The following is a 129815-nucleotide window of genomic DNA, read 5'->3' on the forward strand; positions in this document are numbered from 1 at the left end:
ACTGTGTCAAACCAGTCTAATTTCCTTCCTCATTATGATAGCTACCTAGATAAGGGGCACAAAACCCATATTAAAATTGATGCTTTTATTAAGGTCCCACACAAAAATCATCACATACAAACTAGAGAAACATGATTAAAGCACTGTTTGTTGTAAGAGGTTATCTGACTCTCATTGAGAACATACTCTGTGAATCACTTCTAAACTAAAAGAGTATTTCAAGTAGAGTTCCACAGGGGTTTGTCCTGGTCTTAACCGTATTCAGGATTTTGTTAATAACATGGGTGCTGCATAGCAAGCATTCCTAAAGTCTATCAGGACATTACTGAGCCAGAAGTGGTTTCCATGAGCTAAGGTGTATACTGGGACCAGTTTAGACACCTCATTTTTCAGAAAGATACAGCCAAATTGAAGAGTGTGCTGAAAGGGAAAAGACTTAAGAGTTTCCCAAACTACTACTTATGAACAAATGCTCCTGAAACAGGGTTGGCTCCTTCAGAAACAGCAGGATGTCTCAGTCAAGCCCATCTGGTGCTTAGACAGCAATAATCCTTACAAACAGACATTTCCTTTTGCTCCCTCCAGCAGCAGAGCACAAAATTTATTCTAGATCTCCTTCTTGCTGTTCCACTTAAGGACGTGGTGAATCTGATGCATCCCCAACAACTCCGTTTAAAAAACGGGTTACTGAACTGTTTTCCAAGACTGACCCAATTTCCTCTAGTTGTGTTTGATCCTGCCTCTCTGCTGAAGCCCTGCCAAAATCTCTCCAGGTCCCTTTCAGACTCTGTGATTTCTGTTGATTATGTTGCTTTTTTATTTCCTGTTAAATAAAAAAAAAGAAAAAAGACAAAACCAATTAGCAAAACTTTTATTAAACTTCTAGACAGATAGCTGTAGGCAAGACTTCATTTTCCAATATTCTTTATAGACTTATTTAGACTATGAGTATATTCTAGCTTTTTACTTTAAGAATGTTTTTCTCCCACCCACCATGAATGCCAAGCCTGTCAATCACACTAGCAACAACAAGATACATATGGGACAGTTTAAGGAGGAAGAGCAGACATAAGAAACTGCTCCTTTAACTTACTTGGAATCAACTCCAACATGTGTGCCTGGGAGAAAAAAAAAAGAGTATGTGGTAAGTCATGTTACTTTCATTATTTTTGTATAAAATGGGAAAAAACAAACAGGGACTGCAGTTCATATTTTCTGTACTGTAATATTTCATTGACCTATTTTGCTCAAGTACATTTTCCCGGGGCAGTATTCCAATCTTGCATCCAGTAAAACAAGTTGCTTGCTGCTGCTACGGGGTTTTGCAAAGCTGAACTTGACTGTGGAAGTTTTGAGATACATTTAACACATTTAGTGCTTATATTCATGAAGACATATAGAGTATTTAGTAGGAAATGCCAGTGGTATGATCTAGGAAACAGGTTTATACTGCTTTTTAGCTATGAAATCACAAATGGAGAACTTAATTTACAAAAAGACAAGGAGCTACAAAAACTTGTTCTTTATGTTGCTTGCACATTTCAGACTCTAGGAAATGAACTTTAGCCAATATATAGTGTAAAGATGTGCTAACTCTGCTTGATATACAGGTTCTGTATTGGAATTAATTTCTCTTTAGAGGACAAAATACCTCGTGTATAAAATGCTCACATTCAGATTCCTCTGAAATTTGGTAGTGCTCAAGTACTAGATGTTCTTTTTCATTAGGGCTCAAAAAAAAAGAAATTTCTTAATATAGAGAATCAGATTTCTACCTTTTTTTTGAGGAGTGAAATTGTAAACAGTGCAGATTAAAAGTGTTAATGTCTCTAGTAAGACACAAGTTTTTAATATAGCAGATTATTCTCTGCACACATACCCAAATATATTTTTAAGCCTGCCAGGGTTCAAAGCAGATCAAGAGGCTCCAGGGAATTTTCAAGTAGCAAGCAAGCCTGATCTGCCCTAGGCTAGTGCTGTTTCACATTCAAGTATCTAAATTCTGCTTCAAAATTTTATGTAAGCACCTGAAAGTTTGGAAAGAAACAATTTCTGTGGCCTGTCTTTATCTGGGGAACTCTGAAAGCCTCAGTATTCTGCTCAAGAACTCCTCCAACTACAGCCCTCACAGCCAACATGTGTCCAAGTGCACATATTTATTTGGGTTTATGACACCATGGAGGTGATACATTCCACAGAGGAACTAGAAGTATGAGAGTACTAAGTAGAGTCAGTAACCAAATTTGGCATTCCCCAGACAGCAATTCTTGAAATAACCCCCTTGAGGGTCATGGAAGGCAAGTGGAAGTGCATGACAGTATTCTCCATGTCTGTCACACTAAGGACAGAGAGCTACAGCATCAGTTGAGCCAAGGGCAACACCAGCATCAAGAGACGAGATGCAGGATCCCAGATGAGCCTCTCCAAGTCCCTGGTCTTTTTTTCTTTTTTTTTCCCCTCTTGTCATTATGTTTAATCTGACTAAAACACTAATGGAAAAATATTTCCTGCAAGTCTTACAAGTCTCTTTGGTCCAAGCACCTATGCTACAGCCCTTTTGGGAGCACAAAACTGAGCAGCACCTTCCCAAACAGATCTGCCTCATTCAGTGTTTATGCAGTCAGAGGCAGACTGCATAAACACCTAACCTTTTAAGAGACTGTCCTAAGAGCCTAGAACACAAATTAAGGCAATGTCAACACAGAAGAACTAGCCACAATCTAGTATTGAGGGAGAGCAGAGAGAAAACAAGTAAAAGAAGGAGGACACCTGGGCACAGCAAGGTGGGGCAGCTGGCAGGGCAGAGTTGCAGCTCACCCTGCAGCTCAGCAGGCAGTGCAGGAAGGTGACAGCAGCTGGCAGCCAGGAGCAGTTCTCAGCATTTCCAAAAATGCTCCCGGCCTGATGGGGAGGTGGAGCAGGTATGGCTGGCAGCACACACTGAACTGCAAAATTCTTAATTCACTATTTTTAATTTGCCTTTGAGATGCTCCTGAACAGGACTGCTTACACCTACTGGGTAAGCAAACAGCCTGTACCACATAAATATCTGCACTTCACGTTATTCACGTTCCACACCTGATGCCATCTGTTCTTTGGTTGTTTCCTGTAAGCAGCCACTAAACCTGTAACTCACACATCTCCTACCCAGCTGCTTCCCACCTTCACAATTCCTGACAACTCTACAACAGACAAAATCACTCCTGCACCCAAACTAGGCAAGCAAAATTTCTTAAGGAATATATGCACCTCTCTCGTCTGCATTCGGTGGAAATAGTATTGCTGTCTCCTGTAATCCAGGAAGATGGTGCCCCCCTTGGAAAAACTCACAGCCACCACTCTGAAACACTGAACAACAAAAAGCACCGTGAAATTCAACATAATTTTTTTCATAATATGCCAGCCAAGCACCTCTAAGGTTTTTCTAAGCAGGCCAAATTTAAGTAAGAGTTTCAATCTTATTTCTGAAACTCTGGGAATGGAGTTTTGCCAGACTCAGTGTTCTGCCAAGTGAGAAAATAGCAAAAAGGTATTCACTGGCAACAACTGACCTGTCAGTCACTCTAACAGTAAAAATACATGCAGGAAAATTTTAAGGATAGCAGATGAGACACTAACTTTTTCAGTAATGACAGGTATGTGCACATTTTGATATAACAACCAGTTTCCTTATACTGGAATCACTCACACAAGAACATTGGTACTTCCTAAATCACCCTTTACAGGCGTTCACTTTAAGTGACCGAACAGGAAAAAAGTTGCAAAAACTACTTCCTCCTCTGATTTCTACATCAGTAAAAAACAGTAGAGCAAGAGTTCAGTATTACTCATGCAGATCAAGTCTTTCTCCCTGCATAGAAGCATGACCACAAAACTACCATCTCAAGAGGAGTTTGAGAACTGGACAGCTTTTCAAGTTGCAGATCTCTTAAGACAGGTACTGAATCTATATGTAAGACTTTAGAGAGTTCAGTCTATATTCAGCTAGCAGAAACACTTACTGGACTTATCCTTGAAAACCAGATGTCTTATCTTACATCTAGCACAAATATTTAAAAGTGCTAAAAATAGTTTCGTCACCACTCATTAATATGAGGTTTTTGGTACTCTCCTGTTTTCTATAGAAATCTAATTCATGGTAGACACTGAGATCTCCAGCATTACAAACCATACAAAAAATATTTTCTCACAGGAATGTTGCTTATAAGGGAAAAGGTATTTCATGCCTGAATTTATTTCCTGCTGGGGAAAAAAACAATAATTTCAGAGAAAGTATGTCTAGTTTTATATTTGAATATAGCTTTTATATTTACAGCATGTCAATAAGAATCTACTGGTCATGTTTTGTTCTCAATGCATATATACAAACAGTAGTTGCTAGATGTTGTTTAATGTACTTGAACTTTTGGAGGGGGTTTGAGCCATTCCTTTGTTGGCTTGTATATTTCTTTGTTCTGCAAGGTCCTTTCTAGTATATCTAAAATAACCAGAATTGCACAAAGTATTCCAAGCTCATTTCAGACATCTTTTAGTATCTTATTGATCTCCTCTCAGATATATAAAATATATCCTCCATGATACAGCCTTTTTAAATCACATTTTTCCTTTTAACTTACTGAATACTATTACTCAGGTTTTAGAGTTCTACCTGTAACTTCTAAAGGCCATTCCTGAAATTGGATGCATAATCTCATTTTATATCTCTTTTGTTTTTCTGCAAGTTATTCTATGTAATTTTGCATATAGGACTTTTTTTTCTTGTGTTTATTCTAATTCTAACTGTAAGAGCACCAATCTTTTCCAGTACCATCTTTACACCAACAGTGAGAATTCATGGCCATTAAGGTGTCTCATCCGCTTCAGCTAAAGGAGCATACAATCTTTTTCAAGACAAATAATAATGCTATAAAGTCTTCCCACAGGAGTTCCTGTTTGATTCCTAAATTTTCTTGCCACTTTTCATGCATAATAGTTAATTTTTTTTAAAAGCCACACTAAGTCATCTAACACGCCATGAGATTTTCAGGACATCTTCAGCCCTGATCCATTCTTTTCCACTTTTTAATAGGAAATCCGATGTGTCAGGCTTTTTCCAAACTACTATTCAGTAGTTAGTTCTATTTCAAGATGTAATACTTCTGGATATTCTGGTTTAATTTTAATTTATAATCAACATCAACTTTGTTAAAAAACACGATTACCACAACCGAGTTACAGAAAAAAAATCCTGTTTCTGAACCTGAATTCTTTCCAGCAATGTCCATCATCATGGTAAGTGCAAGACACAGCCCAAATAGCTGGTGCCAAAGTCAAGCAGAGCAAAAAGAGGTTGGTAAACAGCCATGTGGGATGATGACATGGCTACTGCTGAACTTTTGCCTCAGGTTACCTTTTAACCTGTTTCTAATTCTAGCTTCTTATCCCACAGCAATCCAGAGTATTTCTGTTGGGCTCCTTGCTCCACTTATATGATATTTGCTGCTTCCAAATTTCTTCTTGTCTACTCCATTCACAATTTCATTAGCCCTTATCCCCTGTAATCTTTCTTCTAAGAAAGAGGTAATACTGTGTCTTATCTCTTATGTGAACGTCACTGCCTAATCATTAGTTACTCAATATTCTTTTTCTAATTATCCTTGTCAAGTAGTATAACAATTTCCTCAACCCTGAGTATTTGAGCATGGAAATATTAATTAGTTTGTTTACAAATGCCAAGTTTCACACTATTGTAATAATCTTGCCTTTTTTCTCACCTCAGTTTGGAATGCCTGAATCTGCTGTGGTTGTCGAAAAACTGTGCATGAATGGATCTCATTTCTTGGTAAGCAAATATTCCATAAGAGCTCTCAGGTGTATTTCAGTTTGAGGATTGTACTCCTTACAGTGCCAGGAAATAATGTGGAATGTTTCCTTCTTTATACACACTTCATCAATTGCTTTGATTTTCCATTTTAGTGGGTTGATTTACACCTCTGACTCGAGGAATCCCCCTACACAAAAGAAATCCCAGTCAGCCTTCCCCTGCTCCAGAGAAAGGGCAGATATAATCAGCCCAGCACACAGGTGTGGCAGGGGACACCTCATGAAATATGAGGAGGTGGTGGGGGCTTTTAACAATATAGATATTTTAAAGCCACCATTTATGTAAAAGCTTTTTCATAAAATTTGCATGATTAAGAACATTTACCAGCATAGAATTGTACATAAATTTTATAGTAAAATTTAAAGAAACAATGCCCGAAAAATCTGATAATGCCCTTTCCTGACCTCTGCAGAATTTTTTGATGAGCATGTTTAATTGATTGCAACTAATCAGGAGAGAAGTCTAAAGGAACTCCTTGAATTGCAGCAATTCCTCGACCAATAACACCATTTGTGTAGCTACTGAAGTAAAAGTTCCTTAAAATCTATTTTAAAGGGAAAATTGTCATTGCACTTCAGAGATAATATGTTTGTGTGGCAATTCATTGCTTAACAGAACTGTTTCCTGGGTGCATCAGGTGTTTTACCTGCTGTTTATTCTAACAAGAGTTTCTGTGCTGCAACATGATTCATGAGACTGCAGGTGCTCCATGGCCACAGAGTAAAACTGGTTTTACCAACAGCTCACAGCAATGTAGTAGGGCTGACAAAGCTGTCAAGTACACTCTGATGCCTGTCCCGTTGACCCATTACAAACTGGATCCTTAAAGGTGCTGCACTCTCCATCACTGGATGAGAGGCAGTGAAGTTAAAGCTAAGGGTGGATGTAGTAGCTTCCTGTGGCTGTGCAAATAAAGCTGTAGAGTAGCAGTGGACTGAGAAGTAATTTCAGATGTTAGTGGTAACCTATTCAAAACACAAGTGAAAAAAGCAAGGAGAACAATAGATGACCTTTGGTGACAGTCTACGATAGAAAAGTAGTATAATTAAAACGAAAAGCATTTGCTAGAATGTTCTCCAAACTATGTAGTATCATCAAAATACCTTTAAAGGTTATTTTGCACTGCAGAAAACATGGCATTATACGTGTGACACAATGAGCAACATACTTTTTTTTGTCATTATAGAAAAACTGAGACAGGTGTCACACACTGGTAGAAACTTTCCAACAAATTTTATATATTCTTTAATTGAATTGTTCAGTAGCATTGTCAACATGATAAATCTGCATGCTTGAAACAGTATTAATTATGACTATACTAAAAATAAATTCAAATACCTATCTTTTTCTATCATTAACAGCCTTATTCAAGTAATTGCAATATGCTGTTCTCCTATGTACAAGCTAACACACATATCAACTTAAAAGTAATTAAATCAGCAGCCAAGTTTTTTATTTCAAGTTCCTAGCCCAATATATGAGAAATCTGTACTATGCCAGAAATTAAATGTTCCTTATCTGCTACAAGGTGTGTTTTAGAAAGCACAGCCTTAGTAGAGCTACCTTAGCATTATACAATGCAGTAACCATATGTTGGACATTTCCATTCAGAAAATCTGAGTTTTTCTACATGACATATAGCATGATTCCCTAACTGCATCTACTGTTCTGTGTAGAGATGTTCAGAATTAAAAAATCCCAAAAATCCTGAAGCTGTTATGTGCCTGTTAACTGTCCTTTGAAAGAACCTGAGGGTTTGCACTTCAGTTTATCCTTCAGTTTATCCTTCAGTTATAAGATGAATATGATTTCCTTCTACTCCTGTCTGCAAAGACTAAACAGAAGCTCAATATCACCTTTACACATTGAGCTTAGAATCACTAGAGAAAAGCTGACCATCTATCACTACACAGCAATGAACCAAAAAAAACTAAGCCCAAAACCCTTAAGACAAAACACTTGAACAAGCCTAGAAGTGACAGGTATACCTGTCACTGTCAAATTATTATTTGCATAATAATTTTAAAAAAGCAAATACAAGTTTGCTGCTGTGTGTGCATAGAGACCTTGTGCACACATGGAGCTCTCACAATGCATGTGCAGTGTTTGTGTGTCTAGCAAAAGTTAGATGAATATTTAGATACAGATCTAGTTTTCCTATGAGATCTGTTATGAATCACTGGAAAAACGAAAATTCCTTTTAGCCTGGCAGATAAAGAAGAAAGAAGCACTGTGGTATCTGACATGAGAACACCGTGAGCTTCCCCCACTGCATGTTCAGAGAGGCCCAAGTTGCTGTTTTACCTTTGCATCAGCTGAAAGATTATCTTCCATCCCAGCTGCAGAAGGCACCCCCTGTGAAGTCAGGGAGGGCACCCCAAGGGGAGCCACCCCAACACCAGTCCATCCCAGCCTACACAATTCCCAGCCAAGCCCTTCTTCTCACAATGTGACTCCTCCAGCCTGCCCCAAACCCCTGCTCTGGCACTGACCCCTAAGCACATGCAGTACAGGGGGTTTGTGCCAGTGAGATATGCCAAAACCCAGAGGTGGTGCCAGCCCACTTCTGGGCAGCACTGGAGGGAAGCTTTCCTGGAAAGAAAGATCTGCAGCCAGCACACTGCACTTTTATCAAAGATATAAACACCAACCCACCAGATGTGTCTTTATTTCCTGGTTTTCCAGTGAGGACACTCATCTTTTTAATTTTTCCAAAGAGGAATATTGTCAAATGTTGGGAAAATGCTGCAGAAGGTAATTATCCGAAAGCTTGCCACTGAACTAACACAAAACGACTTAGGGAGCCATCGTGCACAAAATCTTTCATGTCAAATGCAAATTGCATTTTATTTGAAAGTGAATCAAACATTTATCAATAGTAAGGTCTTTTTGAACTTTAGAGTGTTCAAAGTCATGCAGGCATTATAGCCACAAAATCTGTTATAAGTTGGCCACAACACCTTAAATTGATTTGACTGCCTTCAGGATTGAAATAATCAACATTTATATGGTCATTTCTTTGAATATGTCTTGCCTTTGAGTGGCTAAAAACCAATCATTTTTATGGTAATATAATATTCTGGTTTATAAACATACTGAGCATCCAACTGAACTTTTATAGGAAACTAAATTACATGCATTTCATAAAAATTTAGAAGTAATAGGTCTTCTTTTACACTTTTGTAGAATCTAAAAACACAAAAGGTTGGTATATTAGATCTGAAGTGTACCATGCAGTTTCATTTTTCATCAATAGTACCATACTTGTGATAGTTGCTCAATATGCAGGTCACATCTGAGTGATGCTAATCTAGACCTAATGTGCAAATCAGCATTAAGCCACAGCTGCATTGCACAGAGCATATTATATTCTCTGTTGCTTTTTAATGTCTGAACTTGCTACACTGTGCTCCTGGCTTTTCAGTTCCCTCTAAGTGTAGGTTGCTTGTTTGATGTTTTTTTAAAATTCTGCTTTGAATTCCCAGTGACAGATTGAAAAAGATATAAAAACAGGGAAGTTTTACTTGAACTTCAGAACAGAAAATAGGAGACTTTCTTATTAGATTTGTATATAGAATTTTACTAAAAGAAATCTAAACATAGCAAAAATGGTCAGGCATTGATTCTAAACCACTTTCATGTATTTCTCCTCTTTCTTGCTCTTTCAAAATGTGTTTTGAATTGCATGGCTGGAATAGGAATGCCCTGGAGAAAACCAGAGCCATGTTATTCACAAATACTCTACTGGGGATTTTTGAATAATATTTAAAAAATGGAACCTATGTCTTCCTGTGGGAGATTCCTGACTCCCTGCCAGTGCAAAACACTGCCAGAGCTTGTCAGGTTCAACTCACCGAGCCTGTCCTTTGACATCCATTTCTGTCAGCATTGCTACTGAGAAAAAGCAGCTCTTGTCCAGAAAAAGCAACGCTGGTCTCACTTGGGTGCTCCCTCCCATCCCTGCAATGCAGAAGCAGCAGACAGGAAAGCACACGAACCACATCTGCTTGCAATAGTGACCACAACAACCAAACACACCACACCTAGAGCTCCTCTGCTGCTATTTGAAATTTCCCACCTTCCCCAGTTTTAGCAAAAAGTATTTCCCAATGATGGGAGTGATATTTTCACAACATGGTATATGGGAATAGATGGAAAGACATGAAAATTGGTTTAGGTGGCTTGAATATCTGCTTGGAAAAAAGATGACCAGCATCAGGTTCTGTTCAGATTAATCTGACTTCCACCCCTGTATACTTAGTTTTACAAATAAAATTCAGACCATGAATGCCTTGAGTTTCCAGAGAGAGAAAAATTATTTTCTAGGTCCTATATAAATGAAAGAAATTGAAGACTTACTAAGTACATTCTTATAAGCTAATTCTTCTGGGAAAGAGCCAAAAGTCTTGCAGTGTTTTCCCTGGGTGTCAAGCAAGGATAGAAAGCTTAGGTAAGGTCAGAGAAGCATGATCCCAGATGCAGGTACTGTTGAGTCTCACCCATGGGCTGGCTGTTGACACCTTAATGCCCCAAGTGCACATCCAGGGTTTAATAATATACTGCATATCTCAGAAAGCCATAAAATAAGCTTTTTACAATGACACAAAACTTTAATATTAATGTTTTGGCATACCCAATTGTTTTGGAAGTAGAAGTGATGTAGGCATTGTTTGTCCTGCCTTTGGTAAGCGCACAAGGTTACCATGGCAAAAAAGGGATTGCTCAACACAGAAAATTGATGCTACAAAAACACACATCTTCAGCTACAAAATTAAATTAGGTTGTGTAACTACATTAATTTAGTTGCATTTTTTACACAATTTTTGCTCTTCTGATGTTGCTTTCTCCTATTTATCAACCATCTGCCACCCTCCCCCTTTGCATTTCACTGAGCCCCTCTTCACCCACTCCCCTTTAAACCTCCTTGCCTTCAGTGCCTTCCAAAACCTAGTGCTTTGTTTCTGCTCCTCTTTTAGCCAGGGCCTCCTTCCCTTTGCTCCTTAATTAGGTTCTATTGGTCATGGATTGAAATTTCTCCTACTGACATGGCTCATGGATTTACACTCCTTCAGGCTTGCCTCATTTCCATTCTTCACAGATGTAAAGGTTTCCTGTCAGAGGCAGCAGAAGTGGCTCAGATATCAAAAGAATTTTTTCAGAAAGACCTTAATTTCCAAGTATTTCTACAGGCTGTGCTCACTTTCTCAATGAAGAGTAGATAGTAGTAGGAGCTGGGCACCTTAAGAGCCAGGTCTCTCTTGTGCAAAGAGAAGCGATCATAGCACCTATCCCTTTAGCAAGTACTTCACAGACTTTGAAAACGCAGTTAAAATAAAGCTGTTTAAAATGAAAGTTTTCAGGGCAGGAAGAAACTGAAAATAGTTCCTTCTCCAGGGAGACAGACTCAAAGCATTAAAAGAGAAGACAGAAAACATAACAAAGAGTAGAGCAGTGCAAGCTTTGCCCCCGATGCAGGGATGCAGTGGGGGGCAGAGCAAAGGACCAGGTAAGAACAGCTCCCTGGGTCCCCTGAACAGCAGCAGCTGCCAAGTCCAGAAGGCTTTGGTTCTGTTTCTTCCCGTTTCTAACCAAATAGGAAACTGTTTCTGAAAGCAGAATCAGTTACTCAGTCATTTCAAGAAGAAGAAAATTATAAGAACATGTCTTAGAAAGAAGACAAATGTTGTTTAACTTGTCATGTAACTAGAAGCAAAGAGCCACCTTAAAGAGTCATGGGCTAAAAGAAATATTTTACAGCTAAGCACCTCTGCTGCTTATCAATCATTTTCAACCAGGTCGTAAGGTACAAGGGTACTACACATTCATGCATCATCAAAGCATAAGACAATTGTAAAGTAAAAGCAGATTTTCCATATTTATCCTTATTCTCAAAAAAAAAAAAAAAAGGGAAAATAAATATGAAGCTGGATTACTGAACATAGATATAATTTCTGAAATCTAGGGCACTGTGAAAATACACATCATTCTTGGCACAGAAAAACACATTATTTTAGCTAGCAATTTATTAGTTAAACATATATGTATATTAGCAAATAAAACACTTAAAAGAAATCATTAGAATGAGATACAAAGTCAAACATCATTATCACTGGATTCCCATGATAGTTAGCTTAGAAACTGAATTTTATCCAATCATTTTGAGTTATTTTCCTGCCAAGTATTTTCAAATATCTCAAAAGCAACTTAATAAAACTGTCTAATGTCATAACCCAGCAGTGAAATCCTGCAGTAAAAAATCCTGAGCCCATGCAAAAGTATTTATTGCAGGAGTGGCCCCTTAATTTTTTTTCTGTGAGAGAAGAGTATTTCTATTCATATTCCAAATGCTGCTGCCAGAAATTATTTGTACATATTTTTTTTGTTTGTTATGCAGTAGTTGCAAAGGATGCAAAGCGCTTGCCTGCTTTCCAGTCTTTAAGCTCCAGCACACAACAATTCAATTGAATTTTAAATGTCATGATAGTCATAATTACATTAAATATGGATTAAAGGAATGTCTTTTGACACAGAATTCTTTGTTCTTAAAGTTTGATGATAATTTTAAATGTTAAGTTTTGTGTACCTTTCAAGTTCAGGGAACATGAAAAAGAATGTGAGAAGTTGTGGAAATTAAGACAGCGTGTCATAGTTTCCAACATGGAATTTGTAAGCCCTTCACTAAAAAACAGGAAAACTCCACAGAGCCTTGGGCTTTCTAATTTTTGATTTCCTCCTGTTTCTGTTTTGTTCAAGTATCCTAGTTATAAAACTGCACCCCTTCTTTTGAGAATTTGTGGTTAGAAGGATCTTCATTTTGGTTGCTTTTGTACTTTTTCCTTCATGAAAGATCAGGAGATTTTTACAATGCACACAAGTTGCTTCACAATACCAATGCCCAAAATCATTAGTAACATTTAAAAATCGAGCCAGAAGCTATAATCACTCCCCCATTGTTAAATACCAGCTGCTAACCATTTCAGAAATCTTCTAGCATGCCTAATCAGAATTTAGTCCTTCTGCTTTCACATTATCTGTTTCCAATACAAAGCTAAAAAATTCCTCATTCTCTATTATTTATTTCATCCTTGAAGTGGTGGGTGGACAGGGGCACCACAGTGCTCTTAACCTGAGAGATATTTCCAAAGGCTTCTGGCAAAATACACTTTTCTGCAGTGAAGACTAAAGCCAGCTGAATATTAGCAATTCTCATGAGAAAGCATGAACAAAGTCAAAAATTGACGTTGTAGAGGAGTTTTTCCAAGAAAGGGCCAACTCTCAGGGCTCTGCTGGTTTGGAAAGGTGAACACATGTACAATTCCATGGAAAACAAGAAAACCCTGTGAGAACCAAACGATATAGCAGGGAGAAGGGACTCCTTGGGAATAGGCTGGAGAGAGTCTGAAGTTTTAAAGTTGTCTGTTTCTACCAACTTCAGAAAGGGAGAAATTAATCAGCCTTCTATGTAAGAACAGGATTGCATTATGTACAGCTGACTTTAGTCTAAGTTTCCATTACAAACAGAGGGAACCTGGAAAAGCCTCGAATATTAACATTTAATTTGAGGCAGTGGGTGATGTTAGTGCCAAAATGAGATAAATTTCCAAGGAGATACATTTCAAGCTGCTATTCCTAATCAAAGAACTAACTGGAGTCCTAAGTGTAGAAATGAAAAGTGACTAGAAATTATTGGAAAAAATTAAAGGAACTTTCATTTTTAAAAAAATTTAAAAAGCAGAGAAAGGAATACCCTTTTGTTGAAACCTGTCTGGATACTGCAACTACAAAGCTACTCATTGTAAAGTGACATGAATGAAGGCAAAACAAGTACACTCTTGTCCCCACAGGACATCCACAGGGGTGTTAAGTGAGGATGATTACACCAGGACAGTTCTGTTGGTAGATTTTCACTTAGACACCCTTGTAGCCTAAGATTTAGATATAACCCACAATAACCTGAACACATTTTGCTAATGCTGACTGAGCTATTATGGCTGTATTAAAAAGCTTAAGGCACCTAAAATGAAAGTTCATGAAGTCTGCAATGCAAAGTTATAGAAACTAGAAGCATTGAGGAAGTTACCAACAGTCAGGGAGTTTCCCTTAGTAAAATGAAGCCATCTTGGGTTTTTTACAGGATGACATCTGCTCTGAATAAGCATGATGATAAGGGGAAGGGGGAAAAAAGCAAACACAACAGGAACACCAAGCCTATAGGTTGCTACTAATGTAGTGACTTCTGAATTCCAATGTAATATTGTCTCTAATTTAAAATGATCAGCAGGTCTTGCACAACCTGTCAGTTTTCAGCATACTGCTAAGAGCAAAAGCTTCCAGCCATCCCTAGAAAGGCTCAAAAGACACTATTAAATATTTATCAATCTTTCCATATCTAAAAACTCATGGAATTTGCCCACATTAAAAAATAAAAACAAAACACACACAAATGCAATTGCAGAGATCTTTCATGAGTTTTCCCAGTGCCAATTTCATGCATAAGCACAGACCTTACCATTAGGGAATCTGGCTTGGAGTTTGGGTTGGACTGCTGGGAAACCACATCACATACTGGTGCTCAGGAAGAGGCATGTTGGAAAGAATTTAGAATTCCCAGAGGCCCTACAAAACCAGTGCTTAGAAGAATAAGAATTTCAATCATTTCATGTATTTTAGGCCTCTGGAATACTGAAGAGTAAATTCTATTCAAAATTCACATTAGTGTGTCAAATGCAGAAACACAGCTTCTATTTGTAAGGTATTTGATTTTTTTCTAGGCACTATTACCTGCAGCATTTGACTTCACATTAATAAGCAGATAGGCACAAAATTCCTACAAAATATATTTTAAATTGTTTATTAATATTCTTTCAATTTGCTAGAGAAGATTTTTGTTTCTTTGCTTTTCTATTTATTTCTTCCAGTGCTCCTGTGTAGCTGGGTTTTTTCCCTTAACAGTTAAACTATTTTGTCCCCTGCTACTTGAATGCAATTTACACTTTTAAAAGGTGTTATTATCTGCACTCATTGCAACAGAGCCCTTGAAAAGCATAAGACAGAGAATTATTAAAACCTTACAAATGCCATGGGGTTCATTTCTCATGGTATGACCCTGATAGAGTAAAAACTTGATTTTCTATCAAACTTACTTAAATGTCCCATTAGACATCTAGAACATCTAATCAGCATAATATGAGTAGGCAGGGTGCTTAACCATCTGAATGTAGGATGAGATACAAATGAACAAGTCGTACAATTTTTTGGTTAAAAAAAAATACAGACATTAGACTACAAACATATGTTATCTATTTATAGCTGATGACCTATTTTACCCACTCAGAACTATTCAAGGCAAATGCTGATGTTTGCCCTTAACCCCTAGTTTCCTGTGAAGGGGAAAATGCAACATTTCATTTGTGTTCTATAGAGTCTGGGCCCCATAGTATGTAAAAAGCAGATAAGAGAAATGTCTGTATGCACCAGCATTACACTGTAAGTGAAAGAGACTCTTCACTGGAACAAAAAAACAAACCAACCTCAAAACCTCACTCTTTTACCTGAATGTTTTTGATTCAGGTTACATCAGAGTATCTGAAATGCATCTGTACAAACACAGCCCCAAGTTTTGAAGAGACAGCAAGAAAAAAGGGCAAATAAATTCTGTAATAGTATCATCCCCAAAGCCTGGGGTTTATTTGGTCATATATACACTTTCCAAACAGAAAGTCCTCTCCTGACAAAATTTCAGTGTTTTTTAGAACTGTACCATGCATTATTTATGGTGTTATCGTTTCTTCCTTTTCCCTGTCCAATTAAGTATTCTTGAACTTTACAGTGGAGAGCTACATTTTCTGTTGGGTCTTGAAGGACTTTTGTTACTGTGCTCATGAATAAATTCAGAAATATATAAAACTGAGGAACTCAACAATTAGGTCATAGGAGGTTTTTTATGTTGTGCTATGTTTTTCATCACAACACAAACCACCAAGTTCCAACTGTGATAAATATCCATTTGGTCAGCACAGATAAAACTGGTATCGCTTCATATTGCCAGACAATAGCTGAATTTCCACAACATAACATGAAGTAGGCTTGCAACATCAAGAGTTTCTTGGATTTGATTTTGCCTTTGTTGAGCTTCAGCTTGAAGTAGATTGTGAATTTTAATGAGCTAAAGCCAAATAGAGCCACTTTTGTCACGTTAAACAGTACCCAGATTCACTGACACTCTGCAAAAGCCTGGCTATCGGGTCAACAACTCTTCCAACATCCAGCTCCTGATCGTGTGCACCTCACACACGTCTGAATGAGCTGCAGATTCCCTCTCTCACACATGGGAAGCTGTAGTCATAAACATATTACAGTGGGAAATGCCAGGGTCACTTGGCAGATAATGCAAAAGAAGGAAAAATATATTTTGTTTTTCCTTATTTAAGTGTTCTAGAAGACATCTGGTCATACTATGCAGATATACTGTTTGGCAGGGTAATTACAGTTACATGTAAAAAGCATTAGAAAGCACTAAGTAAATAAAATATATTTTTGTTACTCAATGTTTTATTTTTCTGGACTAAAAATACAATATTTCTGTTTAGGTTTATGTAGGAGGTACACACCATTATGGGTTATTTCTTTAATTTATATGGACAAGTTTCTTAATTGATTTTGTTTTCTAAGTCCGCACGTCTGAAGTTGAAAATCTCTGCTTCCCTCGTCTCCAAGAAAAATAAGTGACTGTAAAATACAAATTTAGCAGTAACACCCATCCATTTCATCACCATCTTACATTATTAGGGAATTTAATTTTTCTCATTTTTTACTTTTATTGCACCAGAAACTGCTACAAGTAGTTGGAACTTATAATTGAAGTAATATGGTCATGGCTATTACCTTTAATCACCAGAATGAATGTGGAAAGGCATGTGAAAAAACAGTACTTGGAGTATTTTTGGAACTATGAAGAAACTTAGTAATCAAAATTGCCCAGTTTTAACCAAAAAAGTTTTTATTTTGCTTGTGGTCAATTAAAAAAACTGGATTCACATTGATATTGAACTCATTACAAACCTTTTAACACAGTGGGGGATTAACTTCTAATAAGTCAAACAATTTGCCAGCAATTGATAATTGGCATATCAAAATTCAAATGTTCTTTCTTCTTGTTCTTTTCCTGTTTTACAAGTGTATATGCCCAATTGTAAGGATGGCTGGCTGTTATGTAATATGATCATCCATTATTGCCTCTTGACTTTCACAAATCATCAAATCATTTAGAGAGCAGCATATGTTTTTTTATATGGGTGTTCAGTGTTCATACAATTGCTAGTTTGCTTCTGCATGTAAACAACACTACACGATAGTCACTCTGCACAATAAAATTCTTTAAAACCTTGATTAAAGCATTTAAATGTAAAAAATTGTAATATTCACTCTAAGCTAAATTTCAGTATTAGTCAATGGTTTGAGAGTGAGAAAGGGAGAGACAAAATTAACCAAGAGTGACTTTTTCCTAAAAAGAAACTACTCCCATACACAAGGAAACTGAGGTTAGGAGAGTAATTTGAAGTTAACATGTTGGTCACACTTATCCCAGCGTAAATATCACTGGTTTCCAGATACCATTATAAGGACAGGCTAATATTAGAACTGTTCAAAAATATGTGTATTGTTTTCCTGGAATGAGCTTATTTTGGAAGCCATTTGAATCTTCAGAAATTTCTAGGATGTGAAAGGACATTTGCATGCACAGTTTTGACCTCTTCTCTTGCTCTTTGCCTGTTAATATATCTCAGCTGGTTTGTCTTTTAACATTCCAAAATTTCCAGTAGCTTTCAAAGTGCAACCTTTCTCAAAGAAAACATGCTGCTTTTCCTTTCTCCCCACACTCTGAACTCTGCACAAACTTCTTAATAGATTTAAAGTCATACTGCTCCAAAATGGTGCAATGGTAGCATCCTGAAACTCAAGTGCTGTTTTATGAACTGCCAGGAAAGGAAAGAGTGTCTGTATGTCAGTGGAAATTTGGAGTTTCTTGTAAGCATTTAATCTTGGCTGTCAACAACATGTTGGGTCATTGACTCATAAAGCTTTGAAGCAAAAATATTTATTTTTAGACAATTTAAATATATTCTGGTATTTATTTCACTTCAAGAGCCATGCTTGCTAACTACTGTAATTTAAATTTCAAAAATTGGTAGAAAAAGTTTTTTCTAAAGGAAATTCATGTATATTTATATATAGTGGAAGAGTCACTTCAATGACACTTGGCATCATTTTAATAACCTACACTAATTGCCTTGCTGTCAATTAACATGGGTCACTTCAAGAATGGGCCAAAAGGAAGTCTGTTCCACATGCATTCCTGAACAGTATCTAATGCTATAAAATCAATGCTGAATCTGCTAGGAGCAAGACTATAAAATCTGAATACTTTGAAGGTTTGAGAACTTTAGATGTAGACAGACTTCACTGGCTACTGTGAAGTGTCAAAGAGAAAAAGATTGATATTTACATTTATGAAGATTCATCATGCTGAAAGGGAAGGGAAAGATGCACATGCTGGGTACACCAGGACCTTGATTAAATATGCAGATCCAGCATGAAATTCAAATAAATAAATGTTTGTGGGTGTAAAGACCAAGCAGCAATACAGAAATATAAAAAACACAAATCACTTACACACCTGGCATGTGTGCCTCACAGTCTGTAGAGCAATATAAACACAGGAACACCAAAAGTTTCACCTAATATGTTGAGTCCTGTATCCAAAACTAGATCTCCTTTTTCCTATTGAAATAATCTAACAGTCTAACATCTATCAGATAGATATAAGTCACCTGACAAACAAGTCATTGTACTGTTAAATTTCCATGCAAAAACAAAGGAGGTGAAAAACTTTCAAAGCACCTTTTCCTTTGTTTCTTTCTAACTGACAGTAACTGTTCAGGTCTTGACAGCTAAAGTAAAAGGAAATCAAACCTCTCAAATTAAGTTACTCCCTACCTTGATAGCTACCCCCACAACATCTATCATCCAGAAATATCATTAGCACCAGACAGGTTGCACTGACAAAAGATATTGTTTCTTGAATTAAACCAGAAAATGCTTTAATTAAACCATTTAAACACACTAACAAATTTATTGGTATCCCAGAAAGACATATCCAGAAAGGATATTGGGGTATGAGGGAGAGAATGCTCTATCTAAAGGCTTCAAATTTCCAAACTGAAAAAAATAAAGCAGATGTTTAAATCAAATACCCTTAAACACTTCATAGATGAGTGCTTGTAGAGAAAGTTTACAAAGCTCTTTGTGTCACTGGTACACACTGAATAATAGTGTACTAGCCTTTGGCTTTGCCCCTTCAAGATGTGGATCTCAAAATCTGGAGCTGTCCTGGCCATAAACCATTAAGCAGCAGCCTGTTCTCTATCAGACCAGGAGAGAGGTGACTACTCTGTGCTGTACCTCACCTCACCCAGACTCTCTGCTGTGACCCAACACAGATTTTGTTCATACTTTGAATGAAGATATTTACAGGCACAAGCATGTGTAGTTGTTTTTCTCCAGGGGCAGAAATAGTTTCTCCTGTTTGAGCCAGGGCCACATGTTGCATGCATGGTTGGCAGAGTCTTTTTCACACATAACAGTTGTGAAGGCTGAGTTCATGCAGCAACTTAGACCTGGCATGAGTGCTTCACAGTAAAAGGTCTTAATTGTGCTCAGTCTTGATACCTCTGCTGCCTGCCTAAATTATCACTTTTTGTGGTGTTTTGTCCTGCTTGCAATGACTGCCAGCCAGCACCTTAAGGTCTACCGTTTCACAAAGTTATTTCAGCCATTGAAATGCCACAGTCATGATCTTGCTGTTGGACACAGTGATTACTCACTATTAATAATGTTGCTTGCTGTGGCTGAGGTAATGTGAATCAAGCAAATCAGGTTCTCATTTTCAAGATGCTTACAGATATAAATACATTATATACTCATGATTATGTGTATTAAAAAGTACATACAGGACAGCTATAACCATTGCAATTATTAAAATCTAAACAGTGGAACTCAAGCACTACCTCAAAAACCTAAACCAGTATCAAAGGAGGTACAGCAAATCTATTCCACAATCCAGGGAATACTTTCCAAGTCAAATAGCTCAGCACATTTCTGTGTGGGCATTTGAAATTGTTTCTTCAATGTAGATGCTCAAGAAGCTTATGAGGTGGTTTATTTCCAAAGAGAAGGCAGCCAGCCATCAAAGTGTTTAGGGTAGACAGGCATGTACTAAGCCACATTTGGATTCCTGATTCAGTAAGAGTATTTTTTCTTATAATTAAGATTTGCTACTTCTAGTTCCCTTGATGAAATGTAATGTGCTTATAATTATGCAGATGTTCTTTCTTAATCTTTCAAGAATATAGAGGTTTTGCTTTTAAGACTGCTGTTACAGCTTAACTGTTGCTGACAGCTTCTGCCATAGTATTTGCTCAGAGAGGTCAAATGATTCTCATACTCCTTCTCTACAGCTTTTTTGGCCTCAGCTGTTTCCTAGCACTTCTTGTTGTAATTGTTTTTGTCTAGATGCAGGAAAGCAGAAGGCAGCTGATTCTGCAGGCAGTGTCAGCAGGAAACAGATCTGCACAGTTCCCAGACCCCTGGCCAGCAGGGGAGAGCTAAAGGTCCAATGTCATCCACTTCCTGGGATCCTCCAAGATTGATCCCACTGCTCCCACAGCCTGACACACCTGGGGAGCACTGTATTTAGTTACTTGGCTTGCACAGCAGCAGTTAACTAAGATTATGACTTAACTTTCCCTAAGAAAGTAGAGTCCTTGACAGTCTCAGCTACCAGTGACCTGAGAATTTATTCCTGATAGGCTATTTCCCATTGTCATTTTCAGTGTCTCTCATGAGAGCAGGATGGAAACAGTCAGCACCCAGAAAACTGAGTTTTGTATGTCAGAGCATCTTGCACCGACTCAGCCTTTGTTTACTGGTATTACTTTTCCTACTAACTCAATATTCAAATACTGAAAACACCACCACCACAACCATTTTAGCTCTTGCCTCCTTCCATTCCCTTAGTAAGCAAATTAGATGAATGGAAGGGACCTTTTCGTACCTGCAGAGATGTCTGCTCACTTAAGGAAACACCAAATAGCAAAACCAGATTGTTTCAATAGGAAAGATGAACTAGAAAGAAACTGTGCATAACAGTTGCACACAGCCAAGGGACAGTCTGTTTCCACATCATAAGCCAGACACAGAAGGGCACCACTTGACTGAAATCACCTGCATGCAGTTACTGAAACAGCACTCAGGTAGCTGGAAGCAGCAGCTGGTCTCAGACCTGGTTCAGCTCTGACAAAGGCAAGGTTACTAACAGAAGCTGACAGTGTCAATTCTGCTGTATGTCACCATTAAACTGGGTCAACAGCTTACTGCACTCACCTTGGGCTGAGTCCTGAGGAAAAGTCAGTTCTTAAAGCACCAGGTCTGCTTCCTACAGGACTCCCCGTACTGAGGACATTCCTGCAGCATGTCCTGTTCTCAGATGACTGTAGATTTTGACTACAGACTAGAAATATTTTCCAGGCCTTAATTCTTAGATGTGCATAAAAATGTAACTTTTGACACTTCCATATTTCCTTTTGCTCTGATTCAGAAGTAATACTTGCAAACTTCCCATAAAAGTAAAGTGCTTTGGAACCACTAAGGCAGTAATACTCACATGTCTCATTTGGGTCTTTTACCTTATATTAAAAAACATGAAAATTAATTTATTCAACTTTACCAATTTCTAGAGTCTTAATCATCAATGAAGTAAAAGAAACCCTGAAAATTGTTTTAATTGATGAAGCATTTTTAGAGATAAATGGTTCTACTAGAAGAATTTCAGCTGGCCCTTTTGAATACTCTTTTCTCATAAAAAGAAATTAGACTTCCTAATCTTGCAGCCTACATCAGCAGAGGCTCTGCTGCTTTTTTGCTGAGGCTAAATTTCTGGTGGTCACAGTTATTTCTATATGTGCTAACTTCCTCTTTCAAACTCTAAAACTTGATTTGCTTAAGCATATATTGCTGCATTACTGCAAAGATTTGGGAAGTAATTTTATTTTCGGTGTTCCAGTAAATGTCCTTTCAATAAGGACATGCAAATACAGATAGAGCTTGACCCACAGAACATCACACTGTCAGTGAGAAAGATAGTATAATTTTTGAAAGAACCTTGGAAACCTCTCATCTCTCCATCAGGTCAGCCTAAGACTAATGGGGACATCATCTAGGAAAGATAACATGACTTTTCCCATTGTATGCACCATATAAACAGATTTATATTGCAAATCAAACCTTACTGTCTGTCTTAGAACAAGGCTATTTCTGCAGCCAACTTTCAAGAAGAAGACACTCATTGCACACATGAGATTGTGTAAAACAGGTTCAAAAAGTCTTGGACAGTCAAGTCTGAGCAAACAGCTTCTAGGGTATACAATAGGTTAGAAACACCAGGTCATAAACAAATAAATCATAGGTGAAGCCACTCATAGCACATATAAGAATAAAGGGTCAACTAGTTTAAGGTTTCACTGAGCTCTTAATGCAAGATGGTACTATTGCAATAGTACCAGAACAATAGTATCAGAACAATGCAAACCACACGGGCTCACTGAGGGTTTTCTTTATTGAAAGAAAACATCTTTCAGTCAAGGAAAAAACAGGTTTCTATCATCTCAACAGCTACAAAAATGTACAGAATCCTAAGAGCCATACAGCTCAATGCATATTACACTTCACCAAATAACTTCCCTTGGTTTTAATTTGAAGTGTTAGAGCAGCAATACTACAGACAGTTCTCCATCAATCTAATAAAGTAATTCCAGCTTCCCTAAAGAATGTAGAGCACTCTACTGTTCCTTCCAGTAAGGGAAACATCTAGATCTCAAACTCCCATTACATGTTGAACACAGCTCTTAGTAACACAATATTAGATTGGCAGTTTTTTAACTAAAAGCATGCCTGAGGACAAAATAACAGCAGCATTCCATGAGGGATGACAAATCCACAGCAGACCAAGAAACCCAACTTCAGCAATCCTATTTACAACAAGCACATCCTGAATATATTCCCTTGCTACCACCACTGCCAGCAACGCAACTCCATTTGTACTATGCAAGGTTTTATATAAGCTCTGAAATCTTAGGGATCTCACGTATATTAACAATTCTGATGCTACTAGCATGCTTCCACAACTTAGGAAAGGCATCAGTGTCCAAGAGGTAAGAAGCAGCCCCAGGGAGTGCAGACAAAGTCAGAGTGACTTTGCACATAGCAGTTATCCTCATGTCACTGCAACAGCTCCCACTCAGACCCAAAAGGTCAAAAGCTTATTAGAGCTCTTAAGCAGCTGCAGTGGATTACCAGGTTCAGGACAGACAAGATTGCATCTCCCAGCTCTGGCTGGCACAAGTGTTAACAACCAATCTCATCCTTAGAGAGGAGCTCTGCAGCAAACAGGATTGCTGCTTAACTCTGCTTTCCCACTAAAGCAGCAGGCTCGCCTATCTGAAATGACAGCTGCTGTTTCTTACACCACTTCTATAACTGTGACTCAAGTCTCATTGCAGAATGTCAACATTTGTGTTCAACAAATATGATTCACCATGTTTTGAAAGTAACAGAAATGGAACGTAGAGGCAGCATATGATTCACCCCAGCCTTGAAACTGCACAACTGCACAAACACACATTGAATTAGAATTATGCTACCAACATTTTTTATCTCTGAAATATTTGCAACAGTTATTATGAAATGAGAAAACTGTAAAATAAACACTTACAACCAGAAATAAATCAATATAGTTTGACAATTCTTACCACAAACTGCTAACCCAGAAAAACTAATTTATGGGTTTTTTTCCTCCCACTACTAATTACACCTTCACGGAAGCACACTTCTTTTCCTTCTTCCTTCAGATTTGTCTTTGTCTTCACCCAGTCTTCTAATGCTGATCTCTTTCACTTTATAAGCTGGAAGATAGAAAAATAGAAAAGCATAATTCAAAGCTGTGTTAATTTTAAATTGCACCATTTGACTGACAGTATGGTGCCCCTAAGCCATGTTTTAAAAAATATTTTTTAAAATAATTGATACTTCATTTTTGCATATCTTTGCTTATTATTAGTAATTTATACATTATGTATATAATGGCACTGGAGGCCAAGATAAATTAAAGTCTCAGTGGGACTGGCATGCAGAGTTTTAGCAAGGGATTTTTTTCTTCAAAGACACTAAAAATATAAGCTAGACAAAAGATAAATATTTTTAAAATGCCTTTTGAACAAAAATGTCAATTAGAAATTAATATATTAGCCATGATCCAACAAATGAAGATGGGAATTATTTAGGCATATGTTTATATGCTTTAACAATTCAGAGCCCACATATCTTGCCTGAGTTCAGGTGAGATCTCAGTTTTGGCCATAAAGTCCTGCTTCCTCTCCCAGAGGAGCTTATACTCATGAGTAATGCCACACCTGAGAAACACATCACAGCTCTGAGGCCAGACTTCTCCTGCTCATTCACAAGAGGTCTAAGATTGGCATCTGCCAAACAGTTTCCCAATTGACCCTGAAGTTCTGTAACTCTTACCCTCACCATTTTTTTAGCCCTCATGTCCTTTTCAACCTTTTCTCCTCTAATGAAACTGTTCATCAGTTCTCTAGCACGAGGCCATGCATACAGAAAGATGACCCACAACCTGGCATTATACAAGTGAGATATTACTAAAAGACGCGAGATTTAGTTTGAAATGCTCTGTAACATTCAGCTGAAGTACAGAGAACTGCAATTTTAGAATGTAATATAGTTACAATCTGTTAATCTGCGCTGCAAACTGGTCTCACTGTAAAGCCGCTTTGCACACAAAGTGCTATTGCTACCACTAGATGTCAGTTTTACACACTCAAAAATGGCCAATTCCCTTAAAAATTATAATTCTCCATTCACAATAGAAACAGCTCTCTACTACGTCACTCTTTCTGAACTGACCTTTAATTTGAAATATCTCACATTTTATTTACCTTCTCTCCACTTCTTCCCAGCCCCTTGGGGAATAGTTCTCCCTTATTAAAGAAAAAAAAATCCATTATGCATTTATTTCATTATTTACTCAGTCTGAGACACCGGCAGGTTTTGCCAGATATCACTGACAAAAGTCTATATCTCAGGTTGTGTCTCTAGAGGCCAGCACTGAAATTTTACTTTTGTTCCCCAGAGATATTTTTATATTCCATAAGGACACTTCTACTAAGAAATACCATTACATTTTTTTACTAAGAAATGCCAAATTACAGATAGGCTGCCATGCCAGTTAGTAAGATATATCATTGATATGGCTTATTAAATTTTATGATTTTTCAGATTTTTACTTATATTGACTGCCTAAATGCAGATAGATTTTATTATACTTCAAATCTCTGTCTCTCAAGAGACAAAAATGTAGCTGTACACTCCTCCTAATCTCCCACAAGGGCTCTTTACAGGTGTTTTTCCTAAGAACAGTTTTCATTAGCTAGTCTTGACATCAACTTCGTCATACTAAATACAGAACTTCTATATTATGCATTTACTTCATCAAAAAATGGAATTGCTTTTTGTCAAGTAAATCTGTCTTTACTTTCTTCCCCAAAGAAAATCATTGATGAAAATTGGAAGTAAAATTCATTATACATTATTATATTCAAATATATGTACACACCACAAAAAGCAACAAACATCTCCAAAGCTGTCCATGCTCAGAACTCGCAAAGTTACAGAATGTAGCTCTGAATTTTTATAAAATAATGACAAGACTGTCACCTTACATTAAGCTGTACTGCCCAGATATTGACACTTTGGCTAGCAACACACTATGTTTGTTTATCATAATGTCAAAAGAAACCCGCACCCTCATTCACATCAAAATCTGACATTTTCAAGCTCCTACTGATCCCTCACAGCTCTCCTGGATTGCTCAAGGTATTCTTTGCACCTGCAGCCATAACCATCTCATACAAGTGCTTGCCTAACAGAAAGGGATGGAAAGCAAGGAAGGGGAAAGATGTACTTCAATGAACTTCAAAACAGAGTTGAAAACACCGTATCATGCAATCAACCCTATCAACAACCTTTTCCAAAGACATCTGAAAACCTTTTTTAGGCAGCAACTCCATTGAAACCATCTCTTTGCACAATCTCAGCAATGTAAAAGCATGGCAAAAAATCTCCAAGGCAAACATAGAATCCAAAACACATCCAGTCCCACAGCTGCTGACAGCAATGTTCATGACTTAGAGAAGTGCCCTGTCTGGGGCAGACGAGGGTGTTGTATATGCTACATATTGTGCTGCAACATTCTGCCCCATTCCCTTTGCCTTCCTACCACGCACTCACCATCCCTTATCCACCTACCAGGCATCCCCAGGACTGCAAAATGCCCTAAATCCCACCCAGCCACGGCAAGTGAGCACCCACATCCACATTGCTCCCTGCACAGAAGCAGAGCACCTCACACGTGCCAAACTGCTCTGTGTGCCCTGCACAGTCCATGGGCATGAGTCAGTCTAAAGTTCTCCAGCTGAAAATTCATAAAACCCATTTGTGCACCCACAGCTGCAGACTGTACAGATCATACCTGCTCTCTGCTTTTGCTGCAAGGCATCTCCTTTGCCAGCACCCATAGGAGCAGGCAGCTACAGCAGGATGGGCTCAGGGCCAAGACATACTTCTGCAAGTAAAGGAGCAAAGACACACCTCAGACACTTGCACTACTACAGCATTTTTCTTGCTCTAGGATGCTATCTGCAGAACAAAGCTGGTTGGCTTGATCTGCAAGCTAAGAATTTTGGTGACTCTGAGCTATGAATTGAGTGAGTTAGTAAGAAAGTTGATATTGGGTGAATGAAGCAGCCAATAGAAATGAGGAAATCAACAGCAGGCTAGAAGAGTACAGATTTTTTTATATGCTTTCTAAATTGTGCACTAATATAAAACTGTAGACATAAAAGTCAAAACAAACATACCAAACAATAAACCAAACACACAAAAAAACCCAACCAAACAAAAAAACCAACCAAAAAAAAAAAAAAAAACCCTTAAGAACAATCTGTCCCTTTATTTCCTCATTGTATATTTGGTAACTCAAATTCCTCCAGGAAAGAAACTACTTTAACTTCTTCTTTATCACACATACTCATTTGCAACTTATTCCATTCATGCCAATATGAATCACTAACAATGTGTATCATAAGCAACAACAGAAGCAATGGTTAATTAAAACCTGCAAGCATTAGTCATCTTCCTACAGAAGTTACCATGTAATTTCAAAAGTGTTGAGGTTTGCAAGATATTTTTGTACTCTTTCCTAGGACCACAATTCTGCTGCTAAAGAGCAGCAGCAGCTCTTAGTTCCAATTAATCATGCATTTTACTTAAGAAGAAGGATAGAAAAAAAAGCTTTCAGCTGGACCCACAGATATCAATCATCTCAAAATTCAGTGAGAAACATAGCTTGATCCCCTCATTGAAGATTGTCCCGGGGAGGAGAAATAGGTTAAAACTCTCTCAATAAAATATTCCCCAATAAAGGAATCATTTAGATCCATTGCTTCCTTCTCTACCAAGCTCCATTGCAAGTTTAAAAAGTGCCTGGTCTGACCATACACACAGCGCTTGCCTGCGTGGAAAGGCAGCTGTGCTTAGGCAGCACATTGCAGCAAACAGCATCTTGGAAGGACTGAAAGTTATACAAGGTATTTCTCTGAAATCACCAAGCCATTATACCCTGGCGATCTTTATACGAACAAGTAAAGGTTGAAATACTCTATTTTGCAAAGAAAAGGGAGTGAACAAGAATCAAATCCTTGCAACAAAAAGCATAGCTGCCTCCTCTGTCTTACTCACAAAGTGCAAGAGGAGGTGAGGAAATGGCCCTACTGCTGCTGCTGGTCATTGATATGCAGAGGCAATTGAGTGAGTCACCACCACAGCTGATGAAGCCAAAGGAGCCCAGATGGGCTGCTATAGCAATCACACAGTTCAATGCAGTTTTAAATTTCCTCAGGAATTTGGTGATTTCTAGATCTGCTGGATCATCTGCTAATTATCATACCCACTACATGTAGATATGCAGCTGCTTTTTGTTACAGTTTAATTACAGGCTAAGTATTAAACGTAGGGTCTTCTCTACTGTCTGAAATGGCATATTTTCACACCAAATATGTCAAAGAAATGCAGAGATTAGCTGGGATTGAAATACAGACTGAGGAAATATGCTTTCTCTGAGAACGTGTATGTCCTCCACTTGATCTTCTCTCATACACTTATTAGTGTCTCCACTTGTATGCCTGATACAAACCCACCTATCATGCTGATGAGATGGTGAGAGAAAAGGCAAAATAGTTTGGTTTGGGACTGATGGCTGGGACATTATTCAGAAAAAACAGATCTGGGCAAACATCAGTCATACCACAGAGAATTCAGTATCACTGTGTCCACTGGAAAGTATCTCTTTCAGAGATTTCACATCCACCATAGATACACCTAGAAGTGTCAGGAAATACACAAGTTAATTTGCTCTTCCCAACACAAAAACAGATGGAGGGTTAGAATTGCATCTACTAAATGGACATGTTTTCAGCCTGACCTATCCTCTGCTGAAATCCATGCTGAAAAGGGGCATTTTAGCATTAGGCTTGTGGACCGAAAACACACAATCCCACCCTTGGTCTCAGTACAATCCAGAGACTGTACTGGAAATTTTGCACTAAAGAAAAACCCATTGATAAAAAAAAATGTTTTATTTAGACTAACTTAAAACTCTGACTTGAGAGGTTTGCCTGCAATCTGTGCACTAGCTTGAACATCTAAAGTACTGCATGAACTCCTTGTTCACATTGAGATGAAACTATTGAACTACACAAACTATTGAAATCATTTGGGGAAACTCTTTCCAGTACCTGCATTAGCTAGTTCAGCACTAGAATGGGCACTTTATGTGCCAAGGCAGCACACAACAAATTCTACTTCTTTTTCATCACCAGCTTTTCATGGGTTGAGAAGTCATGCAGAACTTTAGAACAAGAACAGAGCAAACATGAGGTTAATAATATTCCACCCAGTTAAAGTATCTTCCACTCAGCCATTGTTACACTAATCTGCTGATTTGAGTGAAAAAAATACAAAGAAATTCTGTGATGAAGAGACCATATTAAATGGCTTGCTTATCACTTCTTGAATGATTCATTAACCAGCCTGATTTAATCTACCACATGCCTGGTAAAATTCCAGTTTAGTAATGTAGTCTGTGATACCAGCTTTCTAGAAATGTTACAACAGGCTAATAACAAAAAGTTAAGCATTAACCAAGATGAGACAAGCACAAAGCTACAAAACTAAAAACTGTTTTTTCAGGTCTTTCCTTCATTCACTTTTTAAAATATCATTTCACTTCTTGAATTGCTCTTGATTAAAATGATCTTCATTTAAACTATGAAATGTGTTTTCTCTCTTTTCAGAATGCATCAGAACATTGGCTGAGCAGATTCAAAACAATGCACCAGCCGTAAGTGTCTCATTATTTTCCACTTTCCCACTGAATGACTAATACACTTCTACTCTGACAGTTGCTCTGTTAATAAATCAGGAAAAATGAGAACTGAAACCTCCTGCTCACGTGAACTTTAACATTCATTGACGGGGGTGGGACTTCCTCAGGATTAGGATCCTGGAATGTTTACAAGAGCTGTGGTTCAGATCAGCTGACAGGAAAGTCTCTTCTGCACCAGATGCTGGATGTTATTCTTCCTCAGAGCAGAAAGAGACAACCATAATATTAGTAAAAGTACAAGATCAACTTATTCCATAACAGAAAGGCTCTTTGCTTGTATTGTATTTGAGGTCAAATTTTCAGAATTGGTTTATCTGCTACTGAGAGATTAATTTAAATGATCAGTTTAACAAAGTGCTATGTTGAAAGTAATTTAAATAGAATTTAAATACAGTACTGAATAAGCAAATATAGATATAACAGTTGAGAAATGCCTTCATATAACTTGTGACAAATCAAATGAATGGACTTTCTTGCAAAGTGCTTTAGTCTAACAGGACATCATTTTGAGAGAAAATGTAGAGAGAATTAATATAAAGTCAACCAAGGATACATTTTCTGTTTCTAACATACATCAATCTGATCTGCTACAATATTGGGGCAAACAAATATATTGAACTTAGGCCAAGAGTTGCATTTCTATTCATGTGAGCATTCAAGCTTTGAATCCTCAAATTATATATTGGAATAATAAAAGTGTTTTGCCATATGAATTCTGTTGTCAAAAACATTAAAATTCCTTAAATTCACAGTTTTTATGTCATATCCTTAGTACCAACTTCCAATCTAAAATCTGTTACTCTTGCACTGTACTACTTGCTATTGCAAAATCTGCCTGAGTTTCCAGCACTCCCAGTTTAACTGGAGACATGGAGTCTACACTGATCCACCTAAGACAGATCAGCTGGCCTGTTCCAGCATGTTCATACACAGGTAGTATCCAATGGACCAAAACACTGAGGACAGATAAACAGAAAATTAATAATTGCCAGACACAGTGAGACTGAAATCCTGTGTTTCTCCTGGCAGTGGCCAGGGCTTCAGGTCTCTGCCTTTATGAAAGTTTCTTCATGAGGCTTCATCAGGCAGGAGTTAAGCGCTCTGACCACCAGCAAAAGCTCTTTGCCTTTCCCATTCTAGTTCAACACTTGATATTCTTGTTTTCCACAAGATTTTGAGTCCACAAGGCTGTAAGTGCTCTTTGAGTTAAAACACAGAGTTATTCCCCATTCTGCTGGGCCATCTCATGACAGGGGTACCAGGAGCAATCTGCAGCCATGCTTAGGTGTGCTTCCTTGCCCTCTGCACCAAACACCTCCACCAACTTAATGCAAGGCTCTTTTCCCTCCAGCCAGTACCGTGCCTGTTCTCTATGGGGAAAAAATTGTCTAGGCAAAAAAGACAAAATGGGTTATCTGGAAAGAGTTTATCATAGTAATTCTGTTTTGATACCCTTAAGTAAACTTTTTTTGCACTGCACTTCTCATGAAGTCTCTTACTATATTCTTTTGGGTTTACTGTGTCAATATTGGCTTTGACAGTCTAATGACAGCCCCATATAAACTAGTTCCCACCTACACTTAAAGCCACAGGTCTACCTAGATAGTTTCTGAGCAACTACTAGATGTTCAAGTGAAATTACCAAGGTGCAGCCTCTACTAGTGTCTTGCCCTACGTCTGAAATTCAATAATAAAAGATTTTCCTCCCCACTTGCTAAACAGCACCAGAAGAGAGGTGCTGCTTTAAAACACAGGACAGCAGAGTACTGAGTCACTAGTCCAAACCCTCTCTGGAGCTGCCAGGATTGTGCAACAAACTGCTCTCACAGGTTTACATGTTTGCAGCAATCCCAACAGCATGTTGAAATCTCAAGCTTTGCTTAAAGCCTTTCCTCCTGCACAAGCATCATTGTATTTTTCACTCCACACAGCAGACTCAGTTGATAAACTCTCACCCTGAAAGCCTGAGATCACCCAAAACACTGAATTAGTTCACTCTCAAGAATGCCAGTACAACTGCACTTGCCAGATACTTCCCCTGAGAGCAGTTTCAAACATCCCACTGACTCCAGTCCTGGGCTCCTTCAGTCAGTGCTAACATTTCTGCCAGGGAGAACACTATACAGAACACCAAGCTACATTCAGGAGCACTTTTTAAGAGAGTGCAGGTACCATAATCAACCTCATACCACAGATACACAAGAATCCTGGAACTCAAGGCCCTTCCAAACACACTGTCTTGCTGTGCAAATAAGATTGGTACTTATAACTGTACCCAGCAAAACCCAGCATAGAGGCTATAACTCAATTACAAACATCCAAAATTTGGAAACGCATCTCAAGAAAGAAATGTAATTACAGCTTCATCACCTCAGTGTAGATATTCCAAGACTTACAGTATCAGATATTTATGCAGAAGTTTTTTCATAATGCTTTCAGCTTACCCAAGTTTCATTTTCCCAGGGACCGTGAAATTAAAATGCTGCCTTTATAGCTAATGTGATTAGAAATTCATCCCAGATCAAACTCAGAATGAATTTTGCTCTCAGCTCAGGAGCTCTGGGGGCTACTTTACAAAATCAGGATTGAAATGTTTCATCACAAAATCAGTACTTTCTATCACATGCTTATTCAGAAGCCTGTTCTGGCTGTGACAGATTGCCAGGTAAATGAGAAATTCTCACCTGCAAATCAGGTCTGAGGTGTCAACTCTTGAGTTTACCATTTGTATATAGCAACATGCAGTTATGGAAGATCCTGAGTAATAAGTGAGCTGAGTTGCAGAACACATAATTACAAGTTCCGTGTAATTATGGTGTGGGCAGCATTTGATCTTCTTTGCTTGAAATAAACATCTATCAATTTTCACTTCTGTGAAAAATGTTAATACTTTATTCCACCAGGAATTTATAACATATGCAGAAAAATTAGCTGTTCTTAAATCATGTAAGTATTCTATAATTGATTTCTAGATGAGTTTCTAACATCTTTTTTTATTTGATTTCATCATAATTTTAAGGACTCCAAACTGAAATTTTCCATCCTTGCCTTCCAAGAATAGGCAATGTCTTTTCCTGAATCATATGAATAAATTCTCAATTGTAAGAGCTGTTACATACCAGGAAAGTACCTTTGTAATGCTGAGGTGTTCCACTTGAGACGTCTGAACTTGCATAGTTCAAACTACAAGACCTAGAAATGTTACACATTAACATATTTTTCTGTTCTCCCCTCTCCACTCACATTTTTTCTTTTATTTCTTTATTAGGAAGGTAAACAATGTGGAAAATTCATTTTTCAGCTTTTACACAGACAGCAACACTTACATACACTTAACCAAAGACAATTCCTAACAAAAATATTAATAAAATTAACGAGATTTCTATGACAACTAGGGTGTTTCCTAAAAAAAAAAAAAATAAAGAGCTTTTGCAGTCTCTTTAAGCAAGATCCAGCAGTACAGACATCTTGTCTTGTTCAGACAATCTGGATTTGGACTTTCCCCACTCCATAGAAAGCTTGGAGCTGAAAAACAAAGGCAGTAGATGACTTCTATTCCAATACTTAGTAAGCAGGAAAGATTTTCCCCTACCCTTGGGATTTACCATAATGTTTTCTTATTATGCTGTATCCTCCAAATACCAGTCCTGACTGAGGCTGAATGTTTTATGTCTAAATGCATAGATTTAGTTCTTGCTTTCCTTAGGTTTTGTTGTAGCTTAAATGCCACTAAAAAACCTCCACTTATTCCCAAAACTGGAAAAGACCATGACTGGAACTTCAGAAAATACCTCTTTATACAGCAAGATCTCCCAATAAAAAAATGATACCTAAAAGGGACCAGAACAGGTTTCCAATACATAACTCTAGTGTCACATGCTATAAACATACTATAGGACACTATAAACATTCCAAAGAAAAAAAGAGTACCTGAATTTTACCCCAAATCCCATTTTTATGCATTATCTATAGTCATTTTTAGCATAGAAAGTCTATGAGAAAAGTCTACCCAGGCATCAAATACAGAAGCATCCATTGCCTGAAGATTAGAATGAATTCTGGATATTCTCCTGTTCACAGGAGGATCTAGGACATTTTTGTTCAGCAAAGTAGTGCCATCCTGCCCTCTTTTACTGCAGCAGAAAATATTACACTTCTGCAGCAGAAAGGAGGCAACAGACACTTTCACTGCAGCAGTGCCTCTTCCATCCTGCCATGGGCAATGGAGACCTTTGCAATGACACCAGTTACTCAAGGATGAGGAGAGGCCCCCTCAACTAAGGAACGTAAAGATGTGGCTAGAAACTACATTTGGCAGAACTTATAGAGAGAAAACAGGTATCTGTATACAAAAATAATTGGAATTCACTGGAGAATGTAATTCAATCTCTGAAAAAGATACGAGAAATAGCAAAACAGTTCTCTCAAAAGTTTAAAATATACAAAAATGCACAAAATATACAAATTTGTATTCTCTGATGAAGTCCTGACATGCAGATATTTCCTGGGGTCTTCCTACTTTTCAAAGAGCAGAGGAGGCAGTTCAGCTGTTACTGTGCTACAGTACTGCAGGTGTGGTTAAAGTGGGAACAAACCTGGCAGTCTTTAATTCCTGTGGTTCTGTACTGTATTCCTACCCCTGGGCTGAGCAGAAAGAATATATAACAAAAGGTTTGCTTTAGGCACATAACACTGTTAGACTAAACTATTACCATTGTAATTTTGAGAAAGGCCTCAGGGTTAAGATACATTGTCAGCGTTGGAGGGATTTTTTCTGTTTTCTTGAAAATTGCATCAGGAAATAAATTAATTTAGTCCCTTCTTATTGAAAATAGTCCCATTCTCAAACAGTTTAAATCCCAGTTGATATTATCTGGACATCACCAAAGAACTGATAAAGCATGAAGATGTCAGAGAAAATCCCAAATTATCTTCCCAACACCCTTGATGCCATGATGGAAACCAGTTTCAAGCTGTCTGAATATCTTCTTGGCACATTTTGTCCTCCCTATCCCAGTTAGGAAGGCACAGAGGCACAGATGTTGCAGCTTCAGCTGGATTATGTACATACATATATATATATATAACATATATATCAGTACAAGCCTAGAAGTGTCTCCAGAGTCTCCTCTTCTTAAGCTCCACGATTTTCCATTGCACATTAAAATTAATGTTCAGGAAAATTTATAAATTAGAAAATTACAGAATTAGTGAACCTTGCCCAGTCACTTCTCATGCTACCCTACCATGCTCAGCCATCTATGGAATGTCATTAGAGGGGACGAGGGTAAAATTCTAAGTGTTTCTTTAATATTGAAATTTTGCTCATTTTTAGGGACCTTCAGCAAGAGAGATCAGAGGTACACTTTAATAGCAGGGAGACAGACTATCTATCAGCCCTCTTTGAAGAGCAAGAGTGGATCAGCCTCTGAGAACAAAGCCCAGGCTGGTCCAGGTAGGGACTGTAACATCCAGCTTCATCTCACTAAGCTATTGTGAACATAGATATCTTTCCCTTTGTTAACACTCTAGACCAGCCTAAATAGCAATGGAATATCAGTCACATAGCAACTCAGTTTGGGTACCAAAAATCAAATAAATGGGTCATCTCTTTGGGGCATGTATGCAAATGACCTGCTTAGGTTTCTACATGAAGCCAGAAGCAAAGACCAGAAATGGAAGCTGTTGCCCAAATCACAAACCACTTCTTCACCAACATCATATTTCTGGATGTTCCTTTCCTCCACCCTGTCAGTTGATGTGCTTTCCTTTTCTCTATTACATGTCTGTACTCAGACCACAGAGAAGAGGTTGTTGTAGTTTCAAATCACTGGTCTTTCTTCCCTTTTAGAGACTCATATTTGTTAGTCAGAAAGTGCTGCACCTGGGACTCAAAACCAGAAGAAAATAACTTCTGGCTCATTCAAGCAATGAAGTGTGAAGGGCCATTAATTTATAATCTCATTTTAGCAGAATTCCACATGTGCCTCAGCTCAAGTACAGAAAACAGAACACACTGGGCAGAAAACAGAACAGACGTCTGGGCTCATTTTGTTCCAAGTGCCCAAACTGGAGTCCTCTCAGTTTTTGGAAGAAATACAGTATTTAATTTACAGTGTGTTATCAACATATATTTATGCTCTCTGCAGGAGGGGCATTTCATTCTTCTTGCTTTAGACTAGCCTCTGTGAAAATGAGTGAAAACATTACCTCTTTTTTCTTTTGTATAAGCATGTGGAGAGCTTCATTCATTAGTTCATATGTTTATGCTGTGATGTCAGGTGGTCTACGCACTATTTCTAAGATAGTGGAGGAAAGTATTAAACCAAATCATGTAAACTTTATTCAGTTCAGAAATGAGAAAATAACAGGTTGAGATGATACCAAACAATGAAATCTGCAGTACTTAAAAACGGGGTCATCAAGATAAGCAAAGTAGAGAAGTTACAAGATGAACTGCAAGGAGAAGTTAACGGACCATAGAAGGAGGGTCAGATGCAGCTGCAAGCCAGACAGTTGGGGCTGCAGCAACCAGACACTTGAAACAGCTTCAGAGGAGGCTGCTCAGGGCAGCTGGGCTGGAAAAGATGAAGTGCACTTGGTAGGAATACCACAGCAGCCCCTTGTGCAACAGAATTCAAGACCTGAAACCCATAGAATTAACAATTTTGCCAAAAATACATATTTCAAAGATTTTCCCCCAAAAAAATGCAGAAATTGTGTTCAGCATGCAAATAAATACCTTTTTACTAGTACCTTCCTTACAAAGTCCCTTTCCAAGAGCAAGCAATGGGAGGAATGTAGGATTACCTTAGTAACACCACAGACATGGCAGCACTTGAGAATAACTGCATGCAGATGCATTGGCCCTCACCAACACATGCCTCAGGGCATCAGAGAGCCTCTCTGGATAGATCACCTGCAACCACCTAAATACAGATAGTACCATAATGTACATATTTACCAAATTATGAGTCATGAGCATCTTCATGCTGGCCTTCTCATTCCCAGCTTCAGAGCACCTGTGTGCTTACAGTGGGTGCGGTGTAGGGACTGAGGAGTTACCATCCAGCACAGGAGCTGCTCAGCTGCCAGAAGCAGGAACACTGCTCTGAGGGATGCTGCACATGACCAGAAAAGTTTTACTTCAAGGTGTAGCTCTGCTACATCTTGTTCCAGAGACTTCTCAGTTGTCACCAGCTTCAGCACCGTACTCCCCCACAAATACAGTATAAGCACGCCTTGACTTTAGAGTCTTGAAGTTTGTTTGTAATTCTTAGAAATAAAATTCAAATATGCTCTGAATTCTTGAAGAGGGGAACTGTTTTCAGGCCAGACTATGGCCAGTCTTTTGCCACACTAACAGCAGCTTTCCTGCAGGATGCTACAGTTCAGGACCACTCAAACCACATCTTGCAGGTTATTTTATCAAGCTCCTGGAGGACAGAGGGATTAAAGAACATTCTCCACAGCAGGAGAGAGGCAGGTCAGGCTCCCTACCCAAATCTGTTTTGGTCTGGACTGAGACTGCTGCTAGAAATTATAATGGAAGAGTATTACCTAATCTGTCTTTAAAAATATTTAATTTTATTCTTCCACAAGCCATGCCTAATTTTTCAAAGCCTGACAATCTCCTTCTGTTTCTAATAGCCAAGAATTCTATGAAGAAAAACAAAAGAAGATTCCATGTATTTTACAGTTCTTACAGTAGCTTTTCTGTTTTCCATTCTCCTCTATCTACTGCCATTGCACATTTTAGGTACTCTCCAGTGATATCCTTGACAGAGCACTAGGTCTCAGTTTCTTCTTCACAATTCTGGCACTGAGTTTGACAGACACCTGCTACCACAGCTCTGTCATTTCTCCTATTTAGTTCCTCACTGCACAGTTTCATGGCTTTTTATTATTTTACCAAGCTCTCAGAATACAGACGATAAGCTAAAAATATATTTATATAAAATAAATATATAAGTTAACATACCTTACCAAGCATTTCATAAATGGAATCAATCCTTTCCTAAATCACTGATCTGGCTGATGTCATTAATTACCTTTATCAGTATATTAGTTCCTCATTTCATTCCTCTGGCTCTGGGAATAATCTGAAGAAAAACACGAGAATATTAGACATATCCATACTGTTGCTTTCATTAACAGATACTACAGTTCAAGAACATAGAAGTAAAAGAATTATTTGTATTGCTGGGAATGTCAACATGAATTACCAGCTATATTCTTTTTATATTACTGGTACAAATATTGTTCACATATAGCCCACAAATAGATAGATTTAAATACACTCTGAAAAAGAGTTCCAAAGTCAATTATTTCTTAGTATTATTTTTTATTTTTAAAGAAATAGAAGTATGATTCACATGCATAGTCTTAGAGGTATTCTCTGCTAGATTGTCCTTTTGCAGGGATTTATTCAAAATTACAGATAAACCAACAAATTTCAACAATTTCAGCTTTTAACCAAAAACAGTACTATTTATGTATCATATACCTCCATGCATTGGTATTTTTATTGGGTTTTCCCTTAAAAACAAAAAAAGGCAGCTAAGTAAACACTGCAAAATAACAAATGTAGCTAATTTCTGATCACAGACCTTACAGATGTCTTTCCAGCAAGAAAGTGGAAAGTCTTCCACTTTTCTATCATCATCAAGATGGCCATAGCTTCAGATCCTCTATTAATCACGATGAATAATAGGAATAAATTCATCAGGATTAAAGAATTAAATGCTCCTGAACCAGCCTTAGACAAAACCAACAGATCTGTATACATCTATACCTGTCATGTACCTTGCAGAGTCCACAGGATGGAGCACCTGTTTCTGGGAAAGCACCACTTTCTGGACAGATATGCAGTGTTGTTCATTCACAACCAATGCCCCAAGAACATTTTGAAAGACAGCCCCAGGGCACAGCTCCAGCAGACTCCCAGGCTTAGGCTTAGAACTCATTCTACACCAAGCTCAAAATGTCGCTCCTTTATCAGCATTTCTTTCTACCCTGACATCCTTGTGCATCAGCTTCCTTAAAGCAAAGCAGTTCTGGGCCAGCTCAAAGGTCTGTGTCAGGTGACATTTGTGACAGTAGCCTGCACCTGATGCTCAAGGAAGAAAAGAATGAGCAGATGGGTACGGGTGGGTGCTTCCATACCCGTGTGTGAACTGTACGTCACTGCTGGGCGGGAGCGACACCCCACACGTCACCTGAAACAAATGAAATTACATGGTGCACTTCGACCCAGGTAGTATCAGTTCCACCAGGAATGAGCATAATAATAGAAATCTATAATTTCTTTAGAAGCCTCATGATACTATGAGTAGGTTTTTTTCATACAAGGAGCAATTCTCCCGTGAACAGAACAATGAAAGTTAACCAACCTCAAGAAAAGGTTAAGCTTGAAAGATATCACACTGCCTAAGGAAAAGATACCTTACAAACCAATAACTTCTCCTTGGAAGACTCTACTGTATCCGTATTGTCTTCCTATTTGCTAACTAATATGAACATTTTCTAGCAAAAGCTATAAAAATACCATACATCTTGTGAGTAGTTTCAAATCACAAACAGTGCAAACTAGTCTGCACTCATCAGTCTGTTTATACACACAATCCTGACTCAACACCATTGTGATGAAATAAACAGGACTGTTTCAAATGTATAACATAACTCCAGACAGATAGTTACAATACAGAGAAAGGTGTTAAATATCTAAATCCACACTGCAGATGTTGGTAAAATTCACCAACAACAAGAAATTAAAAATCTTGTACAGCTATCACCTATGCATATTATTCCTAAACTAACAGTCAGAAACTTTCTCCAATCACAAAATACTTTAGATTGTAATTTCCTCAATGCAGTGACCTTCTTGTTCTCTATTATAACACTATATAAAAAAAGGGAAGATGGTTTATAAATAATACAATGGAGAATAATGGATATTCAAATTTACATATATGTGTTCCTTTACATGTAGACTTCTGTCATATTTTCTTTCTTCTTTCCTTTCTGACTTTTGTATTTTCCCTTTGTATTTTAAAACTGAAGGGAAGTAATTCTGAAATCCAGTGTTTGATATAAATGTAGACTTTTTGTCCCAATATCCTCTGGGAGTGGAAAGATGCAGAATCATACAACCACAAACTTGTAAAGTAACTCTTTTAAATTATGTACTACAGCAATAAATGCTTCACATTAGGATCTATAAAATTAATAACCCTCTCTGATACAGTGTTGGACTCCAATTCATCTGTACATTTTTGTGGTCTTAATGCAATTAAAGTTACCAACTGTGTAAACATATCCTTAGCAACAATCCACAAAATTTGCAGCAGTAGACAACAGAAAAATTTCATGGCTGTAATTACAAGTCTGAACTATTTTTCTCCACAGAAGAGAGTATTCCATTAAAGTGTTTATCTGTGGTCATAAAATGTTCTCTTGCTATTATTTCAAATAGTAGTTTGATACTTATTAAGACAATAATTTCTTTCTTTAGATAAAGTCTCCCATCTCCCTGATCATTTTACTGGGGTTTATTTTAGGGGTTTATTTTTTGGAAGGTGGTATTTCAAATCCACTACATTTTTGTGTGAAAAAAACTTTTGAAACTTCTTCTGTTCAGCAATGTCTCTGCTTCCAGAACACAGTGGCAGGCAATTCCAATTATCCAGGAAACAGGAGAGAGCAGTCTTAAGCAAATGGAAACAGATGAGAATAGAAAAGACTACAGATAAAATATTTTTTTCTGTTCTTAAGCAGGAATAGGAAAATGCTCAGACAGCATAATTATGGTCAGTGACGTGCAGATTACCAAACTGTGCCAGAGAATACACCCACCAACCCCTTCCTTTTGGTTGTATGTATTACAGGCCAGTGCAGGAAATAAGTGGTTTAAAAATTGTTAGTTTTTAAGCATTTTTCAGATACTGAAGGCATCATGGTATGTGTTAACAGCACTATACAAAAATTACCTTATTTCAAGACATTCCTTGTCAATTCCAAATTTTAAAAATTTGTGCAGCCTTTTGTCTGTGTGAGCAATTTCATCAGCAGGGACACAAACATATTTAGACCATTGGCCATCCATGCCTGAATGCTGACCAATGCTCATAGGCACCTGCTGAAAGGAAGGACACAAAGCACTGCTCCTCCCTGCTCCTTCCCTGTGCTAAGCCTCATTCCCAGTGCCAGGGCCCAACACCCCAAGGTGTCCCCACAAAGGCCTCCTGGGTACCCCTCAGGGTAAATCCACACCAAGCAGACTTGTCTGATTTAACCCTACTGCAACAAGGGGTGAGGAGGGGGAGCAGGGTACAGAACCTCTGCAGAGGAGTCAGAAACAAGCGTGGCTTGCCAGGCTGCAAAGAACCCTGTGCCCCTTCCCTCTCCCTCCCGTGGTTAGGCTCACAGTGGGATAAGCTGGCCACTCAGGGGCATCTCCACTGCAGTCACTCTTGACTGCTGGAAGGGGATCAGGTTTGCAGCACAAGCAGAGCTGTTCCCAAGAGTCACTGTGGGTGTCAGCTGGCTCCAACACAGGTCACTGCCTCTGAGACAATCTGATCTCAAACACTTTGAGTTTGACATTAAATAATTAGTGTGTCTGTAGGAGCAAATTTTGTGTTTCTGTATGTACATGAAACAGATGACAGTAAAACTGAAAAGCAGAAGTGCAGCTTTTTGCACAGTCCCCAGAGAAAGAAAACACATATTCTCAGCAGGTGCTAAAATGTGTTTGCTCAGAAGACTCTTCATGAGAAAATCCTACTAAATTTACTGTTTTCACATCTTTGCCTGCAGTACATGCCTACATGTATGACCTATTTCCTCCAGTGAGCCTAATGACAAACCCAAATCCCATTCAAAAAAATATAGAGTTGCATTTTCAAATGCACCTCCTATTAATAGTACTGTAAGACCAGCTTTGAGTCTGCCATTTGGTATCCAAAATGGTAAAGGATTAAAGTTTTAAGATTTCTAACGCAGCTGATAGGAGTCTTTCAAAATCAACACTGTTTTATTGAGCTATTTGATCCACAGAGAGAAGACCAAAACTCCTGAAAATCAGTATTATATAAAAACACTTGGGACAGAAATGTACCCTTTTCTCATCTGCTAAGACACAACTACAGGCCACATGTAACTCTCTCTGTACAAAAAGTGTTTCCTAGTTTAAAATGGCATATAAGCATCCTGAGAAAGGAAAAAAATCCATTGAACTAGCTACGTTGGAAAAAACAGAGATGTATTATTTTAATTAAAAAGCAGAACTGTTTCACCTGTTTGTAGTAGTCAGTAAGTAGCAAATATAGAGAATATTATGAGAAATCATGTTCCATAAACTCATGCTTTCCAAATACCAGCTATGGGACACTGAATAGTAAGTTACGTAGGCAGTGTGTTGACCAAAATAGAAATTGAGGGGGCAAAAACTATGTCTAAATTGACATAGTGTTAAACAATAGAGTTTTAGTGCATTTCTGGCCTGGTATGAAGTACCACAAATTTGCATTCAGATCCATATTATCAAGCACAAAACCCTCCCAGGCAGCATGTGACCGTCTACTGCTAATTTTCTGTTTCCCCTCCACTCTTCACTGCCACAGCCCCTTGCTGGCACATCTTCCAACAGATATTCTGAAAGCAGAAAAATTTGAATACATACAAAATACTATCAAACAGCACATTCTGTTAGGAAAAAAAATTGAGCTTGCAGGACGACTACAGACTCCAGATTCAGATGGTTTGTACTTGGGCTGTCTTCCAATGCAGATGTAGATGGCACCAGTTTGGGCTATTTTCACTCCACAGCCATGAAAAAGAGAACTGTGGCAATCATTTCCTAGCTCTCATGTGAACACAGACTGATCAAGCCAAATTCCTGTTACTGGCCAGTTATATTTACATTCACATTACAGTGCTTCTGTGGCTGGAGCTCTCTCTTTAGTGCTAATCCGGTAGCTCAGAGCTCAAGCACTAGATGCCTCTTTTAAATAGAGTCCTTCATGTTTGAATACATACTGTCTTTGAAGCAATTATCAGTGTGAGATTAAAGACAGCCTGTAGATATGGGCAGGGAGAAGTACCTCTGAGCTAGGTGAAACACTATGACCTCGACAGTAAAATCAGACAGAAATTTTGAAGTGAATTATCAATCGTTTTATGTATTGCTCAGGAGAGCTTATAGTGCTGGTCTATTGCAAGGATTTCCTAAAGGAAAAGCCAAGCAAAAGCTCACAAAGCCATCTTTTAAAGAGCAAATTGTGCAATATCCTGTGATTCTCCATATTCCCCAAAATAGGGAAGTCAAAATCAAAGAACACACTTGGCAAGAGAAGGTTGTATATTAAATTCTCTCCATTAATTCTTTCCTATATAGAACAGTTGGATCCTTCACTCCTGAGTACTTCTAAGAAAAAAAACTAGCCCAATCACCTCTAATAATGTTGGAGAGAAAACTTTGTTAATAGAGAAGGGGTTAAGAAATGGGCTTCCTAACATGACTGAGAGAAAAAGTTGTATGGTCATGTCATGAATAAAAATGAAACCTGGTAATCAAACTGACTGCTTACTTCAAATCAGGTACCTTGGCAGTTTTATATACATTGAAGGCACTAGACTGTATCTATGAGCATTAATGTATTCTGTAAAAAGTAGCTTCCTCTTGAATAGTCATGCATAGATTGAGATCCTTTGATGTAGCACTGTCTCCTCTAAGCATCAAAAATAAATATTAAAGAGATTCACTGTAAATCGTTTTAATCTACTTGCAGTTCTTTTTACTCAGCTTCTCATTGCTAAATGTGAGTTTACAATTAAAGCTTTTGTCTCAACTGTGTAAAACCCTAGAGGTTCAGAAATAGCAACTGAGAGCCAAGGCTGTACCTGTAGCCTGGCTTGGACTTTTCACACTTCCCTGCAGCTAGATTGCCCATCTCTCCTGTGTGCCAGAGCTCCTGCCCGGGACACGTTCCTAGGGTCTCTTGCTGTGCAGAAGTTGCTAAGGGTAGATGCTGCTGCACCACTGAGCCTCACCCCACCAGCAGTCAGGATGTGGCTTCAGGCATCAGCCCAGAGCAAGAACTCAAACAGGCCCCTGGGTTCCCTAGAATAATTAGTTCCCTAGGCTGATATGTCAACACAGTCATACTCTGTAACTTGCATTAAGACAATGGCAAAAATGGTCCCCATAAAAAGCTGTTAGCATCAAAACTTATGACTCTTAAAGGAAGATATGCACAGCTGCTATACTATATTTACATTTAATTGCTTCAGCAGGAACCCCTGAAAACCCCCAAATCATCATACAAAACATGTGCTAGAATGTATTAAACTAGAGGGCATTAATTCCAGTGGAAATAAGAAAAGGCTGTCATCAAAGGAGTCAGCGAAAAACCTTTGGGCAAGAAAATACACCCATCTTGTCAGTGATAGCAGCCAAACCCTGGATTTTGCTTATTCCTCTACAACTGGCCCTCTATGAAGATGCTTGTTCTGATCTAGGGACATCACTTAACAAGAACTAAAATGCTTTAGACAAGTCATCTGATCCTTTGTTTCTATGCTACAGGAGTTTTTTATCTACTCAGAAATTCAAAGTAAAACCAAAAATTATCCTGACAATAGGATATAGAAAACTGGAGCCCTGAAACAGGACATAGCTGGCAATTCACAGCAAGTTTTAACCAAATGAAGGTAGTATGCTCACAGTCTTTGTGACAGAGTTTGTTTCAGCAGTTTGACCATGCCTCAGTGGCCTCACAGCTCTGAAACAGAAACCAGGACATGCCACCAGAATGAGGCAGCATGTGGAAGGAAAGAGCTGGTTGGAAATTAACAGCAGAAAATAGCAGAGGGGATAAAAAACAGGTTCTGTTTCTGAACATCTTTATTGACATTCTTTATCAACTGATAAAGAAGTTGCTTTTAAAAATCTATTTATGAGCATAAATGGGGAATTATGCAGTCATATTGGGAGAGGATGAGAGAGACCAACCCAAACTGAGCCAGAGCACTTGCAGGGAAGAGAAAATTATATTGCAACAGACAGTGGCATTTAGAAAACCTACTCAAGCATTTAGAAGGCCTTTTTCAAAATTACGATGGCATTTTGAGCATCAAAAATTTAAAACAGAAATGCATGTATATTCTGTAAGCCATCCTGCCAAGGGACTTAACTAGCAAATCTTGCATACCTGCATTAGGGAATAGTACCAGGAATTCATCCCCTATCCTTTGCAGCCCTATAAAGGAAAATAAAGTTAGTGCCTATCTACATAATCACAAAAGTGGCAGCCTGTGTGGATGCAGGTTCTTAAAACATTAGATAAGAAAATACAATTTAGGTAAAAGGCTTCAGTGATGCCGCTCCAGAGCGGTACTGTGGGAACCTCTTCAAAATGCCTCACCCAAGACTTCAAGATACATTCTCCTGGAACACCATTGTGCCCCACACCCCTGCCCCTCAGCTGGGCAGGCTGTCCCAGGCTTCCAGGCCATGCCTCAGCAGGCAGCAGCACAATCCCCGCTGGCCTCAGATGTGCCAGGGAGCAGGGAGGTGACGCAGGCATCCCTCAAAACAAATCCCCATCTACCTAAAACAGTCCTTGTGGCTGGGGAGGAGAGTTTCTTGTTAACCATCACCATGGTCAAGATGCCACCCACGTGGTAAAAAAAAATCCCAGTTCCTCTTTGGCCTTATCTAAATGAGCATATTATGTCAAAGAGGGAGAGTTGCTGGGGTTACAACTACAGAAATAGCATGACACTATGTTTGCTGTGTGGCTCAATCCTACCACTGCCTCCAGGCTCACCCAGGCTCCTGAAGAGGAAGGCAGGGTGTTTCCTACTGTGGGGGTCAGTCAAGCCCTGTCCCCACCTTCAGCCTGGGCCCCAGAGACACTATTTTGGGGTGATAGGTAAGGCTGTAGTGATGGAGAAACTCTTGTTCCTTGCCCTGTTCCTGGTGCAGGTCTGCAGGGCCACCCTGCCAGCTGGACACTGCAGCATGTCCCTGTCCATATGGGCTGTACAACTCCACCTGACCACAGACAGGATCAGTCCCAACACAAGCCAGCAGTTCAGACTCTGCAAACACCTGCTGGGCAAAAAGGAGAGGCCTAGGGCTGTTTGGAGGGACTTGGCCATGCCCTTCTTTATTTAAGGCTTTTCTCTAGTGGTTTTTCTATGTTGTTGTACCCAAACCAACATTCTCAGCACTGGGGCAGATAGCCCCAGGCTAACTTGGAGGCAGACCAGAAAAAACTAAGCAGGTGCCACAGAATCTCTTGAACAAGTCTTGTGTAATGAAGACTTTTTTAGGAGTAACTTCTTGGCAGCAGTACCGGTCTAAGTCACACGCCCTATTCTGCTCATCCTGTGCTGCACCCTCACAAACATCTGTGCACCAAATCAAACCAAAGAACTGATGCAGTTAAAAACCCCCATTTCTGTGACTTTTTGCTTGATTGTTTGTAGTGGACTCCTTCCCCAGTCCATGTAGCACAGCTACACAAACACAGGAGCCAGCAGATGACCGGGATGAGAAATCCTGTGTGAGTCAAAGTGCCACCAAGCCCTGAGCGCACGGCACTGGGGGACTGCCCCGAGCATACCACATCAGCAGCCACCCCTTCCCGGGACCAGGGAGGTGACAGCACCGCAAGGACAGGCGAGAAAACCTTGGCACTGGGCACTGCAGGGTTTTAAACCCGGAGCTTTGGTTGAGTCAGGAAGAAACAAGGTTAAACCAGCACAATATTGCAGATGACAGATCTCAAAGATCCCAAAGGAAAACAGCCCGGGATTTCTGCGACAGCCAGGCAAGAGGCAGCTGTTGTGTAAGGGAAACCACTGCAGGAGCCTACTGAGCAAATCTCTTATTCTGATGTGTTCAGATAAGTGGGAAGATTATATAAGCACAAGGGAAAGTGACACAGCAATATATTCCTACCTACTTTTTCACATTGTCAGTGTGAATTTTAACTAATTCAAAATTAATTTTATTTTCAAAATAACTTTTAGGGAGTGAAATTGCAAAGTTGACCGGTCCACAACCAGATACAAAGCAACGTGGAATTCCAGTTTTGCGTATTACATGGCATTCAACATTGCATTTTTCCTTAAAGCCCACAAACTTTATAAAATACCCCCAAAAAAAAAGCAATTTGTACGCTATCGACCCAGCCTAGAAAATACTGTATTCAAACATCAAGCAATTCCTATGCTGAAAGCACAGAGACCAAAAACACCAGCTTGCCAAGATCACAATCATACTGCTATCAAAGACAAAAATCTCATGGCAGGCTGTTTCCCCAGAGTCACCTGCACTAACCAGGAAAGTCTGTTTTGCTCCTTCAGTTTCACAAGAAAAAACTTTAGTCAGTACTATGTGGGGAGAAGAATTCCATGGGAAAACCTAGCCAAGTGGCAATAAGGATCCCACCAAGAAATACCTTTGTGTGTCCCAAAAGCATATTGAACGTATCAAAATATATTAACACGATCTAGATGTACACTTCAAAAAAAAAAATAACTACTAGGTTTCTTCACTAGAACAGCCTTAGGTTATAAGCTAAGCTGCAGAGAGGCCAAGGATAGAGAAGGGGAGCAACAAGAGGCATCCTTCAAAGGGGCAGAATTCAAATGAATCAGCCCTTCAGGATGTCAACAACTGCCTGCTTTGCCCCTCAGAGCAACTGGCTGCCTCCAAAATTCATCTCTATAGAGGAAAATATGGTTGAGCTTAAGACTGAGCAAAAAGTCCCAAGCTCAGAGATATCAGAGCCATAAAACACAGTCAGCTGCCTGCACCTTGGGTGGGAACAGACTTGCTGTGTCTCTAGAAGGATTAGGGTTTTCTCCTGCCTTAATTTAAAAACAGCGTAAGAAACTTCTTTTTTCTTTACAGTTACATTCAAAAGATGGTGGTTTTGTCTCGCTTTTACTGGGGAACCTCGGGAAAGGAAAAGTTACCACGCAGCATGTTCCCACCTGGCACAAATTCACCAGGAGCAGGGAGGAGGAGGGGAACCAGGCCCTGCATCTCTCCCCGCCAGTGAAGTCCCCTGGGCTGGGCAGGTGACAGCGAGCAGGTCACCAGCCCCGGCACGGCCCTCTGGGCTTCCCACATCCGCCCGCTCCACGGCCGCGCCGCTCCTCGGCCCCTCAGCTCCCCCTCAGCCAGCGCGGCCCGGCGCCCCCGGCGGCAGGGGCGGATCAGCGGGGCCCCACTCCCCTCAGCCTTCCCAAAGGCTCCTCCTCAGCTCCCGGCTCCGCAGCCACCTGTGCGCACCCCGGGCGGGGCGGAGCCGGACCGAGGCCTGGGTCCCTCCTCTGCCGCTGCCTGCGGGTGGGACGGGACGGGACGGGGAGAGGCTCCGGCAGCGCGGCGGGACCCGGCGGAGGGAGAGCCCGGCCCGGGGAAGCGGCGGCGCCGGCAGGTGCCGGGCCGAGGGCAGCGCGTCCCGGCGGGGCTGCGCTCACGGGCATGGACAAGCTCAACAGGCTGACGGTGCCGGCCGGGGAGAAGTTCAGGTAGGAGCTGGTCCGCTCCCGCTCTCTCCGGGAACGGGGCTGGCGCGGGAAGGCAGCGGTGGGACGAGCCGCTTCCCGCAGCTCAGCGCGGGGGGATTGGGAGGCGCCGAGGCACGAGGAAGTTGGCAGAAGTTTTACGATAAAAGGGAGTTTTACCCGTTGTGACCCGGTGGCCCGGGCGCCGCAAGGAAGTGCGGGAGGTAAACACGGGTCTGGAGTGGATAACGCAGATTTCAAAGCAAAATATGTGTCGGCTTCACCTGCAGCGCAAAAAGGGATATTTTCAAAGTGTCTGTTTTCAAAGCTGTAAGGAAATAGTGTGTGACTCATTATGATGCATGAGTCTTATGCAAATTAGAAAAACTTAATTAATTGCTTAATGCTTTAATGTCTTGTGAAGATGGCTTTTGCAGTTAAGTTTTGTAATTTTTCCTGATCTTCGAAAGAACTGGTGGAATAGAGGGAACTGGAAAACGGGAAATGTTCCTAAGTGAAGGAGAACAATGTTAAATACAGGGTTTGAGAGGAAAAAAGCAGAAGCTGGCCATTACTGAAGTATTTTTAGTGTGTCTCGATTCATGTGCTGCTACAGTTGGTACCTCGAGGCTCTTTCATCATGACTTTTTGTATTTCTGAGTAGTTAAAAGAAGTTCTGTTTCAGATTAAGGTAACATGGAATTCTTTTCCTCCTCTGAAAAAATTAGAATGAAATGCTGAAATATTTTTCCTAAAATAAGTCATACTTAAGCACTCAATACTAACTTATAAGCCCTTCTCAAGTCTCTCTCCCTCTCCCCAGAAACCTTAATGCAAACTGCAGTAATCCCTTGTAAAGCTGATTTTGATGGAATGTAGTTTATTGACGCCTACTCTCTCCATACTGTGGCAGTGTTGTTCGGGGGTGTGTGCTTGCAGAGCCTCCGTGACACTTATGCTCCTCAGCCAGGCACAGCTAATGAAAGCCAAGCAGGCTGCATCCTAAGCCTGGGCAAGACCTCTGTGGAAGGCTCAATGGACAGGAGGAAGAACGCAGGGAATTTCCTCATTGTCTGCAATTTACCACCTTAAGTAGTCTGAACTGGTTTAAATGGTGTCAGAGCTCAGTGTAGGTCTAAACTTTCTAAAAACTATATTTAAATAACAAGTTGAGAAACAAGATGGAAAGCTTGATTCCATCCATTACTGGTACATAAAAAAATAAAGTACACACCCTCTGCTGTCATAAAATTGTAGCTGGGATTCTCCTTCTGCACTTCTGCAAACAATTAAAGCAGGATTACCTTCAAGTATCTAAAGTGGGTTTGTGTGTGAGGGGAATAATGGCCCACAACTTTTTGGTGAACTGATTCAAAAGCCCTAAACCCGAAAGGCAGCACCACCTCTCTGCTGCCCTTCATGTAGATGACACTCTGCATCTCATCTGAGGTTTTAATATTGCTGTCAAATAGGGAAGAGAAAGAAGTAGCTCTGCTTTCCTGTATTAACCTGAACTATTGCAAGTTACTTTTTCTGTCCTCCTCATGGCCAATTCAGCCTATTTGTGCAGGGAAAGAAGGAGCACCCGTTTCTGAAGCATGTGAGCATTCTCACCACACGCAGTGGACACGCATGCTTCAACTTGAGCGTGTTGAAATACTTCTTAGAAACCTGGCTATGTGGCTACAAAATCTTACTATGGTATCAGAATTTTAAAATCTGAAGGCAAAGCTTTCCATGAGTAGATATTCACAGGATAAATTTAAGAGAGATATGCAAATACAGGAAGAAATCAGGATAATGTGGTGGCAGCCTTTTTCTCCATCTTTGAAACACTGGATACCCCCTTGTACTCTGTGGCCTGTTGACATTGCAGTTGACTTCCTAATTCCACACCTGTCTGCATGGAGCACACATAGGTGGTTCAGAGTTTGTACTGAATGTTACATGATCTAAATGGTTATGTCAAAAATGTACTTTTCTTCATACGCTAAGATGCAATGCCAAGAAACGTTCCTGCCAAACGTAGTTTCAATTTATATGATTATAGTTTGCATTTTTAAAGACAGCTTTCTTAAAATTTCTGCTTTGTAGCAGCAAAAGTTAAAAAAGCACTACTGTTGAGTCTGAGAGAGGATCTTTTGATTTTTTTAAGTATAGACCTGAAAAACTAGATATTATGTGGTTTTGCTGAGCTCAACTATTCTCCATGGGTATAGTTGAGCCTACCAGACCTAGCTTTTTGTTGCATTAACAAATCTTACGTCAAATCTGATTTCTTAATATGTTCCATTTGTTGAGTTTATTGCAAAAATAAGAACTATAAATGTTCTTATATGCCTGTCTGCCTAACATGTGGTATGTATGTTGTTTGCAGTTAAGCCACTCAACTAACTTTGGTAATTGTTGGACAGGAATGCTGAAACTTCATGGAATTCCAGTATTAATTTCTATATAGTGTTTCTTATAAAGCATGCACAGTATTATACAAATATTCCCTCAGAGTACATTGTGTGTTCTAACTGCTTCCTTATAGTCAGGAAAAGTTAATTCAAAGGCTTGGTTATTTATTGTGAGATAAACTAATCTGTAGTGCATAGAAGTAATTTTGTACTCAGAATTGTTTCCCAAAGAGTGGAGTGAATACATGAGCAATAGCCATACTGCCATGGCAGGCTTTAGTGTGCCTGGATTTCAGACTGAACTTCAGGGAAAAAAAATTTGCTGCAAACATACAAAAATAGATGCGCTCATGATCAGGGACAGTAGGCAGCATGGGTAATGGGAAGTTAGCAGCTCAAAAGAAAAGTCTGCACTAACCTTGCAAACTCTTTTGTGGTTTAACTTCCCTAGACTATCAGCCTATGATTCCTGGTATTTAAATAATTTCTAGCTACTATATGTGACTGTGTCGCAGCATCTCTTCAGACTTGCTGCAATTTTTAATTATGACCACAAACCTTAATGGTGACCCTCTGCCCACAGCTGGCTTTGCTGTGTAGCACAAAGTCTTTTTGAAGGCATCATCACCACTGTGGTGATGGGCAAACCATGGCACAAACCAAAGTGTGCCACATGCTTTCACTCGCCTAAGGTCGTGCAGCTGGCAAGTTCCAGATTGCAAACAGCCTTTTGCAAAAGCACAGTTTCATGTTAATTTCACATGACTTCATTCATTTGCAGCAGTCCATCTCTGCCCCCAGCAAAAACAAAGACTTAAAATCCCTATCTCCAAGCATAATGCCCATTTAAAAGGAAGTAAACTGGCAATTTACTTTTCACAGGTTGAACAAGTGTGTCTGGGTATTTTTACAGGATTTTGTATTAGTTCCCGTTGTTAAACAGAAGGGTTTAAATCCTAATTCTATGAAAATCAAGAGGGGTTTCCTTAAGGCCTGAATGTCTGTTGTCTGTCAAACCTGGAGGTGTTTATAGTCTTCACTAATTTTCTACTGGTAGCTTGGCTGTAACTGCTAGGCCTTTTTCTTTAACAGAGGATCTTCTGGCAATGTGTCTTCTTGAAAGTGTATAGTAGGAAAAAAATAATTCATTTGGGATTGAAATTTTATTTGTTATCTCAAATTTCATCCTATGTATAGGATGCTTTACCATAGGGAGCATTTACTTTTGGAGAAAATGTTTGGGGAATATCTGAATATGAGTTTTGTGCTGTAAGAAAATATTTCATTATAGTAATTCTACTAATTCCTCTTAGTGGTAGCAAACAGTCTTAAAAACTTAATCTGTTTTTTCAAGGCAAATTTTAACTTAGTTAATTGCCTCAATGAACTTGAACAGGTCAAAAGAACAAAAATAAACTCCAGCAAGAAATTAACTGGAGTTTCAAAGTAACCTATGGAATGTTCCCCAAGACAGAATTAGGCATCAAAGCCCACATCCAACTTCAACATTATCTCAACCTCTCATTAGTTACATAGAGTCCAGAGGAAAGGCTATGCAAATGGTAGCATTTCCCATCCCTGCCACCTTCCACTAGATCAGGTTGCTCAAAGCCCCATCCAGCCTGGCCTTGAACACTTCCAGGGATGGGACAGCCACAAGTTCTCAAGCCAACCTGTTCCAGTGCCTCACCACCTTCACAGTAAACAATTTCTTCCTAATATCCAAACTGCTCTGTTTGATGCCATTCCCCCTTGTCCTTTTACAGCATACCCCTGTAATTAACTCCTCTCCAGCTTTCTTACAGACCCCCTGCAGTTACTAAAAGGCTGCAGTAAGATCACCCCACGCTGAACAATCCCAATTCTCTCAGCCTCACTTCTGCTCTTCCACCTGCTCTGGTGATCTCCTCTTTCTAGCAAAAGTCTAATCTGCCCTAAGGAAATAACAGCTGGGAAGGTCTTCTGGTGTTCAGCACCCATTGCCACCCACAGCCACCTCCTGTCTCAGCTTCCAGTGTCTCCTGACAACTTCCCACTGCACAGTACCACTGTGTGGGGACAGCAGCTTTTGTGGCACACCCTTGCTTTAGCCCAGCAAAATGTAGGCTAACATAAGGTCACATGAAATCCCACTTCAGTGATTTCCAGTCTTCAAAGCTGAGTTTCACAGGCACAGGGAAAGGAGGTTACCAGCTGCATTTGCCATGCTGATGAGCACAAACAGAAGTTTTTTCTGTAGGATTGTTAGGTCCTGTTTGCCATACAAAACACAGGATTTTGTTTTAAAGATAAAGTTTTATAATCTCTATTTCCTCTAGTTTTATGTCAGCTTAAACAGTTCATAAATTCTTTCTCATCTCTGGGCTTTGGAATGAAATGAGATAGGAAATGCAAACTTCCCCAAATACCACTGCAAAAATCCATTCTTTCACTCAGCGTGACTTCTCCAGACAAATCCTCTTGCTTCTCCTTCCGACCTTGCTTCAGCACAGCATAGCCTCCATCCCATCTGTATTTGTCCTTTATTCCGTTCTCTCTGTACAACCACTTCATTCTACCAATCCCTGTAAAGCTTCTTTTATTCTTTCCAGCTATGTCATCCAACCTGTACTAATCCCCCGGCTAAAAGAGCAACCAGCCAACCAAAACAACCAAACCTGAAACATGCTAATTTTTATTAAAAACAAAAAACCAAAAAAAAGCACCCACTCACAAACTGAAGGGGGGAAAAAACCCAAATTAAACCACCACATAGGATTTATTCTCACACAGAATTTCCTGCCTATAATGCTGTTTATAGAAAAGTATGTTTAAGTGTGACTGTGATCTATGTGTGTTTAAAACAAAAATATGGCAATGTGGGAAAAATTATGCAGTAGAATATTGAAAACTATCAAGAGATGCCCTCCTTTAATCTCTGCAGGTAGACAGCAGTGTGAGGGTGTAATCTCTTCACAAGGTCAGCTATGCTTATGTAGTACCTATAGCTGCATTCTACTTGTGCTGGCAAAATTATTAAATCATTGGCACAGCTTATTCTGCCACTGCTTCATATGCACACTGTTCCAAATAAAATAAGGCCTTGTAGTGACACTGTAGTTCTGCCAAAATAACTGTCCAGAGTAGGAGCATTTGTCAACCATAGCAATGACAAGTGGCTCCGTCCTTGGCCTCCAATTGTCAGTTACTCAGCAGAAGTGAGTAATTTAGATTTGATCTAGTGACATAGGGTTTTTTTGGGTTTTTTTTTAGTAAAATAATTATTTATTAAGAGCCAAGCAAATAACCCAATAAATTAATTTTCATGCCCATGGGAAAAAAACAACATTCCAGCAAACATGACAAAACTCTTTTTTACCATTTGTTTATAAATGTACCCCACACAGCTGTGTAGAGTGCTAGATATTGAATCATAATATGATATTGCAGGTATCCAGTGATATGTTGATTGCAGAACAAAACAGTTTTGTGTTTTACAGAATCATTCAAAATCTACATACTGCACAGGACATTAAAATGTGATAGATGCTTTGCTTTTGGAAGGCAAATACGACAATCATAAATCATTACAAAAAAGCCCCACTGGAAAACCATATTAGTTTATATGCTCAGCAGACAAGAGAATTGAAAAACTGATGGAAAGCAGTGGCTAAAAGGGACAGTACTTTCCCACTTGGCCCTAGGGTATCATCTTAGATTTTTGGTAAACTCTAAGAGGATGCAATGTAAATATGTCTGGTCTGTGCCAGCTGTAATAAATTACTGAAGAGTAACAGAAGCTTGAAAATTCTATTAGCATCTTTATCCTAATTGGTTAGTATGTACATTTTGAACAAGTCTATTTTCCTGACATAAGCAAAGCCTGATGTGCAATGCTACAAGTTTATGACCTCAACATAAATTATTGCACAGTAAATACTTTAAAAATAATTGAAATCATGTATTTTATATGTAAATGTGAAATGTAAATTATAATGAGTACATAAGGTACTCATACGTATTATGAGGCAGTAATATGAAAAACATGAGTATATGTTTTTCAGGCTTAATTCAAGGGGAAACCGGGTGAAATAAGCTATTTATAGAAGAGGCTATACCATGTGTCTTAATGTTTTCCTTCCTATCTTAAAATATGGATGCTGTAGGCATCTCTGCAAGATGCACAGAGGCAGCAAAGTGCTACTGAAGCTGTAGCTACATGGCCAGTTGAATTTGGCATAGGGCTGAGCTGCTGCCATAAGTGCAGATCCCTTTCTTCCAGCCTCCCAAGGCCTCTGCTCACCCTGCCCCTCTCTGCCCTCTCACTGGCACTTGGGTTCCAGTGACCACATGGCAGAGCTGGGGCTGATCCTGCTGATATCTAAATTGGCAAAAGAAAAAAGAAGTTAGTTTCCCAGCTGGAATTCCCATGATTCATCATAACTGGGGAAGCACCGAGGGCAGAGAGGAGCGGAATTTCCCCTTTCAGTGGCAGCTCATGTGGGCTCCATTAAAGTGACATAGGGACCAGCCAGAGAATTTCTCCAGAGTTTTAACAAAATTTGATTGGCTTCAGAACAAAACAAACAAAACTGATCCATGAGCAGCCTCCATTAAGTCCCTGTCAGTGCCACCCCACATCTATGATGGGTATAATGCTTCTGTAGCTTGAGCAACACTTTCAGCCCAAGTACAGCAGTGTTTGTCAGTGGGAATATTCTGGGTCCATACCAGATCCTGTCTTTATTTCCCTACAATGCCTTTCTGCTTCCTCTCTTGGTGAAATATAAAAGCCGCTTAAGTCTTGTAAATTTCTGCCCTTGTTCTCCTTCAGTGACCAGGCTGTAGGGTACTAATCCTTCAGGGAGTCAGGGAGGTACAGCACTCGCTTAGTTTTAACTGGAACTGTATTTTAGAGTAGCTTAATAGGTTGAACTTCCTCCTGCTGCTTGAAAACCTTCCAGAAAAGTGGAGTAAGTCTTGTGAATGTGGTTTCTGTGTGGGTGTTGGTTTTTTTTGTTTTTTTTTTTTGTTTTGTTTTGTTTTTTAATTCATTGACTTACATCCAGAGAGCTGGTCCAAAAAAGATCAGCAAACCAAAAAAAAGGCTCAAAACAGAGCAGGTCAGTTACAGAACAGAAAACATAGTTTACCTTTTTATGTCAAGAAGTGACATGTAATAGTCACTTATATATTGTAATACCTCATTATTTTCTGTATTCCCTACTGTGTCACTGTTATTCAGTTGGGATAAAGGGGAGAGCAGTCTGCATAAGAGGGAAGAGGTGTCCCAACCTCGGAGGTTTTGTTTGTTTCCAGGCCAATTCAAGTGCTTAGCATTGGAAACCTAGAATGGGTTCTTTCAATATGCAGAACTCCCAATCACCCCAAAGTACTTACACCGTTTACTTTCAGGTTAGGCATGATTTCTGTCAAGAATGTATTATCCCTTTGCATGCTATATTTTTTATTAACTCAGTGAATATTCGTACTTACCAGTACAAGGAGAACTGACAGCTTTTTTGTAAAGATTGCATAGAGGACAAATGAAGATGAAAAATATAATCAATATTTAGCTTTCTGTGCCTCTGTGTGTACCATGTAAACACACACCTGCTCTATCTACAAGGTTTGCCTTTAGGCAAAATAGTGGATGATTCAAAAGTGAGCAGAACAGGCTGTTTCTGAGACTTGAAAAAATCAACACTCTTGTCAAAATGAATATAAACTATTGTCATTTCCCCTTGTGCATCTCCCAAACACGGGTGAGAACAATTCCTTGTTCCTTCTTCCTCTCAGATAGGTAGCTGTAATTGACTTCTCCCAATAAGTAAACCTCTTTGAACTTTTCTTGTCAGCTTTGAGATAGCTTTACAGATAGAGATCAAAGGCTCAGTGCCTTGAATGGATGGTTTGGTGCCACAGGTTACCACCTCCAGTTCCAAACTTCCTCTTCTCCCACCAAGAAAGCCATTGCAGGGGGTGGATAAAACCCCAGAGTGGATGAGGGGCTGTAAGGCCCTACCTTGGACCAGTAGCTACTGAAGTGGTTTTTCTGACTGCACCTCAAGGATTCAGCTGTCTCTTACACATTTTTATGTGTTTTACACATATCACAGCCGTAGAAAACACCAGCTGTGCCCAGGTGGCTGTTTCCACGTGGCATTTCCTTGCAAAGGACTCCCACTCTTGCTTTTCCAGGTAGAATATAAGGTTGTGTGCCTGTGGGGATCTGAAGCACCTGAAGGAGGTCTAATGAGGAATTAGATGCTTTCTGTAATTGGTATTTCTTTTTGCTTTCTACTGAGGAATTAGAAGTGAAGGGGGCAGAATTTGTTTTATAACATTTAATTGCATTGTCTTTGAGGCACAAAACTGACAAGTAATATGAAAATACATCTTAGGAAGACACCCAGTTCACCAAAATCCATGTTATTCCACAAAGACCATGGCAGAAGCATTAATTTCATGGAAGCCTGGCATAGGAAAGGTGGTCCTTTTCTAGTTTATTAACGCAGTTTGAGAAGATATTTCAACATAAGAGCTACATGCTTTTCAAAATCTCAAGTGGTAGTTTTACAAATCCCCTTCTAGGTAAGCAGATTCTCCCCCCAAAAGGAAGCAGGAGTCTTCTCTTTCTCCAGAAACAATAACTTTCTTTCTTAATTTGGTCACTTGCATAGCTATTTATAAAACTGAAGGATTATGGAAACACAAAACAGAGATCAGCTGGGGAAAAGGTGGTGGAATAATTGTGCTGTGAGAAGCCATAAAGGAGGAGTCTGGACATGCTGTTCCTTCTTTAGTTTCATATTCTAATGTGGGGTTTTTTTTTAATTAACAGAAGTAGCTGTAATAATTTTTAGTTTTCTGCTCTTTGAGTTTTGGTTTGTACCTTCTAATAGCTTAGCTTTTATTCTCCAAAATTCGTTATAATTTTCCTTGCTTTCTGTTTTGTGGTTCTTTCCTGTAAAACCTTGTAGCTGAGGCAAGTGGGTGTTTTTGGAGATTTTTTTGTTTTAAGTCTAAAATTTGCACTTACTAAATCCCATTGTAGGTTTCTGATGCCAAGTATTTAAATTTTCCTGAAAAAGAACCCAAACAAACAAACAAAAACTCTGAAAAAGTGTTTTTTGTTTTAATGTGATCCGCCTTTCTTAAGCCAAAAGTGGGTGCTACACCTACCCACAGTCTTATGTAAAGTGAATGGATGTTGTAATCTTCAGAAAATGTGACTTTCTAGGCACAGAACTACAGGCTGTCCTGTCAGTGAGAAACAGATATACCCAAAAAGGTATAAGAACATGCAATTGGCATGCAAATTGTCTGATTTACAGTGTATTTCTTTTTTAAATTATTTTTACTATTTTAAAACCAATTCAGCTTCATCAGTTCAAGACCTAACTTGTGAGGAGGAGGAGAAGGAACATACAGGTCCCTTACTGTTGAATGAATCAATATTGCTTATAAAGCAATTACTGATTTATAATACTATAAATACAATTTCTCAAAAACTAGTCTAAATGGTGGGAGAATTCCATATTACACATGTCTGTCTGAAAGTAAGACAGACTTCTCTTTCTCAAGTCTAGGGACTCTGTACCTCATCTCACATCTGAGTTAAAAACTTGTCACACACTTTATTCTTCATTTTTCTCTTTAAAACCTATTTTACCTTTAGAAAGCTTTTGTAGGATAGTGTGCATGCAAAAGAGCCAAAGGCTTCCAGGTGATGTTTGAAGGTGGGGATGTGTCACGGGCCAGGTCTACCCACCATCCTCCCTTCATCATCACATATTCCTCATAAGCTGAGCTGTGACCAGATCAAAGAGAGGGTGGGTTTGTTTTATTTGTTTTATCTTGAGGCAGCTCTGCCAGTCCTTGAGTGCAGCAAGGTGTTTTGTCACACAACAAATCCTTCTTTCAGGATGTATGATATATACAATGGGAAAGCTTTCCACCTTCCTTCAAGTACTTTTCACAGCTACAGACCCCTTTGTCAATAGATCTGATAATTCTGAATTACTGGAGTTTTTAGCTACAAAAATAGCAACACAGGGCTAAAAAGTGTTTTGGTTTAGGTTTCTGTCTTTTTTTCTTATTCCTTTCAACATGTAGAATTTCTAGTGTACTTGTAAGAAATCTAGAACTTTTTAGAAGCACTTACAGCCAAGACTTCAAAATTTACTATCTGCAGAACTTTGAAAATCTATTGTGTGCCACGAGATCCTAATCAAAGGGTCCCATCCAGTCTCTGCAGGTTACAATTAAAATGGATCTCAGAATATCTATTGCCGAAATGTGTTTTCAAAGGTTAGCAGTAACACAGACTGCAAACCTGATTTTGCATAAAAAGATCCCAAGCAGGTTTAATGAAGAGTTGGAGCTTGTAGTTAAAGAAGCAACTTTAAGTTTTACCTCTTGATTATCTTTAATTATATGCAATGCAAAGACGAGCATTACTCATTGTTTTTATTTACAGTACTAGCTGATGGAGGTCCTTGAGTATTTCTGCTCATCCCAAGAGAGCACTAGAGAATAAACATTAGTTGGTGATGAGGTCCTGACTCAGAGGTGTTGTGAAGGAGGAGGTTGTAGTTCTGTACCTGACACAAGGGCTGCCTGCACTGGGCCATGGGAGCCTCCATTTCCTGGGTGCTCTCCGGGCTGCTGCTCTGGTGAGGTACTCTCTCAACAAACCCCTTTTCTTGGAGTGCAATCTCAAGTATTTGAGAGCCATACCACAAGTATTTTAGTACTAGTCAGATATGTAGATTCAGTCAAAACTTTAGGTATATAAATGCCCTTCTGTGCTTCACTTTCCTCATCACTGGAATGGCCTTTGGGCCTGGGATTGAGTGCTTGAAGATTTCGAGAATCCTCTTGCCGTAGACTTTTCCATCTGCCTCTCATCTTTTCTTCTGTTTCTCTAAGATCATAAATCAGATGGACAGCTCTTCCTAAAACTTTTCAGTTGTTGCCTTTTATGTGGCCTGGCACTTCAAGAAATTTCAACCTCCAGCTAACTGAACGGAGTGGTTTTTGCAGTTCATTCAAACAGGAGATCAGCTGTGCTTGATGGCTTCCTACACTCCCCACTTATTGCACTGGTTGTCTGCTTACTCTCACAGGCTTCAGACAAGATAAATTCTCCAGGGACAGCAAACAAGGATTTTAACAACTCCTACAAGACCTATGTAACTTGAAAAGCATATTAGGTACTCTCTAATTTATCAAAGTTGTAATTAGACATCTAAATGCCTCCATAAGAAGAATAAGGAATAAGAGACACGGATTTTTAATAAATTTGACTTGGCAAAAAATGGGAATGTTTTCATGTCAGTCCATCTGCTTGGAAAAAATACCATAATAGCACCTGTGCATGTGATTTACTAATTTAAATGCACCTTTTTAAATAGAAATATGTAATAAATTTATATTTTAAACTATAGCCTTATTCAAGACTCATGGAACATCCATGATGCTCTCATCAATTCACCTAAATGTGATCAAATGAAAAGCAAACTAATTCAGGTACTTATCAATTTTGTGTTGAATCTTATTTGCATGCATGTGTGAAGATTTTTTTAGCAAATAAATGACAATATAGAATAAAACCAGTAATGTGAAAAAGCCCACCTTTTTTAAAATAAAGTAATAATTTTGCTAATGTAAATATATTAGTGTCAGTGATGAGCAATAAGCAATATTCAGATAGAAAGCTACAATTAGATTTTTGTTGGTGAGTTCTAACTTTGACAAACAACAAAAGAATATAACTGATGCTGACATCCATCCCTAATTGAAGCCTGGCAAGCCTTTTTGAAAGAAACACAAACACTTACAACCATTCTCCCCAAACTAGAACTAAACCATTTAGATCTTCTCTCATTCTTTTCATTCCTCATTACTTTTCATTTATAGACACTGCCAGGTGCCAGCTGGGGCACAGCACAGAAACAGCAAACTGCAGATGATGGCTGTTTCTGATGTTTCAAGCAGAACCAGAAGCTGAGTCTGTTAAGAAAAAAACCCCAACAAATGCAACAGAAAAGCAGAAGTTCTTCTGGGCTTTTCACCTCAGATTTAATGTATCTCATTAGTTTAGATAATAATCCAAGCTACTCTTAGAGATGTAGAATATTGTTATTGGCAATTTTGGAGCATTTTGCTCTACACCTGTTTCTCACAACTATAAGTAATTAATTTCTCTACATTAGCAGGTTACAGTCTATCATTTTGCTATAAATTATCGGTTTGAGTTTTCAGCAGAAGTTAAAGATGTGCTTGTGAATTATTTGTCCATTATTCTCATTATATTTAAGTGTCCCATGTACGGCCAGAAATCAGAGGACATCATCATTATAGCCTTGCTAGAGTTTTGAAGTCAGTTCTAGATAAAATGGCATCATTTAAATATTCTAAACTATTAATTTAGGGAAGGATTTATTTTTTCCTGATGCACGTACTCTTAAATTGATTGTTTATACCATATTTAATTGTATTTGGAAGGATAACACAAATAATGCTAAAGAGCTCTTTAAAAGGAAGGAAAACTTCATGCACAAATGATTTAGCAATTAAACTACTTATTGAAGATACATTGAGCATATTTTTCTTAATTTATATAAATGTTCAACCACTTGGTAAATTAATGCTGGCTTTATTTAATATCTTACAGGAAGCTCCAAAAGATGGTGCATGACATCAAGAAAAATGAAAGTGGCATAATAAACAAGTTTAAAAAGTAAGTTTGCAATGCCAATCCCTAGTTGTATCAATGTGGGGAAGTCTGGATTATGAGCAGTGATGTGTAGTACTTCAGTGATGGGACCATGTCATTCCAGAGGGATGCACTTCAGTGCATGGAAGGAGCTTCAGTTCAGACTGCAACCTGCAGAATTGTCATCAGTATTAAGAGTATCATAAAGGAATTGCAGAACTGGAGTCCAATGATAGGTTGTGTTTATAGCCTTGAAAAAAACAGTATTTGAGTGAAGAGTCTTTTTTGGAATGTTTGCTGGGAATGGTCATTGCTTGTTCTTTGCATGTGTGCGTTTCTCCTTAGGCAACTGTTTAGGTTTCCTGCTGCAATTAAGTTGAATTTGAGCTCCACCTTGAACCAACTGGTCAGACATCATACTTAAAATTCCCATAAAAATGCAAAGTCCTCCTGTGTTTCAGTCTTATAAAACAAAATCCAGCATTACCTAGCTCCCTTATTCTAGTAAGATACATTGAACAACATGCAGATTGTGTCACGTGCATGAAAGTATTATAAAATATTCATATGTATTTATACACAGAAAGAAATTCCAGTAATTTTGCATCCTTGTCAAATGAATACACTATTCAGTGTTTCCAGACAAACATCTATTTAAAGCAATTAGCTATTTAGCACACTTTTCTTAATGCAACAGCTCATTTGCGTTGAAATTCCATTTGGATGCGATTTTCTCATTCAGATGTCTTTCTTTGGATGGGTCATTGGCAACAAAAGTATTAAATACTTTTAGAAGTTAATTACAATGTCTATCTGCTGTGTTTCCAGGACAACCATGTTTAATTCTAGAAATACAGCTCTTGTACATAAAAGACACATGGAAGCATTGTTTTGAATTGTTTTTAAAGAGGGACCATGATGGCTCCATCCAAGGGAAACAGCTAATTCCCGGTGTATCCGAAGCCTTCAGTCAGTCAGCTGCTGGCAGCAGCAGTAGGGCCCTGCCTGCTTTGGCTGTGCAGGAGCTCTGGAGAGCCAGGCTGGCTCAGCTCCTGCCCTGCTGCCAGCCCAGGCAGGGCTGGTGTTGGTGGGCAGCTGCTGGAGCTGCCAGAGGAGGGGGATACACTCCCAGGAGCAGCAGGACTGCCCAGCTCTCCTGTTCCCCAGGCAGGAGGGGTATTCTTGGCCTCCCAGCACTCCTTTGTGCTCTCATTTCCAGAGCTATGTTTTCTGCCCACAGACTTTGAGCAGGCTCTGATGGTAAAACACCTGATCTATCAGATGGATTTTTGAGATAATTTTTTTTCCTTTACTAATTCTCTTTCACTCCAAGATTGCTGCAGTTCACACTTAATCACAGTCACTTGCTATACTTACTTATTTCCCTACAAGCACAAAAGGAAATTTTCCCATAAAATGGCCCTCTTTCAACTACTTGGCATTTTAAGTGTGTTTTTGTTTTTAACACAGTGACCACTGTGTTCACCGCCCAACTACAAAAAACTCATTTTCACCTGGGACCTGCTGACAGGGAAGAGCTGCTAGGCTGTCCAAAGCTTTTGGTGGGGTTTTGGAGTGGAAGGGGTTAAAGAGGGTTTCTTACAGTTGCTGCTTTTTAATAAAGGATGGCTTCCTACTTCACAATAGTTGTTTAACTGTAATTAATAATGTTCCAGTGGACTCAGTTCAAAAGCCTCAGAGAGGAAAGATGACAGAAACAGCAGAACATCTAAGGTTTATCATTTGAGGCTACAGAGTGTCTCCTATAGTAGCCTGAACGTGAATTCTGTTGTTAATCAGTTGCTCTGATTGTGTCTTTCCTAAAGAATAAGAAGGGAAGAACAGAAAAGGGAGAAGTAACATGAACCAAGTGTAGCAGAAGCTGGGAAGGTCATCATTAAGTGTCAAAGATTGCTGCTATAGCACTGTAATTCTTTGATTCATGCAAGATAAAAAAAATATAAATATATATATATGTGTGTATATATATATATATATAAAAGAGTAGACTCATAAAAAGTCAAAGTATGACTGCAGCACAAAGCTCACATGTCAACTCTCCCAGTCATAAGAACACAAAGAACATGAGGTATAAAAGCATAATAATCTTTCTGATGTCACTGTGATTCATTTGAGTCATAATAATCTTTTTTGCAGTTATGAAGATCAGAAATTTAGTTTGTAAAAATTTAAGAACTTCCAATATTTGCACATGACTTCAGGGTTCAAGTCTTGAACGCAGCACATAATGAGACTTGCAATAAAAGCATGAGTTGACAGCACTGATAAGGGTATGTACAAGAGGAGTTAAGCTTTACAGAATTAGAGCTGGCTGTGTTCCTTACTATGCAGTCTTTGGGGGCTTTTTGTTTGGTTGTAAAAACAAACAAAACATGGTTATCCAGATGATCACTACTTCCATTTCAGTTAAAGGATTATTTTATTAAATGTCAAGGTTCTAAACATGACTGAAGCAGGAAAATTTTTATTTTAAATGGGCTTTGTTTAGCATATATTCATCTATATGCTGGGAAAGAAAATCAAAATCAAACCTGTTATAAATAGAAATAATTTTAAGAGAATTCAAACAGTGTGCTTGCGTATCTGAAGCCTAAAGTTATCACCCAAATGTATGCCATAAGCCTCTGCTATACAAATTTAAACAATTATGAAATATTCGTGAAATGCAGTGACTAATGACTTATTAGCAGTATTTGTTAAAACACATCTAAAATCTGGATTGGCTCCTGATTATGCAGAAGTGTAAAAGGTCTTGCATCTCAAAACATTTGCTCTCCAGGCTAGTTCATCTGTGGGGTGCAGGTGGGGAGGAATTCATCTACTATCCATGTGTGTCTTAAGGATCTGTGGAAAGCAAGCTGAGCATTCCTGGTAACAGGAAAGAAATAGAAAGGTTGTTTTTTCCTTGCTTAAAAGTTCCTGTTTGTTCCCCATTCCGACTCAACGTTTTCTGGCAGTAAAAATATGGGCCACTGCAGGATAGCTGTCACCTGCTTGCCCTTAATCACATGCAAAGCTGTTTACAGTCCTAAGTCCCAGCTGCTGTGCAGATCACAGTGTCGAGGAGGATTATGTACTCAGGTGTAGAAGCAATGAGTGTAGCCAGCATTGGATAAACAATGAGAGCTGGGGGCATTTTTTTCATACTCAGGTCCTTGGTAATACAGAGCAGGGAAGCAGAGCAATCATAGGTTTCAGGATGTAGGCTGCCTGTGCTTGAAACACGCTGTAAAGACAGCACTCATCTGTACATCGTAAGCTTTAAGCCTCTAGGCTTTGTTCAATGGAATCCTGACTACACTAAAGTTGGGTGTTAAAAGTCACACTGCATGTACAGCAAAGTCAGGACTTCACCTAAAGTTTTGTATGTGCTGACCTACTGTATTGAATAAGAAACAAGAAGTTCCATTTATTCTCCTTGTTGTAGTATCACATCCTTCACAAAGCTATCAGAAATCATGCACTTTTACTCAAGTTTCTGACTGCACACTATCCAAATGTCCATTTCTTGAACATTTGCCATGTGACCTGGAAGATGGAACAAAGATGCTTTACCCATCTTTTTAGTTGGGTAAGTCTTTGCTTCAGATTTGTGTGGTCCATTTTTCTATACCATTTATAATTTAGGCAGTAACTTCAGGCAGAAAAATAGTTGTGTCACTAAATATCTCTTCAACCTGCATAGCTACAAGTAAAAGGCATTCATGATCAAACCCTTGGCAGAGGGAAAAGCGGTATTTTATGAACCAAACAGTGAGAGAAAGTACCAAAATCAAGCTGTACCACGCTTAGAGAAAGAAAACAGGAAAAAGTATAATGCCTTATTTTAACTGTTATGATGAAGAAACATGAAAATTACTGTGTAGCTGAATAGAATGTTTTGAGTGTCAGGATTTTTATTACAATAACTGCCATAGCGCATTGTAAGAACGTGTGGAAGAGTCATAATAAAAATTTCAAAAAAAATCCCTTTCATTTTAATTTTATCTTGTACAATCACTGTATAATTCCAAGTGTATGACAAACTCTTTCACTAGGAATACACAGTTCAGGAAAAGTTGATGTTTTGCATCACACCTTTTGGACCTCTGAAAATGTTTCTGGCAAAGTTCAATTAATTTACTGTGTAATCACAAGTGTGATGTTCTAGTGCATGTAAACCTAATACATACTATAAATACTCAGGTCAGAAAAGATACCAATATAATTTTTGTAAAAACTATTATATTAAAATAGTTCCTAACAAAGGAGTGGACTTTTTACAGACATAACAATACAAGAAAGCAATTGACTTTTGAAAACTAGGAGTTTTCAGGCATATCTTAAATGCTGGGGGACTGAGCAAAAACACTAGTAGGGAAATGCACTTGTGGAAAAATTTAAGTGCTACGTGTAAAGGTCTACTAATACGTATGTTTCGTTGTTTTTCTGGGTGTAGCCTGTAAAAACAAGTGTTGCTAGAGCAAAATACCCAAACCTCTGCTGCAGTTTATTTTCAAATTCTTCACTTAATGCAGGAAAACAAAAATGTGCTACAAATTCCAAGTAATTAATATTTACAGCTCCTACAGGACCATATATGTCAGAAAAGTTAAATACATGCCTAAATATTTTGTTGGGTCAAGCTCAGCATATTATAGGGGGAAATTTTGGAATACATTGCTTTAAAATGGAATAATTTATTCTCTTAAAAGTTGTTCTGAATTTCTGTACCCTGCATTCTATTCATATGTGAGAAGCATCTATAATGCATTATATGCAATGTCTCAAGTGCTACCTGGTTATTTGTTGAAGCTCCAATATATGTACTGTGGTTAAATACATTTAAATATGCATGGTCAGTTGGATGGCTTTTGGTTCTTCCAGTCCCTTCTCATTAACTTCAGGGAGCAAGGCAGAGTCAATTGCCATTCTGCAAGGATCTGTGTGGACAATGAGGTCAGAGTCTGCAGTAGCTGGGGAACCACGCCTTGAAGTAGGGTTGTGTCTTTTGAGCTTGTGGTGTGGTAGAGCTCTGGCTCCTGTGAAGTGAAGCTCCAGCTGACTTCAAAAGAGCCTGGATTCCAGTTCTGGCACTTAGAAAATTATACCAGTACTGTGAAAACTTCTTTTTAAGTGGATTTGAATTTTAGAATAAATAACATATTTGAAAAGATTCTTGCAAATGTAGATGTGGCCGTGAACTCTTTCAGCTCTGTGACAGAAACATTATTTCTTTTTTTCTATTGATATTCAGGTTCCAAAATGAACAAGTGGCCTTAATTTGCAAAACTGGGAAAGATACTTGGGATCGGTATGCTATTCCATGGCTGCACCATGGCATGATAGGCTGCTTAGACACAGACCTCTGTTCTTACCTCGTGTGCTTTCGTTATAACGTATTTACATTTTCTGCCAGGGTCACTGCCAGGATTTACAGGGCCTGGTACCAAGTGTGGAAGATTTCTGCTTAGCAGCTTAGAAATGTGTGATATTGCTTAAGCCATGTACTTTATACCGTGACCTAGACAGCCTCTCACTGTTGCCTCAGTTCCACTATTTCCCAAGTCTCCAAACAACTCATGGCAGATGTATTGTAAAATACATCAAGAGATCTTGGTCTGCCCTTCCTAAGACTTGCCCTTCCTAAGACTTGAGCCCTGGCAGTGGCCCTGGGATTTTCTTTCTAACATGGCTGTGCTAACCTGGACAGAAGACCAGAGCAGAGCTGTTGAGAATGCTTTTTAATTTACTGTTTGTACACTAAGTTATATTATGCTTCAGGAGGTTAAAACTAGGAGACAGCTATCCATCATCAGTGTTGTTAGCCATGAACAAAGCAGGCTAACATTGCAAGAGTAATCTTCCTGGTTTGGTTTTTGTTTGGTTTGGGGAGTTGGTGGGTTTTTTTTTGAGTTTTAGCAATGCCCGCACCATTTATTCATTGATTCATGCATGGGGTGTTTTTGGTGACTGTTTGAGCAACAGAATTCCTTTAATTCAACCCAGAAGTAGCCAAAGCATTTCTCAAAACAGACAGGAAAATTTGTAAGTTGATGTGGTAGTGCCAGCCTGCCACCACCCTGAGTGACAAGCGGTACCTGAACAATGATACCTAGGCAGCAAGCCTAAATAGGACCTAAGTCTAAATATTGAGAGTCAAATTCCTGTGGTAAAGCAACATTTGCAAACACTACTGCTCAGAGATCCAAAAAAAAAAAATTTAAATTCTTTGGGGATGTGGGGTTTATTAAATTATTTGCTTATTTTTGCAAATGAATTTGTTAGGACCTGACTGACGAATCAGTGAAGTCATCAGTTTAGTAGACAAAGCTTCAGGTCCATGGTGAGATCCCATCAGTGCTACAAAGAAGCTGTCAGACAATTTTCAAAAGTCACTTTAATGAATAATTTTAATGTCATTAATTATCTTAATGTTTTATTTGGCTACAAAAAACAAAGGGTTGTTGTTTTTTCCCTCTGCAGAGGCACCAGTCTGGCCTGTGATGCCACACATGCATTGTTCATCTTGACTTTAAACCCAAATTCTTCTCTTTCATTACAGGGTAGTGAAATAATTAAACTGACTATAATTCAATGTATTCTTTGGACAGCTGCAAGTTAGTAAGGAGAAGTATACATGAATATACACACACACACACACACACATATGTGTGTGTGTTTACTCATATGTGTACTTCTGCTTGCTAGATATATATACATGCACACACTTATGAACCTACCTGTATAGCCAAAAAGATCCTTTCAGTATTTCTACAAATCCATCATCTTTTGATTCACTTGATATGTGATGGCCTTGTAACAGTTTTTACCAAAAAAGGGACATAACATCATAAAATAATAAAAAGTAGAATCGTTCACTGAGAGACCTGGTATACATTTAAATATTAACCATAAAATAAAGTGCATGCAAAATTATTTAGTTCTAAAAATACAAATGGAGAGCGCTACACCACTTTCTTATGCCATAGTCTTAATAAAGCCTCTGTGAACCTGAACAGATTTTCATCTTCTGATAGATCATCATTTATTTCTGCCCCCTATCTTATCTCCTTCTGGAAATGAAGAAGACATGGGGTGAGCGAGGAAGCTGTCCTTTCAACATATGTTCTTAGTGAAAAAAAAAATCAAATTCTTAGATTCTATTTTATTATTTTATCAGTTTCTAGCTTCTGAAAGCATTCTTCTACAGCTATTTGCTAAGCATCTGTGATGGTAATCTGTATTTCTTTAGCTGCAGGTATCTTCAGTTATCAGCTTTTTTATGTGTCTGGCTAATACTCCTTTCTAGTGAATGTTACTTATGAGATCATAAATGTAATAATTATAATTTACAGCCTTAAAAAAAAGCCACCGCCAAGTCTGCCACAAAGGGATTATGCTTCAGGTAAGGCTGTATTAATGTAAATTTAAACTGCATGTCTGTGTTAATTTGCTATCTATATGCCTAGCAGTATTTCAGCTATATAGTTCCTCACAATTTGTTTTTAATGAGAGAACAAGATACCATTATCAACAACTCTGAAGGTAGTTCACACCTCTGAAATGAAAGGCAAGAAAAAAATGCTTAATTGTGCCAGCATGAAGAGTAGCAAGTAACCACTCTTTCAAAATCAGTCTTAATCAGAGTTCTGTATCTAGGCTGCTGTAAAAATGGAGGAGAATTTGCATGCAGCCCCTCCTTACAGAAACTGTGCAAGTAAATACAGAAGAAATTGAACAAATGCATCATTACAGATTTAAAATCATAATACTATTAATGTAATGATGACATCATAAATTATCTTGAAGGTAGACCTTTACTTGCTTATCATACAGCACACAAACTAGTTCATGGCTGTTTTTACAAGTTAACAGCCATCTTGTTAAGATAAGACTGGAAGAAAGCAGGACAGAGTTTGGAACTTACCAGGTAACTGTTCCCTGTTTAATATAAACACTTAACCAGCTTTAACCAGGGCCCAGAGGTCAGCAGAAGTTCCATTATCTAGAAATTGTCATCCCTACTTAAAAATGAGATGCATTGTGGGTAAATTGCATGCTCTGCTGTTCAGACCATGCACAGTTTGTCATTTTCTAATGCTTTTCCAACAGTTCTGAAATAAGTTGTCAAAAATAAGCAAAAAGGCATTTAATTTACTATTCTGTCCAAATAGATGTGTTGCTCGGAACTGTTTGGAAATTTTGCTCACTCTTTTTTAACCGAATATGATAACTATAGATTGAAAAACCAATCTAAAACAAACATTTATATTTACTATTACATCTCCTTAAATAACTCTAATGTTTGGTTTAGAACACGCAGACAATGAAGAGGAACAATGGTCAGATGATTTTGTAAGTACATATTTCGGGCTAGTAGGAGGTTACTGTGGTAACAAGTTAGCACAAGAAATAATAATAAAAGTTTCTTTTAAAATCATCTACTTGTGGTTGAACTAAATACTGAGCCAAACAAAGTTGGAATGTTATTTTTTACATCAGTTTAATTCACAAGTAGCCACTGATTTTTAGCTGCTTCAATTTTTTTACATTCAACTTAGAAGTGCTTTCAGAAGCACAGTCAGTGGTAGCCACGAATGCTAAGGTTTTTGGATAAGTGAGCACACGGCATCAATTTGAGGAACTTCCTAAACTGAACAATAATTTCAGAAATCAGAAGAAGGTTTTATTTGGGGCAGGAAGGGTGGGAGGGATGAGGAGAGGAAAGCCACTTCTTACTAAAAATGAAAACTTCTGCTAAGATTTTAGAAAAGATTAGAGTGAAGCAATTCATGGCTGTCAGCTGTGTAAAGTAATGGTGCAATTGTCAGCCTGAAGTGACCAGTTTCCTTCTGGAGTCAGATATTGAATACCCTTTTAACTGGAAAGGGAGAGGAAGTGACAACACACACCAAGATCCATCTGGCTGGATCTAGAAAGGAACTGTCCTGGGGAAGGAAACAAGCTATTAGTCCGTAATTTGAAGACCGAGCTCTTGAGGTAGAAGGACTCCTTGGAGATAGCAAGAAGGCAGGGAGCTCCTGGGAGGAGGCAGGAGTGCCTCTTTGCAAGAGGAAGCACTAGAAAGGAATATGATGTGTTTGTTCAAGGGTACAGTTTTGTAATTTTCTGTTATAGAATGCTATGAGATGAGAAATGGGGAGTTGTGTCTTTCTAGGACAGTGATTATGAAAATCCAGATGACCACTCTGACTCTGAGATGTATGTGGTCCCCAGTGAAGAGAATCCTGATGACAGCTATGAGCCACCTCCAAGTGAGAAGGAGAAAAAGAAGATTCCCTCTTCATTCCCTGTTTCTAGGGGTGAATATGCAGGTAGTTATGAAATAGTTAACTATGTCACCTTGATAATTGCTTTTTGATCAGTACCAGAAGAGAAGAGGCCCCAATGCACTAATCTGTCCTTTCCTCGAGAGTTTGCTTCTAATTTTCATACTCAGATGTTAAGCATTCAGGGGTATGTTTTTTTGGGGTTTTTTTATTACAGTATGAAACAGGTTAGCATTGCCAGTAGTGATGTTTATAATTTTAATACAATGTGTCCTAGAGGCTGTGATAGACATCTACTAATGACAGAATTCAAGCAGAGGTATGGGAGATACTGTTAACTTGGGGCTCCAAATTAATCCACATATATTGATGCAGCAATTACTATTGAAGATGAGGCACATCAGACTAGACAGGTCCCTTCTTAAACTTCTCTGTTTCTCCAGTCATTATTCCCAAAGCAGTAAAACAGTAGCCCAAATATTCACTCCTTCAAAATTGGTACTAAGGGTGATAAATATCCTGAAAAACAGGACAGGATCAAGATTTTATTTACATCAGTCCAGTGTAAAGGGATTTTTTTCTTTCTAATTTGATTCTTTTCAACCATGGATAGGTTGCATTGAAGTGAATGAAAGTTAGCTTCAGTTAGATGAAGATCTGAGACGTGGAGAAAAGAAACATTGACATGATGCCTGCTTTCATTTTTGTATGATACCACGCTGTTACTGGTTGTGGAATATTCATCAAAGTGTTAAAATACCACATGTGTACTCATAGAAGTTTATCAGCCCTTGACCTGTGTGTTCTTTGAAAAGGGAAGGACCTGACACCCCAGAGAACCTGGCATAATTCATGTTCCAGTCCCACCCAGTGTCGTTTTTCTCATGTCTCATATGCACTACAGCTTTTCCCCAGGGAGCTGAAGAGTTGTTCGTACAGCAGCCAGTGTCTAGGCACCCGCTGCACCTGATACAGAGGGCTGGGCTGCTGCCCTGAGCAAGGAAACAGGACCTATTTACACACAAATCTCAACATCAGGTCCAGCTGTGCTCAGGTCTGCCATTCGACCTGTGCTGCAGCCACAGCAAAGACTTTTGCACAAGCAGTAGGAGAAAGTGCAGAGACTAATGTGTAATTTTTACTCAAATTGTTGTTTTCTACCAAATTAAAAGACAATCGCACCAGTCACCAGACGCTTCCTCCCATCAACAAACCTCTCCCAAGTACACCCAGTCCAGCCATGTCCAGACCAAAGAAACCATGTGTGCCATCCATGCCATTGCCATCTCCTGCTGCAAAACCAAAAGTGCCACCTAAGCCTAAGGAGTGCAGTGATGATGAGGTAAAGTTTACAGATATGTTTGTTATAACTGTGTAAATGTCATAGCAATGCCATGGTCTGGTCTCTTTCTTAGCCTTTGTAGTAGAAATCATTTTGTACATCACTAATAGTGACATGCAAGTGCCACACTGACTCCTAGGGGATATCTGCCTGCTTTGAGTATCAAGAAGGCTCTTCAGACCATGGAATGGCTCCTGATCATCTGTAACAAGCTGCAGGCAGTGGGGAGAGAGAAACCTCAAAGGCTACTCCAGGACCAGAGGGAAGGGAGGGCTTCCATGCACCAGTGGAATAATTCTGTAAAGGATTTTCAATCTTTGGGATTGCCTTCCACATAGGACGATAAATGTCTGAAATAGGAGTCACTGTGAAATGGCAACTATTGTAAACTGCTGCCAGGACTTCAATCCAAACACTTTGATGACATAATGGAGGTTTAACTGAGAGATTTGTGTCCTGCATTTCCCATAGGATAACTACATTGTGCCAGTGGACAATGATGATGATAACTATATTGAACCCACAGAAGGCAGCATGTCACTACCTACAAGATGTGAGTTTTAGTCATTTAAGCTTATACTTATTGCTTTATTAGGAATAATTGTGGAAAAAAAAGGGTAAAATTAATGTCTGTTTCTAGGGTTCAAAGAGTGGAAATGTAGCTATTAAAGAGATCACAGCCTGTGAAAAGGCAGTTGGCTCTTCGGCTTATGACAAGGCCAAGGAAAATTATTTTTAACTTTATTGGAAGACATGTTTAATTTCTGCCTCTCTCAGCTGTTTCAAAGTTCAGCCCTTGTACAACCAGTAGGCTTCTCATGACATATGACCTGCCTTCTCAACCAAAGGAGCATTAAAATTAAAATTGTCTGTTTGCTGAAGTGCTTCAGGAGAAGAACAAGCATTTTTAGATATTTAGTAGATAAAGACAGACTTTACTTTTTTTTTTAGTCTCACTTATATATATATTTAGCTAGAGAATGAAACTACTACAGCCCAAAGGTGAAAAGTAAACAGAGAAGAGCATGTAGTTCTGCTCTCTGACATCACTGACAATATCAAACCTCTTCAGAAAGGCTGAAATACTGAATAATCCTTCTCTTTTAAAAAATGAGAGCTGCTTTCTGACTCAGTTGATTTATTCAAGGTCACACAAAAGGTTGTCATTTGGACTACTTAATATTCGTTCTTATTGTATAAATGTTACATTGTTAACAGATGTGTGTAAATATATAAATATATGTGTATATATACACACATGCACAAATATATATATATGTACATTAATAAAATATGTTTATAGCACCTGTGAACAGATTTATGAAGACAACAAAGCCAGCCCCCCCTATTTCTCCAAAGCCTTCTCTTCCTTCTATTATGCAAGGTATGTGAAGCTTGCATTGCTGTTAGAATACAATAATATAAGACTGTGGAATATTAAATTATGCCCGATGTATTCACACCACTAACCCTATGACATACTGAAGTAAAACAAAAATATGTTCCCCTTTAGCCTTTCTGTGTTGTAGCAGTTGCTTTGTCTAGCTTGAACAGTAAATCCATTTTAAGCATGAATAAAACTAGAACAAGTTACTTGCCCCAAATTAATTTATTTTTAGTCTTTCGCTCTAGTAGAGGAACACAAATGGATCAATACAGCAAAAAGAATTATAGGAGTCAGTATGTCAGTAATCCCATTTCACCGTAGGAATCAAGACCCAATACTTTTAGATCATTAGACTTAACCATGTAGAAATTCTGTACAGGCCAATGTCTTGCATGGTCTTTTGTAACAGTGTTCCCATTAAGATTCTATAAAGAGCAGTTTATTTGGAAAAAGAAACAAAAGCAGAAGCAAATAAGAGGAAGCCTACTTGCTTTTGTAAATTCAGATATTCTTGTTTAATCTCTCTCTTCCAACTTAGACTTGTTTTGCATCCTCATTCTCATTAATTGCTTGGATGTAACCTTTCCAGACATGACACAGTTCTTTAAAAAGCTTTGCATATTCATTAGCAATGTGTTTAGCTTTAAAGTCACAAACTACAAGTCGTAAACTAACATTTGTTATGAAGTGCTTAAGATTTTGTGAGTTATTTTCCAGATATTTTAAAATGCCCTTTTCAGTCTCAGCCTTTCTGTAAATCAGCGTCGAGCAACAACCAGTTCCTGACAGATGTCACTAAAGAATAAAACATCTCCCCCTGGTGGGAGCCGGGACACTTGAGTGCAGTTAAAGTGATGAAACCTGACATGAAATTTACTGAAATGGGATTCTGTTTGCATCGAAGAAACTGGGCATAGATAAAGATGCTGGTGTTTTTTTCTTTCAAGGTCTATGAATTTCAATATACTTGCGGGTCAGAACTCAGGGAGGGATGTTGGCCATGCAAAGGAGCCAGCTTGTATTTATGACTGACCTGATTTCTTCCTCCCTGAGTCAAGGAAAGGCTAAATGCTGCTGCAGGTGTGATAACACATTTTTTCCAAACTGACCCAGGTTTGCACAACACAAGCGTTCATCTTGCTTGCAGCAGGGAGGGAATGAGAAGAGAAACAGAACAACAAAAAGATTTTGTGATGGGAGTAATCTTGATTAATACAGTCACTGTATATCAGAATTCCTGTGACTTCACCTGAAGTTCCCCCCAGAAGACAGGGGGTGTTGGGGGTGTTGCTGCTCCAGGGTTTTGGTGGCAGATTCAAATTCTGAGCAGATTCTCCAAGTTATTTTTCCAGAGTCACAAGTATGACTGATAGAAATTCAGATCAGCTTTTATGGGAACATGCAGTATGTTTTTGCTACACTAAAGAGTGCTTTTTATTTCTTCCCTGTCCTGTAGAAGTCTACGAGGTTCCTGAAGAAGAGGTGAGGCCTTTCTACAGTATGACTCCCATTGCCCTCAGGCAGGGTACAAATGTGACTTTGAGAAAAGATTATCAGTCTTTCAAAAGGGAAAACTGGGAACACATCTCTTCCTGCACTTAAAGCTTTCTGACACTCCCTTTTCAGAAAAGCTGGCAAACCATTTCAAAAGAGTAAATGGGAAGGGGCAAGTTTCCCAGTCCTCTGTGATAGTGATCCAATCTGTGAAGCAGCAGCCTAAGGAAATGCTTTACAGAGGCAGAACTGCAGCAGAGGAGCAATGACAGTTCTGACACAGTAATTTTTTTCCCATTTGTTGGTACTGACATAACATATGGCCAAAGCAGATTTACTGATGTTGAGTTCTTGCCTCTCCCATCCTAATGTAGATTACCAGACAGAGCTCTAGTAGAAATCTGTATCACAATGCAAAAATAATATCTTGATATGGTAAGATAAATAGGATCATACAAATCTATTTTATGGAATTAAAAAGTGACCAAAAAACAATTCAGTGCATTTTCTCTTACAGGAGAAACCATCACCACCACCAGTAACCAGGTAACCCATTGCTGTGAATGTTTGTGCATTATTTAAAAGTGTCAGAAAAATATTTTTTCTCATCTAGATACTACATGTCTGGTAATTCTTTCTCTAGAAGAAATACAGTAACAGAAGTAATAAATACATAGAGTAAATATCTCTTCAGATTATCTGCACAAATATTATCAACGATTTTTATGTCAATTTCAATAACCCAAATGTAGTACATAGTAAAAAGAAATACTCTTAAGGTTACTTATTAGAATTTTGAGGGGGTAGGGGAGAAGAAAGAGAGGTTTTGTTTGTATTCACTGTTGTTAAATGTAATTTTCCTTTCTTAATTCATGTTTCATTACTAGGTTCACCAAGCCACTCATGTTTATGCCTGCACAGAATACAGAGCACTCCCACATGCACAGCATGACCAGAGAGTCACCTAAGCAGGATAATTCCAGGTAAGTTAACAGCAGCTTAGATCAATAGGAAATATTAGCAGAGAAAAAAATTTCTTCTCTCTAATGTGTAGATTTCAGACAATAAACAATTGTCAGGCCACTCAAATAGCTGGGGATGGTAGGACAGGATGAGAACCAAAAGCTCTCACTGCTTTGTTAACTTCTGTGCTCAAGGCAGTTTGCCATATGGATAGGATTTTCTGAAATACCCCTTACAGGATCCAGTACAGGGATAAAATATCTCTGCCAGCCAGTTTAAGGTCCTTTTAGCCACCTCTGCACCTTTACAAATTAGATGTTTTTGCAGCTGTACAAGATGCCTTGTAAAGAAACTGGGCTCAGTAAATCCATGGTTTATATCCCAAGTCCCTGGCAGAAAAGGGAAAAATCATACCTGAGTGTGCAGCCTACTTCACTCCTGTGTCCCCAGAAGCATAGAAAGCTGCATCATAAGCCTTGCCGCCTCTCTAGGTCATTATTTTACAGGGTATGTTACGTGCCCCCAGAAGGAGGCATCCACAATACTCTGTGTGTGAGGGTGTTTGGTGAGGTCCTGTGCAGTCACAGGCGACCCCAGGTCTAGGACAGGAGCTGTTCTAGAGTAGTTCCACACCAAGGGCACAGCATCACCACAAGCACTGTAGCTGTGCAGAGCTGAAATCAAATCCATTTACTGCAGACCTCCTTCCCTCTAGATCTTAAAAAGCCTATCTGAGCCAATAAAATAAATAAATCCAATTCACCATAACTTACTGTGTGTATTTTTCAGAAATATTTTGCCTCTCCCCAGAAGTCGTCTTCATCCAAAACCAGTGAGTAGCTAATGGGCCACTCTAAAAGAACATGTTAAACTTAGTTGTTTCATATATAAGTAGATGGATTATCTATTTATTATCTGGATTAAATAACAGAAACAGATGACCAGATGTCAGATTCATCTGCTGTTGTGATTGTTGCTATTAATCCTTTGGGCAGAAGAGCACTGGACATCTCTGTTGATCCAAGAAAAAGTTCAAATGTTTTTTGGGAAATACGGGATATAAGGGATATATGTTTCAGTCCGCAAAAATAATTTCTTGTACTAAAAAATACCCGTTGTACTTCAAGAGCCTTACTTTAAGTAGCAGAGGATGATTCTGTCCAATCTGAAGCACTTTTCCTTGAGCCTCATTCTTCTCAGATGGTGAATGATTAATGCTTTCTGAAAATGGAAACCTTCTAAAATGTCAGACTGGGTAGTGTGACTAACCAGTATCACTAGAAAATGCAGTTCTTGAAGAACTAATTACAAGCCTTGGGTCCTAAGGCTGTGTTTCAGCCAGTCCTCTTCTCCCTCTGCCTCCCTCTGCTCTTATCCTGTCTGTCCCTTCCACTGTGCTGGGCTTTTTTTTTTAAGCAAACTATTTGGAAACGTGTCCAGCTGCAGAAATGAGCAAAAGCAAATTGTAAAAGATTCTTTTTCAACCAGATCAGCTCCATTAATTCATCTACACCATAGCTCTACTCACAGCTGTGCCAGTTTGAGAGGGTCTTCATGAGGAGCCAACTATCCAGAACAGAGTAACATGTTAACTGTGTCAGCATCTGTGCCAAAAGCTGCATGCTCAGACCCTGTCCCAGCCCTGTGCTCTGAATTGTCCCTAGGAAATAATCAGTCTACCAATAACTATATAGAGAAGTTAGACACTTAAAACCAGGAAATTGGGTTCATATAATAGAATTAGATGTTATGGTAACAGTGCAGGTGGTATATGAGCACCTTATATCAGTCTTTAAATTTCTAGATGTACCGAGCAGTTTGTATGTACAACAGCATTTTATTTTCCCTTCCACCTCGTCACAAAGTTCTTCCCATTTAGATCTGTGTCCTGTGGGATTCTGAGCAAATCCTAAACAGTGCCAAATTTGGGATTTCTCTTTTATGAAATAGTTTGATTTCTCAGTTTTTTTTTACCAGTACAAGATAAGAAAAAAATCTCGTGTCTCAAGGGAGAATGTTGGACAGAAATTCCACTATCTGATCAGCACTAAGAATACTCCTGCTTCACAACAGACTTGAGTCCCATATTGCAGCTGAAACCTCTCCATTAATGCATTTTCAAAGCTTGCATTTGAGATGGATATCATCCTAGCTTTGCAGAGAATAAAAAGAGGCTGTCATTTAGCTGGAGCCAGCACACTGAGTTACAGCTTCAAGATGAAGGTCCCAGACACTCTTCTGTACCACGGGTGTATTCAGCTCCTGGGTGGTTGCAGTTCACCAGTTTGTCACAAGAGTCAGCCTAGGAAAGAGTTACCCAGTGCAGTCCAAATTTTGGGGTCTTTGCTTGTCTTGTAAGTGGCAGCCTTTACAGTCTTAAAGGAACACATGGTAATGAGCATAGTGTTTGTCCAGTGCTCTGTTGTTCTTTCCATCCCTGGCTACATTGACAAAGCCCAAAGAAAAACTGAAACATCTGCTAACTGCTCCCATTCAGTCTGCTGTCAGCACTAACCAGCACTGATCATGTGCACAGAACTGTAGCCCTTGTTCCTCTCAAAGGCCTGAGCTGACTGGGAGAAAAATTTTGCCATGTCTCATTTCCCCAGCTGCTGGGTGATGGATTACACCTCTCCAGCCAGAGAATGGATGCATTTGTCACTAGTAAAAAACCATTAGCTGGGTAGAAAAAGACAGACAAATTAATAACTGGTGCTTCTTTGAAAGATACTTATCAGATGGGAGTCTTGATTCCCTAAAAGTCAAGAAATGGGAGCCAAAATTAAGCATCTCCCAAAGAAGCCAGGATATTAGTTGGATTGCTTCAATTCTAGCATGGTGACAAGAGAGTCTACTCAGTTTCCTTGATTCAGTGGAAGATGTATTTTTAGTCTTTCAGGTCAGAAATTGAACATGGATCAAAACTAACTCACTGCAAAACTAAGGCCAAATTTTCTCAATACTTACTACAAGCAATCTCAAGATTATAAGAAAGTTTGAAATTTTATGGTTGCTTAAAATTTTTCAAATGGCATCATGAAAGTCTTTTGGATACTATATGACTTCTGAACAAATACTTCTTTAAAAATTACTACAGATACCAAAACCATGTTGATTATTCATGCAGTTCTCATTTAATAATCAAAGAATTATTCAGGCTGAGAAAGGTCTCTAAAATCAAGTTCCAACTATTAATCCAGCCACCGTGTTCACCACTAAACCATGTCTGTAAGTGCCACATCCACATGGCTTTTGAACACCACCAAGGATGGTGATTCCACCACTTCCCTGGGCAGCCCGTTCCATGCCTGACCACCCTTTCAGTGAAAACATTTTTTCTAACATCTAATCTAAACCTCTCCTGGTGTAGCATAAGGCCATTTCCTCTTCTTCTGTCTCTTGTTACCTGGGAGAAAAGACTGATAACCGTCCTTTCAGGTACTTGCAGAGAGCCCCTGAGCCTCCTTTTCTCCAAGCTAAACATGCCCAGCTCCCTCAGCCGTTCCACATAAGACTTGTGCTTCAGTCCTTTCACCAGCCTTGTTGCCCTTCTCTGCTCCATTACCTCTGTGTCCTTCTGGTAATGAAGAAATTAAAACAGAACACAGTAATTCTTTTTTTAATTCCTTCATATCAAATCTAACCTTTTTTCCATTACAGGACCATGAAGCAAACAAGACTGATGAAAGTAAGTATTCAGATGCAAACACAGCAATATGAGAGGGATATGCCACCAATATAGCATGCCATTAGTGTGTCGATGTAAATTTTACCTCTACAGTCAGCAATAAGCAAGAAGTGTTACTGAACTGTTCTACTCTATAATCAGACTGAAAACATGCTAAGAAAAAAGATTAAAGCAGTGGATATTTTTTACCTTTATTATATTAACACTAAAATGGCAATGAGGAAAATCCACAGTTCAGATACAGCTCACATTGCATACTAAATATATTGCTTACATCTCTAGGTCAAAGGTTCAATAACACACAAGAGTCCAGATTTCCCACTGGAGCAACTCCATCTCCATTACCAAGGGGCCTGTGAGTAAAAAATTATAAAAGTACTTCTTTGCTGGAGATGGGTTTAATAGGTGTATTAGGAGCTAACTCCTTGCCTGTAGCGATTAGAATTCAGGAATAATATTTATTCCTTTTCATGAAAGATATCCTGACTAGGTAAAGGCAAGCTGTTATTTTGCTTTTTCTGGAGGAATACTGGTTGTGTGCCAAGTGGCCTTGCCCTTCGCTGCCTGCTACTGGTGGCAGATGCTGGCTGCCTTGTCTGATTTACTCCCGTACTGCAGCACTAGCACATGCAAGCCTGGAGGTGCAGAAAGCTTTCACCAAGTTCTCCTGCCCTCCCAAGTCATGTTAAGTATTGGGCAGAGTTGTAGCTTCCTTGTGTAAGTACCTTTAGTGAGTGCCCACATTGCATCTGATAATACCCTTATTCCTTTTTCATTCTTCTTTGTTTATAACTGCTACAAGTATCCAGTTAATCCCATCTTAGACAGAAATACCCTGAGAACCAGTGAAACTGATGCTTAGTTGCTAAATGAATCCATATATCTGCTAAGTAACCATATTCTTTATTTTTCTTTTTCCTCCATACTTCAGCAAGAAAGCTTCTAATGCAGTAATTTCACCAGTAAGTTGACTTTAATTGCATAACCACCCAAAAATTTTATTATAATTTATTGTAAAACTTAATTTTATCATGTGTTTGGTTACAAGATAAATGCAAAAAATACTAGGGGGAAGAGTTATAAAGACAGGAAATATTTGGGTGCTATTACACGAATGAAGAGCAGTGATCTTTCTCCTCAAGCAGAAAAATATTTTGATCAAAGCAACGTTTGAATTCAATGCCCCAGGATGTAACAATAGACACAGTGCATGAACTGAATAAATGAGAAATAGATGGGAACACACACAATTCAGAAATATTCCCAGAATGTACAGAGCTGCCTATGGAGAACATGACTTCATTGAAAGTGATAGCTCAAGAAATATGCAGGTTTTTACCAGAATTTGTGTGAAGTTTTTCAGTAATTCGAAAAATACCCCAAAACTTCTTGTGGCAGAAAGTAAGAGGACTGGTTGAAATTTTCAAAGAAATTAATTCAAAAAATGTTTCACAACTGGCAGTTTATTATCATTGTTTCAAAATGAAAGCAAAAAAAAAAAATTTAAAAGTGGAAGATTGATTCCAGTTTTCCTGTGAGCTAAACTGACAGTTTAACTTCCAGTAAACAGAAGAAAATGTGTTCAGATATTTGTATGCATAGTTCAGTATGGGCGAAAATCCAATTTTCATTTTCAAGTATTTGGGATAGACTTCTGATTTTAGCACCTGAGACAAGAATGAACCATCTAGATTTTAGTTTTTATCCATCTATTTATACCCACAAGCTGGGATTCTTTCCAAATCTCCTTTGCAAAATCCCAAACTTCAAGGTCATACAACTAGACTCTTCACAGAATGGTTACGTTCCTGCCTCCTAATTCTTCCAGGATGTTGTCAATTCTAAACTGTTTCATAAAAAGTACAAATTATAAACGTTTGCTGTACAAGTGCCAGTTAATACTTGGTTGCCCTTCTCTTTCACTGCAGAAACCGTGTTTACCTTCCAGAGAGACCTTAACTGCAAATGAAGGTAAACTATAGCCACTAATGTAAAAGTTGACATTTATCTGATTTTTTTTTTTTTTTTTTACTAAAAACGTGAAACAAACAGCACCACATTCAAGTTACTGTAGGTTTTGGAGGGGTGTTTGGTTTTAGCAGTTTCAAACTGGATCTGGGCAGCCTTAGTTGCAGCGAGTATCATTGTTCTCTGAGAGCAGCCGCAGTAGAGCTGCCGAGGTCACTGGCAGGGTAATGTAGCACAGTAATGGACCAGCAGCGTGCCATGGAGCCCTGGCAGCGGAGAAGGGGAAGGGAGGGACGGGCTCTGAACTCAGCCAGAACCGTCCCTCAGGGAGTGACTCCTGGCCAGCAGCAGTCCCTGGCAGGGGCAGGGAATCCATCCCATCCTGGCTGTGCCTGTGCCCGTGTCTGTGTGAGGCAGGAGCTGCTGCCTCACTCCGGGCTGGCTGCCCTCCCCCGTGTCACAGAGTCCCACGAGCCCTGCAGGCATCCATAGCACAGGTATTTGCCTAGAACTAGTTAACAGCAGCGCAATGGCAAGCTGCCATGTCAGAAAAAAACCCAAATTTATAGTAAAAAAAGCCTCCTTCACCTATGGGGACTCCCTAACCTGGGATAACTTATTTCTGAAGGAATCTTGACTCTACCGTTTGTTTTCCCAAACCACAGAAAAACCCATGGCACCAGAACGACGGCGCAATTCCAGCCAGGAACTTCCACTTCCCCCCCTTCCAAGTGGTGCCCAAAAGTAAGATCCCTTTCCATCCTCTGGGGAATATTGCAGTGCACCAGCTGTGAGAGGCTCAAAGGGGAGCACTCTTTTCACTGGAGCCTCCTTGTTGCTCTCTCAGAGCTGAGACTCTTGAAGCCTCACAGTACCTCACAGTAGCAAAAAAATAAAACATGGCAAATGAATGCATACAAATACTATAACCATCACCAAAAAGCATGAGGGGATATAATCTGTAATAAGGTGATGGAGATTTAAAACATATGTTTAAATTCCTACTAGTGGGATATCACTTTTTTGAAATACCTGTATCAGACCCATGTTTCTCAATGAACAAATAGGTGAGATGGAACACATTCTACCTGCATATTTTCAGTTTTCATATTATCAGGACTGAGTACATCCTCTCAGACCTTTCTGTAATCTCTTGACATTTATTTCAGGCCTCTGCTACAAAAGCCCTCAATTCTGCCGAGTAAGTATAATACAGTTTTTTAATTAAAATGTGATTAACTTGTAATTTCAAATCAATATTTGAATTAAAATTATTTCAAAATACCTTGCATATTAATCAGTTTGGAATTAGTGTATCTGTAATGTATTCAAAGAGGAAGTCAAGTATCCAAGATCTTAGCTCAGCTAGTAAAATTAAGGGAGTATCTCAGGATTATTGATGAAAAGTGGGTGCTTCATTTATATTTATGAATACTGGAAATCTCTAGCAAAGGCAATTTGGGTCATTTCCCATCTTAATAAAGATTCCATCAATCTTCCTTGTCACAGAAGAATCCTAAATATGACATTTCTGGGCTGCTCCAGGCTTCTGTGGCCTACAAGACAGACAGATTATTATTACATTCAATTTATTCTTTTTCTACAGAAGGAAAAAAGAAGGTACTTTTATAATAGCAATTGCTAATGCTGTTTTCTAAGTAGTGCTTTCCAAGATGGACTTTGTTCAGTTCACAGCTAAAAACGAATTAGATAATATGTGTATAAATCCTCTTTATACAGAAGTGTAAATTAGATTCAACATTTTTCTAGTTGCTTGTTAGCAGACACTTGTCTGACCTTCCTGTAAGCTCTTTACTGTACATATTCAGTCTGAACATATCCTTCACATTGTAAACAGATGGTGAGAATGGCACATAAATCTGCATTTGGTGTAGCTTAAACTGACATGCTGTTATTAGTGTAACTCTTTCCTGGAAACATTTGCTTGATGCATGTTGCAATTATATCTCCTGTGCTGAGGAAGTTCACATTAATATAAGGTTCACATTAATGCTCTTGACTGGTGCACTCCAGTCTGCTCCCATCACACAACTGATGTGCTTCAACTTGAAGCATAAATTCTTACAACTTCTGGAACTGTAACTATTCTTCAAGACCATCTGGTGCTGAATGGTGCTCTGATTAGTAAACTTTCTTCTGCATAATCTTACTCAGTGCCAGGTCCAATAACAACTTTATAATACACACCACTGCTCCCATAATCACTGATGTTCCTTCAGCATAACCTGCCATCTCCTCTTTGGATACAAGCCTAGAGCTAACTTCCACCTTCATCATTAAAAGTACTCACTTCCCATATGGCACAGTGTCAAAAGCTCTTCTGAAATCCAGATTAAGTACACTGCCACATCCCCTCTTTGTAGAACTCTGTTATTCTATGAAAGAGCTGTAACATTTTATCGACTTGGCTAAGATTCAGATTTTCTCTTTCTGGTTGTACCTTTACTTCCGAATCTTGATGTTACTTCCTTCAAATTCTCTCCTAGGGCCTTGTGTTCTGTGGAATCAGGCAAAAAGCCCTGTAGGTGCTCAAGTCACTTTTTCACTTTAGGTATAGCAATTATGTTTGGTACTCTTTAATCATTTGGTACCATCCTGACTTGAAAATTACGTAAAATAACTGTTACCACCCCTGAATTTCATGTGCCAGTTTTTAAAATTTCATAGGTAAAGATCGTCTGGGCCCATCAGTTCAATTGTACTAAAGTTATTTAAGCTCTGCTACCAATTTGATTGTGGAAATTTCCATTTCTGTGCCAGAACTACTATTTGTTTAGTAACTAGATTATCTTTAAAATCAATAAAATTCTTACTGAATAAAGCCCCACCCTCTTTTCTTTTTTACACATGGCCAAGGCATCTTTCATTACTTATCCTTTTGTCAGTAATCTGTCTGACTTCTGTCAATTCTTGCTTTATTCCTACAGTCTGCTCTCAGATGTAGCTTTAACAGGCAGTCAGTCAAAATTTGACAGAAAACCCAAAATCTATAATATTGAATAGCCTTCTTCAGGTGATTATTAATTCATTGAGAGCTGAAACTGCTCCCTACAATGTCTCCCCTCCACTTGGGATGCAGCTTCCAGACAATTGCATCTTTACTACAAAAGAAGTACTTCACACAATTGTCTTTGTCTCCAGTCCAACTGCATTTTTTAGTTGTGGTCTTCTCTATAACATTCTATTGCTTTCTAAACCAATATCTAAATCACAAATTTATTGGTGAAGATTTAACAATGAAGTCTGCAGAGCACCATATCCAGAAAGGGTAGCATTTGTTTTCCCTAATAAGTAAAGCACACAGGAAAAAAAAACTCCAATAATAACAAAATGAGTATCACTCAACTTTCTACAATGATCTTCTCTAGTATATTGATTTGCATCCAGCTGTGTTCACAAGTACCTGTAGCAGGCACCAACACTGTTGGGCCAAATTCTTTTTTACCAGAAAGCAATAATCCATACTTCTTTCATCATATCATTACTAGGCAACACTACTTGAACATTTCACTTCTGATTTCTTAAACTCTTACATCTGTATTTTAGCCCTAGTAACTATTTTCAACTATGCTTTGTTATTCCAATTAAGCATCATAAAGTTTTCTATTAATTCTGCTTCTTTTTTCTGCCTGGACTTCTTGCACATGTATGCAAACAATTCAGGCAGTCTAAATTGGTGAAAAATTATCTCTGAAATAAATTCATTTTCCTGACTTGCTCACCTGTAAGACTGCTTCTCACAGTGGACTGAGAATTACTTGCATCAAGTTCCTGCATTTTCTTATCTGTTGCTACATTCATTCACTTTGATGGTGGAAGAGGTTTTTTCCTGTACTCTGAGTCTAGTTTTGGCTAATAAGCAAATTGTTATCCAGCCTGGTTTTCCTTCACAAGCAAGGCTAGCTGCCCTTTGGGCAGGCAAGTGTCCCAGCACTTAGATAGGTCCCTTGTAACAATTCAATTTCTTACATCATAACAAACGTGCTTTGAAAACTTACACATGTTGTTCTTCCTCTTTTCTAGAAGTGCCGGAAGCTGCAAACCGTTCTTTGGGTGCTTCCCCTCCCAGCAGCACCTCATCTATTTCAAGTTCTGCGGACCAGGTATAATATTAGCTAAATTCATATTACAGAAATCTCCTTATCCTTTATTTTAAAATAATATTTCCACCAATATTAATAGAAAATTACACTGCTGGAGGGCTTCTATGCCCCTTTTGCAGTGAGGCTTTTTTGTAGCACAAATAATCTGAATGTTAGCTTTCATTAAAACATGCTCAGAACACATAGCATAGGAGAGGTTTAACAAACTGTAGAAAAATATGTAAATAGTATTACATTAAATCTTGTCACCCTACCAATCACAGAAACCTTTAGTTTCATGTCTTCCTGACTCTCCAGTTCATACTTTCAACATCATTGAAACTAGGAAATCTGTGGTGATGTACTTAAGTCTAGTCTTTGATGTTGATTGCTATAAAGAGTTTTTAATCATGTCCTTTTTTCTAACTTATAGCTGTACAAATTGTGTGCAGGAAAAAAAGGGTGCAGTAAGCAAATACAATGATGCTGCAATGCCTCCCCTACGTGTTTTAGTCTCTCCCAAGTCCAGCTCCTTTCTGTTCCTTTAAACAGATCTCATTACAGTTAATGCTGTTAGTTTTATGGCCAATTCTTTTTTTTATGTGTTTTGTTGCAACATTAAGCTTTGAATGATCTAAGCAAATGGAAGGTTATTTTCATTTCAGTGCTATTCCCCTTACTCTCATTTTGGATGAAGGGAGACTATAAAATGCAAAAAGCTGTTCTTATAAATCTGGTAGTCACAAACAAGGTAAAAATAGTTCTGTTGAGTGTAAACCAAAAGCTCCATCGTGCACAGCCAGTAACAGTAAGTGTTCTAAAGTCTGACATGACAAAGATAATACAACATTGAAGAACACAAAGGATTTGAAGTTCTGGAAAAATTTAACTGTATGTAATACTAGATATTTATTATAAAAATTACTTTCAAATAAGCAATCCAGAACACTCTACATAACAGGTTGTAGCAATTACATTTGCAATTTTTATGTAACAGCCATGGGCAGAAACAGAACTTAATAAAAGATCCATTTTGTTTAAAAAAATTAGCTGTTAGTGTTATTTTCCCAGCAATTGTATACAGTGGTATCATTTGCTGTAGAATCCTGCACAATACAGGTGCTCACAGATGTCATTCATTCCCATTACATTCATTCTTTGCTTGGTTCCCATCCAAATTTTGGCAGCAGCTCTCTGCTTCTACATTGTAGGCCACAGACAGTGGTAGAAGAAAGGTCTGGGGGCCATTGATTTCTTCTTTTGTTGAACAAAGAGATGTACACTGGACTTACTCTCTGCGTGGACAAATACCTTTCATATCTGCAATTCCTCTCAGCCTTTCTTTTTCCAATGAATAGTGTGACTGGAGAAATAAATGGAAAATTTTTGAAGGTAAAATTATATGTTGTGGCTTGAGCCAGTCTAAGAATTTAGTGCAGTGCCCCTAAAATTGAGGCTCTGCTCTCTCTTCACTGTCAGCTCCTCTCCCAGCTTCTATGGTGTTCCTTCTTGATCCTGCAGTGGGGTTGAGCCAAGTCATTAAACTGACAGAAAATAAGCTTGGCAATCAAACACAAAAAAGGCAAAACAAATAAGGAAAGTTTTTTGGTTTTTTTTCTCCAAGTTTAATAAAGTGAATTATCTCACCATGGGATCAGATGAGCAGCAAAATGAGCACAAAGGAGAAGCCAAGACACTCTCTTTCTGGCAGCAGTAAGTCAGCTAGACCAGCTCAGTTATAATTTGTACAGAGGTGACAAAGCTTGTGTGAAAATTAATTTTATCATTAAGCTTGTTACTGTAAAGCTGGACCAAAACTTAGCCAACCATCATGCTGTCCATGTGGAGACAATCATGACTGTGTTCACCAAGAGCGTTATTCCTTAACATTTCTCAACATCTATTCCTCTTTAAATTCTACTGGAATAGCTTTTGTCTTTAGAAGATCCTACAGTTGAGCCTGACTGCTTTCGTCAGGGCATCTCTTTTGTCATTTATCAGCCTTCTATCACAAATCTGTTACCACTGTTTTGACACTCCCAGTTTTTCTTTGCCCCACCTCTACTCAACTGAACTGTGAACTCCTGGCAAAGAATTTTTTAAACTCCTCAGTTTTCTGCGTTTTAGTTCTTCATAGCTGTCACTGTTTAGCAGTAACTCCCCTACAGGCTATATTCTTTATTAGGTGAAACACTGTTCCTCTCTTTTTAGGACGCTGGTGTTCACAGTAAAGCATGGTATGCTGCTACCTGTGATAGGAAAATGGCAGAGGATGCATTGTACCGATCAAACAAGGTAGGTCACTTCTAAAGAATGTCTGTTTTATGGAAAAAATCCCCAAAACTTCAAATAAAAATATGTTTAAAAGACAAAAGAAGTATTGTCTTCTTCTGTCTTTTAGAAGACAAGTATTCAAAGAGCATCAGTTGCCTTCTGAACAGGTGCCCTGCAAGTACTGTCAAACCTGGAGTTATTGTGGTGCCATTAGTTAATGCTGGCTTTCATTGCAACACCAAGTTGCATTAGTGCAACTCAAAGCACTGCAGAGAAAGCTGTTAGAGACTAGAGAGCTGAGGGAGATCTTACAGCTCATGTACACCCCCTTAAAAGAAATGCAAAGTCCAGTGGCTTTTAAGTGGTCTCCACCACTGTCCAGTGGCTCATGTGAAAACAGCTATTTGGAAAGGCTGGTGGTGTTATGCATTTTGAAATAGCAACACTGTGCATTTAGGTGTTTGGAGAATTTGAGTTTTCTCAGCTATTCTTTGTACAAAATCTAGCGTTACAGGAGGGAAGAGGAGCATGTAGAGTTGCATCCTCAGCATCAAGTACATTCCACTCTTGCCTAAGTCCACATAGAAGGATAAGGGGCAGAGCATGGGGGCTATCACCAGGTGAAGGCTACTGTGAGTTAGTGAGCACAGGGCTACATGGTCAGGACTGCAGGTGCTTGACTGGGTGAGCTCCTTTTTACAGCTCTGGAGAAATGGTGTCTTCACCTCTCCCTGCTTTCTTCCCTACCTACTGCCACTGATAGGAACTATTCCCTAACAATCTGTGGATCACAACAGATGGCTGCCACTGTGTATTTATTTCTTCATTTTCTCTCTGATTGAGAGAGAGAACAGGCAGCAGCAAAGCTGATTCCTTTGCAAGCTACTGTTAGCAGGAATACGTGCTATTTCTCATCTGCTGCTATTATTTTTCTAATGGGAGAAAAGGGTTTAATGCTAATATAAATCAAAATATTAAGCCAAAACCAGACTAAGTTGTTGGAAAGAAATGAGCCTAATACACTGACTACTTTTCTCTCTTTAGGATGGATCTTTTCTAATAAGGAAGAGTTCTGGGCAGGACTCACGGCAACCATATACACTGGTTGTGTTTTACAACAGAAGAGTGTACAACATTCCTATAAGATTTATTGAATCAACAAGGCAATATGCACTGGGCAGAGAAAAAAGTGGTGAAGAGGTGAGATGATGTGGGGGTATTTTTCCTTACAGTTTTTAATTATATACCTTCAATAAGTAAGGACTAAGGTAGATTGCACTATGACCACAAAGATTCTTCATGTATGAAGATAAAAATATACCCTTTATAATGACCAATCTGTCAAGCTAGAGAAACCAGTGTTATAACAGCTCCTGTACATGGTAACCAAAACCACTGATCAAATTCTAAACATACTCATAGAGCTGTTTAAATAAAGTTAAAAGGATAAGAGTTGCAGCTGCTAGATAATTTTCTGACTGTTTATGGTCCTCCATTTACCTTCTATCTAAAACTCTAGTTACGTTTCTTGGAAAATTGCAAAGGAAGAACAGCCATGCTCAAAAAACAAAACCCCACAACACTACTAAAAATGAGAATGGAAGCAAAGATAAAAAGATGCAGTGGTTACTGTCAATATTATGGCATTAAAGGAAGCCAGCACTAATTATTTTTTTCTTTATCCAGCGCTTCGACAGTGTTGCTGAAATAGTAGAGAATCATCAGCGCACCTCCCTGGTTCTAATTGACAGCCAAAACAACACAAAAGACTCAACAAAACTGAAATATGTTGTAAGAATTTCTTAATCAAACTGAACTGCTGAAATGAAGACCTCTTTAATAATTTCTTTCAACATACCGAGACGTGGACAAGCTATTAAAAGAAGAAAATCCAAAATGATGGGAAACACTCTTCAAGAGCCCCTCCAGAGTAGTAAGAAATGCATTTCATAGAGCTCAACCCCACGTCACTTTTTTCAGAGAAGTTTAACACAAGAAGGCAAAGCAGATACACTGTCATCTGTGACAACATGGGTATCCAAAGTTACAGGAAGGTCCTCTGACTGCTGTTTGAAGATAGATTTCTTGAAGGATATTTTCATTTGAAAAATGAGAACACCTACAGTGATCTATTCTTTCAGTTTATGTTTACCACATATCACTGCTTTCAGCAATTTATTTGTAAAGTGCACAGCCCCAGAAATTAGAGCAACTTGACCTAATGTACCACTGTACTCAAGTTGAAAATAGGACTGTACTTGGATTAGTGGCAATAAATCCACCTGAATGTTTTAGATTTATGGACATGTGTTGTGTGTACTTTCCCTCAGCTTCACCCTGTTTCACTGATATTTTTGTTTCACTGATATATTTGTTTGTATTTTCAAATGTAAAAATAAAATTTAAAAATACTGTAAACTCAGTAGTGTATGGAGACTTTGCTGGATTGCATTTCTGGCACCCTTCCAGCAAGAAAGCATCAGTTCACTATTGTTGATGTTTTAATGTGTATATTTTTATGTGCTCCTTCACAATGTTATGAAAAAGTATCACTTTTTACAAGTTTATCTCATATATATATATATATTACACACACACATAATTTGGCTTAATGACTCTCAAATCTTTGTCTTCAAATTGCCTACTGCTGATGACCCAGGTGTACTGCATCATTGCTAAACTAATTACTCACTTCTTGCTGAATTACTGTTTTATGGAGACACAGGAAAAAAAAAACACTTTTTTATATGATAGCCTGTTCTATACTTACTATAATATTGTGAACAAAGTAAACTTCCACAAATATTCAAGTGGTAAAAATTAATTTGATGAATGTATAAATTGCATCAATGAAAAATTTTTAGGAGCAATTGTTAACTAGTTCTAGCAGTGTTTGATTTCACTGGACCTGAAGACTCCATCTTAAAGGTATTTTCCAAAACTGACACTTTATACATACTTAGTTTGTTCTTTTTGTTCCAAATTAGGTAGTGTTCTCTAAGATTATATTAAAGGCATTAAAGGCAAGACTGAGTCAAGACCTGTAAAGTCTCAGCAAGTCACTTAGGGCCATAGGGTGGCTGAAGTCTGCAAATACTTTCTTCTGCTTTTGATCAGTTACTTCTAAAAGTCACGCACCTGCCTTCTAGTAAGAACTGTGTGCCAACAGGGTGCTCAGCACATGGCTGCCTACATACCTTGAGGCAGGTCAGCTTCTTCCCTCTGCAGCACAGGCAACACTTACCCAAATGTAATGTGATAACACACTGGCAAGTAAGAAACAAGGCATACAGACTACACAATCCTATCTATGACAGACCATCACAGTGCTACATAAGGGCTGTGTTCAGTATATTGCTCAGTTGGTATTAGTTTGATATTAATACTACGCTTAATACTACTGAAATGTTTAGAACGCTAAGATTGCCAAGTCAAGGTGTAAAAATTAACAGTAGTGTCTGCAAGTTTTATTTGCTCTTTCTATATGTGTACTATTATATTATTTAGCTACTTTAAGCATCACTTTAGAAGCTATTTCAAGCAATAGTCACAGTGGAAGTACTCTGGAAAAGTAGTCACTGAGTATTTAACTTCCTTTGCATTCATGTAGTCCTTGCCTTTCACTCATGTACTGCACAGTATTTAAACTTGGTACTGTCTGTCTGCTAACCTTTCTGTGCTGCTCCTCAAAACCTCTAGATTCTTCAAACATTCTTTCCAAGTTAAGTATGCAGTATCTCCATCATTCTAGAACTGGAGGGAAAAAAATAGTGTGAACAAGGGAAATTCACATGTGTATCTTTAATACAAGAGACTAGGTATCACTTTTTTAAGGTAATTAGCACTGAGCACTTTAAAGCACTGCTGCTCCTGCCCTTCAGCTGTTAGTGCTCAGCACTACATATAATACTGTATATTATATACACTTATACTACATATAAGGCTGACCTAAAAATAAGAAGTATGTTCTAGAGAAAGGGGCCTTACCTTCATCCTCAAACCTTACTTTACTTTTTATCCATGTTCTACATGATTATAGGGCTACCTTATAGTTTTGACAACAAAACAAGGCAGGGAGCAGGTAAGTAACACAACCTTCCACAAAATAATCCAATCAGCCTGAAATGAGAACTTCTTGGGCACAAAATAAGGCTCGTTGGGGGGACAAATCCCCCCCACCCAAAACACACACACAAACACACCAGTTTGTTATCACTGACTTTACTATAGCTGTTGTTTTGTACAGGAACAAAGGCAGCAGACTGGTTACTCTGCTTTCCATACCCAAACTAGATCTGTTATAGTTTGGCAGGACTATGGTGCAGATGTATTTTGAAACAGTTTTATCTGGAGAAGGTTTAAGTAAGTTTCAGGTGTAGGACTGTACCAAGTTACCATTTCCTACATTCTGGATATAAAATAGTCGCTCAGGATGAAGCCTGCTGAGTTAAAAATCCCAGTGCTGTGGGCTGAAAAGCCATTACAGAATGCAGGAAATGGTGACTTGGTGTGGCTGTTGCAGTGCCAGCAGTCACCTTAATGCCACCACGTGTGTGCTCCAGGTAACAGGTATAGCAAGTCTGACCTGACAGACACAGCAACACACCTCTTCCCTCTTATTTCTTTGATATTGTGATATTGTTAGCTAATTTCCCTTCCATATAATTTATCATTCACTGAATAGCTAAAACAAAACAAAAAAAACCAAAACCTCAAAAAAATACACACAAGCAACCCATAAACCTAGAACTAAAAATGAATTATTTTGTCTGAGAACTGAGGGCAAAGTGTCATATTTAATAATGCACAAAGGAGAAGTGTTGTCTGCCTACCTGATACAGAGAGTACAATGAGTACTGCATATCCTGACAATGTTGCTCCATGAAAGGAGTAAGAACTTGCATTCTCAAAAATCCAAGTGTTCAGAGACACAAGGTACAAAACTACATTCTTCCTTCAATCAAAAGCATCAGCAGCAAAAACAGATTTTTAGGAAGTGTTGTTAAGAAAAAAAGTGTGTCACATAACAACCACTCTGTAACAAATTTTTGTTTAAACACTGGAATTACTGAGGAAGGGCACCATGACTTACTGATGAATACACATCTTGCAAAGAACACATAATGGAACAGATTTTAGGCCTCTTCAAGATCATACAAAGGGTTGATGACCATGTGCTTGCACCTCTTTGTATGTCCCAAAACAATATAATCAATTTAAGATTTATCTTGCTATTTGCAATGTTACAAACTATTTTAAAATGTTATGGTTGGATAGTCAAGCACTCAAAATCAAGACACTTCAAGTTACCTGTGCAACCTTATCACACCAGCTATATCCATTACAATACAAGCATTAAATATACAATCAACATTTTTCCATATGGATTTATGTGTTTCACCTGGTTCGTGCAATACTTCAGGGATAAATTGTAGCTGTATAATGAAAAACTGTGGTTTGTAGGATATTTGTAGGATACCTTTCCCCATTTACTGAAAATGCTGAGAAATGCACCAACATTGCAGGAGTCAGCCAGTAAAAAGGTGGCTTCATACAGTTAAAGTAGTTGAACTGAAGAACTGAACATATTTTCCCTGCATCTTCTACCACACCATCTACTGCAACAGAGGTCAGATCGCTTCAACCAAATTTTCTCCTGATGGTAATTAATTGTGATCTCAATTTCAGTGAAGGCCCACTTGAGATTTTCTGAAACCTGATCTGCAGAAATGCTGAACTCTAAGGACCTCCAACAACAATGAAAAAGGTCGTAAGAATAAAACTGTATATTTAGAACAGTACTTGAGCAAGCTGCACTAAATAATACGAGGACCTAATTAAGGGTGGGGAAACAAAATACTGAATCGCTGCCCAGGAGGAAGCAAAAATTCTCTGCACTGAATGAGATGGATGTCCATGCAAAAAGTGACACGTGCCAATTAATTAAGATCATACAAAGCAACCTTACTTCAACATTTCCTAGCTTTACAATGTTTTCACAGTACCATTTAAGGTCAATTCATACAAAAACAAACAAGTTGAAAAAAATTTCAGTGACACTTGTCACTCTCATGATTCATCAATACAGAGAAAACCCCCTAATGCTACAGCAGAACTTCCACCTCAGTTCTAAGTAGTTGTTAATAAAAACTGGTCATCCTTGCTGAAATTGCACCAAGTAGGTTTAGAAACAAACTTCACATATATTTTTTCCAAAGAAGGCAAAGGCAATGTCAAAAATTCACAGGTTCAATTTCAAAGTTTACAGAAGAGCAAGCTGAGGCAAACAATAGATCCTTCCAGCTTAACATGTTTTTATCCTTTCCTAACGCTGTTTCTTTCCAACCTGCTTCCTCACCACTACACTGGTCTTCTTCAAAGTTTCCAGCTAAATTAACATCAGAGCTCAAGCCCACTGTGCAGCACAAAATGATCCAGTTACATACACAACACATACCAACTGTGTATTAATTCACCCAAACTACGCTGCCTTGACTGCTTCAGTTGTCTTCCATACATAACTCACCAGCTGCAAGGCTAGTGTACATCTTCCTGCCAACACACATATCAAGAAAGAAAAATTTATCTAATCACTGAAGCAATTGTTTTTAGGTAATTTTAACACTTTTTAAAATCTAAGTTGAATTCAGATTAGTGGTGACATGCCTGTGACAGCCATGACTTCTTACTGTTTCAGTGGCAGCAAGCAATCTTCATTTTCTCTTTAAGGAACCAGTAACAGAAAATTGCTGAGGCTTCCTTACAATCTAAACCCACGACTTAAATGCCCCAGTCCTCTCCAAGCCTACTATTCAATTTTGACAGCTTTTCCATCAATACTTTGGGAAGCTGGCTTACACCTTCATACTTGGGCAAAAGGTGCCAGCCATATGGTAAGAGCAATCCCATGTAAGAGTGAAACTTCTAGCCTACAGAGGTTCATTGAGAATCTGGAGGACAAAGCCTCGAGACATAATTACTGTGGATAATAAGGACTCTAATCTGCATACCCTCAGACACTATGGTTAAGAGGTCTTTTGCTTACATGCCCTCATATAAGGATTAAAAACTGTAATGCATAGTCTGTCTTCATTGTATCTAAAACTGAAAGTAGAAAGCAAGCAGACCCCTAAGAACATTACCCTTCTGGATGGTAAAATAAGGGAAGGGTAACTCGAGCCTTGGTTTTGCCAAACCCCTGGTGCCTCAAGAGGCAGTATATCTGAATAAGCAATAGTAGAAAACATTAAGTCATTATGGGGACAAATTACATCCACCTGAAATAAAGTTATGATGCAATTACAAGCCTAAAATGGTGCTCTGCACCTCCCCATATCCTGACCATCCCTGTAGGGTTTGTGGCAGACATAACAAAATAGAAACATTTTCTATAAATGCTCAAAGTCATATGCTGTAAACACAAGTTATAGCAAATTTAATAGTGACAAAATCAATACAGATTAGGAATGTTCACCATTCTTAAACACCATATACATTATGAATATATATACTGTATATTTTCAATCAATTTCATTCTGACTCACCGTATTAACACAATCATAACATGTTTTATTAATTTATATGAAAAATACTTCACTAAGAAAGTAGACAAACTGCACAGAAATAGTACAAGTGTCATGTGCATAGCAATATAGCTTAAAGCATTCACATATGGCTTTGTTTAAATGAAACTGTGGGGGAATGGCCCTATACGGACCCATGGTTACACAGTCAACATAATGTAAACTGCTTCACATCTTTGAGGCACTTGCTAATAATAGTGTTCAATCCCTGAAAAATAAAATCAAGAGCTAATAAGTGAAAGTAACAAAAATCCCAGGATAACAGCTGTGTGTATTTGAAAATATTTTAAAATTGGTTTTAGTAGTGCATGCACAGAACTGAAAAACTGGGGAGAAGGGTGTAATTTCTGTGCAAGAATTATACCAAGTAACTGAAAAGTATAAAAATATTTACAGATTTAGGGATTTTAAGTATGTACAGAACAAAGGCCCTGAAGACTCATTCTATAGAATAAAAATATAGCACATGATAGCAGTAATAAAAATAATATATATTTTTATGGAATTGTATTTGCAGTTAGTTACAAGTTATTTAAACCACAATGTTCTTTGATCTTTCTCAAATCTGATGGCAATAGGAAATTTTAAAACACAAGCACTTTGAATCCTTTTTCAACCTCAGTTACAATACTGACATACAAAACAGAATGACCTGTGTATTCTAATCCAACTGGGTTTTTTTTTTTTAACTTTAATGACTATTTTCTTCACTGCTCCTCATTTCATTAATGAATTCCAATCTCGAGTTGCCTCCATCAGATGCCTCTGTCCATGTCCTACCCAATTATCCTGATTGTCAAATATTCTACCACAAAACCAGCAGCTAAACTTAGCTTTCAAGGTATTATTAGAGGTAGTTTTCACAATCTGGTAATTGTTTTTGCTAGTCTTTTTCAGCGTCAATTTTAAGACAAATCTTTCTTTTACAGGGTTAAGGGGTTTTATTGTCCCGTATCTTTTTTGAGAAAAATTATCAGTAGTTACATCTGAAGGATTGCAGAAGTCTGGCTGCAGAAGAGCATCAACAGTTCTTTTTGACAATAAAACCTTAAGAACATGTCCCTTAAATTTAGCAATAGTTTTCATTACATTTACAACTTCTGGAACATCTGCATCAGGATGATTAAGCACAACAACTGGTTGATTTCTCCGAGGGCATTTTATAAGCTGGTTAGAATTAAAAGGGAGTAATTTCAAAGTCCTCACAGTTTTTTTTGATGCCCTTGGTTTGTAAGGGCTACCTGATTCACTAACAATTGCAGTCTGATTCTTTTCTTTACACCTTCTGTGCAACACTGCTTTCTTTCTAGGAGGTTCTGCGCAACTAGCCTTCCTTTTACGTTTGAAATTCTTGTTTCTTTGCCCACCCACAGTTCCTGAACTTTTAGATCCAGCTTGTTTTAAACTAGGTTTTACTTTTGCAGTTCTGTTTTGGGTGCTCCATGTGGACTTCTGACAACCAGAGTTATTCCTCTTGTTAGCAGCTATTACTTGCATACTCTCAATAGAACATTTCTGCAACCGTGTCCCCGCAGATCTAGCAGAATAAACAGGTTCTACAGGAGGAACATGACATGCTGGATTAGAGCTTGCCAAAGAGGCATTTGCTGGCATTAACCCACCTGGAAAATTTAAGGCATCGTTAAAACTAAGATTAGTTTGTTTCTGTGCTAGTGCAGGAGTAAGGGACTGCAAGTTATCCACCTGTAGTGAGGGCACCAAGTTGCTTACTGACTGAGTGCTATCAGACAGTGTATCTGAAGTAGGAGTCTTAACTTTCAGCAAAGGCTGTTGTTGCATGGCTCCAGTTTTCTTTGGTTGACAATTCTGATGAGCATTATCCTGAAAAAAAATTGGTTTATGAACTACAGGCTTGTTTGGTGTCAAACACTTCAGAAAAACTCCCTGCTGTCCATCAGGTGAAAGTGCATAAACATGTTGTTCCTGTTTAATTTCCTGCTGTTTTACTGACTCCAAGGAACCAAAGACAGCATCCTGGTGCTCTGGTAACACCTTCACAGAAGCATTTGCCTTCACAGACAACTCTGATGAGTTTGTAACTACAAGAGGTGCTTTGAATGGCATACTATTCAATGAGTCATTTACTGTACCACATACTTCCCCATTACAGGAACTTCTTACATTTCTAAAACTGCCATTTTTCCCCTTCACTTCTGAAGCTGGTATTTTCCCATATTCTCTGGAAGCAATTCCCCCTAAAACCTGAGAACTACCATTAGCGGCATTTGCAACTGTTCCAACTGTCCCACTAAAAGTCAAAATCATTCCAGGTCCTTTATTTGAAACACAAGACGCAGGTACACCTTTAGTAACATGCCCATCTGATGAACTGGTTGATGGAAGAGATTTTCCTGACACCACCTGTTGTCTAGACTGGTTAGAAAGGTGGAAAGGAACAAAAAATCGTGACGGAAGGGACTGAACAAAAAGGGCTTTCTTTTGTTCCTGAAGAACAGGCAAAACTGGTGAAAAGCTGCTAGGATTTTGAGCTGCAGACAGTACTTTATCTTTTACTAACTGCTGTGTAAACTCATCTGTAGAAGTTTCTAGCAACGTACCAACACCCGGAGTTCTGGATAATTTGTCCACGTCCTGTGAATCAAGTGATGTTTTGGGTGTCTGTCTTTCTCTCCCATAACATGTACCTTCATTTGTGCTACATCTTGTGTTGAACTCTCTCTTACATAAAGGGAAGTGTACATTAGGAGGAGGCCTCTGAAAACCACACGCAGTTGCAGAGCTTTTTAAACGCATGCAGGCTGCATTCCTGGTCTCAGGACCAGAAAGCAGCTTATCAGAACGAAGTTTGACACAGTTAGTCTTGCTGTGGAACTCCTGCTGAGAAGCTGTTTTTACTTTTAACACATCTTGCAGTAATTGGTTTATCTCAGGCGATAAATAATTAGCTGCCTGCTCACTTTGTAACGAGAAAACAGATGTGATTTTAGGCATTAAGAAAGAGTTAACACCACCAGAGGCATTTTCCTGGAATTTCTCAGCGACATTCTGAAAGCCTTTCTCTCTGTTAGTGTCCAAATACTGTCGGCCATTATGCTTGTCCTCTGTAAAACAGTCACTGTTAACACCACATTCAGATTGGCTTTTAAAAGACACAGAGTTATTCTTAGTGTTTATGTGTTTGTAAGTTTTATTAATATTTGATTGGGCTGACACAATTTTCTCTGCTTTCAAACCTTTCATTGACTCTGAATGTGGAGATGGAGGTTCATTTCTACTGTTTTGAAAAGAACCTCTTTTGCTAAATTCTTTGTACCTGTCATCTGTTGACGTCCAAATGCTACATGGATTATCCAAAGAGTCCATTTTGGAATAGTTGTGAAAAGACAACAACCCTTCATTAGGTGAATCCACTGAGGTTGAATAATAGAGATTATTAGTTCCATTGCTATTACTCAGGCCACCATTTTGCATTTTCAGTTCAGGAAAGTAGGGCATTTTCATACGGTCATAATGAAGGTTATTTGTAATAGCGGGTGATAATACCTGAGGATGACTTGAAGGACGAAAGCTTCCCCATGAGATACTAGTTTGAGTTCCAACTTTTGTTACCTCTTCATGTGGAGGTACAGTTGAGTCCGGCTTCATTGATAAACAATTTGGACTTCCTCCTTCAGCTATATGAGAAGGTGCTACAGTTTCAGAAACACTCCTACCATACAATATGGAGTTATTTTGCTTTTCCATTTTTGTTTTTCCTGAATGAGGAGCAGGACAAGAAAACGGAGGGGAGGTTAATGGACGAACACAGTTGTTCTTTAAAGTTGACTGATCAGTTACATGTGGCATAGCACCTGAAGACAAGCCACAGGGATCAGCAGTCTGTAGCAAAGGAGTTGCAGAACCATCTTTAACAGGATCAACTTTCTGACCCAACAAATGTTCATTCTGCTTACTTGTAGGTAGTAATTTTATAACAATATGTTGTTTTCCATCTACCATTTTAAAGCCCATAAATTTAGCACTGTAATTTGCTGGTACAGATATTTTATTGTTTTTAACCATCAATACTGTTGGCCCATGAACAGCACTTTTCAATAATCCCAGGCCATAACTTGTCCCATCATCTGCCTTATTGTATTGTGCAGTATTAGCAGAGAGCATTCCACCCATGAAATGACGCTTTTCCGTGTATTTAACTTGATCTTCCTCTTCATTTGTTTCCATGTCTCTCATACACTGGTTCAGCTCCTCAGCATTTGGCTGAACTTTATTCACACTTCTTAGCACTTGTGTATTTTCTTCTCCAGCACTGTCACTTCCACTGCTTATCTTCTTCCGTCTCCAGAATGTTTTTTTTGATGCTCCCATTTTATACCTTCTCAACACAAGTTTCAGTCCTGTTGGAGTCTTTACTATTCTTTTTTCATATTTATCCTTTTCCAGTTTTTCTTTTGCAATTAAGTGATCTCTGTGTAAAGCTATGATGTGTTTTAAAAGATAATCTTTCCTTGATGTGCTGTAGCTGCAATAAGGACAACCAAAAGAAAACACACTGGTATGAACAAGGAGATGATTTTGGAGCTCCTCTTCTGTAAAGTTTTCTTGATGGCATTTTCCACATTTATAGGGAATCTCCTTGTGTTTGTGAATGTGCTGAACAAACGTACCCACATCATGGGTGGAAAACCCACATTTTTCACACTGAAAGTGTCCATTTACACAATGCTTTGATATGAAGTGTTTTGTCAAAGCCAACAATGTATATATCTGCTCATCATTACAGAGCTCACATTTTACTAAAGTGCTACGATGGATGCGTCTGTGCTGTTTAAACGACTGAAAGTCATTAGCTGAGAAGCTGCACATCTCACAAGGATACAGAGGCAACTCACCATAGTGTAACAGCTGAAAATGTTTCTGTAGGTCATTTGGGCTGTATCTAATGTTATCTTTGCACTTCGTACAAGTGAAATTCAGAATCTTTGCTGCAGTTTTCAACCCTTCTTCAAATTGCACTTCTGGTTTAATTTGCAAGTGGCTTCTTTCTGAACAACTGAAATTGCTTCCACTTATTTTCTCTAGATTTAAGGATTTCCTAGCAGTTTGCTGCTTACACTGAAAGAGTTTTCTAAACCTATCAACTTCATGTTTCATTAATACTTCATTTGGAATGTTCACCTTGGGCAATTCAATCTTCACGTTTTTTAGTCCATAAGTGAGATTGACATCTAAAATTGCTGGTTGAATTGTCATACTTGAAGGATCACTCACCAGGTCTTTTTTCAAAGTAATGTCTGTAGAAAAATTCTTCATAGCATTGTGTTTTAAGAAACTGATTTGCTTTTTGTCACAAAAAAAGTGTTCCTGTTCAGATGACATGATTTTAGGTTCTACTTTTCTTTACATGAATTCTTGAGATTTAGTCTTACTTCCAGCAGCAAATGAGACAACTGTGCCAAGTTATTCTCAAAGCTCTACAACTTCTCCATTTCATTCTCCTGAAATTAAAAAACAAACAAAACAATTAATTACTTTTCAAACTAATGCAATTAGAACACCTATTACAATTCACTAACAAATGTATGTCAATCTCTGAAGTTGTTAATCTCTGTAATATTACTCAAGGGGCGAAAGAAAAGGATGAGCAAAAAAAAAAAACTATTACACTATAACCTTTGATTGTTTGTGTTGGGGGTGTTTGTTGATTTGTTGCTTGGTGCTTTTTTCAAAAAAAAAAAAAAAAAACTTGAAAAATATGTTTTAAAGAACACCTACTGAAAGATACACGTCATCAACTTTTGGGTTTCTCCCACCCTGTAAACATAAAGAAATCCCGAAGATCTACTTTTTATAAATGAAGCCTGTGTTTATTACTCATCTTGGATATCATGCAAATAAAACCACTCCTTTGACATGCCACTAACTGAAGTACTAAAAAGAAGTCATAATCTACAGCATTTGACATTTTTATTACTCAAGTGTGCTACTCTATTAGTTACTATTGCGCTTAAAAAGAAAAGAAAGTAAAATCAGAATCTGACAAAATATCTGCTTCACTAATGGAGACATGACCTTTACCAACACCAAAAAACCAATCATACTGACCTACAATGAATTTTTCACATGCCTACCTTCAGTACAACACAAGTCTGAATCAGTCAACAGATAAAAGTTCTCAGGCTTCTCATTTCATGTTCCTGGGTACACATCAATATTTTCAGTGCATGACTGACAGCACTACCCTTCTATGGATTAAAAGGCTCAAACAGTTATGGTCAGCATCACTGTCTCACTACAGATTTCATGCCAGTGTTTCCATAACAGGCTGCATCAACAATGTATAGCAGCTCAAGTCCACGCCTGAACAACACTCCTGCACAGAATGTCGACACAGAATCAGGAGAATTGGAACAGCAGCAAAATTAACTTAAATTCTGAAAAGCAACACTGGAAATGAAGAACTGTTTCTTCACTAGTGGAACACTTTCTACTAAAAAACTTTTTCCGCAGTACAAGTCACAAAGTCACTCTCTTCTTTCCTAACAAAAGTTAGTTAATTGATAGCTGAAGTCTGATTAGCACATTTCACTCCCCTACTCCGGGGCTTACCCTGAAGCAACACAGACTTGCAAGTCCTTAGATCATCGTATCTATTCACATTCGAACTGAAAGAATGATCACACCCTCACTGTGAATAAGTGCAGTGCAAGGGCTGCTTCTAGATCTCCAAGCCATCACAAGCATTAGCCCTAAGATCATTCAAATCTTTTCCCAAAGTCCTGGGAGAAGGAAGTATCTAGCATTAGACATGTAAATACCATACAAAAAAAAAGGAGACTGAAAAATTTTCAAGTCCATGTTCTTGTACCATGTAGCAAGAAAAGCAAACCACTTTTTTTTTGAGCACATGCTTTAATGCCTTCCTCTAGAGAACATACCAGCACTTCTGCACAATTCTTAAAAATAATAAACAGAACAGACTTTGACACTATACACAGACTCTAATTTCAAGTACATTCACTTAACTGTGTTCTCCAGATATGAGACCTCCAAGACTTCAACTACACATTTGACATCCAAAAAAAACAAAAAAACAAAAAACAAAAAACACCCCAAAACAACAAATCACAGAGCCATACACTCCCTCCTCAGAATCTCTCCAAATAGAAACACTTTGGGTACAGGATTTTTATTTTTCTTTTAACTCAATTACACACTTCCCATCTTCAACAAAGAAGATTAATATGTGGAATATTACCCAGCTTTGAGCCCTGAGAACAACTCATGTACATTTATATTCCATCTCCACCAAAAGAGTACTGCATTAAAATGCATTCTCTTGCCAATGGCATATCCCTTATTTGAATAGAAGCAAGCTGAACTTCCTCATAAAGAATAAGAAACTAAAAATTATTTGGATTTGTTTGCTTGAACAACTTTTTTAGTACACAGATGCAACACAAAGATTACAGCTTGCATGATGCAATACATCATCCTGACGGTAGCTGCCCATCCTTCAGGTTAAAAGGTTATACTGCCAGACACTGAAACCTGAAATATGTTTACAATCAAAACTAGAGAAATAAGAAGTGGCTAAAGTGCTGCAGAGAACAAGGCTCAGGATTTCAATACCAAGCCAATGTGGTCCTCATCTGGGCAACATTTACATTTGGCAAAGAGTCAGGATCTAAGATCCCCTTTAATTAACTAACCTTATAACGCAAATTTTCTTATTTTTGGGTAGCATGCAACAATCAACAAGCTTCTGCAGCATGACAAATAAAAATATTTACTTGAAACAACCACTAAAAAAAAAAAAGGGCTTTCTTTTATCCCAGGGATCTCTAAAGATCTATTTTCAAAGTCTGACTTACATGTTAAGAAAATACTTGACTTCAATTCTTCCACAGCTGGATATTTTCCACACACAAAGAAGAGGTAAGATTGCAAGACTCAGACAAGGCCACAGTCAGGAGAAATACTAGAAAAAGTTCTGGAAACAAAAGGAAAGGTATTCTAAGTGGTGTAAATACAAGCAATAACTGAAAGAATAAGCTGAAAAGCACAAATCCCTCACAAATTTACATTATGTAGATTTTTAATACATCGAAGACAAAAATACATACCAACTTTCCTCCCACAGAACACCATCAAATGCAATACCAATACTAATACTGTATATATACACAATATAACAATGCCTATTTTACCTTACTTTTGCCACTACACCTCAGGCATTCAAAGTGGGGAGCATAAACACATTATAACTTAAAAACAGCACAGAAAGAAGTGACTTCTATCTCTGTCCATCAAAATTTAACTTGAACTCAAAAGGCATTTGTCTTTTCTCAATCAAAAATTTTAATGGCAAAGACCTAATTATAAGTTTCTATAAAGTTGTTAGCAACATACTACATTCACACTATCTGAAACAAATAAGTAGATTTAAACGCAGATAAAATGAGTACAAACATTGAAAATATATAAGCATGTGCCACAGTTAACTCTCACTCAAAAAATGCCCAAACCACTAAGGACAAGCATAAGTAACCCCTTGAGGCTCTGAGCCACAATTTTCTTCCCCCAAGATGCTGCAATGTGTTCATATTGCCTTTAAAAAAAGTACAGATAGAAAGTTTAAGCTATATACTTTGATCTAGAGAGAAATTACAGATAGGAGTTAGACACTGCTAAATTAGGTAACTTGTATAGTTTTTCCATTTCGAACTACATTCAAAACAGGTATCCAGCAGGCAGTATCTTCAAGATTTCTGAAGAAATTTACACTCATTTAAATTTTATCAAATAAATAAATTAAATAATACTGAAGTGTATCCCATGTCCAGTGCCATTCTGTGTGCCTGCAATTTCAGAGCGGTGCCTTAATCTCTCCCCAGACCTGGCCACATGCAGGAACTCACAAAACTAGATCTTAAAAAACCCATAGAGCTGGAGCAGTCGGACACAACCTGAGCAGCACAACAACTTTACTAAATTTAAAAAACAAAACAATAAAATAAAAAAAAAAAAAGTAATAAAATCACCGAAGCACTCTCAGAGCTCACACACAGACTGCCCGTGCCACAGGGCCAACCTGCCATGTACAAACACGGCAGCGGAACGCGGCGGCGACGCAGGGCCAGCGCCAGCCCAGCGGCGGGCTGACACTGCCCCCGCCCGCCGGGGCTGCCGGGGAGCAGCGCTGCCGCGGGAGCCGGCCAGGGGCTGCGGCGGCCGCCAAGCGCCGGGACAAAGCACGGGGCGGCCGACGAGGCGGCGGCAGCTCGGGAGCTCCGTCCGACCGCGGGCACAGCAGCGGGCGCTGGCGACATCGGGCTAGGGACGAGAGAGGCGCGTCGCTGCCCGGCTCCTCCTCGGGAGCCCCGCGGCAGCGCCGCCCCCGCCCGCACGGCCCCGGGGCGGCCGCAACTCTCGGCGCGCAGCCCGGCGGAGGGATACGGTCCCACGGCCGGACGGGCGGCTGCACACGAGGCCATTTCTGCCCAGCCCCGCCGCCCCGGGCGCGCCCCGCGGTCCCGCCCGCCGCCAGCGCCGGCTGCCCCGCGAGCCTCCCGCCGCCGGCGAGCGCGGACTATTTAATGTCTCACCCTCACCACGGGGCACCGTCCCGTACCGTTCCGCCCCGCCGCGGCCGCTCGCGCCCCCTGCCCGCTCCGAGCCGCGCCGGGCCGTCCCTCCCGCCCCGCGCAGGGCCTCCCCGCTCCCCGCCCGACGTCCCCCGCGGAGTTACCTCGGGTACCGCCACCGTCCGGCGACGCGCTGCCGGCCGCCATCACAGTTTCCATCCGGGCACTGCCGGGTGCGAGCCCGGCCGAGGGGCGGCCGCGGCGGAGGGATACGCGTTCACCTGAGGGATGGGCGGACGGCGGCCGACGAGGCCCAAGGGTGGAGGGGAAGGGGCGGGGCGGTCTCGGCAGGTTCGCCTGGCTTCGTCCTGCTCGTCCTGCTTCTCCTGCTCCTTTTTCCTCCTTGGATGTGGCCTTGGGCACATGGCACGGCCGTGGGAACGGCCCGGCCGCTCCGCCCGTCCTTACCTTCAGTGGCCGTGCGCTTCCCTGTACCCAAGGGCGTGTTTGGGCCAATGGCAGTGGCAGGGAGAGCCGCTGCCCCTCACGAAACACTCCCGGGCAAAGGCCTGGCCCGGGGTGATCGTGCCGCGCTCGTGGGCTCCCTAACCTGCACAGACACAACAGCAGACACACTATATAAAGGGCTGTGTGTAGGAGATGTCAGCAGTTACAGCATTCAGGAGAATATATGTGCATTAGATCGGTTAATTTAACATGCTCGAAATAACATTAAAACTGATAATCACTACAAAGTGCTTCTCTTGTTAGACACAGTATTATTTCTGCTGAGGAGTGGCATCAACAGTTTTTGCTGGTAGGAGTGCTCTTCTGTTAGTGCCAGGTTTTAAGGCACTTGGAGGAGCGGCAGAGTAAGGTCACCCACAGTGAGGAGCAGGAAATGGAGCTGCACCATGGCCAGAAAAGGGCAAATGCCCGTGACAGAAACAGACTGTAAAGATGAATTGTGAATGAAGAGGTCATTGCAAAGGAAATCCTTTCTCCACTTAAGAAACAGTGATCAAAAATCAAAAGCAAAGAGGAGAGAGCTTGAGCTTTTTCCTTTGGGAAACCTATCTAATGAACAATTTAGCCAAGCAATTCAGCTAAACATTTCTCCACAAATCTTGTGACATCTTAGTCGTTGTAACAAAGTTTAATAAGTGCAATATTTACTCATGATTAAATATGAGAAAAGGAGGAGTGTTGATGTCTTTGAGTGTGCGTGTGTATACTAACAGTAGGTTAAACATGAACATATTTTTAATTTCTTCTTCCAATTGACATCACTTATTTCCCTTGTGTCCCAGACTGTAAAAGAAAATTTATAGAAGCCATTTTGGGGTGGGTTCCTTGGCCCTAAAAAATATCTTCAAGGAAAAAATTATATAATTTTACATCCAAATGAATCAATCTGTGCCAAAAGCAAGCAGAGAAAAGTATTCTTCTGGTTTCTGATTCATTACATGTTTCAAAGTAAAAAAGAGGGATTGTACATATCCATAATGTCTTTCATATCTGAAAACTTAAGTACAACTGAAGAAAAAGAAAGAAAAACAGCATAGTTCTGACTGAAACCCTAAAGTCGGAAAAGATAACAAAAAAGAACGATCCATGAAAATCATTAGTCTAACAAGCAGCTACAGCATCAAATTGGTGTATTCCAGATGTTAAATTAAAATATACATCATATTGTCAATTATTAATCCAAATGAATTTCCATGTAAATGGGAACAAATATTTTGTCTGTGTTTTGTTACTTTGTAATTCAAATTTAGAATACATATGAGTGCCAAGTACAAGACAGAAAAAACTCCGTGTGGAACAACACCAACAGGACAAAAGAAAGGAAGAAGAAAGGCTATGCCTAATTTATCATATCCATTGAGATTCTTCATTGCTCAGGAATCAAAAAAGATTACATCAAAACACATCATTTATTAAAATTCTACTGTGATTAGAATCTGTGTAGGAATATCTGGGGAAAAACTTGGCAATCCAATGAAAAACTACAGCAATGGGCAACCCCACCAAAAACGTTGACATTATATAGCAGCTTCTCCCAAAATTCATGAAAGAGCTCATTAGTCATGAATGTAAGCATCTGCAAAAAACCTCCCAATGGTTTCTCAGTAGTAACAATAGTCTACAACCTTCCCATGTGCAGGAATACCAGGAACCCCTTATAAACTACAACCTAAGAAACTGCCTTACTACTGAAGAGAGAACCAAAGAAGACAAAAATTGCCTTTTTACCAAGCTCAGAGCAGAAACTAAACTGAAAGCCATCAAGGGAATTCAAGGAAGACCAAAGTCTTCCCAAGAGAAGTTATCCTGATGCTGGCAGTTGAACTTTATGTGGCATTAATTGTGACATGAGATCCACGTAATATTCTAGTCTTCCACTCTTTTTCAGAAGCTAAATTGAATTTGGTCCACTTTTCTTTGGGACATCCTGTGAAAATTATGTTCAGACACAAGACAGTCTGTGTTCTGTAAAACACAATATCCCACAACAGTTTTTACTTTTCACCGAAAAAAATTGCTCTGACATCTGCAGTCAGTTTTGGATTTGGTGGGTTTTGGGTTTGTTGGTTTTTGGTTTTGGTTGGGTTTTTTTGTTTGTTTGTTTGTTTGTTTGTTTTGGGGGGGGCTTTGTTTTGTTTTGTTTTTTGGGGGTTTTTTTGTTTTTTTTTTTTTTTTTTTTTTTTTTTTTTTTGCTGAGCATTGGCTATTGTGTCCAAAAAAATATGTAAGCTGTGTAGTATTTTGGAAGCTTTAAGGGTATTTGTACTGTCCCAGTGTGCATTACATCACATTACTCTGTGCATCTGAACTAGAAACAACGGCAGGGCTTCCCACTACATCTCATTAGCATTATTCTGTTATAAATTGGTAGGGCAATTAGGTGCAAATAAGTAGCCTTTATAATGTGATTTTTATTATTGTTGCTATTAGTTCTATATTTGTGATGCTTTAAAAGTGAAGATGTAATGGTCTCCTCTAGTATGGGTGTTTCACACACAGCAGTACTACATCCCTGATTTTCTTTAGATATTCAACTTATTTATGGTTTGGATGGCAGGATGGTTTGGAACAATTTATTTCATAATCTGCTGGACTATCAGAAATCATTTCTATCAGAAATTATTTCACACCAAATAATTGGGACTGATGGATATATTTCCTCAGAAACACTGAAGGGGAAAAAAAAGTGTTTTCAAAAGTATGTGCTAAGGCAAACACCAGCAATGAATAACCAGATGATTCTATGAACTAATTTTCTGAGGAAAACCTTACTCATGCATTTGCCTGAAATCACTGAATCCAGTCTCAAAGGGTAAAGCTTCTTCCTCAGTTAGAAATAATAAAGTGTTGCTGCTAGCATGTTCTGTATTTGAGTTACAAAAAAAAAAAAAAAAAAAAAAAGGAAATACCTGGCTTAAGGTGAGAACATTTTTTGAGCTGGATTTTCACATTTGCAATTATTCAGTGTTGGTATGTGTGATAGCCAGATTTCACAAAGTTTCTTGGTATATGAAAATTTTTATCTTGGTTCTCTCATACTTTTTATTCAATCTAACATGAATTTAAACTAACGAAGTTTACAAAATCTATATAATAAATCAAGATATTCATGTATTCTATGTTTTTTTTAGTGTTTCTATCACTTTGCTCTGTAAGGACATAAGAGTTAATAGTAAATAGCTCTTTCATTCAACTCATAAATCCTGTAAAAAATCTGTGTCCCATATGCCTTCTTCTATTCTTTCACTTAAAACATCAATTTAAAGTAAAAAAGTCCATCTCAGACATAGTCACGCAGCTGCCTCATTCTTTATGGCACTAAAACTCCTAGCTGTGATCATACTGGCTTTGCTGCTGTTCATTTGTTCTATAATGTTTTCTACTGACATTTTGAGACAATTTGACAGTCTTTTGCACATATTTCATAAAGAAGAGTTGGAATGCAGAAACCTCCACAAGTCTGTTGTTACAGATGCAAATTCATTTTGGTTTTTCTCCAGTGGTTTGAAATTCTGAGTGCTCATGTACTGGCTGTATGGGTTTTCTGGAAGAGTTCCTGTTTCTGATAGTTTTCTTATGGTGTGGACTAAATAATTCCATAATTATAGCAGATAAAATTCTGAATCACTTTGTGGCTTTTAGTGACAGTAAATAAAACTAAATCTCATGCATTCTTCTATGTCAGCATTTAATAAATATATTAAATACATATTTTATAAAATATAATTAATTTATATTTCTTTCTTGGCTGGTATGTAATGAGATTATAAACCATTTTCTTAAGTACTGCTTGGCAGCTAGAGCTTCTACTCAGTGTCAGCAGAACAGCTGCTATGATTATCTGTTTCTCCAGAAGACAGCAAGTTCTGAATATGTCAGTGAAAAATGTATTAAAAAAAATATGCCTGTCTTCATGGTACAATTGGGGGGGCAATATTACAGGTATCAGAGGCTGGAAATTCATGGAGGAAGGAACCTGGGGCTAAACATACTCAGCTGTAGGAAAATTATGTTTAGGAATTGACAGGTCTTACTTAGCCTGGTAGGCAGACTACGCAGCAGGACAGTCTTTGAATGATAAGCAAGAATGAATTAAGATTCTATTTCTTTTTAAGAATATCAGGTTCACAGGAGTTAGAAAATATCTGTTGTGATAGTAACAGTAAGTCTGAGTCGAGTAATCTTACTGCTAGGTGGTTGTTTCAATTTCTTGTAAGGACTATAAATAGAAAGTGTAATCTTACAGGTAAACAGCACAGTGCAAATGGAGGGTTCAAAGAAAATACATCCATTCTTTTCTGTTCGGTGCCGCTTCACTCTTGAGAGGTGCTAACTTGACTTTCTGTATTAAACGTTTTACTGGTGAATTCTTACATAAAAGCCTTTCAGTGGGGCCTTTGAGTTCATTCTTCAAGTCTAGTATTTTATACTGATCTGCTTACAAAAATCTCCAAACTGTGCCTGTCACTTAAATAAATAATACTTTGGCTAGGCAGGGCTCATTTCTTTCACAAAGTACAGTGTGCTTCAAGCAATGCTTATATGAGTAAGCTGTAGGGCTGTAAGAGAAGCTCCATATTTCTAAGATGAAACATCAGTACACAGAGAAAATAAGAAAATTGCCTTTTTAAGTAGTTTCTAATACACTACATTATTGGTTTTGACAATGAAGTATTGAGAATGTATGGTTGCCTATATGTCACTGTCAGTGACATATGTCACTGTAATTTTGACTCTGTATTTCTTATGATAAATAGCCTACTTTTGTTTAGAGCAAAACGGCAGGAAAACATAATGTTAAGGCTTCCTTTTCTACATATATTATCTTATAACAGCTTTAATGGTGACAGCTAAAGGTGTTATTATTAATATCAGAACATCTATTTCCTTTTCTATATATATTATCTTATAAACATAACAGCTTTAATGGTGACAGCTAAAGGTGTTATTATTAATATCAGAACATCTATGAATGTTTTCATGTCAATGAAATTATTATCAGAACATCTATGAATCTTTTCATGTCTCCACCTGCACATCTAAAGGAATATTGCAACAGTGAAGGAAGGAAGTCAACAACTCAGTTTTCTTTGTAGATTTCATGGCAGAAATCAGTCTTGGAGCTATCTGAACCATAATTGTTATAACTTCAGGAATAAAAGATCAAACAAAAATGACAGCATTCAATCTAACATAGCATAGATTCTCAGCATAGATTTTTCAAGTACAATTTCTGATCACTTGCATACAAGGGGTCTGTTGTACAATTAAGAAAACATTCTTAGGTACTTATAGAATCTTCTTTGGAAACTTGTGAAAAAAGCATCTCTCCACCTTCACAATATGTGAAATGGGTAAGAGACTTTTTCATTATTATAATTTGTGAATGGTGAAGTGTTGCCAAACAGCAAAAGGAAGAAGCACTCTTAGAAATGTGTAAAGAATTTTTTTTGAAGTTTATAATTTTATTTATGTTTCTACCACATGTAAATCAATTACTGATAATCTGCTGAAAGATGTGGTTCACCTTCATGAGCAGCTTGAACTAGCATTTCTACAGATCTTATTTCTTGATTAGACTATCACTGTCACTGTCCTTGGAAAATGTTTTATCTCATGAAAGCTAAGGCTTGCATGGTTAAGTGAAGATCCCATTTGGCTTATTATAATTTTAGTCTCAGTGTTTGCAAGCGTCTTCAGCATCATGGGCAGTCCACACTGCAGCAAGTTCAGGCGAGCTAATTTAAAGCAGAAACTGGAGCTGGAAAAGAAAGAGGCAAGATCTAGGAACCAGGGCTGAACAGATGAAAGGCAGATTAGGATCTAGCACTCAGTAGGAGGAACTAGGACAAGATCTAGATCTAGAAAGCTGGAAATTGGATCAGGATTTTAGACAGGAAGTAACACTGAAGATTAAGATTCTAGAGCACAATTACAACTAAAACGTATTAAGCTTCCCAGAGTACCTGGCCCTATTTCACATGTACTGAGACAGGCTATACCAGCCTCTCAGAGGTGAGGCCATTACCCTTTGGAAAACTAGTTGTGGCCAGATGACTAATAAAGAGGTGTCTGCGTTGACTGTGGGAGATACCTTGACTTCACAATTTTCAGTGGCAGCTGAGCAAGCAGGATATCTTGAGTGACATGAGCATCTTTCTCATTGTCAGGTAGTCATGACCCCAAAACTTTTTATTGGCAGTCAAGTGACATGTGAGCAGTGAGCTGGATCATGATTGCCCAGAAACAAGAGAGAATGGCAAACTGCAATAATGTTAATGCACATAAATGCTAAGAAAGTGAGATTAACCTCATGCCTTTCTGAAAATGGGGAAGATTTTACTCTTGGTAGCAAACAAACTAGAAACCACACACCATTGCACATACTGCCCTCATGCAGCATTGCAAAATACATCCTGGACACTGGGCTGGCGTTCTTTAGCAAGGCGGGTACTCATTTCCCTTTTGGAAGGTGCAGATAAACGGAAATATCTGAACCAACAAGTTGTTCTGTGCCATAACATAAGATATGGCATTATATATTTCCTAACACTATAACTTCTGTCCATTTTTGCATTTCTAATAGTTATGAGAAATAGTTATGTCAGTAAAGCCCTCTGATGAGTTTTTACCATCTAGATGCACATGTCCACACCTGCACACTTCAGGTCAGGCTGTTTACCCTCTCTGCTTCAGTGTATCCATCAGTGGGAGTGAAGGTGTGCACTCCTAAATAATTAGTTCTTATAAGATTAATTTGTTTTTCTGACCAATAGCTTTGTACATTCTTTGATATCAGTTAGGAAATTCTTGAGTTTCTTTTTCAAGAACTACATGACATTTATCATACAACACACTTTTCTCATGAGTATTGACAGGACTTTCTGCATTTTAACCGGAGATACATACTCTTCACACCAAATTAAAACTGGAGAAGTAAACCACATTCAGGCATGACTGTTTGCTTCCTGTTGAATTCTGTGGAAGTTGCAGAATTATCTCCATGCATAATAGGACAGGACTTGTTTATCCTCTGCTGCTTGAACAATAACTTCAGTCAGTGCTGATAAACCTCTCCTAATAAAATACATACCAACTTTGAACACAATGGGAAACTAAATTCCTTTCTTTTCCTCACATACCTTTGTGCTTTTTTGTACCTTTGTTATATCACCACATGTTGAATTTTATCTGGATCTTCTAGGAGTTGCTTTGAAAATGTGTCATCATGGTAGCAAGTTAGATATTGGCAGAAATCTTTCCCAGTTTATCCAGGTTTGATCTGTTTCATTGGCTCCCTACAGGGTTTCAAATTGATTTTAAATTATTATTCTTAAACTAAAATCTAGCAATCTTCTGGTTTAATATAGTTTTCAATTCTTAAATTTTGTGTCACCTTGCATCTTGAATCTTAGGCTAGCAGATCCCCTGCTGCACTGCCGGTCTGACAAAGGCAGCAGCACAAGAGAGTTTCTCTGCATAGCCCCACAACTATGTAATTGCATTTAATCATCTGTAATTGCACTGCAAATAAATCCCATTTCCATATTCATTCATCTGATGCACTTTTGCTGAGATTACTAATAACAAGTAGTAACTTTTGAAGAGTGGAGATCGAGATTGAACTCTCTTTATGTAAGAGTTCAGGCCTTTAGTACTGGACTAAATTTGAAGTAGGTTCATATACCATCCTCAGCCTCTTGATAAGCTGCATATTCTTTTCCTACCTATTTCAAAAGGTTTATTGGAGACTACAGGTGTCAGGTTGCCTTTTAATTGTGCTCAGTGGCTTTGGGTTTCACTGCCTAATGGCAGGAGATCAGTTACACTGTGATGATGTAGTTTAGCAACAGGCTAAATAAAGCCTTTTTTTTTTTTTTTTCTGGCTCCTTAATCCATGTGTTGGCTATTATTTTAGTTCTGTGCCCCACAAGGCTTTCCAAGCAGTTCTCCAGACTTGTACATTCTACCCATTCCTATTTACAGAAACAGGCAGACTGCTGGTGTGAACATGTTCATTGGTTTGTAATGAAGTGTCTTTGTGTTGGAGAAACTAAGCTTTTAATTAAAACCAGCTGGCACTTATAAACTGTTTGATGCTCCATAATACTGACTATGGGTTTCAGTTGGAGAAAATCAGAGAAAATACCTAAAAACTGTGGTTGCTGATTTTCCTCTTAGACTACTCCATCCCACACAAGAGATGAGTAAAACAACTGCATTGTAACAGTTTTGTATCCAAAATGCTGCAGTATTTGCATCACAGAGAGTTTTACAAAAGGATAAATAAACCATGTGACAACCACCTTGTTACTGCTTCTGCATTTCCAGTCAGCCAATTTCCTTGAGTTACAGTAAAGATAAATAAATGCAGAGTCCAAAAACTTCAGCAAATATCATGCTATCAACAGCCTACGTACTGACAGCTGATAAGGGAGAGTGGTTGGATGTGCACAGTTTTGAAACATAAGAGATCAAGAAGAGAAGCACAACACAGTCATTACAATAACATCTCCCAGAAGCAAAATCCAGACCAAATTGTTTTCCATTTCAGTTATGTGTTAGCTTTGCTAATGCTATTTCATTATTTCTCTTCTCATGAAATCTATTCCCCCAAATTAACTGAGTTTGCCCAGAACTTTTTGTTGGTAAAACTACAAAGATGAACTTGTTGAGTATTTGCAGAAAGAGACTACGGTGATTAATTAGGCAAAAGATTAGGAGCAAGGCCGATCTGGGTCCTAATCCCAGCTGAGCCATTTATGGTGTAACCTTGGGGAAGTTACTTGACCTTCATGTTTCTCAGCAAAGTCTGCTGGAAATTGGATAGCAGCTGCCCCTCAGAGAATACCAGACACGTCTGCTGAAGTCCTCCCAATTAGCATTGTTACAATAATGGTGAGAAGGCTTGCATTATTATTGTGGAGTACTATACACATAAATACAGCCAAGGACCTTCTTTCCCTTTCCTGGCAGGAATAAACTAATATTAAGAGGTGCCCTATGAACTACATATCCTGGCCAATTGTTGGCTGTATCATACATTAAAATAATGGTGATCATGAGGCAATTAGGCTTTAAAAGAATTCCAATTCTTCCCTTCCAACCAGCATTCTTCTGCACTTTCAGAAAGGACATTTATCAGATTAACTGATTAGAAAGATTAGATTTATAGGCCCAGACTCTTAGCTGCATCCATGATGAACTCTGTGCAGTCCTTTAATATCAGATCAGTTTTATGCAACTGGAAAAGACAAGTCCAAGAGTTCATAATCCCTTCGGTGAAGTACCATTTTGGCCACATTTACCCCAAACATAGCTGCCAATTATCCTATGTCAGTGGCTTTATATCATCAAGGAAATTCCTCTTGCCAGGTGTATCCCAAAGTCCTTTCATGCAACTAGGTTATTTTGCTGAACTGAGCCTAAATTTTCTTCTGTCAATCTTTGTTCTATTATTAAATTAGAAAGAAAAAAAAAAAAAAAAAGGAAAAAGAAAGCAAAAAATGGAATGGTGAAGAAAGGAATGGTGAAGAAAGACCCAGTCACTTTGGCAATAAAATGATAAGAGTCCCACATAATCCTCAGGGGCACAATATGGGGTCCAGTATTGTGTAACCTCCTGATTAAAGGCTTTGATGATGGGGCAGAGTGCCCCCTCCGCAGGTTTGCCAGCCATACTTGGGGAGAATGGTTAATACACCACTCGTTTTGCTGCCATTCAGAGACACCTGGACAGGCTGGAGAAATGGGCAAGATTCTCAAGAACTTCAGCATAACAAAGTCTTTGGACTAGATGATCTCCAGGGCTCTCTTCCAACCTCACCATTTCAGTGATTTTGTGAGTCTGAACAAAGCCAAAAAAAAATCAAGGATAATTTTATTGACTTCCTGATCAGTAGTCCTGCAAGGACTTAAAATCCATAAGTTTGTGCAATATCTATTTTTACACATGGTCAGTGGGATTTTATTAGAGATTAATAGCTGAAATTTCTAAGATAGTTATTCCTGGGCAGAATTAAACTTTCTTGCAACTACAGATTAAAATAGTTGAGCATACCTCTTTTCCCTTCTTTCTCAAAGGATCTTACAGAATTTCACTCCATGGATAGCAAAAAGCCTTCTAATTTTTTTTCACTTTAATTTTCTTCATAATTAATTATAACATTTCCCTCTTACACTGATACTGCTATTTGATATCTTGTTTAACTTTGTAAAATGAAGGTTAAATGAAAACAAAGATTGTGTGAATTTTTTTGAGAAGTAGGTGTCAAGCTAGAAGCAGGTTTAGGACCAAGAGTGAGTTGAGAAAGTTGCAAAAGAAGAGGAAGGACTGTCAAAAGCCCCTTGGATTTTGTCAGGAGCTACTGGTGGCAAACTAAGACTGGTGATTGTTGAGGAATGCAGGAGGGGAACCACAACCCTCAGGTACAATAGAGCTTTGTGTGATGGGGCATTGTGGCTGACAAATTTCTTAGACAAGAAATCTACATTGAGAAATGTGTGAAACACAGGTAAGCTTACTGATTAGGAGCCTGAGGATGGAGACACAACTGGAATGGGTATTGTGAACAAATGGAGGGGCAAGCCTGAGACACAGGGAAGAGTTTATGTAGGAGACTGACCCTACAAACTGATGACATAACTGAGTCGATATGTTGCAATCCGATAGAATCATAAATCTATGGAACTTTTAATAAAGCTGGGAAATCATGTTTATCGAAGTTACTTAGTTAAAATTAAAACTAAGTAAAAAATGTGAAGAGTAACAGGACTAAGACTTATTAAAACATCTTATTTCATCCATCTCAAGAAAAATCTGTTTTATTATTATAAGAGATTTTTTTTTTATTTTTAGAAAGTGTGAGTTTAAGCAGTAGTTGATAACAGCAACATTTGGACCAGCTCTGCTTTTAAGTGCTAATTGGATGCTGGATTGCTGAATAGGTATGATCAGATTAGTTCCTTGGATGGAATGGCAGAAATGCTTGGTCAGGATTTTATGCTTGTGGTGGTTAATGTGTTATTTTGTCCTACTGTCAGCTTATTTATATTCCTTTAAGTTAAAACAGCAGCTAAGCTTCCACTGACCCCCTTAATTTAGCTTCACTGTGCATATGCAGCTCTTGCTCCAGTTTCAGAGAGCAACTCGCTATGGGATTGAACAGGGCTGTGTAGTGAGGGATGCTGTCTGCCGGCCAGGGAGCACCAAGTGGACAGGACAGGGTTATTGCAGTTTTGCACGGTAGATGCAGCTGCATGGAATGCTGGAGAACACAGTTTTATGTCTGCCTTTTCTAGAAGTCCCCTGGTATGCTGACTGAAGCATCAAGTTACCTCTGGAATTTCAGTGTCTCATTTTCTGAATAAAAGCTATTTACAATCCCAGTGAGCAGAAGTACACAGCATTGAATCTGCCACCCACGCCAGTGGAGAACACTGTCAATTTGCACAGTGAAATATCATGCTGAATTCTCTGAAGGGTTACCTTCCAGTTTTCTTGAATCAGGCATCCAACATGAATTTCAGTTTTATTCTCCTCATGACCTAGATCCACTTCTATACAAGGAAGACAACACTTGTCTCAAAGAGATATTGTGAAGATGACTATTAATGAAGAGACCCATGAAAAAGTTCAAACTTATCTTTTCAAAAGTCTAACTAAACTGCAGTGAACAGAGGCAGAAATCCTACAGGGGAAAAAGGAAGTCTGTTGGGAAGTGTGGTCTGTCCTGCTCCAGGCCACAGTGATCAGGTATGGGGCTGCTCAACAGGGACCCTGCCACAGCCCTGTCTGCCTTATTTTATATCCCTTCCCCACACACACCTTAAATAAGCAACCAGCCCTGTTTTACTCCTTCCCCACTGGCTTCCATTTTGCTGCCTACATCCTTACTTGAGAGTTTCAGCCTCATTCCTGCCACTGTCCTTGAAAATTTAAACCCACAGGGAGTCCCCCCCTCCCCTTCACATCTTTGTCTTGTAGTCCCTCCTGTTACTCTGTTGCTATCTTAGCCTTGGCTTGGCCCACTCCTTTCTCCTTTCCCCAAGGCCAGCAGTTTCTCAGCTACCAGCCCGTGCTGCCAGTGAGGAGTGAGGGCAGCTCCAGCCCCGAGTCCTGCGTGTCCAGCAGCGGAGCAGCCCTGGAGCAGCAAGGCAGCTGCACACAGCGAGCTCTGCAGCGGCGCTGGTCAGGCTCTGCCTGGGTGGCACACACCAGATGTCCCTGGCCACCAGGTGAGGTGGAACACACTCCTCCTCTCCCTGGCTGGTGACACGAGGTCTGGGCCCTTTATATGGCGTGTTCTACGGGCAGGTCTGACCACCAAATGATGGAATTTCCCTCCCGGTGACACACTCCTGGGGCCACTGCTGCCCTGTCTTTCCAGCTGACCCACTCTGCCTTCCCAATGCACCCGGCCATGCCACAAAAACCACAGTAAAAATTCTCATACATTTTCACAGGGGCCATGCTCTGTTTCACAGAACAATGAAACTGACTTAGTGGGAATTTCTGCTTCAGAAGTGTAACTTGGATCAAAGCCGGTTTGGTGTCATTCCCACCTAGCACCCACTTACTGTGTTATAAGTGGGGTAAAGGAGTGCGTGTGTTACTCCTTGGGGATGTGTTCACAGCTGCTTTTAGGACTTACTATAGAAATTGGATGTTGTCCCCTGATATTAAATCAACCTTAAACCGGAAAAACAAACTTTTTAATTACAACTAACATTATCTTCTTATTCTGGTTACTTTGTCATCCAGATACCCGAGCCTCTAAAGTTTCTCAACCAGACTATAGTTTACTTCTTCCATTTTTACCCCCAACATAATGATTTCACTTTAAAGTTTTGACTACTGCTTTCAGTGTAATTGTTAAAAAAAAAAAATTAAAAAAGCTGGTCCAGGAACCTAAGTAAAAATGGGGGTCTGCAGGCAGCAGATGGAAAACAAGTACCAACCACTAGAAAAAATGTGAAAATGGGGTCAGCAGGAAAGTGAATGTAGCTTCCTCTATGGAAAATACATTTGCATTGACTTCATTAGCTTTGTTTAAGGGAAAAGGCAAACTTTAGGCTGCAGAGTTCTTTTTCATTTCCCTTGAAAGTTTGCTAATACAGATTTAAGGCATTTCATAACTAGCTAATTTAAATAAATAACAAACAAATGGAAAAGTAAATGTACTATGACTCTTCAAAGTCCCTTCTCAAGCATGTATCTATACAGTACCCAGCATGACATCCTTGTCAGTGACTGGGCATAACTTCCCATGGCACCTCTCTGTTATAAACAGCAAATAACAAAATAGAAAAGTGACTTGTGAATACGTCAAAAATATACATTTTAAAAGTAGGGTGAGATTTTACAGTGCAAACAAGTGTCTCAGGAATGTAGTTAGATCTCCTCTTGCAAAAGTTGATTGGAAGCGTTTGATCCATCCCCTGCTCCCTCTGGGGTTACTGCCCGTGTGGCTGACCATGACCTGTCCACTGGCAATCATTTGTGTCAATGCAATATGACACTTCAATTCTGGGGGTGAAACCCCCCAGGGAAGAAGTATTAACCGTGGATTATCAGCAGTGAAAGAAGGTATGTCTATGCATGAAGCCTGAATATTAATTCTTTTCAGACTGTTTTAGACTGTGACCCATTTATTTTACTGGAAATAAAACATTTACATATAGATTTTAGCACCATGGTCACTGGGCCTAGTTTTAACTCCAAGTCTACTTTTGTATACTGGACAAAAATGAACATGAAGTTATGGTAACCTCCTCTAAATTTTCTGGGTTTTATGAAAAGGAAAACCAGCAAATCATAATGTAATTTAATATCAGGCAGACATTTGCTTTATAGTCTATTAGACACATAAATAAACAGACAAAAAAAAAAAGAAAAAAAAAAGAGAAAAAAATTTGGTTTAGAAAAGGAAAATAAGAAAGTGCAATAAGGCAAAAACCTACATTCATTAAGGATTCCCTAATCCCTCTAAGAGGTCTGTGTATCCAGAGGAGAGCAGCAGAAGCATTAAAGATGGAAGATCAATATAAAATAGTCAGTTCTTGTGAGCACTGACTTCAGCATTTAAAATTTCAGATTGCTGGGGGGAAATTAACCTCTGTGCAGTGTTCTGTTACAAGGAAATAAAAAAAATAAATCTGGGCACGCTGCCTGAAAAATTACAAGACTATAACATTAAATATGAAAGTAAATAAAATTCAAAGCAATCAGAAATGCCTACATGTTTTTCTTTCACAGCAGCAACGAGAAATCACATCTTGTGAGCATGTAACTGATACAGAACATAATTCTGCAGATGCTTCCATGAGTGTAGAAGCTGACTCATGCAAGTAAAAGCTTGCATGAGTTGTGTGTTCAGCAATGTAGGTAACAAATTCAGTGCATGATAATGAAGACTTCAAACCTGTTGGGCAGTAGAACAGGTTATTTTGGCATCCCTGACACCCATTTCATTTTGATATGCTGCCAAAAATGGATTTAAAACAGCTCTCTGAAACTGCTGGTTGTGATACCCACATTGCTGCCACCTAAATGAGGGTAATGTCCCTTTGTTTAAAGATAGTTGAAACAATTGAAAACCCCCGAAGAGATTCAGAGAAAATGGACAGTAACGGCTGTTTGGGGTTTTCCAAAGGTCTGATAAAGGTGGGAGAGGTGAAAGACAGGTTTATATGGCAGGATGAATAAGAGATTAAAACAGAGAAATGCCCAAGGAAGACTCCAAGAGAATAGCAAAGCCATTACACAGGGCTGTCCCTGGAATTTTTATGCTACTTTCCTTTTGCATAATCTTCAGAAAAGAGACAGCAAAATAGCATGGTTGCTATGAAACTGCTTCCTGCTGTTTGGTTACTCTGTATCTACAGGATGCAAGAACAGGATGGCAGAGGAAAAAAAAAAATATAAAAACCAACCCAGTTACCTTCATCACCACAGTCTTCTCCTGAGAGTGACTACCTGCAACAGCCTGACTGTAAATATAGCTGTAGGAAGATGAAGAGGTAGCATGGGGAAAAGGTGTTTTCAAGAAAGAAAGTTGAGCTGTTCTTATAATTTAGCAGGGGGAAAACTGTAGATGCTTGCAAAAAATAAGTCCCTTGAGCATTATGATCTGAAAAAATTAAAGAGTTGATTATTTCATGGAAGGAATTAACCATTTTCAAAGTTTCTATGGAAAACAAAACTCCTTCCATGATTGCTGTAAAGAAGCAGCAGCCCCCCAGCCATGCAGAAAAGACAAGTTTCATCACCCACTGTTGGAGGCAGCAAGACAGACCAGAAGGGTGGCCTGTATTATGTCGAACAATTTCTCCAGAAAAAGGAAAGTCATAAAAGAGCTTTGGTCAGCCAACTCTCTCCTGCAGCTGCGGCCATCCCTTTACTTCATGCAATGGTCCCCTCTCTTCCTCTTTACCTCTTTCCACAGGAGAAGAGGTGAGAAGTATCCCAGGAAGACACAGTTCATTCACCTAAAAGACCTCCCAAAAGAGGCTTTTCCCAGGGATGTGACCCAAACCAGTGCAAACATATTAACTACACTGTCTACACCCACAGATGTTGGTCTTGGTTACTCTTACAACAATAAAATCTATGGCTGGGAAGTGTCTTGAATTTTGCAGTTGGTTTGTTTCTGATAATTTATTTTGCAACCACCAAGTGGTAACTTGGTCCTTGCAGTGGGTGCTCACTTGCTACATTCGGCTGTTGCTCCACAAACGTAGACATCCGGTGATGTGTAAGTGTGAATAAAAACACACCGGAAAGTCACCTTCCCTCCAGTCTTTCGATTCTCCTTTGGAAGCAGAGCAGAAGCATACACAGCAGAGCAGGGCTGAGCAGTGAGTGCAGCAATGCCCAGCATGTTACACCAACTCAAGCTTTAGCGGTGCTCAGAGCTCCACAAAGCATTAGATAATCAGTACCCTGAAAGCCTGCCTAAGTAGACACCAGAAAATAAGTATTATTATTCTCATTGCAGTGATGGCAAATGGAGCCTCAGAGAGATTAAATGACCTGCCCGTGGGTGATAAGTGATATCTTGCAAAGCTAGCTTGTAAATCCAAGCCATCAAATTACTAGACTAACATCTTAATAACCAAGTCACTCTTCTTCAGTTCTTTCAAGAGTTTGTCACTGAAGGTGAAGTAGAACTGTAGAAATTTTCTCCTATTTTTTCCAGTGTCCCTCATTCTTTTCCAGTCAGATGCAAAGAGGCTACAGGCATCACATTATCGTGCGGGCTCGCAGATGTTGAGGAATACATTCGGTGCAGGTAGCTGGGTGATGCAGGTGGAGCTCCGGTGATGGGAGCCCGAGATGGGACAGGAGGCCGTGAACTGCTCCCTTTGCATAACAAAGGGCCGGGGAGCCGTGGCGCCGGCAGGGGACCGGACACTCAGACACAGCAGGAGCCGCTGGCCCAGACTTGCACGCACATAGATTTTAAGGGCATAAAAACTCCAGGGTTTCCTTTGTTCAGGATCCCTCCTCGAAGGCTCAGTCTCGAGCTGTTATGCTGTTGTTGAGCCAAGATTAAATTCTTTTAAGCATTCAGACGCCTGAGGCTCTGCTGTGGGAAACCTGGAGTCGAGCCACTGAGGAAACCTGGCGTGGCTGTGAGAGTGGCGAGCACAGGGAGCCCAGCGGGGCTCGGAGAGCTCCCTGGAGCCTCCCGCTGGGAAAGGGCCTCGGCCCCAGCTCCGACTGTGGCTGCCAGAGCGGCTCCTGACGGACGGACGGGAAGGTTTCCTTAACACAGATACACGCTTCAGTGTAAACTAAAAAGAGGTGTTTAGTCCAGGTGGATGGACGGGAAAGTTTCCTTAACACAGATACACACTTCAGTGTAAACTAAAGAGAGGTGTTTAGTCCAGGCTTTCCATATGAAGAGCAAACAGACGTTTCAACTCCACAAATATCAGTAAATTCGACACCAAATCATCTTAGGTAGAACACAACTATGTCAATAGTCACGATAAAGCAATATAATTTCAAAAACATGTATTGTGTGATCATCCAACCACAGCCCAGAGCTCTGAGCTGAAGAGAAGGATTCTGCCTATTGGAAATTTCATTCTATGTATTCTTTTAGCTGGTTACAGTGTTTTTTATGTATCTATACAACTACATTTTTGTACCTAAAGCTCCCCATTAATAGAGGTTTAAGATCAAAAAGCTGAAAATGTAGTCAAAGCATTTCACTGTAAGTAGTTATCAAAAATAAGTAAATCAAAGATCATGGAGACACATTCAGCAAAGAGTCACGCTGAAGAGCAAGCTCAGACTAGTTTGGAGAGACAGTAACAAGGAAATCATGCTCATCTTGTTCTATTTTGAATCAGAGGCCAATGAGTGATTTCTCATCTTTTGTGAAGTGCTCTTTGCTTCCCTGACTGGTCCTAGCAGAAATTTCACAGCGCAAATGCTTAGTGCAGAGACAAAAATGCTACAGGCACGTCCAGACATCACATAACCCACCACATTCTGAGGGCTCATGCTGCCCTGACAGCGGTGGCAGAGGCCAGACTGGAGAGAAACAGTGCTTTAAAGTTGTTTGAACTGCAAATACAAATGACAGAAAGCTAACACTGCCTACATGAAGCATGAGTGCAATCATCTGCCTACGCTGGCCTCTCTCGTGGTGAGGAAGAGGACGGAGCAGAAGACATTCGAACCCTGTCAGGAGGGATTTTTCTCCGCCCTGAACACTACACGTTACCAGTGTCATTCCTGTAAATATTTTGCTTCCCGCCGTTCCTCTCCTTTCAGGATTTCGGTGTTGCTGTTCTGGAGAAGCCTGGGGCGCTTTGTCCTGAGGCCGAGCAGGTTCGGGAGGGAAGGCAGAGCAAGGAGCAGCCGCGCTGCCGCCCGCGAGTGGCAGCGCCTCATCTCCGGTCCTGGGCGTCCCTCTAGAGGTGAAACAGCAGCCTTGTCCCCAAGTCTGCTAATCCGCAGGCATCCCTGCCGGGCTGGCAAACAGCGGTAGGAGTGTGAGTTCTGAGAAACTGGCACGTATTCGAGCCGGTCTCACTGAGCTGCTGCAAACGATCAGGTTGTCGTAGGCATCGAGCGGCACGGCCATAACCCCACCCAGGAGCTGAGCGCGGGCTCCGCTGCTGCGCCCGGCCCTGCTCCCCCAGCTCCTGAAACCCCGAGGATGAAGATTCCAATATACTAAGAATTATTATGCTTGATGGGCTATTTCTTTTTCAGAACTTCATCCCTTCCCCCTACAGCATTCATGTCTGAATAAAGGGAAAATAAAATCACTTAAAGGAGGACTGTTATGTCAATAAGCAAAATTACATTAACAGTGTTTGTTAACTTTTTCATATCATCTAACCTGTTTAGTTATGATCAGGAAAAATATTACGTGCATATATATATATATATATGCAAAAATATCTACTATTATATATATTATAAAAGAGCTACTATATATATCTATATAAAATATAGATATACAAAAATATATATAAAATATCTACTACATATAATATATATAAAATATCTACTATATATATATGCAAAATATCTACTATTTCTTATATATTTATATATAAATATATAATGCATAGTAAATCTTATGCTTCTTTCTCACAGTGATTACATATTGATCACAACAAACTCCTCAAGAGAAGAGATAGCAACAGAAGCTCTTCGTCTGATTGCTCTGCTGCCAATTGACAGCATTTCACAGTCTGGATGCTCAATTTCACACACAAATACATTTGCCTCTGCTCTGCAGTCGCACACAGTGGAGCTCTAAGCCACTGGCTTGTCACTTACTGTTACCAATGAACTGTGCAGTTCAAATGAGCAAGGCACCCAAGGGAGTTGCAAAGGATTTTGCCATTGCATTTCAGGGGAATTGAGCTGGATCCTCGGTGTAGAGTACAGAAAGAAATGTACAGGTACAAACCTGGAAGCCACAGCTGACACAAGCCCAAGACCAGTGCCTTGCACTGTGCCTACCTAGGCTGTGGCATCTATCTGGGAGTGCAGCTATTCAGCCACAGGCTGCATTGCTCCAAATGTGAGTCTTTGCTATCAGCACTAGTTTCTCACCACAGCCCTTCACTAGATCCCAACCAATCTAAGCATTGTGGGAAACTTTCCAGGATGTATATTCTGGAGCCAGACACCCATACCAGCCTTTTTCAAACCAATATGTGATTAATTATCTAGCAAAATCAAATATTTGTGCACAGGCACCTACTAGACAAATTCATAAAAAGCCAGAAAATTCTCCAGCGCCCTTCAGTTGAAGTGACTAATCCCAATGGCATACACAAGATATCCACAAATATAAGTTCAGTTCCGTACCTAGAATGACAGAAAATTCAACAATCTACCAATTCACTTGTATCTGAAAATTTTCCTGAAACTAAGACACTACTATGCATTCTCAGACTTGAAATTACTTTCAACATGTGAGCACTTAATCATTTCTGTTTCTTTTACAATAGCACTGTGTATATTGTAACCCTGTTTCAAGTGAGGTACTTCGAAATTCTTTGCACACAAACAAACCTGACAGGCCTCCTTGCAGCATCCACCTGGCTAAGTCTTTGTTCACAGCACATAGATGCCACCTGGCTTTTCTTTTACAGGGCAAGCAGTTTTAAATCACACTGCATTATCAAGAGCCTGCAAATGACCTGTAATCTGTCATAGTTTCCTATTCAGTAACTCTGAGTCTTGGAATTTAAATCCCTAAGAAGCATACAAAAAATTGTGGGTCTATATCAAATTACTGCAAAGCAAAAACTGTCTGCCTTTGCTGCTCTCTCCTTATTCCCATTGCAAAAGTAATTCATTACTTAGTTTCTGCATGCAACACCTTCATTTACTGGAAACTAATACATGTACATATTAATTTACCCACTACTTTTGCTAACAACATTCAATGCCTTATTTTAAAATATGTGAATGGGGCTAATTCTAGATATACACCTCAAAAGGCTCTGCTAATAGGAACAAACCTGCAGCAATGAATAAAGAGAGTTAGGAAGAGGGCTTGAGTTTTGTTTGTTGTTTTGAATAAATTGTTTCCTCGTCCTGTTTAAACCAGGACATTGTGTGAATACCATTGAAAAAACAGCATCATTAGATACTGTTCTCAATCATTGGAGAATTAGAAAGCAAGTGGCAGTTCTAGATTTGACAGCTTCATAAACAGAAACATTACATTATCAGGAAAAGGGCCATGGCAAGTTCAGCAAATTTCAGCCCAGAGCCTTCATCATTCTCAGCCAGGGTTTCACGAGTAGAGGTCACAACAGTTCTCACAGATGTCCTTGTCTATGCTCTTCCTAAATACTGACCCTCAAAGTAGCCCCGATATTCTCTGAAATCCATTTGATTCATATTGCAAAAGCCTGCAGGCAGTCACTGTGTCTGGGAACATACTGAGGATGAAGGATGGAAGATGCACTAAAGCCAGAAGCCACACTAACACAAATAGCCCCCTTAGGGTTTCTAAGTAACTGCTCTTTCTGTGTCAGGTGGAACACCCTTAGTGATCTGGCAATTGATGTAGTCTTTTCAATGGCATGCATACAAAATTATTCAATCTTCTGTTTCTAAAAGACTTATTTTCAATTATATCATAAATATCCCTGGTAAGTAGACTCTGAGAGAGAGAGAGAGAGCGCTACACTCAGATTACAGCTATTCTTACAACTGGGAATAGGAATGGTACCAGAACTGCTTCTGCTGCATGTGGCACTGAAAGTAATAAATTATTTAGTAAAGACTGTACAGGTTTGACAATTTAAGAAAAAAAAATTCTCGGTATCAAAACTTCAGCTGACTTCAGTGGGAACAGAACCAAACTGTTGCAGTAACTAGAATCAGTTTTAAAAATCTGGATTATGGGTAGCCCTCAATTAAACCTTGGTGATGATATGCTTATGACATGTTTAAATTATGCTAATACAGCCTTTGAATGTTTTATCAATTCCACTGAGCAACCTGGCTGTTTCCCAGCTGGTTGAAAGCAGGTCAAAGTTAGGCAATGCTTCCAGGGCAGGCTCCTGCCAGACATGAGTAATTACCCTGGAATCTCACTCCTGAGAACTCTTTCTAAATGATGTGAAAAATAGCCCATGTTAAACTCCATTTTCCAAATGGACATATTCTCTCCATACCAGGCTCTTAGTTAGTAGTTCAGGTGTTCATAGGAAACCCTGGCTGTAATTGTACCATTTATTCCTCTGTTTCAGAAAGTAGCTAAAAACAGGAAGGCAAGACAAATGCTGTGTTCTTCTACAATGCTCATTTACCTGTTCTGCTCAGCTCATTTACCTGCTCCTCCTGATACAGCTAAATAAAAGTGATGATTCCACGAAACTATAAAATTAATCTTGATACATTTATATAGATTTGTGTTGCAAATAATCCAAATTTGAAAATGGCTGAAAACAGATGTGTGCACTGCACCTGTTTTCAACTTCTCCTACATCCATATATCCACTTATCCTACTTTGTGGAGATTTTTCTGATCATATTGCTGGCTCGTTCCCTCATTTTCTCTGCCTAAAGTATGTCTTAAGAAGTGAAATGTACGTTACCATTATTAAATTTACATCATGACCTCAGTAGTTTAATGAGAAACACAAAATCCCAGTCAAAGGGAATGAGGAGAGTGAAATAATGCTTCTCCTGTTGTGAGGGGGATGTTGTAGCTAGGCTGAAGAGCTCTGTCAATTCACTTTGTGTTCTGCAACCTCAAGAGTATTTCACTGCTTGCCCTCATTTAACTGCAGATCATTAATCAGTCAAAAATGTATATTTTGGCTTTGGAAAGTACTCACAAACCACTAGAGAAAGACCATGAAATAATATTCAGTATGACCTAATCTGAACTCAGAAGCAAACCCAGTAGATTCTTTTATTACTTCTCTTGTGTTTTTTCTTTGAATTCAGTTAATCTGTATAAAAGACCCACAAAGTTGACCAATAAGGATGCAATTTTATCTTTTTAAAATAATTTCAGTTTTCAACCTCCTCCATTGACGGTAAAAAAAAAAATAAATCTAAGTCTTCATTGTCTTTTTGCTTCCAGTAACTACATTAATAGTCACTCTATCTCATGTACTCTGCCACCTCATGTTATTAATTTGATTTCAATTTAGTATTTAGGTGAACATGATTTGAGGGATTATTTGCATCCAGGGATTGTATGGCACAAGTGTCACAAGTTACTTGGGCCACAGCTAACTAACAGTTTTCACTGTTAGAACAAGTGAAACTCAAATATCCTGGATGCAAATGTTCTTATCCACAGCTAAGACCAGGCTTCCACAGGCACTACCACAGATCTATGGCTGTTGGATCACTCAGCAGCAGAAATTTGAACAATAGAAGGATCTACACAGATCACATTCAGATGTGATAGTAAGAATATAAATTACAGAGCTTATACTGGCTTTATATTTTTACATGAGTTTTCAGGGTCTGTGAGAGGACAGGTGATTCCTGTTCTTGTATAATGTAAGTGTCATAGTAGGAGATATAAACAGCACAAGAGTAACCCAGTAAGTATTTTAAACAAAGCTGAACTATCAGAGAAACTTAATGCCAAAGATCAAAGTTTTGGTTTTCTGCAGCAGCACATTTTGAAACTACTTGCACTAATCCAAAAGCTGAACTTAATATTTTGTTAAACCCTTACCCAAATTGGTTCTAGCATCTGTGAGTCCACGCCTGCAGCATTATACCTCTGATTTTCATAAGTAATGTAGGTGAATTTTTAATTTCACTTCTAGTTTATCACCATGGAAGTGCTTATTTGAAACCTTAAATAAACATCATTAGGCAGTAAAACCTAAAGATTGGAAAAGTCAGTTTAATCTGACATGCTTTCTTTCCTCTACATTTAGTCACTGTGATCTAACAGACATGTTGATCTAGCAATGAATACCTGAAGATGTTTGAACCACCAACTTTTCCATGGTGACCCCAACCAAGCACAATATCAGTGTCTGAGCATTGCTTTGAATATCAATCTCTAAAGATTTACCAGTTCATGGTCAATCCTATTAATCATCTGTTTCTGCTCTTCTCCAACTCCATCCCACCATATGCCCCCATCCCAATCACCTGCAGTCACATGTTCACACCAACATTGCTGAGGTGCATTTCCCTTCACCTTCTGCAGCCCAGAGCTCTTGCTCCCCTACAACATCATGGAGATACAAAAAGCCAGTTTTGAACAGTAAACACACTAACACATGCTCAGGATAACTTTAAAAGGCACTGTTTATGTTCATGAAACCTTTAATGGAAGATCAGAACTCAGTTCAATTCAATTCTGATGGTTATTTACAGAAAACAACAGTGAACCAACAATAACAACACTTAGCTTTTACTGCTAAATAACATGGCAAATGACCAACTGCAGATGTAACTTCAAATGGCAAACTCCAAAGAATTCTACAGACATTTTCAAGCAAAGAGTAATTTACAAACTACTCTCAAAAGCAAACATCCACAAAACAAACACCCAGCAGTATCAATCAGCTTATTTCTTACAAGCAATACCTACTTTAATCACAGTCACATACTAGGCAAAGTAATGATTCAAGAGCAAAGATTAGCAAAGATTGACTTTTACCATCTGTTTTGAAACTGTTGGACCACCACTTAAAGAAAAAACACAAGCTGGTATTTCATAAGACTGAGGCCATTAGTGAGAAGAGAAACATGAAGTGCGAGTTTATTTTCTTGCCAAAGAGAATCTTGTACAAATTTAAGATATGGTAGTGTCTGAGTGTTTCACAGATACTGTTTATTTACCATATTGCTAGCTCTAATTTCAGCCTGAGATTTATATCATTTTTTCATATGCAGTGTTTTGCATTCAAAATGCTAAGCAAACATGACTCCATTTTGCAAGCAGCATAAAACACATGGTTCTTAAACATTGTCCTTTAAAGTACTTCTGAATGGGACAAGAAAATGAATATATTAGTTCCTTTGAAATTGTGCACATGATCACGGCAATGTGCAAAGCAACTAAACAGAGCCCAGAGATGAACACTGACTCTTGACAGTACTTTTCCCCCAGCTCTGAGGTTGATTAAAGCACAAAATAAGCAATGCCTCACCAGTTCCTCCCATCTCTTACACAGCAGTTATGGAGATAGGTTCTGCTCTAAGAGCAGGGCAATCTTAATACTGTCTGTTATTGTCAGAGAACCAGTCAGTGCTGACTAATTTCAACTCTCAACTGAACCCTTCCACCCACAGGTTGTCAACTACTTGTTAACGGCATTGCTTTTCTGCATGTGTTCATCAAACACATGTCCCAAACAGAGTCTAACTCAAAATGGGGGCCACAATTTCAGATGGGAGTTCCACTGGCAACAAGCTGTGAAACCAAACATTTTAGGTTCATTTTACCCCTTCCATCCAGAGGTCCTTTCAAATGTATTGATCATTTAACATACCTGTCAAACCAGTTATCAC

At 38.9% G+C, this 129815-nt stretch overlaps 2 protein-coding genes across 5 annotated transcripts; one reads left to right on the forward strand and one right to left on the reverse strand.

Annotated features, from left to right (window-relative positions):
• Positions 1 to 3821: 3821 nt before the first annotated feature.
• On the forward strand, positions 3822 to 91258 carry BLNK (B cell linker). 2 transcript variants are annotated; one of them, XM_041461603.1, is made up of 25 exons: positions 3822 to 3937; positions 5759 to 5821; positions 29407 to 29453; positions 61089 to 61154; positions 66388 to 66444; positions 68489 to 68538; positions 69448 to 69488; positions 70312 to 70468; positions 71596 to 71765; positions 72237 to 72318; positions 73069 to 73149; positions 74609 to 74634; positions 75164 to 75192; positions 75534 to 75629; positions 76399 to 76441; positions 79270 to 79297; positions 79580 to 79652; positions 80229 to 80259; positions 81226 to 81268; positions 81931 to 82009; positions 82435 to 82466; positions 85310 to 85389; positions 87580 to 87663; positions 88687 to 88842; positions 89329 to 91258. In XM_041461603.1, exons 1-25 carry the CDS (start codon positions 3830 to 3832, stop codon positions 89446 to 89448), a joined length of 1842 nt encoding a protein of 613 aa, XP_041317537.1. In that variant the 5' UTR covers positions 3822 to 3829; the 3' UTR covers positions 89449 to 91258. The 2 variants fall into 2 exon arrangements, with proteins under 2 accessions (XP_041317537.1, XP_041317538.1); XM_041461604.1 differs by lacking the exons at positions 3822 to 3937; positions 5759 to 5821; positions 29407 to 29453 and adding an exon at positions 47915 to 48050.
• Positions 91259 to 95190: 3932 nt separating this feature from the next.
• Positions 95191 to 105119, reverse strand: ZNF518A (zinc finger protein 518A). 3 transcript variants are annotated; one of them, XM_041461337.1, is made up of 3 exons: positions 104959 to 105119; positions 103082 to 103200; positions 95191 to 100705 (listed from the first exon to the last, which is right to left on the reverse strand). In XM_041461337.1, the coding sequence occupies exon 3, from the start codon at positions 100584 to 100586 to the stop codon at positions 95943 to 95945; it is 4644 nt and encodes a 1547-aa protein (XP_041317271.1). In that variant the 5' UTR covers positions 100587 to 100705; positions 103082 to 103200; positions 104959 to 105119; the 3' UTR covers positions 95191 to 95942. The 3 variants fall into 3 exon arrangements, with proteins under 3 accessions (XP_041317271.1, XP_041317272.1, XP_041317273.1); XM_041461338.1 differs by lacking the exon at positions 104959 to 105119 and adding an exon at positions 104252 to 104767; XM_041461339.1 differs by lacking the exon at positions 103082 to 103200.
• Between the last annotated feature and the right edge of the window lie 24696 nt (positions 105120 to 129815).

This window comes from Pyrgilauda ruficollis, unplaced genomic scaffold (genome assembly GCF_017590135.1).
Source record: "Pyrgilauda ruficollis isolate IOZ18807 unplaced genomic scaffold, ASM1759013v1 scaffold15, whole genome shotgun sequence".
Classification (NCBI taxonomy): domain Eukaryota; kingdom Metazoa; phylum Chordata; class Aves; order Passeriformes; family Passeridae; genus Pyrgilauda; species Pyrgilauda ruficollis.

Bases quoted from the DNA above. Each gene is read 5' to 3' on its own strand.
- BLNK (XM_041461603.1), top strand. From the start codon at position 3,830: ATGCAGATCAAGTCTTTCTCCCTGCATAGAAGCATGACCACAAAACTA. The intron at 76,442-79,269 runs GTGAGTAGCTAA...TTTCCATTACAG, and splicing joins GTCGTCTTCATCCAAAACCA to GACCATGAAGCAAACAAGAC. The intron at 82,010-82,434 runs GTAAGATCCCTT...CATTTATTTCAG, and splicing joins CTTCCAAGTGGTGCCCAAAA to GCCTCTGCTACAAAAGCCCT.
- ZNF518A (XM_041461339.1), bottom strand. From the start codon at position 100,586: ATGTCATCTGAACAGGAACACTTTTTTTGTGACAAAAAGCAAATCAGT.